Below are 143889 nucleotides of genomic sequence, written 5' to 3' on the forward strand. Positions count from 1 at the left end.
AAAATGACTCATTATTGAACGAGCCCTGTCAAGCAAGATAAATACAATTTAGCTCTTAGCTAATCTATTTTTGTTTGTGTTCTCAATTCATCCAAGGCACTGATTACATTGCAGCCTATCCTGCAAGCATTAAGTATATTTTGCTACAATGCTCTTTACTTTGTAAAGCGAACATTTGTGAATACAATAGCCGTATTCATCTGCCAATATTCATCACTGCTGATGTACCACGCATCAGCTCTCTGTGTCATCATGTGTAGAATAACACTTTGGGTTTTCAGGAGTTAAATTATAGAAAGGCAATATTTAATTTAACAGCATTTGAGCAACTAGAAATGTCATTTAAGATACACTTCTGCTATCTGTCATCTTCATCTGCTAGCTGTTCCTTCCTCCATCTCTATGACTAAAGTTTTGTGGCTTGTTACTGCCTTGAATCCGCTTTGGACTTTGGCCTGAGAAGGAAAGCTAAGAAGGGTTGTTTTAAGAGGCCTTGCAGGATGTTTTTGCACCTCCACGCTGAATTTAATGCAAGCAGCTCTCAGGGGTGCTCAGCACCTCATAATTTCTCCTCCTGAAAGAATTCAGGCTTTGCATTTGAGTTATTTATTCACATTGTACTTCCTCTCACTTTGTTTTTAGTTTTGTTTAGCACTTACTTAGCCTTTGGGAAGGCTATTTATGGAAATTTTAAATTTTCATGATAAAGGAAGTGTTTTGCAATTAGAAGGAGAAGAAACCATTGATCTTGATAATAGAGAAACTTTCTAACTTGCATGGCTGGCAAATCCATTACCAATTATCTAACTTTGCAAAAGAGCTAAATAGGCAAAGGCATATGGTAAAAAGGAGGTGAAAAGCATCATAAAACATGCTATCATTGTCTATTTGAATTTAATACCAAGTAAACTGGCATACCAGATAAGGCATTTATCGACTGTCACATTTTATGGAAGTCTTTTCAAACTCAAGTAAAAGATCTCACTACAATCACTCCATGATCATGCCTTTTTCTGAGAATCAGAGAGAGAATTGAGTATGTTGTGCAGGCTGAGAAGAAACTTGTGGCTTTGCAAAGGCCCATCATACACATAACAGCACGTTAATAATCAAGATTTGCTTCTGCTTTTCCTAACCTGACCACAATATCATGTGGGACAAAACAAAAATATTAAAAATGAATTTACAATACTTTGGAACCCAGAGAGCTGTAGACCTTATTCAGGAGAGGCATGAACTACACTTACTGCCCATGATTACGTTTGCCTGCTACTGTGGTCTTTTAGGTCTTTTGCTGTATTCCTACTGATAGTGAAAAATATCCTTGCAGAGCCTACTGGTTAATCATGATATGTTAAACAAGCTCCTAAGTGATATGGGAAACCATTGCAAAGATACTTAGCTGAGCCTGATACACTATACTATGTATATAACCTCTTTCCTTCTGATAGTACTATCATTTGGTATGGGCTGTGTGGGAGCCTGAGCTGATGGTTCATACCACATTTCTCATGCAGATGATTCTGTCTCCCAGGTTGAACCTGTAGGCTAGACAAGACTCAGAGGACAGGATGAAAATAAGTGAAGTAACTTCTATTCTCCCTCCTGAGCACATAACACTTCATTGTACTGCTTGTCAGGTACATTTTGAAACAATAGTTTAATTTTCTCATCTATAGCATAAGGTATTATCATCACTACCATTATCATTACTATTATTACATGATATCATTTAAACTAGTCCAAAATTGCATACCTGTGTGCAATTCCATCTCTCTCTCAATCAGCTGAGCCAGACAGATGAGATAACTACGCCATAACTGAATCCAGGGCCCTGAGCTAGTTGAGTTCCATCAACTTAGAAGCAAAGGCAGCAGAGAGGGTTTCTAAAGAAGAGGCAGGTTTGTGAATAAGAGCGTGTTAACCTCCCTCATTAGAAGAGCAGGAGAGAAGATCCACCCTGAGTTCCAGATCTGGCTTTCCTACTAAGAAGACGAATCGGAGCACAAGAGCCTTGTGTCTGATCCATGTTTCCAGCCAGCTGCACTGGACTGAAGACTAGAAGTGTGACGGCACTGTCTGAAACAGCCTGGCAGTGGTCAGTGCCAGCAACAAAATGCTTGAACTCAACAGCTCAAAGTGATGTAACAGACCTGTGGCCTGATCCTTACCCTCTTCCAACTCCTGCCTGCACTTTCTGATAGGTCAATCATAAGCGTGACTTTTCCCGACAGTGATTTGTGAAAGCATGGATGCCTTATGGGCTGCCTTCTAGGCATGCACCAAAAGCCAACATCTGGCTCAGCAAGCTTCCTCCTTATCTTCAGGCTGATAGCATCAAAGGTCTCAGTCTATTCTGGTTTGGGGTTGATTCTTGCTAGACAGTGAATGACTCGTGAAGGTGGCTAAAGTAAGCGCACTCACTACTGTAGCTTCTAAGCTACTGAGGACTGGACTTGGCTATTTGAAGAACAGGTGCCTCACCACCCAGTCCTATGGTGTGTGCGGTAGCTGTAGTGGGGCAACAAGCTGGAGCAAATTGGCTAAAATGCGTGGGGAGAGTCCGGCATAGATGTGGCACCCAGAGCTGTCATCCACTCTCTTGAAGGGTTTGGTCCCTCTTCATCACCCAATCAGGCGTCTCTTCCTATCTGACCCCAGCCAGCGAATACTTCTCAGGACAAAAGGAACTGAGGGTTCTTGCAGCTCTGCGAGACAGCCCTTCCAAAGCAACAAGCTCTGGCCTTTCCCTTGGTTGTTGATATTTCAAATAATACTTTGTTGCTGTTATATTTCTGCTGTAAGGATAACAACTGCTAGTCAGAAAATATTTTTATAGCACAGAGGGTGGGCTAGGAACAAGGGAAGCTGCACTTGCAAATTCCACACATCGCACTTGAATTTTCACTTCTTGGTGCCGGAACTGTTCACACAGGGTCCCGCTGGGATATTTTTAAAGGCTGTTTCTCCTTCTGCTCATGGCACTAAAAGAATGGAGCAGATCTTCAGGGACTACCGTACTGCACTGCAGTTATCAAAAAGGGCTTCTTAGTACCAAAACCCCAGGCATGACCCAGGCAAAAGTGTCAGAAATGCTAGAAAGAAGCAAAGGGGTTTAAATGGCTCAATATCAGATCCAAGACCTCAGGGAACCCATCAGCGAAAGCCTCTCTGCCTGCCTGATTGCCATCATGGATCTGTTAGAGCAAGTCCAGAAGACGCCACAAAGATGATCAGAGGGCTGGAGAACCTCCCCTACAAGGACAGGCTGAGAGAGTTGCAGTTGTTCAGTCTGGAGAAGTCAAGGCTCCAGGGAGACCTTATAGCAGCCTTCCAGTATATAAAAGGGGCTACAAGAAAGCTAGGGAAGGGCTCTTGACAAGGGAGCGCAGGGACAGGATGAGTGGGAAGAGTTTTAAGCTGAAAGAAGGGAGATTTAGATAAGGTATTAGGAAGAAATGTTTTCCTGTGAGGGTGGTGAGGCACTGGAACAGGTTGTCCAGAGAAGTCGTGGCTGTCCCAGCCCTGGAGGTGTTCAAGGCCAGGTTGGACGAGGCTTTGAGCAACCTGATCCAGTGGGAGGTGTCCCTGACCATGTCAGAGGGGTTGGAACCGGATGAACTTTAAGGTTCCTTGCAACCCAAACCATTCTATGATTCTCTGATCATCAGCACCCTTTATTTCTCTGGTGACGCCATGATGAGATTTGTAATATTTTCCTCTCTCAGATACTATGTTTGGAACTAAAATTCTCCTTTTCCATCTGGCCCTTGATCATCCCAGGATACTTTTCATCAGAGATGGAATTGGTTTCTGTGGCTTTGGACAAAACTATCCCAATCCATGTACTCCACTCTGAATAGCTGCCACACTTTGCCATGGCGTTCCTTGCCCGTCAGTAAAGCTGTATTTCATTAGTTTGTAAAGTGCAGTGGCATCCTGTATGAGGAAGGTTACCATAAACTACTGGTAACAGCTGCCTGTGCTGTAGATCCGTGGTTAGCATCAGCACTTTTCTGTGGAAGAAAACCCCATGGATGTCTGTGTGGGTTCCTAAGAGCTCCAGGGAAAGATGAGAAATGAATCCAACGTAAAAGATGGCAACTCTGCAATATAAATGAAACCAGCACATATTTTCACCTACATTTTTGCTTTCCACTGAAATGATTCCAAGTGTGGAAGCATCAGCAAGGAAGAATATGACCTCAATTTCCCTCTAGGGGGTGGGAACAGTTGTAGCAAGAGGAAATTGATGCAAGACTTTTTATAAAATCACACCAGCAGAGCCACGATCAGGAGATAAAAAAAGAAAAAACACACCAAAGTCCCTGTTCTTAATCACAGGGTAATGTAATCAAGCTGGTGATTAATCATAAACTTTTTATCAATGGAAAATGGTAGGTTTTCCCGTCAAAGACTCCAAATCACATTTTGCTATCACTCTAACTTCATCAAGTACACACACTCAATCTTCCCCACCAGCCCAACATGAATCTGAAATAGCTTCATGGGAGCCAATGGAATTACACCAGGGTAAAAATCAGCTCGAGGAGATAATCGCAAGGTAACAGGATCCTTCTTTAAACTCTGATACCTACACCCCGTCAAAGAAATGGATCTGAATCCATATTCCTAGTGGGCAACAGTAAATTTTTATGGCACAAGTAGTGCATTGCTTTGGAGACAAACTACGTGTTCTTTAAAGGCATTAAATTTATAATCCCTGAGGCAAGGACGTGAATGATCTGTGTTCCCAACAGTACACACAGTGGCACAAATCCTGCCGGATAATGCTGTTACTACAACAAGAGGGAAAACGAGGGGTGATAGTTTGCTACAGCCAGCATGGATAAAACGGTCAAGAGTTTACATATTCATATTCTGGTGAAAGGGAAAGAACAGTCGCCACAATTCCTTCCAATAGGATTCCCGGTGTTATTGCAACAACCCTACTGCAAAGCTAAGCTAGTCTATGTATGAACATAAAGTCAGAACGTCGCACCTTAAGTAAATAAAGCCTGGAGAAGGTGATACCTCTAACTGAAAGTATATGCTGATGTAAGAGTGTACGATGTTTCAGGGTCCCTTTGCAACAAGCTCCCACGCTGTAGCCTTAAACCTTAAGGGTCTGTGAAAGTTATTATGCGATGTTTTTAGCATTCGATTTCATTCTGACAGGCCTTTATGATGTGTATTACAGAAGAATACTGTTAAGCTAATCATATTAATACCAAATCTTCGTAATATAATAGCTTCAGACATTTTGAGTGATGCACAACCTGACTTTTCGTAAGTACAGAAAGACAAAACTTTCAATGATGTTATTTTCCTACTGCTTCCCCAAGTCCATCTGTTAGAGTTGCTAAAGATCAAGGGCCATCTTTTTTTTCTTCTCTACAGACTGAATGATGGAAAAGATACTTGGCTTCCCGGGGCCTAATTCTGCACTTTTTTATTCCCAGGGACAGTCTCTTCAGGCATTATCAATTTGTCTTTCTCTCTTTCTTTCTAAGACATGCCTGGTATAAATCATGTCTGAAATATAATTCTTTATTTCTGCTGCTGCTGACAGCTTACATTATTAAAAGGCATTTTAAAGTTCTTTCTAGGTTTCTCATTTTCACATTATTAATATTTTCCTTTCTGCATTTCACTCAGCTTTAGTAGCAGAAGGAGCCTTATCGGAGTCACTTTTTCCTTCAGTTTATTAACACTAATTCCACTGTTGGCCTCTGACGAGCAGTTATATCCAAAGAAAAAAAATGCAGGTAATAAACACTCTGAAACACTTACACAGAACGGTGTATTCTTAAAGAAAAACTGAATTTGCATCCTAAAATTGTTAAGAAGGGCCCTTTAAGCCTGAAACAGGAGCAGATTCTTTTAAACTTTCCCAGAGAATAGCAGTGACCTTGCAGATCAGATAACCGGTGGTCTACAAGAGTTCAAACATGTCTACAAGAGTTCAGATATGTCATCAAGACTTTATTTTCCTGCTTGATGTTTCTTGGCCCAGTTGCTCCAATCGGGCTAATTGCACCACCCCCCAAAAAAACCCTCACAAGAACCAACATCAGCAAATCAGAGCTGGGTGCATGGTAGGAACAAGGATAAATAAGACTGCATGTCGAAGGCTTGATTTTTGCTGAGTGACTGTAATCTGATGGGTAGAATATATTAAAACTAATGGAAACATTTGATTAAAAATATGCTAGATCTTCGCACAGAGTCTTATCACAAAGCCACCTCTTGGCAGGCAGTCAAGTGCTTAGCTGCAGCACAAATGACCATGATGGAAATAGGCCTTCCTCCTTCCACAAAAGCTTGCCAGAAGGATACCTGGGGTTCTTAGACCTCCGCTGCCTTTAAATGTTTGCACTGAGAGACCGAGATATGCTATCATCACCCTTAAAAAAGCAGACACCTCTGCAAGCATCATCTCCCCAAGCCCGTGACTTCTTGATGTACGTTCAGGAAGCGTTAACCTCCCTAAGGGACCACCTGCCTTGGTGTCACCTGCCTTGGTCCTCTGAACAGCCTTCAAGTACTATGGTTTTATTCGAGAAGAATATCAATCAGTTTGCCAGGAGACTGAGTGATACTCCTGCTTGTAGCAAAACCTTCATTGCGGGCCAAACTGCAGTGGCAACGCCCTAATCTCTCTGTGGCTGGTTTCAGTGAAACTGAGAGGTCAGCAGTGATGCTGGTATGCCTACAATATCTTCTGCATGCCATTGTGAAGGGCGAGCATCTCAAAACACACTGTCTCTTCTTGCCTGCTTTGCAGCCAGCTTGATTTTGGTGACATATTTGCTTTGCTGTTCCCTTACCCTTAGTTATCGCTTGGAAGATGCAGGAACCTCTAAGAAGAAATAACTGCATCCAAGCCCACGTGAGAACTGCTCCTCTTAATTCCTCCTCTAACAGGCTATAGCTTGTGAAATCAAATAGGGATTGCATGTTAGTACAAAAACTGACCAGCGTGTCTCCATTGATTTTTTTTATTAACTAACACTTTCACTTACATCCTTATGAGAAATGAATGCTTTTCAAAGCTGTTGAAGAAGTACTAGTTATTGTCAACAATCTGCATTTGTTTTACTCCAGTGTGAGCCGTTTCAGGATGTTAAGTTAGACTAATCACTTTCAGCAATAGCTACTGCCTAGTTTAGTTTAGCTTTAACTTCAAATTGTACCCTTCGCCTCCAGTTCATCAATGTATTCAAACATGTATTTAATTTCTAAGAGTATGAGTAATTCCGGTGTATTATTTATTTAAATTTAGGTACAAGTTCTAGACTTTTCGTGAATGAGCTTCTAAATCGTTCCCAATCTGGCCCCATTTCCATCAAGGCAAATCATTGCGCTACACCATTTGATTACTCCAGAAGCACGAAAAAATATTCTCAGTATGTCTCGAGACAGTTTTCCTGGTTTTATACCACCATTTTGCTGAAATTCAGCTTCTTTAGCCAGTTCCACCCCCAGCATCAATTGAAAGCCAAAGCTGGGATTTGGCTAAATACTTTGGTTGTGGACAAAATATGCTCAAACTATATACAGGTTTTAAAGAGGCAGGGGTATGGCTTCATCATGCGTTTCAAGCAAAAATGCAGCCTTTCCCTTTTTCTAGGTCTTCCTTCTCCCAGCACAATACTCTGGGAAATTACTCACATGTTTCAGGACTTGCTGCAATTAGCACTCATGTCACGATATACCCGCATGCAACACAAGCTTGTGCTTGGCAGAGACCTCTGTGCATATTTTGGGTTGGAAATAAATATTAAGGTTTATCTTGGGTTTTGTAGTCTTGGATCTGCATCCTGTGCCATTTTCCAGTCGAGAATCTCTGTCAGATGACCTCGTTTAACTTCACTGCATTCATTCAGAAGTCTTCTTAGCCCGATGCAATCATGACTAGGGAGTCCCATAAGAGCATCCTCCGTGTTTTTTAGCTGCATGAACAAGACCTCCTTGCTGTAATAAACCGAATGTAGGTTTTATACACGCAGACTGAGCCTTCGCACTTTCTGAATGACCAGAGATCCTATCAACTGGCAACAACAGACTAAGCACTTCAATGACGCCGCTCAAGTCCCGGGCTGGGAATCAAGATAGCATAAAAGAGACAGAGAATTTCAAATGGAATGAGATATTTTTCATTTCGGTGGTTCTTTATTTTCAGAGTGGACACTGATGCTGCTACAAACTCTAAGCTCTTCCTAGGTCAAAGTAATGGTAAGATCACAGAACATGTCATACTTTGGAGGGGAAAAAAATCATCTCTGGTGCAGCTGTTAATCAAAACTGACACTCACATTTTATTTTTATTTTTTTACTCTAATCTTTCTGAAATGAAACACAGATTCAGGAATATTATTCCTCTTCCCCTTCTCGCCCCCCAAGAAGCAGCATCTAGTTTAAGGTTGTAAATCTGAGCAATTTAGAAAATGATGTAAACACAAATGAAAATTAGCCAACAAAAGAAATTCAACTGAGTTAAACAGGCTATTATCATGCCTTACATTCTCTTCTGTCACAAGCTTTAGCTCCTTGATGAAGTCAGGTAAGAACTAACCAGAGGGGACACTATTCCAAACACAGCAAAAAGAAACAATAAATATAAACTAAATAGTATTCAAAGATGTAACTCTAGGATTATGTGTTTCACACAGATATGCTATTCCATACATGTTTTTAACCAAACTGGCCTGCACTGCGAGTAAAAAAATACCAGTTGCCACAAGCAGATCCAATTAAGTGTAAATACTTCTGAGGACTTCATTAAGACTGCAATCTCATCTTTCAAGGTTTTCAGTTCTTAACTTCCTTTATTGATTTATGGAAATGAGTAGACCAGATTCCCCAAAGCTTGTCATCCTGCACCATTATTTATATTTTTACCTATCTAGTATAACTGCTCCAGATTCAAAATGGTAGCACTTTGGATCCACTCACTTGGCACACACATAAAAGTGCACTCACAAGGAAAAGGTGGTAGAAAACCCAAGCAATGTAAGTTTATTTGATTGTACTCATTAGTGCTATACATTACAGGTTCAATCCTGCACCCTTTGATGTTGATGGTAATATTCCCATTGAATTCATGTGCTCTGAAAAAATACCTGAGTTTTGCAAATTTATCATTTTGTCATCTATGCTTCAGGTCAAATTTATAATCCAGTGTTTTAGACTTGGTTTCAAGCCAAACGATTTTTACTAAAGGTTCAAAGAATGCATACTCATCCCTCAGAGAGGTGCCAATCCACTTTACAACCAAGGAGTAAAACACTTGAGGTTTTCAAAATGGTCTGAAGGACGCAATCGCCTTGCAGGTGACTACAGCAATCTCAGCTTCTACGGTCTTCCTGCAGCAAACAGCAAGACCCTCTTTTTGTTGGGGGCGTGACAGTGCCCACCTGCTTCAAAATTGCTGAGAAAGTCATTTGCAGAACACCAGAAGTGAAGGAGACTTTCCAGGCTTGTTTGTGCTACTGAACTGCAGCTACTTTAGTGAAATATCCTAAGTCCTAATCATTTACATTATCCAGTCCACTATTTCTAAGTGAAGTAGGTTTCCTTCTTCATCCTCACCTTCTCTCAGGCCCTGACAGAGAACACTGGAAGGCGAGAAATGTTAGGTAGTAAAAGATAAGTTCTTCTGGTCATTGTGGTCATTCAACCAAATTCAATGACAATATTCAAGATGTTCTGAAACAAGGCAGATGAGCTTCCCCAAATGGGACTTCACTTTAAGTCAACAGGAAGGGTGAGAGAATACAGGACCAATTAAATGGGTGTCAGATGTTCATAGGATGTTGATTTTGAAAGCCTTTCCCTCCATCCAACGTTAACGTACCAAGAACTGGGACCTTACCAGAGGACTGGTCAACCTCCACAGGCAGTGATTAGAGAAGGTGAGGAGATGACAGGGGAGGTAAGCACCTGATGGACAGAACTGACTAGAACTGCTGTTGGCTTAAATTAGAGTTAAGAAGGGCTGAACACCCAAAAAAAATCAGGCCCTGGAGGTTATTTGTATCACTTTTATTCAGAGATGGTGTTGCAAGGATATGGCAAGCAGATTTATCACTTTCAGGCAGGAAAACACAGTGCAGGAGACTGAACCAAGAAATGGAATGTGTGGCTGGATAGACTCGGATCCGGATTCTGGAGAACAAGTGGCAGAGACAGTGACAAAAAATGTGCCAGACCGCATTTGTACTCAGACCAGAGTCCCAAGATAAGCTTCTGTCATCACCCCTCTACCTCTCTCTGGAGCCAATGTGCTTAACCTGGAAGCAAATCTGCCTGGATGGAGCTACTCCACCAGCCCAGCTCATCTGATAGTCTGGATCGTGTTTACTGATATATCTTTTCTGGCAGAAGGAGACAAAATATAAGATGATGACACCTAAGATATTCCTGAAATAGCTTTTCTGTCACATATATGATACATACTGATTTATTGGCACTTATCAGGAATCATGCAAGGTATTCTGCAAAATTTGATTAGGGCTTTGCCACTAATGAATAACACAGCATAGGAATCATTCCAGCATACTCTGTGCCCTCTGCCCAATCAAGTCAGCGCATCAGCAATCTGCCCTGTGACAGCAACCCGACAGCTGTTGACTTCAGTGGGAGCAGAACTGAACCTATAATCACCACAAAACAAAGCATCATGGGATGGTTTGGTTTGGAAGGAACCTTAAAGATCACCCAGTTTCAAACCCTCTGACATGAGCAGGGACACCTCCCACTGGATCAGGCTGCTCAAAGCCCCATCCAACCTGGCCTTGAACTCCTCCTGGGATGGGGCAGCCACAACTTCTCCAGGCAATCACATTTCCCTGTTGTTTTTGTTTTGCAATATTGGTGAAAAGAGAAATGAAAAATAGCAACACCATGCTTCAAAAACTACTACCAATATCCAATTCAACAGCAAACTTCTAACTGTATTTATAATATGCCTTTAAATTGCATTGCAACCCTGCATGGAAGAAGTATCAGTTTGGGGAATGGAGAAAACATTTCTTTTCTACCTCATAAATGGAGTGTAAATGCTCTGTGTGGCTAGGATGTGCTTTTTCATATCTCACTAATCCACTTCAAACACCGACATCTACATTGGTAATTTTCATGCTAATGTATTATCAAAATGTACTGTCAGCTGAGGACTCCGGGTTAACAGTGCACAGCAAAACAGAAACTGTAGCTGCTGGTTTTAAAATCAAAATATTTTCCACTGAGAGGTTTTCACTTTGAGGATGTTGCTGCATAAAGACATTGTCTATTCACCTCGACACTGTCTGCCAGGCTTCCTTTGGTGCCTCTCCTTCCACTGGCTTGTTTCTGGCATGGCTGAACATGAAGTTTCCCTTGTTGAAGACAGAAGCAAAACCAGCCCTTGTTTCCTTCCTTTTTCTTGCCTGTCCTTAGCTCTTTTGCCCCCCTTTCTCCTCTTTCTCACCTCTGCTGTCCAGGCTAAACACGCTCATTTCTGTCAGCTCCAGAAGGTCACTATGGTGTGTCCCTGCCTGCCCACTCCTCTCAGCGATGTCTTCACGCCTTGGGACACCCTGGCCAGCTGCCTCCTGGAATTCAGGATCCACATCTTCAGCAACACCTTAGAGGAGCATCTTGTCCATAAGCACTCGTGTCTGCCCAAGGGAGATGGTTTGGGGACCTCTCAGACCTATCCAGATGTGTGGCTTTGCACCAGGACCAGTGGCTGAACATCCCAAGTGAAACACGTGGTGGGACGCTGTGCCATCATGGGGTTTGGGCTGTCCCAGGCTGCTCTCCTCACCGGGGTCCCACCAGAGCACCCCAGGACCTCATCACCTTTCCCTCATCAGGCACTTCCTTCCTTCCTTGTTAGCAGGACTTAATTAAAGGCAGCGCGGAAGGAGAGTAAGTGACAGGTGGAAAAGCCAGAGGGCTGCCTATTGGTGTTTGATGAGAATCTTGATGCTGATTGATGAGAAGCTCGACGTGAGGCAGCAATGCACGCTTGCAGCCCAGAAGGCCAACTGTATCCCGGGCTGCATCCAAAGAAGTGTGGCCAGCAGGGCGAGAGAGGTGATTCTGCCCCTCTGCTCTGCTCTTGTAAGACCCCACCTGGAATATTGTGTCCATTTCTGGAATCCCCATCATAAGAAGAATATGGAACTGTTGAAACTTATCCAGAGAGGGCTTCAAAGATATCAGAGGGCTGGACCATCTCGCCATCTCGCGTACGAGGACAGGCTGAGAGAGTTGGGGTTGTTCAGCCTGGAGAAAAAGAAGGCTCTTGGGAGACCTTATAGTAGCTTTCCAGTACATAAAGGGACTACAGGAAAGCTGGAGAGGGACTGTTCACAAGGGCATGTAGTGATAGGATGAGGGGCAATGGCTTAGAATTGGAAAGGGGAAGATTTAGGTAAAAAAAAAATTAGGAAAAAATTCTTCACGATGAGGGTGGTGAGGCACATCTTGCTCAGAGAAGTTGTGGCTGCCCCATCCCTGGAGGTGTTCAAAGGCCAGGCTGGATGGGGCTTGAGCTGCCTGGTCTGGTGGGAGGTGTCCCTTCCCATGGCAGGAGGGCTGGAACTGGATGGTCTCCAAGGTCCCTTCCAACCCAAACTATTCTATGATTCTAGAATGCTTTCTTAAAACATTTATTTGTTACTACAGATCAACGCTGGTAAAATAAAGCATTCATAACACATATTTCGATGTGAATCTACGGCGGGGGGTGAGGTCCCTTCCAACCCAACCCAATCTATGATTCTATGTTTGGTGGTGACTACAGGCTCAGTTCTGCCCCCTCTGAAGTCAGCAGCCTCCGGGTTTTGCTGTAACGGGGCAGATTGAGAACCACGCTATGATGCTATCACACACATACAAACATACATACACACACACCCCCCTCCGCGGGATCTGCGCGACTCTTCGGAAGATTACGGCGTCCAGCGGCACGCGAGGAATGCGCGCGCCCGCGGCGGGAGGCGCGCGCCCGGCGGGGCGGGATGACATCATGAGAAAGTGCCGGGCGGGAGCGGCGTCCCCGGCAGCGGCCGCCGCGGGGGGGGCGGGCAGGAAGGAAGGAAGCGCCGTCGGAAGCCCCCGGGGGCGAGAGCGGCGGCAGCGGCAGGGCTGGCCCTGCGGCGCGGGATGGGAGCGTTGGGGAGGCGCGGGGGGAGCAGGCGCTGCCCGGGCCGGGGGCACCGGGCAAGGGGGGACCGGGCGCTACCGGTGACACCGGGAAGAGGGGACCGCAGCCGGTGGCACTGGGCAGGAGGGAACCGGAGCCGGTGATGCCGGGCAAGAGGGGGCCCGAGCCGGTGGCACCGGGCAAGAAGGGACCACGCAAAGGGAGACCGGAGCCAGTGATGCCGAGCAGGAGAGCACCGGAGCCGGCGGCACCGGGCATGGGGTGACCGGGCTCTACTGGTGACACCGGGAAGAGGGGACCGGAGCCGGTGGCACCGGGCAAGAAAGGGAACGAAGCATGTGACACCGGGCAGGAGGGGACCGGACGCTACCGGTGACACCGGGCATGGGGAACCGGAGCCGGTGGCACCGGGTAGGAGGGGAACGAAGCCGGTGGCACTGGGCAAGAGGGGAACGGGTGCTACCGGTAACACCGGGCAAGAAGGGAGCGGAGCCGATGATGCCAGGCAGGAGGGGACCGGGCGCAACCGGTGACACCGGGAGGAGGGCACCGGTCGCTCCCGGAGCCCCCGCTGCCAAGGGTGACCGGGGCGCCGGTGTCGGGGGCGAGAAGCCCCGTCCCCCCGCCAGCACGAGCTGCCGGTGTCGGCGGCGGCTCGGCCGCTTCTGAGCGTTCTCCTTTTGTCTCGCTGTGAACCGGGCGAGCCCCGTCGCCGAGATCTGCCCGGTAACAGCCCGGCGCCCCCATTGGCTCCCGCTAATGGGCGCTTCCTGCGGCCGCACCGCCCGCCGGGGGCTCCCCCGGGGCAGCGCCGCTCCCCGCCCCGCGGAGCCGATGAATGAACCGCCGGCCTCCTGCGGGGAGAGGGGGAACCGGCCCCTGCCGGGCCGGCACCGGGGGGGCTGCACCGAGCGCGGGGCTGGGGCCTAGGCAGCAGCAAACCAGAATCACTAGGCTGGAAAAGATCTTTGAGATCGAGCCCCACCGTACCGGTCCACTGCTAAATCGCAGCCCTGAGCACCTCACCTACCCGTCTTCTAAACATCTCCAGGGATGGGGACTCAACCACCTCCCCGGGCAGCCTCTGCCAGGGCCTGGTAGCGCTTTTGGTGAAGAAACTCTTCCTAATGTCTATTCTGAACCTGCCCTGGCGCAACGTGAGGCCGTTCCCTCTTATCCTATCACTTGAAAGAATAGACCAACACCTACCTCTCTACAGCCTCCATTCAGATAGTTGTGGACAGTGATTAAGGTCTCAGCCTCCTCCAGATGTTGGGACGCATCCCATCCTGTGGGAAGAAGGAGCGGGGACCCCAATCGCTTCCTTGTCACACCCAAAGCAGCTGCTCCCGAGAAAGGGGTTGCGATGCAAAGGAAGTCAATTAAACAGGATCCCCAGTTGTGCATTGCAGAGAGACCACATTCCAGTACGGGAGCGCAGGGTCATGGCGTGCTGCTCCATTAAAAATTAAAACCTTCCCGGCCAACTGAAGTTGTGAAAACAGAAGTGTGTGTCCTGTGTACAAAGCACAATAGACAGGGATGTGGGCAGGGGACAGCTTCCTCACTGAGAAACCGTCTGGATTGGCCCCAGGGTCTACAGCATGCAAGGGGGAACTGAGATCCCTTGGCCTCTGATGTCCTCCTAACGGACAACGCCAAAATGGAGACAAATGGTCAAGCAAACCAGTAAGCTAGGAAAGATGGGCAGATATTTCCTGCAAAGAGATTATGTAAGCACAGGACTGTGCAATAACTTGCCCTGTGATCTTTGGCACTGCTTTCCCTGCAGGTCATGCCAGAGAGATGCTATATGACTGCACGGCATGTTTGTCATGGCATGTCCACCACAGCATGTCCTCCATGGTGTGTCCACAATGGCATGTCCACCACAGCATGTCCTCCATGGTGTGTCCACAATGGCATGTGCACTACGGCATGTCCTCCATGGTGTGTCCACAATGGCATGTCCACTACAGTATTTCCTCCACGGTGTGTCCACAGTGGCATGTCCACCACAGCATGTCCTCCATGGAGTATCCACAGTGGCTTGTCCACCACAGCATGTCCATGACAGCCATGAGACCCTTCTGCTGCCCAAACGTCTGCTGTCGACACTGCCATGAGTGCTGTTCCACCAGTGGGTATTCCTGCTATCAGTGCTGCATCCAGGTGATACTAAGGCACCGAGTCCGAGGTTAACGCGAGCACTTAGGTTTGGAGGGGCGGGCAGGCAAAGGCAGTTTGAACCCCAATTTTATAGCCTTCCCACATCTCTCTGCTCCACTTCGATGCAGGGCAAGTGGTTTCTCCCACGCTGGCTTCACCTTCAGTGTTCTCCAGTGGGCCCCAAGCTCCCCTATCAGCCCCTCGAAAAGTGACGAGATTGAGATACTCTCTTTTTATTATTATTATTATTATTAGAAACAATATAAATCCAGGCATTTTCAGGTACAAGCAGTTCAGCCAGGGAATGGGAGTTATTTACGGTGGGGCCCCACCATTGCACGTCACGCGTGGACAGGCTGTCCTGGCAGCACGGCGTGTCAGATGAGGCCCCAGCAGGCTCTGGCAGCTGCCAGCACCTCCCTCTTCCCCCGCGCCCCAATCCATCTCCCTTTAGGTGCTGGAGGAAGCTCTGGCCACCATTTTGCTGCTCTGCTGGGATGTTTTTTTCTGGCTGGGGGTGGGGTGCTGGGTGCAGCTTGCCCAGCGTGCATGGCTCAGATTTAGCTGTTGCCCTGTCCCCTGCCACCTCTGTGTCCCTTTTGGAGGGCAAAACCTTTTAAGTGAAAGACGTTAAAAAAAAAATAAATAAGGAAGAGACAAAAAAGCACTATGTTGGCAGAGGGAGGAGACCCCAATTGCTTTACATTTCTGGCATGCAGCAAAACCATCTAGGCTGGGAAAAAATAGGAATGAGGAAATGGGAGAAAGCTTTTCCCTTGGGATCAACTACAAAGACTGGAAGTTCAGGTTGGGAGTGCATCTTTTTTAAGGGATAGGTATCACAGGTACGCATCAGTGAGGGCAATAATAATAATAATTGATAAGGCAGAGCGAGGCACCGGTGCTGCCCTGCTCCCTTCCCCAATGCCCCCAGTACAATAACACCAACCGAGTCTCCTCGTATTTATATCCCTGCATGTCTGTGTGTGGCCTTCGCCGCATTCATCATTTGGCTCCCACTGCAGAACTCGCTCCATTTTTAAAATTATGCATGATACACTGAAGAGACAATTTGGGTTTCCCCCACCTCTCCCTTGCCCTTGAAGAAAGCAAGCCCTTGTCTCATTTGCATTTGCATTAAAACCCTGCTCTCTATAAGCTAAGCAAAGGGGAAGGACTTGAAGCCTATGGGATGGCTTTAGGGCTCTGCCCCTTGCTTTTGGCTCTCTCTCTCTCTCTTTCTCATTCTCTCTCGTGCTTTGATCTCTGCTTAACAACAGTAACGTCACAGGGACTATACAGGAGAGTTTTGTTGGAAGTTAGAAAGTTTTGCAGCCTCCAGAGGGCTGTAGCGGCAGTAGCAGAAGCAGCATCCAAGGGACTCCTGGAAGGGGAAGAGAGGGAGCGAGCGAGCGACTGACTCAGTCCTGCTGCAGAAAACTGACTCGAGACGACGGAGGCAGACATGGAACATCAGCTGCTGTGCTGCGAGGTGGAGACCATCCGACGAGCCTACCTAGATGCCAACCTCCTCAATGACAGGGTGCTGCAGACAATGCTGAAGGCGGAGGAGACCTGCTCGCCCTCCGTCTCCTACTTCAAGTGCGTGCAGAAAGAAATCTTGCCATATATGAGGAAAATAGTTGCCACTTGGATGCTGGAGGTTTGTATCTCGGGGATTTTCCTTGCAAGTCACGGCACCGAGATGAATTAAACCGGAGAGCCTCTCTCCCCCCACCTCCCCTCCCGCATTCAGTTTCCCCGGCGCGGCACACGTTGCTCCGGCTTCGGCGACGCCCGCGTGTAAACGCAGGGGAACGCGGCGCTGCCATCGCCAACGCCGTTATCGCCTCTTTTAGCCCCGGGGATTGTAGCAAACGGAGAGGGGGAACCCCAGACACCCCTAAAACCAAACCTCGAGGGTCTGGGGGTGCCCCGGTTGCTTTTCCAGCCGTCGGGGCGAGGCGATAGAGGCGGAGAGGAGAGCGGAGCGGAGCCGGTTCGAGGGGACAGACACCCCCCCCCCCCCGGATTTTTTATTTATTTATTTATTTATTTATTTTCCCCCTAGGCATTTTACTTTAAATTAATATCCTTGTACACGTATGCAAGCTGCCCGTGCCAGTATTATGCGCCATCTTTGTTCTTTTTTTATTTGCAAAAGAGCAAAAAAAAAAAAAAAAGTTTTATTAATCGAAAGAAGAGGGAAAAAAAAAAAAAAAGAATTAAGAAAGTCCCGGGGAGGAAGCCAAGGGTGTGTGTGTGTGGCGGGGGGGAGCGGGGGAAGGGGCCGGGGAAGGAGGTGGGGGGACCCCGCTGGGGCTGCGGGCAGGGGGACCCTTCGGAGGGGCTCCAAGCCTTTCTTTTGGGGAGCTGCAGGGTGAAAGTTTCTTTGTTCGAAGAGAGGCTGTGGTCACCCCTCAAAGGCGTGCTTGTGCTGCGGCGGCAAGCTGCGAGATGGCTTGTGGAAAAGCCGGTGGGAAAAGGCTGCTTCTTTTAGTGGGACACCTCTGGGGGGGCTCCCAGCGGGAACCCCAGGAGCTGAGCTACATTTTCATGCTTTTTCCAAAACCCTACGAGCCCGCGATCTATTTTTAATTAATTTTTGAAAGCCCAGCGCCCTGCCTTTGCTGTGGGAAATGTCGCGCCCGGCTCTGCTGCGGGGCGAGAGAGGGAGGCGGTGAATTTCACTTCGGGGGGCTTCCCCGGAGCCCCCCAGCGGGACCATCGCTACGGGACTCGGTAAAGGACCCCCTCCGCTTCATTTTCAACCTTTTTTGAAAGCTCGAATGATTTTTTAAATATTTTTAAATATTTTTTGAAAAGATGACGTCTGGGGAAATGCGGCTGGACGCCACCTTTTTGTCTCGAGCAGAGAAGGGGAATCGGCAGCTCAGCGGCAAATTAGATGACAAAATAAAAGCGAAATAAATAAATCCGGGGGCAAGCCCGTTCCCAGGCACGGGGGCTCGCCTTTTCCTCCGTTTTTTTTTTTTGGTTTTTTTTTTTTTTTTGTTTATTTATTTCCTTTATTTTAAAACTCTTATAGGGGTTGGAAAGATGGGGACAGACCTCCTCTTCGATCGCCTCTCTCCCCCCTTTTTTTTTTTCTACCATGAATCGCCTGCGGATTGCTAACGCCGCATTTATCCCCACTTTGTCACTCGTGACGTTCTCTTTAATTTTCTTTGATGCCTTTGTTTTTTCCTAATTTAGCCGTTTCCCCCCTCAAACACATTTTCCCCCTGGTCTCCTTCAACCTTGCCCTGCAAAGCCGGGGGGCCGGAGGGGGGGAGGGCAGCGGGACAAGCCTCTATTTCGCCTCTATTAAATTATTCTTCAACGATCTCTCTCCTTCTTGCAGGTTTGCGAGGAGCAGAAGTGCGAAGAGGAAGTTTTCCCCTTGGCTATGAATTATTTGGACAGATTTTTGTCTTTCGAACCCCTCAAGAAAAGCCGATTGCAATTGCTCGGAGCTACCTGCATGTTTGTGGCTTCAAAAATGAAGGAAACTATTCCTCTGACCGCAGAAAAACTGTGCATTTATACAGATAACTCCATTAGACCCGACGAATTACTGGTAATTTCACGTTTAATCACCTCAGGAAAACATAATATTAACGCATAAAACCAACCCCACCCCCCCAGCCGCTTTGGAACATCACCGGGGCAGGCGGGGAGGGGGCTGCAGCCCCGGTGGGGGCGTCCCGGGAGGGCAGCGGTGGCGGCCGGGACCCCGCGGCCCCCGGGCTGCCCCGGTGCCAACGCGCGGCGCGGGCGCCCTCTGGCGGCCCCGCTTTGGGGCGCCCGCCCCGGCACGATCGCTCCCTGCATCCTGGGCAAAAAAGCGGATGCTGCTGCTCGTCCCACCGTGTGCGAGCCGAGCTAACCACGTTTTTCCTCCTTCCTCTTCTCTTCTTCCCCCTTTCCCTTCCTTCTCTCTTGTCTTTGCAGCAAATGGAGCTGCTTCTGGTGAATAAGCTGAAATGGAATCTGGCTGCAATGACCCCCCACGATTTCATTGAACATTTCCTTACTAAAATGCCTCTGGCAGAGGACACCAAGCAGATCATCCGTAAACATGCTCAGACTTTTGTGGCTCTGTGCGCTACAGGTATGAGCCCTGCACGTTACGCAAAGCGTGTTGCTCCCTTTCACGCACCTACCCCCGGCTTGTAACGCTTCCCATAGCTGTGGTCTAAAAGCGAGCTCACAGAGCTGCGGGGAGGTAGTTTAAACCCCCGATTATTGCCCCTTGTTGTTTGCAGAAGGTGGATTACTTTGCAGAGGTAAGTTTGTTTTTTGTTTTTCAGAAGATAAATTTTGTTTCCAAGTTGTGTGTGTGATGGTGTCGGGGAGGGAGAAGTTACCCCCCTTCTTTGCGCCGTAGCCGTGGTGTCGCGGCTCAGCGCGGCGCGATTTCTTCACCTCTGTACACTGGGTTTGATGTGGGGGCTGCAAAAGGCTTATTGCCCATACAGTGAATCCCTCCTCGTGTGGATTCATCTTTCAGAGAGCTTTTTAAAGGCAAGATTTTGCTTGTGAATAGCTCTGCGTGGGGGTTTTAAAACTTCCCTCTTCAGGTTGCCTCTTCCCCCTCCCCGGTGGCTGGTGGATTGGAGGAGGGCCACGCGGCGCGGAGGCTTTCCTGGCACAGGACCGAGCCGCTGCCATCTGCACCCTTCTGACCACGTGCTGTGCTGAAGCCATGTGCAGGGGCGGCCGCCAAAGACGCCGACTGTTCGCTAGGCCAGCTTTGCAGAGGCCTGATCTTTGGTTTCAAGGGCACCGTGTGTGCGCGCACGCTGGTTCTTTGAAGTTCCATGTTTGCATGTGGACTGCGTGTGTATACATTCGTACACGTACTGGCTTTACCCGCTGAACCCTAACAAGTGGGAAGGAAAAAAAAAAAAGTTGTAGAAGAGTCTTTCTGTTCTCCAGATCTTGCTGTTTCCACAGGACAGAGTGGAGGAGCAGGGACAAAAGAAGTTCTCGAGGGAAGATACTCTCTTTAAACAGAATGTGTTCAGTGCGTTTTCTTTTAGTATGGCAATCCAGAAGTGGCAAAAATAAGGAAGAAAAAGCAGCCAAAGCAAATGTTCTTTTGCAGTAGCACATAAAGAGGAATGCCAGACACACTGTTGACACTGATAAAAACTTAGTGTAAAGGAGATACAGTGCTTTAGTAAATGTTAATATTGAGTAGCAGTTGTGCTAAAAAAAAAGAGATCAAGCCTGCATTTGGACTTGAGAAGAGGTATCCACACCTCAGTGGGACGTGTGTGGTCCATGGCACAAATTAATGTTGTGTAGTTTTATTTTCCAGAGATGGATTTGGTAAAAAGGTTGAAGAAAGATTGCAGGCTCCCAGAAGAAAAAAATTATTTCACAAAAGTGGCCCTTCTGCAAGGCCTAAAGATAGAACAACCAAGCCATAAGAGAGACATTTATAAACACTGGCATTACTCTTCATCTTGGGCCTGACATCAGCATAATGGGCAGTTCATAAGTTAGATTGCCTGGAATAAGGAATAATGCTTGGTGTTCGGAGCGCTACAACCTTCAAACAGCCTTCAAACTACCTGCAGCAACATTTTGGGAAAATCAGACATAACTTTCCATGCCAGATTCTACCTGATAAGGCTGCTGTGACTCCGAATGCGTGATTTGCTAAGTTTGAAGCTTCCTCGGCTGTTGGCTAAAAAGAACAGCCACCCGGCCTCCCCTTTGGATATGGGGATGTTTAACCTAGGTTGTTGTGTTGGCAATGACAGGGATGAAAACAAGAGTAGTTCAAAGGTTGGAGACTTGCTAAGAGTCCAGTACTTTGATCTACTGTCGATGTTGTTATGTTTCTTTTAGGAAGCACATCCAGAGCCCTTATTTAACACTGCTATGCACCACAGCTGGAGAATGGATCAGTAAATGAGAACCATGTTCTGGGAGTTTTACATAGCTTTTAAAAAAACAGTGCTGAGCTCACCAGAATTGGGGCCCTCTTCAGCTCCCTACTGAAGTTGGGAATATTGCCTGGGGAAAGCGCGCTCAGGAAGGCTGCCACTAGGCTCTGTATTCTTACTGTTATTTTTGGATGTCAGGATTTTCTCTACCACTTGCTTTCCTCACAACTTCTTTGTTGGCTAGTGAAGATCACATGTGGCTTAAGTACCATCTGGACTTTGCTTTGCTGTTGCTGGGTTGTGTTGTGTTTCCCCTTGCCAAAATGAACCTAGATGGACTGCAAACGCATTGTGCTGCCTGGATGCTGTGAGGCCAAATCCAAAGTCCACTGGAAACACTGACACTCACTCAAGTGGCCTCACGGGCAAGTGCAGTGTATCCTTTGCTTGAAGTACAGCCCGTGTCCTCTACTGTAAAGGAGGGTCTCCTAAGAAAAGATGGCAAAATAATGCTTGCTTAGAAAATAAAATCTCTGCCAGTTGGCTTAACAAGGTGAAGCCTGTGGAAGTGTTCATAGATGAGCGTGTATGTGTTTGCTCCAGAAAGAGAAGGTGAAGGTTGCGAGGTGAAGTTGAGGGGAATTCCTTCTAAGCTCCCTCTTCAGTTGTCTGGCTAGTAGAAGTGGATTTGTTTGATTTGGTTTAGTTTTGAAAAATCCATTTTCACCAAAGGATGTCTTTGTGCTGTGGTAGGTTTGAGAGAAAAAGCAAAAAAGGAAAAAAAAAATACCAGGGGTTGTTTGAAGTTAACACATAATTGAGCTTAATGAATGGGGCTTTGGCATGGAGCAAGGCAGGGAGAGCTCAAAAGGAAGCAGGCCTCTTTTGGCCAAAGTTAAGACCAGTGTTGAGGGAGAACTGCAGCTCTATACAAGCATAACAATGAAGAGCAACAAATATTGGAGCTTCAGCATTTCATTATGTTCCTCTGGTTATCAAAACATACCAGGCTCCCTTTATATTATTATTATTATTGCTATTATTATTGTTGTTGCTTTCCTCCTTTGGGATAGAGAAAGATCCCCCTTTGAAACAAGCGTGTTACAATTCTCCTATTCTCTGGCCTTTATAAAATTGGAAGTCTCAAGGTATGTGACCAGTTGGAACCTGTTGCATCTTGCAGCAAGTGATTTATGTTCACAGTTTTGATTTGCCTCAATGAAAAGATTTTCATTCATAGCCCCCAGCTCTCCAGACGGATGGAATTGCTGCTCCATTTAAAAAGGAAAAGGGGTGACTCGCCTTGTTAGGAATTTTTTTTAAAGCGCTGCAGCGCCTATATGCCTGCTTTGTCCTCCCTTCAGGGTGGCTGGCATTCTTCTCTCTCCTCCCCCTCCTCTCTCTCTCTCTCTCTCTCTTTTTAACAACGCTGAAGTTGTTTATTCTTTTTGGATGAAGTCTCAGATAGGCTACTGGGGATGTGTGCTTCAATTGATGGGGCCCCCTACCCCATTGTGGCTGTGTCAGGTCTAATTCATCTCACCGAAGCCCCCTTGTTCCTGAGCGCTCAATAGCGCAAGATGAGGCGATGGAGGCTGACAATGATGCCACACTCTTCACTTGGGGGCATCCAATTACAGGCGAGAGGGGCCCCCTGATTAATATGCTGAAATTAGTGGCCTCTGCCACAAATAATTCCTTGTTGAGTTGCAACAAAAAGGCAGTCCATGCTGCTTGTCTGGAGTGGTTATGGGACAGACACAAACTGGTCATTTAAACTTCATTATCACTTTTCCACCTTGGAAAGAATGAGGGTGTGACTATGAATTCATGTTCTTGTTTACTGCTCCATTTGAAAGAAGAACGCAAATATTAATCCCAAACGTGATCCTGTCAGGACAGACTCATTAAACTGACACATATTGGTCATGTTCTGTTTGTGGAGCTCAGTAAAAATAGTGGCGCGAATGAACTATACCCTCTGGACAACCCAGTCTTGGTGGAATTCATGCTTGCGTGGTGGAATCCCTCTTTTCTGAAGTCTACCTGCAACTGTGTATCAGGATTTCAGTAAGGGGACTGGCTCTGGAATGTGTATCATGTCAATAAGCAGTCTGAACTGTTTTGATTTGGGGGAAGGACAGATGCTTGCTAGAAGGTTGAGTGTATTTATATCTGCCAGGAAATGGGTGGATTAGGAAAAGGGGATAAACTAAATTTATTTTAAGCACGGTAACATAAATTAAATGACTTTAGATCAAGCTTGCCTTTTCACTGGCAATGCATCACAAAAGTTTGGCCACAATTCATCGTATCAGTTTAATTTTGAAGGTTCATAGAATGCTTGGCAAAATGTCTCTTTGAAGGTGGGTATTGCTCTGGGCTACAATGGAGTGTCAGAGGTGTATGAATAGATTCAGAGGGAGGACTTTCATAGAGTCCCGAAGGCTTTAGTTTCACTGGTAAAACATTTACACAAAAGTTATTTTATCATAATAAAGGAGATGCATGATTTAATACTTAAACTGTTCCACTGAGCCCTCTAAGCTGTCCATTCCTTTGATTTCATTCAAGGGTTTGACAGATGGTTTATATTTTTTCAACCCAGAGGAAGTTGTATTCTGATAAAAGCTGAAGGAATGTATCTCAGGTTCTTGTGTATAATGTGGCATTTCCCTTTCTTCCTCACAAAATTAGACCTTTGCTTGTGCCATTTACTTCCTTTGTTTCTGATTCTCCTCCAAGGTGTACACTGCCACGGATCAAAGGCATTCCTGTTCAGCAGAAAGAGTCTTAGCGTTAAAATGTGGATTATTATTATTATTAAAAGAAAAAACCCAAACAAAACAAAAAAACAAACCAAAACCATGCTAAATGGCAGAGATAGCCCCTTAAGGAATCATGGGAGTGGCTTTGTGGAGAGACCTACAGCAATGCAGTCTGGAAGGGGGCCCAGCCTCTTGTCAGCATGGTGTCACATCAGAATGTAACTGATTGTCCGCCAATTCTTGGGACCCCCGTCACTTAGTTATGCCACATTTACATAAAATCCCTGTTGCCAGGATGGATGGCAGCCACTGACAAGAGACTAGGTTGAGACAAAGCATTTTTAAGAAGAAACCTTAATTTAAATATGGATTATCTGCCTCCTGACAGGGTTAAGCAGTCCTTCTCTTTCTTCCTTTTTGTTGATGATGTTGTTCATTAAAGCTATATTCCTTTGAATGACAGTGCAAAGGTTTCTGCTTTAAAGGGCCTGAGGACTCTTTATTAGAGTGCACCTAGGATCTGATCATGCGAAACACTTAAGAATGCGAACAGGTTTTCTCAGATGTATGGTGCCACTGACCCCAGTGGCATTATTCACATGAGCAAAGTATTTTAACATTAGAAGAACGGGGGCCCTGCTTATGATAAAAATACCTTGAAGTGATGAATGGCCTCCCAGGCTTAGTGCCGGGAAGGGCTACTCACTCAAGTACAGTTGCTCATGTGGGTAAGTGCTTACAGGTTTGGACCTGTAACAGCGTAGAGCAGGAGGCACCTTTCTGCTCACAATTTTCCGTGCCTTTTCGGATGCAATAGTTGGCAGACGAAGCCATGCTGGTAGAAGCGTGTATGTGTATGGGCAGGCTTCTCCTAAAGCAATCATTTCAGTCTATTTTTTTTTTCTTCTCTCTTCTTCATACAGATATTAAATTTATTTCAAACCCACCTTCCATGATCGCAGCTGGCAGTGTGGTAGCAGCTGTGCAAGGCCTGCATCTGGGGAACACTAACACTTTCCTCTCCTATCAATGCCTCACACATTTCCTATCACAAGTTATCAAATGTGATCCGGTAAGTGACTCTTTCTCGGTCGATCTTCTGCCTTAAGAGTTTAAGAATAAATGCCTGCTTAATGCATAGTGGCTAATCTGATGGTAAATCTTGATAAAAGTCAAACCTCAGAGTGGAGTTTTTGAATGTGTTCTCTTGTGTCCATCCTGGTTACTTAGCTGTCGTTACGTCCATTAATAATCAGCGATTACGCTGCAGCAGTTCACTGATAGGAATGCCACATCTAGCTCTAATGTTTGTAAGAGAGGCGTTATCTGACAAAGTAAAGGAAGCCCTGCATCGCTGTAGGATGTTGTAGAGGCCCGTGTTTGATTGTGGGTAATTAAACCAGGAGTCTATGTAAAACAAAACTTTGAAAATAAGACTAAATAGTTACTGAGATGGCAATAAATAGACCTCGTGGTATCTCTGACCTTATCTTTGACCATTCTTGAGGCCTTTTATTGTACCAAGTGGTGTGAAAAAAACCTTCTTAAAAGAGTTCTAATGATCTAATTTGGTTTATTACATGCTAGACCTGCACAGTAGCTGGTATTGAATTCCTTTTTGGAACAAATGCTTGTCCCATGACTTTCTGACAAGGTAGATGGTCCTCACAGGACTCTCATTTTGCCCTGCAGCTTCCAGGAGATGCACATCAGTAACTAGTGAGCAATAAACCTTTCATGAGTGAATGGGCCAGGAAGGGAGCCTACAAGGAAGACCTAAAGTCAATGATCCATGTCATAATGGTGTGTGAAGTTGGGGCAGAGTTGAGCTTTGTTTTGTAACAATGTGGAAGACCAATAAATAGATGCTTTAAAAAGGTTCTTGTGAGGTCTCCAAGTGCTGGACAATGAGTCAAATAAAGACAACTCTGTGGTTAGCGCAAAATCTTTGAGATGCTGTTAAATTATTTTACATGTTAATAACTTTAAATACATAGAGATCTGTACTCGTCCAGACACTGCAAAACTAGGTTTGCATAATTGCACTTCGTTGACAGGATTGAGTGATTCCTGGAAAGATGAATGCATCACAATTAATTATTCAGAAAAGAATATTTTACTTTTGGTAGACCATGTGAAAAAATTGCTGACAAATATATCTCAGCTTATTATTTTGATCACCTAAACAATGCATCAGTACTGAGCACATTATTTTTGCCATTTATATCACTGCAGCTAAAGTAATATGGATTCAGTGCTGAAATATTAAATATTATAAGAACTACAAATGCTGAAATAAAGTGCTGCTCAGTTTGGTACATAGGTGTAACGCTTGTAGTCAGTTTGTGAACAATGTAGATATTTCAGTGTATGGTTGGCCACTATCCAGTGTGAAGATATTTGAAGCAGGTACTAAGGAAATACATTAGGCTTGTTACCTGTTCTGACAGTATCTGATTCAAACAAAAACATTATTTAATCATTCTTGATACAAACCGCTGAAGTAGTTTCTCTCACATCTTGGAGAAGAGCAGCGTGTCCTTACGTGACTTGACCTAGTTGATGACAGCTCTTTTAAAAGAAAAGAAAGTAGTTTCAGCAAGAAGGAGAATCCTTATTTCTTTTTCATTGCCCAGAGTCATTGCAAGGACACAATCTGTATGACCTGAACTTAAGAGCTTTCAAAGCAAGTAACTCCCCTCCAGCTTCCAATACTAAATATATTCCTGTGTTGGAACAGCTAGAGTTAGAAGTAAGATTTTTGTATAGGTTGCTACAGAAAATAAACATCATAAAATTATACCCATATATACTGCAGATTTTGTAATGGAATAAGGGAACAGCATTTTTGACTACTATTTCTTTGAGTAAACTGCTTGGTTTCATATAAAGCGTGCTTCCCCTGCACAGAGACTTTCCCGTAAGACATGCCTAGGTAATGCCTGGTATCGAATGCTGTTCCTATTATCTGATTTCACTAGCGTGTCTGTGCAGTTTGTTATTGTACTGTGATGGTTCCCCTTATTAGACTGCACAAATGAATACGCTTTATATTGGATTGTCTTGAAATATTGAGAGCATGCATTATAACATGGCTAACACTCCCCCGATTATCTATTAGCTAGAGCAGCTGGGCTGTTGGATTTCAGGTTATATAATTACACTTTTTTACCTTTAGTCTCAAAGAAAGCTGAATTGAAAGTAAAATGAATATCACCTGATTGGAATTCCTTTATGGTTCATGTTTACGTTGGTAGGAGTCCAATTTCCCGTTTTGCCTTTGATCAGGGGTAATTAGAAGTCAGATAATCACAATTAGAAGTCTTGGGCTGTCTTCCATCATTCTATTCTTGACCCCATCAGCCAAACAGATTGAATTTTACCTGACGTTCATTTCCAGGCCAGAAATTTGCTAAACTAGATTAGATTGGGTTTCCATGCTGTCTGTTAGTACATTGGAATTCGTCTCCTGCCTGCCCCTACTCAGAGGCACCTTCGAACATGTGCTTGTTATCCAGAAAGGGTCAGGCAGTAACAAAGGATTTCCAAGCAGTTTCTTTACTGTTGTTGTTTCCTTTAGTATCTGACCCTGGAGTCTGATCATGTCTACTGTGTGTGTTAAAGGTATTTGACCGCATCAGTTAAGCTAGTAAGTCTCCTTTTTTTTCACCATGGAGCTTAATTAATCCAGGAAGGGTTTATGACCTTGAACAAACTGTGGGCATTGAAAATTTGAGTAGCGAAGCAGAAAAGTTGTTGGGAGAAGTTATCAGAGTTATGCACAAGTTTTGTATTTGCTTTTCAGTGTTGAAGTACTGAGAATGAAAAAAGCTTTGGTGAGGTTGTTTACAGTTATATTTTACAGCTATTTTTGCTAGCTCTAATACATTCCTGCAGACAGACTCTTCTTCTAATAGGCATCTGAATAAGAAATGATTTGAACAAAAAACGTAAAACATGAAAAAGATACTGTTCATCCAAGTGTAGCTTAAGACACAGTACATTTGTAATAAATTGTAAAGATTAGGTTGGAAAGAGTACAACAACATGCTGTAGTCTGAGAGTCTCACAGGAAAAAGAAAATTCTGTGATCAAAAATTACCTTTACATAGTCCTATGTAGTTATTCATGACTGGACTCCAGAGGGAGAAGAATAGGTGTTTATAGAAATTCTTTTAAATGGTTTTATGTTTCAGAGCTCAAACATGCTATATGCAAATGATAGCATTGAAAAACCCAAACCAACCACTCAAACCCCACTAAACATTTGCCCTCCTCCCAAAAAAAAGTCAGAGGGTTTGTCTTGCTCTGAAAATAAATTGGCGTTCAGTTTGGAACATGCTACCTTGTTAAAACAGAATTACCCACAGAAGTGCCTGGATTTATAAAACCCAAAATACCTAAACCTTTATTCATGTACTCTCTTAAATACGCCTAATTCCATGTGTGACTGAGGTACCACGGTACAGGATGTGCAAGTAGAAGTCGGGATTGATCCATCCTATCTTGAGAAGGGGTGAGAGGACTTCATAGAGATCTTATTGTGAAGGCTAGAGGTATGTAGGAGCCAAAGGCATGATGACTTTAGGATATGAGGCGTTTCTTTTTGTCATTTAAAATGCTGTGTGTCTCTGTCAAGAGGAAATATTACACTAGGGTTTAAACCAGAAAAGGTCATAGGTTATGTGTTTTCAGTGAGCTGTAACTGATGGTCTGATCTGCTTAGAGGTAGGATTAACCTCCCTCTCTCTCAGAAAGGACTCGCAGAGAATTGTTTGCTTGGGTTTCTAATCTTATTTTACCCCAAATGCCATGTGCCCTTATTGGTGGCAGAGGAGATTCTTGTGGTAGTGGAATCAGTGAAAAGCTGGTAGATCACACAAGAAGCCTCTGAATGAAGGCAGAATTGAAGCTGGGAAATAAAGAAAACAGCAGGCAGGTCACCCTCTCAGGAAAACAACATTCATTCTCAGTCATGCACATCCTAACACTTTTGACGGCAATTTATCATGGAAGACTGGGTTCACCGCAAGGGCTAACACATGTCATAGGTTAAGTCAGAAAAGGCAATACTGAAAGGAAACTTCAAAGTCCTTAATACACAGAGTTAAATATGTTGGGGAAAAGCTTACGATGTTTGTTAGAAGGATATGAGTAAACAGCATCCTGGAGGAATTTTGGCAAAATGTAGTCTGATTGTTCCGCCTCTTTAAGGCACCATTTGTGTTGTTGCAATGGCTCTGAAGAACACAACCGTAACTTGCTGGAAGTTGAACAGGTTGAGCTACAGGCCTTCTCCAGTTCTAATTGCTGTGGATAGATAAGTAGAATTTGCTCTGCCTACTCCTGCTATGGTTTAATGCTGGGGGAAGTACGTTTCCCCATGGGAGACGTGATTCCGCTTGGTGTTTTATGCATTTAACTCACACCAAAGTCTGCGCAAGCGGTGAGGCCCGTGCACCCTCCTGAACGCTCCTCAGCAGGATTGTGTGGGCATTTGGCTGTGATCAAATGTTTCTGAAGCAAAGGAAAGAGATCTTACCCTGACTTGAGATTTTAGGGTCAATGTGGAAGCAAACTTTATAAGGCATCGTTACGAAGATGCTTAGTGGTGCTTCTGAAAGGTCTCTCCATTTTGGAGTCACGGGCTGGTACATTTTTCACTTCAGATGCTTTCTGAGTTAGAAATGAGATGACTAACTTGAGCTGTTCACTGCTGGACACAGCAGCAGTTGGCAGGGAACTTTGGGCATGTATATCTAAATATGTATGTATGGCACTTCTATCCAAGACCTTTATATTATCAGAACTCAGCCTGGGAAAATCACTGTTGATGACCAACACTTCTAGTAGACTGTACTGAAATGTTTCTGTGCTAAAAGTAGAAATCATTACAGCATCAGCAATGCTTGGACCAACCATGCCCCCAGCTCAGTTTCATGTCTTTGCAACTCCACTCATTTAATGTTTTGATGGATTCACACTGCTGCCTAGTCTGGCTGTTCCTGTTTTTCTAAAGGTAGAAAGGACAGTGAGGTAAAAGTATGAACGGACTTCTACAGAATCGCTGAAATGTTAACAGCACAGGCAAGAAAGTAGGGCAAGCTACAGCATCACACCGTGTGAAGGTTCTGCCCAAGTTAGTTTCTATATGTCATGGTAGGGGAGCATTCATCCTAGATGGTTGTAGACCTATGGGCTTAGACACAAAACATGGTTGTCCAGAGGACCACGTATGAAGATGCTCACCATGGCCATTAAATAGAAGATCGTGAGAGGTAGTTGCTGAAATCTAGATCCAGGCTAGCATCCGTGCGGTTGCTGGTCCAATCCACTCACTAGTCAGTGCTTCTCTTGCTTTTTCAAGAAATGGTATTTGGTCTGTGATCTGACTATTTTTCTAAAGGATCCTGGGTCTTTTTCTCCTTCCATTTAATCTTCTCTAGGATTGTTTACGAGCCTGCCAAGAACAGATTGAATCCCTCCTTGAATCCAGTCTACGCCAGGCACAGCAGCACAATGTATCTTCAGAAACAAAGACTGTAGAGGACGAAGCAGACCTTTCCTGCACACCTACTGATGTGCGAGATGTGAACATTTAAGAGGACTACTTCTAATGGGTTTGCTTGGCGACAAAAGCAGACAAAGAAAGGGCATCTGAGAAGGAATCAGCATCAGGATCTCCCCCCCAGAAACCCTTTTCTCCAGGACATTTTTATACCAGAAGGGAAAACCAGTCCAGTTATATTTTTTCTTGCTCTGTCTCCCTTCCATCTGTGACTTCAAACAAACAAATAAACAAAAAATACCCCAAAAACTGTCTTAAAAAAAGAAAAAAATAGTATTTGCATTACCCCCAGGGGTTTGTGCTACAAAAATAGAGGATTTTATACAATAATAATCAACTAGTTTTTATATTAAAGTGTTCTTGTCTGTATGTTGTAAAAATAGGCATTAACACACAAAATGTCTCCAGGGGAGGTATTAGATTTGATTTCTTGCATATAAAACAACCTACCAACCATTTTTAAAGTAGAAGAGGTTTTTTTTTTTTTTAGATAGTAAATGAAATATTCTTTTTTCTTTAAAAAGCATAGCTTTAACGCAGTTCTAGGCTTTTCTGTATCTTGCTTGCTTATGCATTTAGTCACTTTATAATTCATCTGTAAATGTTTATTTTATTTCCTTAGTTTTTTTTTATCCTCTTCACCTTATAAATGGTTAACGTAACCCATAAGTTAGTGTATGTTAGTATGCAGCATTATGATATGTTAATCTTTCTTTTGTGCCTGTGGATTGCCTGTGCATAAGGCATTTGTAGGGTTTCAGCTTAGCATTGTTGGGAAAGGCCAATGTACTACTCGTACGATACTCTATTATAAAGAGAAACCGAAATAGTGACATAATATATTATATTTTTGTAATCTTCATATTTTTGTAGTTACCTGTGTAAAAATGCTGGTCTGACCCCACAGATATTCAGCCTAATTATGGTCAGGTTCAATCCACAGTTCAGTCTTTTTTTTTTTTTGTTTGTAATATTCTAAAACCATTCCATTCAAAGCACTTTCAGTCCATTAGATATAGGAAATACATTCTTTTATTGTGTGGGATTTTTTTTTTTTTTAATGGAATGGTTTGGAAATATATAAGTGCTTGTTCGCAAACTTGGAATTGCAAAGCAAGTGCGTTTAACTATGGTGTTAGAGGAGAGGTGATTTCTTTTTCCGAAGGTTGCGTTCCAGTGAGAGAAAACTCATTCACAGATTGCCAGGATATTTTCCTATCCTTTTCTATAGAAAAGTTGAAGTTTAGAAATCCTTTGGTGCCAACTCATCTTTATAAATTAGGGGCCTTAAAGGTTCACATATAGGACACATAGTTTAAGGATTGTCGCTAGATGTTTTACAACTGAAGGTTTTTAAACACTAAAATATATAATTTATAGTTAAGGCTAAAAAAGAATATTTATTGCAGAGGATGTTCATAAGGCCAGTATGATTTGTAAAATAATGCAATCGCCCCTTTTTAAAAAAAAATCTTTCCACCCTTGATGTTGCAGTTTCAACACAGCTTATTAAAGAAAAAAAGGACACGCTTCAAAGAACAAACCCAAAACAAAGCAGTCTGTTTGGCCCCTTCCTATACATTTTTTCAAAAGCAGTCTAACCATGAAAACGCCATAGTTAATAGATATGAAAATTGGAGTACTTGAAAGAAGTTCTTATTCCAGTATATGCCCCATTTTTTTATTTAGCTACAAATAGAAAATTTGCACATCTTGGCTATGTATCTTTTTATTATTATTTTAGAAAGTAGCTGAAGGGACGTGGACATAGCTGTTGAAGTTGATGCTCGAGGAGAATGTGATGGTGAAACGTATGTGAGAAAACTGCCGCTAAGGTGTTGATTGTAAAAAAAAAAACCCAACAAAAAAAACCAGCAAAAAAATGAAAAAGGAAAAAAAATTAAAAATGAAAAAGAAGAAAAAAGAGAAAAGAAAAGGAGTGGATGCTCCATTTTTATTGAGCTGCTATGGATAAATTCCCAGCATGGTTTGAAAAAAAAAATTAACATTGCTTTTCTGTATCTTTGTCATTGTGTTTTGCTGCTATTTTGTGGATCAGTTTTTTTTTTTGTTATACAATGTCATATACTGCCATGTTATAGGTTTTAATTTTCTCATAGAAAATTATATTATTGACATCATTTTTTTGTAGATTTTTTATGTGATCAATTTTTACTTAATGTGATTACTGCTCTATTCCAAAAAGGCTCCTGTTTCACAATACCTCATACTTCAGTTAACCATGTCTAGACCAGGTTTTAATGTTTGTACACAGTGCCTCATAGTTCTACTGCAAGCGGAAATGCATCGAACGTTATTCTGAATGGGTCTCGCGATTTGCAACTAGGTTGCATTAATTTAAAAACAGCAGACATTTCAGAAGATCAAGTAATGTCATTTTTTTTTTTGTAATGCATTTTATAAAGCTGGATTCTTTGTCTGATCTGGGGTTTATTATCATAGTAGTTTTAAGCTGTGTTATTAGCCACATTGATATATGAAAGGTGCATTATAATATAACTCTTGTATGCCACCTGATGTGGTTTCCCATCAGTTTGGGACACATCATTTGGTATGATAGGTTATCGTCTGGAACTCTAAGTATTTTGTGTGTTTAATCTGTTATGATATACTAGGGTTTTTTTTTTTTTTTTTTTTTTGTTTTTTTATTTTGTTTTTTTTTTTTTAATTATAGCATAATGCTAATTTAAAAAGCCTGTAAATCTCATCAATAAGCCAGCTAACGGAGTTGTATGCTCAAGAATAATCTAGCTGTTGCCTGTATGCTGCTAAACCAAAACAGAATTAGAACTCATTTTGAGGCAAATGCAGTTAAGATCCTACTTAGTGCATAAATAAAGCATTGCAATGCTACTAGCAGTCGCAGGACCCAGGAGGACTGGATACATTCTGTCCAAACTTCAGGAACATTTCTTACTGCTTACCTCATAAAACACTTCTGTTTGTGGCATCTCTGTGTCTCTGAACCAAACGTGATAATTATTGAGTTAGTCCTTGTGGGTTATATTTTGTGTTACACTGAGCGGCAGTGCGTACTGCAAATTTCTTTAAAATATTCTGTGTACTAAAAGGCCAAATCCAGAGTAAGTGGGTTCACGTGCCAACAGAGATGCTTTATTTGTCACATTATTATAACAATCTGTAGTAAGCAAGCAATTCAGATTTGTACATTTTTATATTGTACTTACTGGCATCACTGGTCTGAAATGCACATTTTCACCAACAGACCTGTAACAGACAAGTTTCCAGCAAAAAAAAAACTAAAGTCTAGAAATAAAATTGTTAAAACCCAGTGGCTGCTTGTTGTCATCTTTTTATTTTCTTTTTCCTTTTTAAATTCACGAATGCTGAATGGTCGTAACTAACAGATGCAATGAGTAAACCATGACATTTGTGGGTTTGACTCTGTGTTTTAATAGCTGCAATGCTGAAAACCTTTTGTCGTTATTTTAGGAAACTGAAGGCATTTTTAGCAAGAGGTAGGCGATTGCCTCTCACAGTAAAGTGTATTTTTAAATAAGCAAAATATTTTTTTTTCCTGAAGACTCTTTTAAAAACATGGCCATTCCTCAGAGTAAAACCCCATTTGGTGATTCTTTTCAGTAAAAGATAAAGCAGGTGTTGGATGGTACAGAATGCTTGCTTGCATTTGTCAGTGTAAGGTTTTGTGTCCTAGAATTCCTTGACAGAAAATCTTTTGTGTCTTACTATTGTATTGCTAAGATAATAAGGAATAAGCCAGAAAAATATAAAAACCTACTAAAAACAAGTAATAAAGAACTGGGAAGTACAGAAGTGATAGATGGTCACATTCCAAAACCTCTCTGAAAACTGGGAATGCACATTATCAATTATTACAAGAGTGGAACATGGCAGAAACAGCTTACTCGTAGTGGAGAATGGTCAAACTTCTAGTCTATATGTTTGACTATTTACCCTATGAAACCATTTCTGCCTTAAAAAAAACAATTCAGTCAATGTGAAATGTCAAGTGTTTGTCTCTCCTGTTGCAAATTAGAAATCCAGTACCTGCTGCCTGAGTTTCTCACTGACTAAACTCCACGTTACAACTGATTCTCTGCAGTGAGTAAAGGAAATGAGAAATGAAACTCCCAAGTTAACATTGAACGTGTCAGTTATAGCCTAGTGCAAAATCAGTTTTAGTGCAGTTACCAGTAGGTCGGAAACAATTTGCATCAGAAGAATCCCAGTAGAGCTTCTATTAGCTTGTCAGCTTCCCAGTCACTTCAGACAGAAACCTGAACCACATGGCCTACCATAAAATCCGAGGTCAGGCAGGTGAAGTCATATCAGTACGTAGTGTGATGTGTAATCTTTTCCATTCAAAGTGGGTAGCTCCTCGATACTATCAGGCTATGCTAACAAGCCACTGAGGAAGATTCATATAGCAATGAAAGAGGATCTAAACTAGATTCACAGTACAGATCAAGCCAAAGCTTAAACTGGACTCCCTGAAAAACAACTCATTATTTCCACATAGACCTTTTATCAGTTTTCTGCAAAAATTCAGCTTATTTAGAGAGAAAGAAAAAGAGAGGCGTGGAAAAGAAAGGCTTGCTTTTCTAACACTGGTGGCTAACCCCTCTGATTTTAATGTTTTAAAACTGAGTGTAGGCATACTTATAAAATCTTGACTTGGAACAAAAAACCTTTTTGCTGAAAGAATTCAGTGAGTAAACCTGTGTTTTGTTGAACACGTTAAGTGTGTTTTGCCTTTCCTGTATGTTTTATAAACTCAAACCAACTGAAGTCTTCTGTGGTTTAAGTAGGTTTATGCCCACGTAGCTTGTTATTTACATTTTCTTTCTCTCAAACATCATCTCTGAATGCAGACAACTAAATTTGAATGTTGGGTGAACTATGCCAGTATTATTCATGTTGCAAAAGGCAGAAAGACAAGAATGTAGCAAGAAAAACAATCTACTATAGGCTGTGAAAAATATGCATGTTCAGCTAGGCTATGCTGTAGCTTATTAAAGGGAAAAATACTGTATTTTCTTACATCGGATTGAGAAGTGCACACAGAAAAGCCTCCAAAACTCCTCTTCATTTCCATTGCTGAATTCAGATTGATTGACAAACTTGGACTTTTATGAACACTTAAATTCAGATACTCTTTATTAAAGAATAAACAAGATCTGTTAAATGTAAAAACTCCAAATTCATTTACATTCAAGTATATCTGGCATTTTAAGAGACAGAAAACTCCAGCAGATAAAGGAGAAAGTGAAGCTTGGAGCTATTGTTTCAAAGGTGTCATAGGAATGACAGAGACATGTGGGTTAGATACTCTGATAAAGATTCCTGGCAACGTCACTGAAAAGCTACAATGGGACAAAGGCAGTCCTGCCAGCATTGCTTTATGGGAAATGTATATCTTCAGTCATACATAGTATTTTTATGATCCCACAAATATAATTGATAATAGTAATTGCCTGGGCATGGCAAACAGAGATTCCCATCTGGCTTTTGACTAAGTTCCACACAGTTTTCCAAGCAAGTGATGAGAAAGGGATTGCAAATTAGTCTACTGGATTGCATTGATAATGTGAGACTTGCCAGATTTCTGATTTTACTCTTTAGAGTCAAGAAGTATGAATTTCGGAGCAAGGCAGAAGTTACCCTTTTGTTTCTTCAATGTGATAGACACTTAAGAAGGAAACCAAAAATAGTTTCTTGCTGATGCCATTAGCATCTCCAGAGCCCTACTTACATCTGTCCTACTTTTTGCATGTATGAAGACCATGTATTAAAAAGTCTCCTCTTTCAGGGAAGTCGCCAAGTATTCACAGCCTTCATTTTCCTGAGCGCTCTCACCTGAAGAGGGAACTGCTGGCAGAAAGACTGTGTTCTCAGTAAATCGTGAATAAGGCACAGAGGCAGCATCTTCACTCTGCATGGGTCCTGCTGATGCAGAAGCACCATCAGCAGTGTGTGGACAACATATCTGCTCCTGGGGTCCACACCATCACTTCTACTGAACTCCTGTAGCTGCTTTTAACATGGTCTTCAGAGCATCAGTTCCTTCAGAGGACATCCCAAGCTCTTAGGGAGCAGTCGCTACCATACAGAAACCAACACAGTGAGTGTTTTGCTTTTCTCAAATTGCCTCTCTGGACACAGGAGGGTGTGTTTAGTGGCTGCTAGAGGTCTTCCCTCTTACACAGTAAGAAAAAATCCCATCCCGTGTGGATTTAATCTCTCCTCTCATTTTATCTACAGCTTTTCTTATTTATGATAATATCCTTGAATAAATACAACAAATAGCGTTTATTTCAGATAAGAAGAATGATCCATCTCAAAATACCAGCCTGTCCACTCACTTGGAAGTCTGCAGTAGAAAATTGTATTATCATATTCAAAATGTATGTTAATGGACATACAAGCTCCCTGGCTAACATGTTACTCGAGGGGTGAAGCCTACCTGAAAGACTGCTCGGTCAAATGAGACCGTAACTAGATTTACTCAGCTCTGACTAATCTGGCATGATCTGGAAAACTAAGAAGTGAAATAAAGACTTTGTTAGGCAACTGTTGCTGAATTTGTACTTGGTGAGAGGCTTGGGGTGGGTAACGAGAGGGCAAAAGGAACCTCCTCCTCACCAGTCACTGGCCTTACAAATGGAAAAAATCGGAAAGAATGGCCTGGGATGCTTGTGCTGACAAATAGATAAAGCAATAGGTGGTTAAGAAGGGTTAAGCCCTCAGGGCTGGAGAGAGCTCCAGGTACAGATATCAAATACCATCAAGACAGCTGAACCAAAGGAGGAGTAGCTATATGCACAGGCCAAGCTCCAAGCCAGGACCTGACACGTCACCTGGCTGGAGAGGAGTCCTCTCCTCCTTGGTCCATATGGTGAAGGGTTTTGATTTGTGCATGAAGTGTGTGCATCACAGAATGGAATTGCTATCCAGTCACCATTCCCCATCTGCTAATACATTTTAGATGATATGTTGACAAGTGGTGTGGTCTTGTTATTTCATCCATCCCACCAGACTGTGCCCTATGACACTTGTCTTAATCCATCCACAAGCTATATTCCATTAAACGCTGGGTCTCCTATGACAGTTAACATTTTTATGGTGGGTAGTGTGTTATTTGCAACATTAGCACCGGTCTTCAAGGAGCTGGGCTGAGATGGGCAAATCATTTAACAAAGACCACTAAAGCCCCTAGAGCATTGCGACAGCTCACCTGTGCCAACACCAAACAAATAACCTCCTGTCCCAAGTCACCTCTCTGATGGCAAATTGTCTGAAATTGACAGTTGAGCTTGTTGATGTTTTATTTCTCCTTTTATGAGAGCTTACCGCTACAGATTGTTTGAATACAGGGTATTATTTTTGAGCAGCTTTTTGCTCCTTGAACACCGGGAGGCCATAGTCCTTTACATTTGGTTGTTGGCTACCTGAAGTATGAAGACTAGATCTTCAGCAAACGCATACTGTCAAATATAGCTATGTTCTTTCTACATGCATAGACCTGCAGAAAGCATCAGCAATTATCTACTAAAAAGTAAACATTATTTCTTATAAACATAATGAATTTATTTCATGTTTTTGACTCAATATTTCACTGTGACCACTTCGTCTGTTTGACAATAAATCAGCTGTGTTATTAATTTGGGTTTCTCTTTTCATGGACACTCTTGGACTGCAAAGGATCAGAAAGGTGCTTCCTTTATGGACAATATCTTTCTAATATAAGTGAAAGAGTTCATCTGCCTTCACTTCTGCATGACAGTGCGCAACAGTGCTGCAGTCAAACAAGTATATGCAAAGCCTCACATGTTTATGGAAACACAAGTGTTCTCTCATTTTCAAACAACTTTCCAACCACCTAAATACCGTCCTCCACATTTCTAAATACCTCTGCAAACCTGCTTAAGGTGTCTTCAGGGATTTCTTTCCACTTCTCCCATGCTTCTGCTGAAGGAGGATTTCAGGCAAATCACAAGTTAAAACTCCTTGAAAAAGTCTCTCCATATTTTTAACATGATTTGTTTCTTTCTCATTAGTTTGAAAAATAATGATGCTACCAGATTTTTGTGAAGTTTGTGCTCATCTTAATGCATAAGAGAACTTAAAAGAAGAGCAAGGCATACAACTATAAGGAGCCAGACTTTCAACATGTGGTTTTAACAATGTCGATGGTGAAAGCAGGGTTATGAATTCCCAAACTGTGCTCAAATCATTCTCTACTGTATTCAAGTGTTCTCGATATGACACATAAAATGGTGCCATAAGTCCATATGGTTTTAAGTTTACAGTGCCCTTGACTGACTACAGCATGACCCAAGGTGTCCTCAAGAAGGAAATACATTGCAGACATAACCTGTAGCTCTGCTTAAAAATTGAAATACTATTAGATTGATTCTCAGTTTCAAATACTCATTTGGTTTTCACTCGTATTTCAGAAGTCAATTGCTTATCAACAAAAACTTCTTTATGTGTGTTTTTTAAAGGAGGTAAATGGGGTCTCAAAAATTCTATGTCTGCACATACATTGGAAAAAAAAAAAGACCAGTTTAGAGAACAATGTAGGCATGTGTTTTTAAACTACTGTTCGCGCAGTCTGGTCAGGACTGTGTGACACAGTATACAGTGTTTTGTCATCCAAGGAATGTCTTTGATCAAGAGTTTATGCAAGAAGGAAAAAAAAGCCATGAAACCCTAATCCGTTCCCACAGTCCAGTAAACGTGAGCTGGACAAACAGTGGACAATAGCAGTAAAGCTTGCTGCTGGAACAATAGCTGCAACTAAAAAAATTAAAGGGTTGCTGACTCACAGTTCCTACAATCAAGAAATATCCCATGCAGTGTTGATTATACTGCAGAATCCGGAAGATGCCGAAGGTTAAAAACTGTATTTACTGTTATATTGAGATAAAGCAGCTAAATGTGCTGCTAAACAATAAAAAGATGACGGACAGTGACAAATAATGATGTGGATTCTCTCTAGTGCAGTTGCGATGCAGAGGCTGAATAAGCAATTTTTCTGCCTAAACATTTTGCTAAAAGTAAACTCCATAATTTTATTATAAACAAATATCAGCTAAAATCTTTCAGTCAGTATGGTAGTATTTCAGATATAATCCATACAACTTCTGCACAAATTCCACAGTCAGGCTTTCTAATTTTTCCAGGACAACAGCTATATGCTATTTCTTAGTCCAGTTCAGAAATCTTCTGTAGGCAATTTTGCCATGCAAGAACCAGATAAACAGACTAACAGATTATGGGTTCATTACGTATGTATATGAAATACAATACATAGAACAATTAAAAACATTGTATAGCGAGACACTTCTGAATCAACTGGCACTTATTGTGTCTTATTCTTTTTTACCTTGCACGCAATTCATATGAGAATGAACGGGTGCTAATTTATGCTAATAAAGATTTCCTAAGTCTTCTATGTTGGCTACATTTCAGAGAAGTTTACTGACCATGTTTCCTTCCACATAGCATTAGATTAGGTATAGTTGTAAGTATGTTCTATTTCTCAAATCATAGAAAGAAAAATGACAAGTCGTCTGGACTGCAACGACTTCAGTGCACTAGCAGTAATGAGCTTTGTATCCCCCTTTTAACACATTCTGTATTCCACAGTTGCAGCTCAGAGATGATCATGAATAAACAAAATAAGTGAGAATGCAGCCCAGGCAAGTCAGAAATTTGTGAGTTAAATGTTTCAAACATTCCTCCCTAACTACTGAGCAAGAACTAGCAGTGGTGAATATAGCGAGACATTTTTAAGTCTTAGTAACATCAATAGATTTAGCGGAAATTTTCCATCTTAACTTAAAGTTATCAGGTACTTTTGCAAAATTTCAAACCTGTTTGACGATATAGCACAAAGCAACAATCTCCAAGTCCTACTTCATTAATAACCAATATTATCATCTACAAGATTGCATTTCTTTCTATATCTTTTCCACCCAGTCTTTAAAGCAATACTTAAGTTGCACAGTCGAGCATTCAAATCGGGAAATATCTGAATGACCGTGGTCCACAAAAGCTTTGTGCAGGGTCTCTGTGCACAGATCTTCTGATAGAGTCTTTATTGACAGGGCAATATTTGCTTCCACCAGAGCCCTAACTATTCAAGACACAGGCTGAGAAAGCAGAGTGTGAAACTAACACAGCCATTCATAAGAATTTCAGTTCATTTGTTACAGATTTTAGGAAGATGTTAGCAAAACAGAAAAGGCATCAAGAGAAGAGACACCATATGCTTAGATCTCACAAAACTGAATAACATTTTGAGAACTGCAGTTTTCTCACCTCTTGATGGATCCCCCCCCCCAACAGCATTCTTATTGGCTTAAGCACACACCTTTCCCAGGCATTTGCCAACTCTCATGTTCCTCATTTTCTAGGTGACTGATCTGAGAAACACAGGCAAAAATACAAACATGCAAAAAAGCTAAGTACTCCTAGCCTTGACCTTGGCAAGAAGCACGTTCTGAAGTATTCAAGTACTCAAAATGCAAAATTAGTTGGTACGAGTCACAATAGACATCTCACACTGGTTAAGGCAAATCAATAATGTTGATGTAACCTTGGTTTTAACTCCTTAGCTGTAAATGAGGTATAAATATGCTGCGAAGATTCCATTGTTACAGCCCTGAACATCATGGAAAACTCAATAAATCTGTTGTGGAGAAGTTTAAAAAATTAAAAAATACCAAAGAAAGTATACAACAGGATTTTAAACCATATCTCATTTAATAAAGACCATCAGGCCCATACAAGACATGAGACAGACGATATTCATGAAAACACGGAACTGTGGAATAAGAGACTCCAGCAGTTTGTACACACATATGGAGCTGAATTAAAGACCCAACAGGCAACCCTAAACCTGGCATATTTCAGTCTGAAATCCTGGTTGCTACAATCTTTATAGTTAACTATGTGTATATACAAATACAGTTATAGAATAATATATTCTAATAATATTAGTTGTTATCAATAAAATTAAAGCAATACAAGAAAATTACCCACCAAACCAATTTTCAAAATAAATCATTAACTGCTTGACCTGCAAAGACCCTTTCTCTCCTCAGTCAAACAAAAATAATGCTGTTTCAATACAATCTCTATAGTAGCACTTTGCATATAACCTACATATCACACACTACTATTTGACCAAATGCTTCACAGACACTTGGAGCTCTGATGTTGCTCCCCTTTGCATTTATATACATTTTTGTAAACCACAAAGAAAGATTCCAAAAATGGCCACATTTTAAAATATGAATACTAACACCTCCAGTGTTTACTTCTCTTTGTACTACCATTCAGAAGAAAAACAAAACTGTCTGGTTTTAGACCAAGATCCAGGGTGAGTTTATTCAAAGCATAACTCATGGACTTCAAGAAAAATTATTTTGACTCTATCACAGATGAATATTTGGTTCCTTTCATTAAATTGAAGTGAAATACTTCAATTTGCAAAACTAAACTGGTTTATAGATGCAGAGACAACTTTTTGAATTTGGATTTCTCTAAAGTGATTATAAAGTCAAATTAGCAAATTAGTCAAATTATAAAGTTAAATGTGCAATCTTTTTGTTTTGTGCCTATCTGTTTATTGAGATTACAGGGTATTTTGTTTTGTTTCTATTTTCAGATATTTGCAGGTTGATGCTTTTTCTGGTTATGTGACTGTATAACAAGTAAAAGCCAGCTGTGCTCAAACTGCCTTAAATAAACAGACAATGCTGCCATGTTCCTTCCAAGGTGTCAAATTGAGAAACATCTACAGATGATTCTGTCTCATTACTTTACTTTGAAGAAATTCACACATAGTTAGAAGAGCTGTATCATGCATACCCGTGTTCTGCACTCCATTTTAATGAACTTTATATAAATATTTAACTGTTTTCATGTATTTCTTACAGAATACCCTGACCTCCTCCACCAGATGGCTCCGACCGACACTCTGTGCATCAAAGCTGTTTGAACACTTACCCATGTAAGACAAATACAAAAAAAAAAGTACACCAACCAGTTAAGAAAAGCCTCTGATATTGGCATACTCGGATACTCAGGCAACAGACAAGAGGCTATTTTGAAATAAATCAATTTATAGGCACACAACTCCCTCCATATAGTTAGCAAAACTGTTTTATCTTCAGAGTCCAAAATCCAAAACTTTTAGCAGAATGCATGCCTTTCATATCCAAGATGTGAATGCATGGCAAAGATTTAAAAATTCAAGTTGCCTATTTTCTTGTACAATAAAAAAGCTGTAAAAGTAAAAAGTAAAGGTCTATATGGCACAAAATAGTGCTGTCCAAGGATATGGCCAGATCAAAACACATCCTTCACCTGAGATAGTTTACCCTGCACAAAGCTTCTAATATCCATGGCAGTCACATCTCTCTTTATGAAGGCACACAATAGGTGTGTATGTTGCAACTCATGGAAAGTGTTCCAGAACTCACTATGTAACTGTGTTGCAAATGGTATGCCAAGAGGTTCAGCAGTCCAACTTAAAACACCTTTCAGGTAAAGTAATTCGTATGGACTCTATCCCTCTCAAACTAACACAGCTGAATACATTTAGCTGATGGCATCTATTTTTTTGGAATGAGACTTAAAGAGTATATTTTCAAGGCTGGAAAATAAAAACCTATTCTTTGATAAAGTGTACTAATGCATTAAATCAGCATCACAGCTCTGATCACTTACACTGGCAGCTTTCTGGGTTTGGTGATGTTTTTTCCCCACACTGGATCAATCTGCAGAACTAGTGGGAAGTACAAATTTCATGTTCTGAGCTGCACCTACTTTATTAGCAGGTATCTATCTTTTTCCTCCACATTCTGACTTCATTTGTCGTTCTACCCTTTGCCCATAAAAATATTCCTACTCTAAAGTCCAGGTAATTGACTATATTTTACTTCACCTACAATATCTACACATTGTGTAAACCAAACGATCTGCATATGCAGATTTTTAAATAACATACATCCTTTAAATAAGGAAACTTTGCAAATGCTAACATTTTTCTTTGCAGGAATTAAGGTACAGTGCAAGGCTGCTAAGGAATTAAAATGAATATTTCTATCTAACAGGTTTACACATTGGTGCTTCAGTGATCCTAAATAAAACCTGGAGATGATACACGTTAAATGACATATGAGAAATACAATTTTAAGTTCAATGCTTTTCTCTTTCTCCTTTAATATTTAGCACCTCTTCATTGTTTTTATTTGTTTAAAATAAGAGCAGATAAAAACTTTTCCAGTTATCTGTTCTTGTAATGCTTCTTCTTTGGTCATCCATGTTTATCTTCATCTGTTACATTCAAAATGTTAGTGAAGATCTTTCAGTACTGATTCTAAAATCAGACTGAATATTTAGCATTGAACAAACCTAAAAAAGAATACATGAAAGTGTTTCAAAGCATCTATTTTCCAGGAAGAATATCCAAGAAAACTCCTAATTCCTCCATTTCTCTTCTTGTCTCAACAGTAATTCATTGTCAAATAATATTTTCAATTTTCATTTAAAGAATATTTTTATTTTGCATTTGCTGTTTGCTGGGGAACTTTCAACCATCAAGTATTTTCACTCAAATCAAGTATCTTTACTATGATCACAAAAGGAGAACAATAACTGCTCTGCACCAATACCATGCTTTTGAGAAGAGAGACTAAATAACTTTAGAAATTAGTATCATGTAGTCATACAATAACAACTTAATCCTACAAACCTGTTTAAATTTTCCTCTGATTTTTTCCAGATCTTCTTGCAGCTTATCATACGTGGGGTCTTCATATGGGAATTTCTGAATTATTCCTATTAATGAATCCAGAGCCCTGATCTTTTTGCTACCAAAAAAAATCAGAACAAAAACCAATGAGCCTACTACAGAAACTTTTTCAATCTGTCAATATGAAAATTATACTAATAGTTTTATATAGTAGTTCAGAGCACAGAACCCAGCCCTCCGTCCTTCTTTTTCATTTGCCTTCTTCCATTTATCTCACCAGGAGTGTGTAATGAATACATATGTAAAACATAATCAGAATTTAAGCTGTAATACAACTGACAAAGTTAAGGTTTCCCTCTCAACTTACCTGCCAAAAGTTGAGAAATATTCGAGAACCTTCAGAAATAGTGATTAGATGACTGAGCGGAATAAATAGAAGCAATAAAAAGAGGTTGCCAGAACACATATCAAGAGAGTTGACAGTATGGTGGCTACTCTGTCAGATAAATTAATCAAAACTAGACAGAAAAAAAATTGATGGAGAAAAGAATTAAAGTCACAGAAAAATGCTGGTTGGAAGGGACAGCTGGAGGTCATCCAGTCCACCTTCTGTAGAAGCAGAACTCACTTCAAAGCTACATGAGGTTGCTTAGGGCTATCTCCAATTTTAAGATTGGATTTTGAAAATTACAAAAATGGAGCTTCTAGAGTCTCTCTGGACAATTTGTCCTAGAGCTTAGCCGGTCGCACTGGGAAGGACCTTATGCTTAATTATAATATCACTTGTTTGAAATCATGAAAGTTGCCTATTTTACTTCCTCTGTGCGCTTCTGCAAGGAATGTGTCTTCACCTCATTTAGAACTTAAAATCATAGAAAGGTTTGGGTTGGAAGGGACATTAACGATCATCCGGTTCCAACCCTCTTGTCATGGGCAGGGACACCTCCCACTGCATCAGATTGCTCTAAGCCTCATCCAACCTGGTCTTAAACATCTCCGGGGATGGAGAGAGTGTCCCCTTATGTGGTACAACTAGGTGTCGCTCCTGCCTTCTCTTCTCCAGGCTGAAGAACCAAGTTCCCTTACCTTCCTTTCAGTACCACACTATCCAACACGTGATACCACCCCAGTGGCCCTCTGCTCATGCTTCTTCTAATTTTCACAATTTCTTTTGTGCTAAAGAAGCAGTGAAACTGGACACCATAATTTGAAACAGTATTAAAGGAACAGTACATATTCATCATTTTTTTTAACTTTACCTGGTCTTTTCATCCCTGCAGTTCTGGAGCAGACACTGCCAGGTAAGTGCAAACCCAAGGTAGCAGCCAATCTGCAAATTTATGAGAACGACACAAGGGAAAAAATACATGATATATACAGTAAAAGAAAACCGGAGCACATTTTATCCCATTCTTCAGGAAACAAGTAATTGGTTACACAAATATGTTTCTATGCTGGGAAGTTCAGTAAATTAGGGTAGGATAAATGAGGGCTGTGTTCCACAGTACAAGAGTCAGAAAACTTCTCGTAAGAATCCATCTATTATCAGTGGACAGACTATTTAAAATACAGCATAAAAAGCAATTCTGCAAAACACTAGCCATACTCTAAGTGCTTTGAACCCACACATTTATTAGAGTGTGATTGGGAGACAGTTAGGAAACCACTGATTTAAGATGTTTCAGTAAGTATTTGTTTTTAGCAGCACTGTCAATTTAAGAAGCCCACGTACAGCTCTACAAGAAGGTGCACCAGCTGGACTGAGGCAGTCACCAAGTCAGCCAAGCAGGAAACCACACTTTTTCCTGAGTTAATACGCAAACGATTTTACTAGCCTAACTCAAAAGGATAGCATGGAATCAGAAAGAAGCACAAGGAGCTGACTAAGCCAGCTTTGCTGCCAGAACTTTCCATTATAACTTTGGACACCAAATGAAACGGGTATACAGCTTAAGCTCTTCCAGTCATCAATTGGATAAGACAGCTGGAGTGACTTGACATTCACAGTAAAACAGACACAGAAAGAAAATTAGCTGACTGAGAAACTATGTCCAAAATTACAGCCTAATCCCACTTTGGTCTGTATGTGTCCATGTGCATACACTTGCCATTTAAACTTACAAAATATTGTTGGATTTGTAAGCTCCTGTGGCCTGCAAACCACTTCAGAGTACAGGGGGACTGTGCGGTAGTTTCAGTCTTCTGTTAGTTATATTGCTAAAGCACACAGCAGATGTTCTTTTTAAGGTCCAAACCTGAGTTTGGGACTTAACATTTCATTAAGTGCTGAAGCATATCTGAAGTGAACCTTCCAGTTAATTTTTCATTAACAGAAATTGAATTTGCATGCCCAAAACTGCCCCAGGACACTTAGCCACAGACTCCTCAGAATAATTAGCACTGCTCTACCACAGGGGCACAATGCCAATCTTCTGCTTGAGCCCAAGCAGACAGTGTGTCTACGCCTGCATAAGGGACGTGCTCCAAAACAGACACACTTTAAATATATCTTCTTACTTTAATTCTCTATCAAGCAAGACCACCATCATTGTAATTTTGCCCAAGAGACAAAATAGGTTGACAGTTCCAAGACTACCCAAGCCACTCTTCTCATTTAATGTGACTCGCTGTCCTCTGGAGCTTCCACAATATAAGCAGAATACAGCACTTCTCTATTATGGTCTGTTTAGGATCATTTTGTATAATACAATCCAGCTTTGGATTAGCATTCTTATCTTGAAACTACACAGCTGTAGTTTAAGTAGGAAAAGATTTCATCACTGTCCATCTCTGTATCACACCCAAATGCAAAGCAGAATTTTATGATAACCAGCCTTTCAGAATTCCAGTTTACCTTTCTCACTTCAAAATGGATTTTTATCACTCTTGCTCTTTCTGTAATTAATTTTCTGAAAATATCATAAGGGTAAATTGCCAAATTACCCAAAGGCCTTCAGTAGATCAAACAGTACTTGAAGTAAAGATTTGCTTCCATTTCTGGGAAGGCTTATTGATTCCACTACCCAAGTGTGCTAACACACAGAATGGACTCCATGTACTAAGGATAACAGTGCCTCAACCAATAATGTCTCCCAGTATCAGAAACAACAGGGAGCAAGAGACACTCAGAATCACCCCTTCATGGTTGTCCACCCAAGCTGTCTCAGTGTTCCCTCGTTTTCCCTAATGCTGTGCCACAGGAGACAGTACGGGGGCCTTCACCCACAATTCTGGATTACAGAAATAGAGACAGTCCACCATCATTTTTGTCTGAGAAAGCTTGTTTGAATTTCTCTCTTCCTACGCTGTCTTTCAGAAAATAAAAATAATCAAAATTCCATATACCAAATAAGTTCAGAAAATATAAAACCATAATTTATCTAACTGTTTAAATCAAAATACCATACCATTAAAGTAGCTTGATGGGTGCTCTTGGACAAAACAGTGTAACGCAGCAGGCTCCGGACTACCAATAATCAGGCTTTGCCTAACAGTTCCCATGTTACAGTAATTTCCTAATGAGAAAAACACTGCAATTCTGAAGCACTTTCCTATTTACCTCAGACCCGATCTTGGCACCGTGGAGTGATCCATACCTCCTTCCTTCAAGAGCTCCAAGGTGGCTGCCTTCAGCATACCCCTCCTGATACCCCTCACCATGAAACCTGTAAAGACAGAAGTACAATTATCAGCATCTATTTTCGTTTCATATCAAGCTCACACTGCACACAAGCAACTGTGAGCAGGGGCACCTTCCACAGGATCAGGCTGCTCACAGGCCCATCCAACCTGACCTCGAATGCTACCTTGAATGGGGCATCCATCACCTCTCCGAGCAAGCTGTGCCAGTGTTTTATCACTCTCAGAGTAAAAAAATTCTTCCTAATATCTAGTCTAAACTCCTCCACTTTTGGTTTAAAGTCACTACCCTTTGTCTTATTGCTACAGGCCCTGCTCAAAAGTTTTTCCCCATTTTTCTTATAAGTGCTCGTTAAGTACCGGAAGACCACAATAAGGTCTCATCAGAGTCTTCTCTTCTCCAGCTGAAGAACCACAATTCTCTTAGTCTCTTTTCATAGGGAAGGTTTCCAGGACTTTGCTCATTTTTGTGGCGTCCTCTGGACTCACTCAAACAGGTCCACATCCTTCTTACACTGAGGTTTCCAGCGCTATATTCCAGTCTCACCAATGACACACTTGGCAGCCCAGCTCAATGCTTTCACCAGAACAACGTCCCTAACTACAAGCTCCCAAGTCCTGACCAAGTTTCCACATGGAAGAGCCAAGCTCAAGCAGCTCAGTCGCTCAGCAAGAGCAGAGGAGAATTTCCCCCATCCTTCTTCCTCACACGTTCCCCAGGCTCAATACCAACTCCCTACCTCTCGCTTTTTCTTTCTCTGCCTCTATTGCCCGTACCAAGACCCAAGAATTGGACCCAAGATCCAGATCCAGACCCAGGCCCAGGCCCAAGACCCAGACCCAGATCCGGGCCTCCCTTCCTCCCCCCCCGACCGCTACCGGCGCCTCACCGAGGCCCCCGCCCTGCCCCCTCCTGCCCCCCGATATCCCTGAGCGCCAGCCAAGCCCCCCTCACCATCCCCACCTTTCATCTGCCATCACGATGTCGTCAAACATATCAGAGCTCGCAGCCGCGGCCGCCATGGCACCCCCAGCGCGCGGCCGCAGTGCACGCTGGGAGCGGACGGCGAGCCGGAGGGGCCACGAGCCGGGCGGGCAGAGCGCTAGTGGGCGCGGCCTGAAGGACTGAGATCACGCCCCCTTGGCCGTAGCCCCGCCCCTCACCGTAGCAGCCCCGCAGGCGGCGTTGCGGTGTGTGCGCAGTAGGGGGCGCTCGAGGTCCGCGGCTGCGCCGGGACCGGGATCGCGAGAGGGAGCGAACGTGGCGTTCCGGTGCTATCCCGGTGCCATCCTGATCCCATCCCGGTGCCATCTAGATGCCATCTAGATGCCATCCCGCTCCCATCCTTGTCCCAGACCGGTGCCATCCCAGTGCCATCCCAGTCTCATCCCGATGATATCCCAGTGCCATCCCGGTCCCATTCCAGTCTCATCCCGCACCTTCCTGGTGCCATTTCTATCCCATCCCGCTCCCATCCCAGTCTCATCCTCGTGCCATCCTGGTCCCATCCTTGTCTCATCCTGCTCCTAGTCCCATCCCAGTGCCATCTCGGTCCCATCCCAGTCTCATCCTGGTGCTATTCCAGTGACATCCCAGTCCTGTCCCGGTGCTATCCCAGTGCCATCTCAGTCCCATGCTGGTTCTATCCCAATGCTATCCCGGTCTCACCGCAGTCTCATCCCGGTCTCACCGCAGTCTCATCCCAGTCTCACCCCGGGGCTATCCCAGCGCTATCACGGTCCCACCCCAGTCTCATCTCGATGCCTTCCTGGTGCCATCCCTATCCCATACCACTCCCATCCCGGTCTCATCCTGGTGCTATTCCAGTGACACCCTGGTCCCGTCCCGGTGCTATCCCGGTCCCCTCTGCCAGTAAGGGGGCTGGCATGGCTGTAGGGAGCCCTCAGTGCCCCGCTGTGAGCTGAAGGAGACACAGGAAAAAAGTAGCAATAACAGTGAAAGAAATTATTTTGGTATTTTTGCTGTTAAAAAAAGCCCCACAGATCCCGGGCTCTGATAGACACTGCTTTGCATTGAGCTATGACATTTCTGATTTTCAAGTAGCATATTTCTGATGTATATAGCCAAAATGTAAGCATTTTTTTTGTGTAAATACTTAAACTTTAGTGTGCCAGCAGGTTGAGGGAAGGGGTTCTGCCCCTCTACTCTGCTCTCGTGAGACCCTACCTGGAATATTGCGTCCAGTTCTGGAATCCCTAACATAAGAAGGATATGGAGCTGTTGGAATGGGACCAGAGGAGGGCTCCAAAGATGATCCGAGGGCTGGAGTACCTCTGCTATGAGGACAGGCCGAGAGAATTGGGGCTGTTCAGCCTGGAGAAGAGAAGGTTCTGGGGAGACCTCAGAGCTGGCTCCAGTACTGAAAGGAGATCCAGGAAAGCTGGAGAGGGACTTTTTACAGGGGCATGGAGTGACAGGATGATGAGGGATGGCTTTAGATTGGAAGGGGGAAGATTTAGACTAGACATTAGGAAGAAATTCTTCACTATGAGGATGGTGAGGCACTAGAACATCTTTCTCAGAGAAGCTGTGGCCGACCCATCCCTGGAGGTGTTCAAGAGCCAGGTTAGATGGGGCTTTGAGGAACCTGACCCAGTGTGAGGTGTCCCTGCCCACAGCAGGGGCTTGGAACTGGATGGGCTTTCAAATTCCTTCCAACCCAAACCATTCTATGATTCTATTATTCTAGAATGCTTTGTTAAAACATTTATTTGTTACTACAGATCAATGTGGGTAAAATAAAACATTTATACTTATTAATAAGCATATATTTTTATGTTAATTTATACTGTTGTTCTCCAAATTCTTAATGAAAATATGGCTCTGTGTACACCAAAGTCATCTCTTAATGCAAACAAGGATACAGGAGGCCTGTTATCCCCTGAATCCAACACAGGAGGGCAGAGAATTCAAAAAAGACAACTTTAAAATCCAAAGATGGGCCTAAGGAAACCATAAAACTACATCAGAGTGAAAATAAAATCACGCTACTAAAGGTTTAGCTAACCAAGTGCGGCAATCACAGTTCGTTAAAATTCTCCCTTCCATTTGCTGATTCATACAGAGTGACAGCAATCAGCTGTCCAGCTTGTTTTCTGCATTAATTTGAAGTGTAGGTATCACTGGGTCTCACATGAAATCACTGAAGGTTTAAAGCCAGATGTGAGAACCTACTTGCTCTACAACTGCAGAATCGCAAGCAAACACATATTGTTCACTGATGGCAGCGGAAATACAAGGCGTCTTTGCAGGTTTCCTCTAAGCTAATAACTACAATTTAAACCTTGCTTTGTTAGTTAATTAAAAACAAGTTCTTTGATCTCAGTAGGTAGTAGGATTGATGAAAAATACTGAAAATATAAGAATGTCCTGGCAAGAAGACAACAAAACACCAGCCTCATTTTGGGGCATTCTTACATACCTTCAGTCTCATCCAATAAGGTTCCTGATAAATTTGCTGCATGCCTAGGCTGTCACAAATTCACCCTGAATTTGGATTCCAAATGATGTCTTTAACACACTCCCATTCTCTTCCAAGGGAAGCAAATCTCTGCTTTTATCACATCTGAATCTGCCTGAAAGGAGGTTTGGCTTCCATACATTTTTGAGGTACATTTATTTAATTTATCATGTCGTTCTCCATTTACAAAGAACACTGGCAGAGTAGAAAGACTTGTCCCAAATTTTCCACGAACTTTCAGTGCTTTAAGCAGACGTGAAGGTGATATTGTGGCTCTTAAATACAAGATTAAATACAAGCTTTTCACACTTCCCCTAAGTGGAAATGAAGATGCCTAATATCTCCTTTCCTACCACCTTCCCACTACTTCAGCAACTTGTATTTGCACATCATAGCTTCTAACTGAAATGTCTCACACGGAGACATTTGACACCTGACCTTTAAAAACCTTTTAGGGCTGTAAAATGTACTATTGCAAATGAAAGCACTGCAATTGTTCTACTTGTCTTTGAGAAACTATGATCAGCTGGGATATAATCGTGAATGGTGGTGGTGTTTACATTCCCACAGAACCAAAGGCAACAGTGTTTTGAGGTTTTGCACACCAAGTTCCTGACCGAGTCAGGTGTCTGATGGTAGGGAAAGCATTTTCCAGTAATCTTGCCACCTCAAGCTGTGATCTTGTCAGATTTTATAAGCAAAACACCCAGGTCTGGTCAGAGCTTGGATGGGAAACCTCCAAGGAAAACTAAAGTGCTCCAGGAAGCGGTGTGGGTAATTTAGCTGCTGGCATTCTTCCCTCTGTCTGTATAAATATTGAACCAACCTCTAACCATGCTGTTGCAGTAAGAAACATTGTGCTGCTGGTGGAAGATGCAAATCCAAATATGTCAGCATATAGAGTCACTAGAGAGCTCAAGATGCTGTTTGCAAATGCAAGGTTGCTCATCTTTGAAATTTAACAGTATACACTCCGGACTCTCTTATTTGCTGTTTCACAACAAAACTGTGCATTTTTTTAGCAGAAAAGTAGGAGTGGATTTTTGACCAAAATTTTGCTCTTTTTTATTTTCTTTTCTGTTTTTTTAAAAAAATATTTTTTATGACAGGATCTTGAAAGATATCTAATTTTCAAAGAAAAGGTACTGTATGATCAAAACTAGAAATGAAAACCAGAAAAACAGAATGCCCCAAACTTGAAAACTGTTGGAATACACCAACCTGAAAATTTTTGGAATAAACCAACCTGAAAATCAGGATTTCATCTCCCACCACTTGAGCGAGAACCCTTCGGATGTGAGGCAGTGACTCAGCACAAAGGAGAATGGCAAACACCACAGGAGATATTTGCCAGCCAAGAAATCTGCAATTCCTGCGACTCAAATTTCATTTCCAAATTTCAGTCTCTTTTCCTGCCAGAAATCAACAACTTTTTCATGCAAAAAGAACCAGTTTTCTCCAGCTTCACTGTTGAGCATGGTTCCCCCTTTTAAAAGGGAGCAGTCTTTCACCCAGAGGGTTTTTTTTGCATTTTGCAGGTGGATTTTGCAAGGCCAGAGAAGAATCAGAGAAACCATACCTTACAGTGGACTCTTCCACCTCCCTGAGGAATTACCTCCTCCAAGCAGCTGGGGGCTGGCACTCCTCTCAGTGTCTAGCATATTGAAGGCGAACACCAGGTTTTAACAACATAAATAGAGCGTGAAAGGGAAGTTTTATAGAACAGATGCAAATCCACAACTACTTTATTGCAGGTGAAGTATAACTGATGAAGGCTATGGGCACCACTCACTGGTTTAGACCTACATGTACCTAAAAGGAAGTTGTAGCGAAGCAGGTGTTGGGGTCTTCTCCCAGGGAACAAGAAGCAGGACAAGAGGGAAAAGACTCAAGCTGTGGCAAGGGAATTTTAGATTGGATTCTAGGAAAAATTTCTTCTGAAACGGTGGTCAGACATTTGAACAGGCTGCCCAGGAAAGTGGTTGAGTTGCCATCCGTGGAGGTATTTAAAAGACATGTAAATGTGGTGCTTAGGGACGTGGTTTAGTGGTGAACTTGGCAGTCCTAGGTTTACTGTTGGATTCAGTGATCTTAGAGGTCTTTTCCAACCTAAATGATTCTGTGATTCTACAGTTCTATGACTGAATGATGAGGAATGGGAGCAAAACATCAGGACTCACTCAGACAGCTCTAAGTTGAGCTTCACTCATTTGTTGTATCAAGAGGATAATAACTTAGGACTAGGCAGAATGACCTTCATGTATCCCAAGGTTAAAATTTAATGAGCTGTTTCCAAAACCCTTCTATAACAGAGCTGCTGTTCTTAAACTTGTACTTTCAAGTGGAGCTCCTCTATAACTGCCAGCAGACAGAGTCGAATTCCAGCCTTGGCACTCACCGCATAGCTTTGGGGAAAATCCTTTGTCTCTCCGCGTCCTTGTCTGCTGCACCTCAACTACATCAGAATCATAGAATCGTAGAGTAGTTTGGGTTGGAAGGGACCTTAAAGATCATGCAGCTCCAACCCCCTGCCATGGGCAGGGACACCTCCCACTGGATCAGGCTGCCCAAGGCCCCATCCAGCCTGGCCTTGAACACCTCCAGGGGTGTACTATATTCACGAGAGAATTCATCTTCAGACAGCTGCTGCAGAGCCAGATGCCATGGTTTGCTAAAGCCCCTTGAAATCTCTAGACTAAAGGAGTGACAAAAGAGCAAGCCAAATTTCTGTGTTGAAGATGATTCTTTCTTTATTGCAAATGTACACATTACACTACTGATAATGCACAGAAATTTATAAAGCTATCGTTTGCTAAAATTTCATGATTACAAAACTTGACAAAATCTGTTACAACTAAAAAACCTTCAGGACTATATAAATAGAATTTTGAGCATAAATAACAGTAACAAAATAAACAGATGTATGTATTCAATAACTTAATTATAAATATTGCATTGGCAATGAAGTGCTAGGTCAGAAGAATACCAGTATTTCCAGTAGAGCTTTTTCTGTGTAGAAATCTCTATCATAAATGAACCTTCAAAAACAAATAGAATCCCTGAACCCTTTTCTCACATTGCTGGTGGCTTTTTTTTCTTTGGTTTAAGCTTGATTATTCCATTGTCAGATTGTTACAATAGGGGAACAGAACTGAAGACACGGAACATTCACATTTGGGCCACAAGGTACTCAGTCTGTTCATGCATGAATGGTGTGGCTGACCCAATTCTGCATTGAAGTCAATAACCTGTCTCTCCATTGATTCCCACAGATGCAGAATCAAGCCTGGAAGGCACTTGAAGGAGTGTCTGATGGTTAGAAGTTAAATACAAAATCCTGGTTTGCAACTGATTTGACCTATACATCATCCATTTTCAGTCTTTCTCTCTGTTTCCTAATAATATGCGTGCTTACACAAGAATCTTAATATAAACACCAATTCGAACTGCTCATTCCCCTACCTGATAAACGTAAATGTGCATTCTTCCAACCACACACAGAATTCTCACTAATGTTGACAAGAACTCTCTGCGGGATGATGTTGATGCCACAGTGAACATAAATTAGCCTATAAAAGAAATCAAAGATCCAGTTTTCCAAAGTACCCTTTAGTAATAAAGGAAGGAAGAAATTTTCCCTTTCTTCCCTTATTTCCTAAGGGAAGAAAAAGCACAATATACAAGCAGAATTGTTTTTTCAGTGGTATACTTTCAATAGAAAGTTTTCCCAGGGCATTGTCAGCAGCTTTTCAAGAAACAGTGTTAACTCTACTTCATGTAACCACATTTGCTAGGTTTTCCTTAATTGTGTTTTCTTCCAAATTTTTGTCCACTGGTCCTAATGAAGAGGAAAAAAAGTTTTCTACATTTGCTTCTACGAGCAGAAATAATAGGTGAACGTATGTGGCAATGAAGTTGATGTAGAAAAATGATAATTACTTTATCATCATCACAGTAATGGAGGAACTCTGACGGAGCTGTTAAGCTTTTCTTATTTAATCTTTCTTTTCCAAATAAAAGTAGAGATAGGCAATTCTTTACACTACAGAATAGACCCTAGGCACTCACTCATCTCTTACAGGTACAACACATTGCAAGGAAAAGCTGGCTCCATACAAAAAAGTTCAAAATATCACTACATAAAAAGCTAAAAAACCCTGCAGTAATCTGCAATATTTCTTTATGTGTGTGTGTGTGATTAGAGTCATTTCTGAAAGCTGGGGCTCTTCACCGGCGACAGTTTAGAGGTGATGCCAAAAGGATCCATGCTGTCTGTTTCAAGAGGTGAGGAGTACACCTCTGTTTCAAAGTCCTGGCTGTAATCACTGTATTCACCAAAGTCTGTTGACTCCACGGGCACAGTGTTGATCATAGGTAAGAAGTGAGATAGCGGGAGAAAATCTTTTCCTTTGAACTGTTGTCTTTGCTTGGCGCTACTCAAAGACACCGATATTCCATATTTTTTTGATTTATATACATTGTAGCCATCTGGACGAATCTCCTCTTCGAAGGAACAATCCTCAGTGGAATACCTGAGCTGAATAGCAAGGAGTAATGAGAATTACAAATACACCCATCAGATTCATTGTGTTCAAACACAACATAAACCTTTAATGCAACCATCCCTTTCTGCCTCTGCTGTCATGAGGATGTCCTACTGGCTTGACATGGGTGCCCCACTTTGGCCCACCTTGAGAACCCTGCTGCCAGATCCATGTTGGTGAGCTGCCTGCTGCCCTTCTGCTTGGCTGCTGCAGGGATGCAGGTGGAACTCATAGCTCTGGTGACTGCTCTTCCAATGATGGACTGCAGCCACTGAGACAAAGCGCCCTGAAGCCCCTTGAAGTGGTCAGGCAGTTGGACTAGATGACAGTTGGACGTCCCTCCCAACTGAAATACCCTATCCTATCCTATCCCATCCTATCCCATCCCACCAGAGCTCCTCATATTGCACACGGCAAGCATTTTTGTTTATGAGGCCATTAAAAGACCTAATCCATAACTCCTGAAGTTAATACATGTCCACCACATTAAATGAGCTTTGAATCCTGAATGTGGGCTTCTCCAAAGCTATCACGCTTGTCCTGTCCTGAGCACAGTAAAAAAGAATCTCAGATGACAGTGCTCGTTTAGATAAACTGTCCTTAATAGTTGATAGTACCTAACTGCAATCATGAGCCCTGACCAAACAATACTCAGGTATAAAACTCTGTCTTTAGTACTAGAGATTTGCCTGTGCAAGGGCTCAGGATCGGGTCTGCTGAAAGGCAGTGCAGTCAAAGATAGCACTTCCACAAACGTGTCCAAAGAGTAAAATGATACTAAAAAGGTAACTGCTGGGCTTTCTATTCAGCATTTACTGAAATTACAAAAGATTGGTTAACGCATTGTTATTTTCTCATTACACATTAGTTAGAACTGTCAAATTAATAACAGTGCAAGTTAAAATTTTGTATAGTGTGTTTTCTTAGGCGTGAATCTGTAGAATTACAGATATTGTGACATGCTGTACAGGTAGTATATTAGGATTTTTTATCACCCGTTCAGATCTTCCAGATCCTTACACAAGCCCTGTATTTCTTACAACTCCAGTGCTATTTCAGGTTCTGCCACTACAGGTGACTGAACTCACGGTCAATAGAAGACAATTGCTGATTGTGTCTCAGCCTGCATTGATAAAAGTCTCCTTACATGAATGTTCTGCCTGTCTGAGTAGAGAACATATTTGATACTCTTCAGCCTTTTCTCAAACACCCTCAATAATATGGAGCGCAATTAGATGTATCCATTTTGTTGCCTTTTAAAAGCACTTTTAAAAGGAATCAAGTAATTTAAAAACATGCATTTTCTCCAAATAAAATTACCCAATATTTATCCTTCTACAAACATTATATCTCAGGACAATTCATGTCTATCATACAAATTTATGACTGAATTGTTAGCCGTCCTTATTTCTATGAGTGCTCAGCCTCACTAACAAGGATGATGAAATAAAAGAGCTTCCTGAGAAGTGTGTATTGCAAGTAACAGCTATTGATTGTGCCCTACATCTCAACTATAATTGTTCCTTCTTAATTTCATTTGGATTGTCTCTACTGTATTTTTTTAAACAAGTATCAGATGCACTTTAAGTATTTACAGATTGTTTTTTTTTTTCACAAGAGGCATTTATAGTACGTCAGTATATTCTGCAGTTAGATTCCCCCCTAAACTACAGACTATGGCACACTGCATCTTCAAAAATCAAGCCTAGCCACCAGTTTTCCAGTGTTAAAAGAGGGCATGTTTAAGGAGTGCAGTTGGTTGCTGAGTTTAGTCCCCAGGCACTGTATTTGCCCTTTCATTCTTCCACTTCCCAGCGTAGCACTGATAAGGCAAAGAATTGCCTGCAGAGCTGCCTGCCAGGACTGTTAGCAGAGAGGTGACAGCAGGTATGCACAACATATAGACGTGACAGCCTGGCTACATGTCATTGTATTCTCAGAAAAAAACACCCTGCAATTCATACTATCACCAACAAAGCCAGTGTCAGTCAAGGGATATGCATTTGCCTTCAAAATGCTGCTATACAAAAGCTCTTTTAAAATTCTATGACAGCTAAAGTCCAGCCAGCAGCTCCGCTGGGAGCAGGATCCGGGCTCCTCTTTGTTTTCATTGATCATTTTGCTTTGGATATACATTAAAACACCAGGCTAATAATTGACCTACCATATCGTCTGAATCTATGCACCTTATCACAGCATCGATTGATTCTAGCCCAGAAAAGCAGGGAAATCCAGAAAGACTGACTTAATCCTATGTTATGTACGCATTCAAAAACATCACAGCAACAGTATTGCTCTTATTAAAGATACTGGGAGCCTTGAGAATGGGCCAAGTCCTCAACTGATTGAAATCAGCAGAAATTTTGCTGGAGTAATCAAAGCAGACTCAAGCTGTATCTTTACTACAGCACAATAAAAAGCTGTCGCTCTGTGAAACTCAGGCTCCTGTAAAGCAGTTCCACACAGATCGAATCTGAATCTGACCCTTCCTATCCTAGAGTTGGCAACTTATTGATGTGGCTTAAAAAAAACAAGCTCACACTGCTGATAATGACTAGCTGATACGCTGGCATACCTAAGGAAAAAACATGACCTAACAAAGTAGTGTCAGGGGGTCACTCAACTCCTCAGCCTCCTGGAGTGCCACAGGTGGGCTGTTATTGTGGCACTGAAGGGAGGCAGTGGAGAAGAGTCCTTTCTCCCCTGGAAATCCTGTTTCTGTCTAGTACTGCCTTTGAGATGTCAACCCTGTGTTTCTGGAACTTGTTTGCATGGCAATCATCTGCCTGCCACCCTCTTTCCAAAGCAATAATCTTGATGTTTGGTTGGGATTTTTTTCAGAATACTTGACCTGAATTGTGAGAAATTATACTGATTCTATAGCCCGATTTAATCTATTTCTGCCCTAATTAGGCTTTTCAAACATAATATCAATTTTGCTCTGGACTGCGTTTTCAGTATATCCTGGCAGGTAACATGCACTTTGTATTCTAAATGACATTTGTTGCTCAATTCTACTAATCCTGATGCCTTTCAGGGAAGAATCAGCAGTCCTATAGAGACGGGAGTGGTGGGGGGTGAATGGGGTGGTGGTGGGACACAGACATGAAAGCTTTGTTAACCCATCACCAACCGCAGCAATAAAGAAAACTATGCCAAGCCCTTTGGTCTCGCCTGCACAGAAAGCTTTCCGGGAAAAGGCAAGCCCGGAGCACAGATTTTGGGAATTGGGGTCCAGGACCATGACATCTCACCTGCCCATGCAGCCGCCCTGCTTCGTCCATGCAGAGGTACCGGGAGCTCCGCACGCCTTTGATGGCCACGGTGCGCACCGCTACAGCACGGATCTCCAGCAGACCTGTGGGGCAAGAGCGGTGTTATGTCCATGTCTCCATCCCATCCAGCTCCAGTACCATCATCCTGATGATACCAAAAATGCCAGCAAGTAAACTCTCTAAGACTCATTTTGGAGCTTTAGAAAGCAAGCACACTTTATCAGAGCTGGGAAACAGGGGAGGAGGGTGATTTCCATCAGTTGTGTGCAGCAAGACAAGAGCTGGGGACAGAATGTATTCCTCACTTCATAGAATCATAGAATCATTAAGGTTGGAAGGGACCTTAAAGATCATCCAGTTCCAACCCCCCTGCCATGGGCAGGAACACCTCCCACTGGATCAGGCTGCCCAAGGGAATCTGGCCTTGAACACTTCCAGGGATGGGGCAGCCACAACCTCCCTGGGCAACCTGTGCCAGTGTCTCACCAGTCTCATAGTGAAGAAATTCTTCCTAATGTCCAGTCTAAATCTGCCCCTTCCCAGTTTATACCCATTCTCCCTGGTCCTATCCCCATAAGCCTTTATGAACAGCCCCTCTCCAGCTTTCTTGTAGGCCCCCTTCAGATACTGAAAGGTTGCTATAAGATCTCCTCTGAGTCTTCTCTTCTCCAGGCTGAACAACCCCAACTTTTTCAACCTGTCCTTGTAGGAAAGGTGCTCCAGCCCTCCAGCCATCTTTGTAGCCCTCCTCTGGATCCGTTCCAACAGCTCCTTCTTATGTTGAGAATTCCAGAACTGGACACATACTCCAGATGAGGTCTCACAAGAGAGGAATAGAGGGGCAGAATCACTTCCCTCGCCCTGCTGGCCACGCTTCTTTTGAAGCAGCCCAGGATATGGTTGGCCTTCTGGGCTACAAGCACACACTGACGGCTCATGTTGAGCTTCTCATCAACCAGCACCCCTAAGACCTCCTCTGCAGGGCTGCTCTCAATCACATCATTCCCCATCGTGTACTGAAAACAGGGATTGCCCCGACCCAGGTGCAGGACCTTACGCATGGCCTTGTTGAACCTCATGAGGTTCTCAGAGGCCCACTTCTCCGGTCAGTCCAGGTCCCTCTGGATGACTTCCCTGCATACACATAAATCTTATGCATATTCTCTTTCCAAGGTCTAATTTGAATGTTATTATGAACTTCACAACACTCAAATCTCTTGCTGGTTTAGAGCTGGCTCCAGCTCTCTGCTTGACCTTGCCTTTGGGTTAGAGAAGACTGAAAACAGAGATGATTAATCTCATAAGTCATATATATATGGAGAAGAACCAGGCATATCTGGTCTAAACGAATTGCAATCCATGTCAATATAACTGAAATATCTAATCTAAGGACTAGTCCTTATTCATTGATTTGGTGGGTAGGATAATCTGTTACCCTCCTTTTTTAAGTATTGCAGAGCTTGTTTACCTAGAGAATATGCTTCAAACCTTCATATTACGTGTGCCTGCAGGGGCGTTGGAACTGCATGATCTTTAAGGTCCCTTCCAACCCAAACTATTCTATGATTCTATGATTCTATGATTCTATGATTCTGTGATTACAGAAGAAGACACCTGTGTGAAGTATGATCTGTGCTGAACAAAAGATGTTATAATCGTTATAAGATTACAGAAGAAGACGTTAAGTGCGAAGTATGATCTGTGCTGGACATAAGACATTAGAATTATTATAAGATCACAGAAAAAGACGAGTGTGTGAAGTACGATCTGTGCTGAACCGAAGACATTAGAATTGTTATAAGATTACAGAAGAGAACGTATGCGTGAAGGATGATCTGTGCTGAACAGAAGACATTAGAATTGTCATAAGAACAAACAGTATGTGGAAATACTGGAAATACACTGCTTGAAATACAGGAAAAATACTGCTTGAAAGAAAACTTGTTATCAGGGCGATAACTAGCTTTCAGAAAACACAATTACTTTGATGAAACTTCGCTCTGCTTTAGGTGAAACCAGAAATACCCCTCTAGCTGCAGCAGCAGCACCCCCGGTACTCACTCTGCGGGCTCTGGCTCCCGGCAGCATCCACCCTGCCGTCCCCGCCGATGCGCAGGAAGCAGCTGAAGAGCCCGTGCTTGCTGGCGGTGTAGAGGTGCCGCAGCCGGATGGGTTCCCCCCAGCCGTAGTTAACGTGAGGGCCGGCATCGGGCAGCGACACGGCGGCGGCGGCGGCGGCGGCGGCGGCGGCGGCGGCGGCGGCGGCGGCCAGCAGGAGCGGCAGGGCGGCGGGCGGCGGCCCCATGGCTGCGCTCCGGGCTCCGCGGGGATGGAGCGCGGGGAAGCCCAACGCCCCTGCCTTTTATGGCCTGTCCTTATCAGCCCGATCGATTCGGCGGCATCCGAGATAGAACCTGTTTCATAGAGGGAATGGGGCGGAATCGGTCACTCCCCTCTCTCTCTTCCCCCCCCCCCCGCCTTCCCCCGGCAATATTGATCGGGTGACATCATTTCGCAGGGGACGTCCTCGAGTCGCTCCCTCCCCACCCGCACCTGCGGGGTTTTGCCCGAGGCGACGGCTGCGCTTCTGCCGCGATCCCCGAGGGGATGCCGTGGGGTGGGAGGCACTGCCGGTCCTGGCCCTCCTGCCCCGATGGGATGAGATGCAATGGGAAGCGATAGGAAGCAATGGGATGCGATGGGAAGCACTGCCAGTCCTGCCTCGAGGGGATGCGATGGGATGGAATGAGATGCGATGTACGATAGGAGGCACTGCCAGTCCTGCCCAAGGGGATGGGATGGGATGGGATGGATTGGGATAGGATGGGATGGGAGGCACTGCCGGTCCTGGCACTCCTGCCCCGATGGGATGCGATGAGAGGCACTGCCAGTCCTGCCCAAGGGGATGGGATGGGAGGCACCGCCTGTCCTGGCGCTCCTGCCCCGAGGGGAGGGGATGGGGTGGGATGGGAGGCACTGCCGGTCCTGGCATTCCTGCCCTGATGGGATGCAATGGGAAGCAATGGGATGCAACAGGAAGCGATGGGATGGGAGGGGAGGCACTGCCTGTCCTGGCATTCCTGCCCTGATGGGATGCGATGGGATGCAATGGGAAGCAGTGGGATGCGATGGGATGGGAGGCACTGCCGGTCCTGGCATTCCTGCCCCGATGGGATGCGATGGGATGCAATGGGATGCGATAGGAAGCGATGGGATGCGATGGGAGGCACTGCCAGTCCTACCTCGAGGGGATGTGATGAGATGGAATGAGATGCAATGGGATGGAATACAATGGGAGGCACTGCCAGTCCTGCTCAAGGGGATGGGATGGGAGGCACTGCCTGTCCTGGCGCTCGTGCCCCGAGGGGGTGCGATGGGATGCAATGGGAAGCAATGGGATGCGATGGGAGACACTGCCTGTCCTGCCTCGAGGGGATGTGATGAGATGGAATGAGATGCGATGGGATGGAATGGGATGGGAGGCACTGCCAGTCCTGCCCAAGGGGATGGGATGGGGGGCACTGCGGGTCCTGCTGCTCCTGCGCCGAGGTGAGAGGACCGGGAGTGTGCAGGTGTAAACCAGCCCCTATCCAGGGGCTGTGAGGTGGTGAGGAAGCCAACCCGGGGGTGCTGCTGCTCACAGCTCAGCTCCTGCCTCAACCCTTACCCATTCTTCATTTCCCTTTTCAGAAAGAAAGAGCTGTGCCTCCGGGGAAGGCTTGGATAACCTGGAAAATGGGAATTGGCTTCGGGAAGAGCAGAACCCAGGCTCGCAAAGCTCCGGTCACCTCGCAGGGCAGGGGCTGCCGCGGGGGGAGCGCTTGGTGAACGGGACCCCGCAACGGGGCGGTCCTATACGGCCCGCTCTGGCCCGGTATGGCACGGTACGGCACGATACAGCGCCTCTGAATCTTTATTGCCACCCAGCCATCCCGGGCTCTTTCACTAGATGGAGCCTGGGACCTGGGATGCGGGCTGGCTGCGGGGAGATGCTGCTTGGAGGGCTGCCCGGCTCTTTTTCGACCCCATCTGTACAAAGACATTGGGGAAAAAACGAAGAGTGAGTGGTAAAACTGTATTGTTGGGCACTGGCCCAATCTGAGCATCAAACAGATCTATTTTCTATCCTATGCGATGTCCCTACCCATGGCAGGGGGATTGGAACTAGATGATCTTTAAGGTCCCTTCCAACCCTAACGATTCTATGATTCTATGACTTTTTCCATGCAGGCTCCTCCCCGGGACCTTGCTTAGAGGTGGAAAGAAGCAGTCACACACATTTTGGTTTGTTCCATCCTTTTTGCATCTCAGATGCATTTTAAGGGATTGCTGCTAACTTTTCTGCTGCCCGTTCAAACTGAGCATTAAAGGAATTTTCTCAGCTCTCAAGAGGGAAAATGGGTACTGATGGGATTTGATAAAGAAAAAAATCCTTCCCTCACAGGACACCTTAAATAATGATGGGGTAAAACATAACCCCATGCCCCCAGCAACTTCTCAGGACAACCAACTTCCTATCAGCTTCAAATGCTGGTTTGGTGTTTTGCTACCCTTTTACTTTCATCCTGTTTGCTTTCATCCTTTTGTCTGTACTCTTGCACATCCCTCCTGTAAACCCTCAGACAAATAACTTTACAAGCAATTTTAACTGAGTGAGGTTGTGCACACAGACGAGGTCATGCAAAAATACAGAGTCTTGCAGGGTGGTGGCCTTGAACCATGCTTACCCTTTTTATCGTCTGCACTGAATTATACTGCGATTAATCACATCTATCAATCAGTGTTTGAATGATCAGGGTCATGCAGCCCAAGCTCCCTGAAGCAAGTGATTCTATGTCACCAACTATTTCACAAGTAACTACTAATTTTGACTGCCTTGAGCTGTTGTTTTTTATTCATAGTCAGCTTGAGGTACCCAAAAAGGCTCCCAGTTTTCTCTGCGTGGTTGATGAATAATTAATAAAAATCAGGACTGCTTCACTTTCAGGTGTCTCCTGCTGCATCCTCCAAACCATGGGCCGATTTGAGAAATGCTGGCCTTTCAAACATCACACAAGTTCACAATGTTATAAATCCAGTAAATAGCACTAAGGCATCCGAGACCTTCATTTTTTTTTTTCACTCCTCTACAGAATTCTGTAATGTTATTACATGACTTCTACAAAGGCAGTTCACTGCCCTGCAACCCTGGGCCCCACAGCAGTTGTGCATGTAACTCATCCTGGCTGCATGTGCATTCTTCAAGGTATCGAGCACCCACCACACACAGAGGTTATGGTCTGGAATGAATCTGAAAGGCTTTTTCAGTTCATTTTGTTATGCATCTCAGGAAATAGGTGCTATTTTATGATTGCCATCACTGCTATTCTGTAATGTTAATAATATTCACGGTCATAAGTATTTGTTTTGTTCATCAAGAAGTCAAACTTGTTTGAAGTGGCCAAGAATTTATGCTTGGAACTTATTAATCCATTTTGACAGTATTATTATTCTCTTGTGAAAATCAAAAATTGAGGTGGGAAGAGCAAACAATTTGTGCTTAAGTGATATTTCAAATCAGTGAAAAAGCTGGCTATATGTGAGAATTTCCTAACAATGATGGAGAGTTTTTAAAAATTATTTTCATTGTTATGGTTGCTGATGTTATATGGACTATGTTTAAAGGTTCATTCCTCTGTAGTCAGCGACAGTGGTGAGTGCCTCCAAGTACTTCTCTAGACTGGGTAGTACCAATCCTATCTCAAACCAGCTGTTTGAGAGATATGGGTTAAATCATAGAATCATAGAATAGTTTGGGTTAGAAGGGATCTTAGAGATCATCCAGTCCCAACTCCCCTGCCATGGGCAGGGACACCTCTCACTGGATCAGGCTGCCCAAGGCCCCATCCAGCCTGGCCTTGAACACCTCCAGGGATGGGGCAGCTACAGCTTCCCTGGGCAACCTGTGCCAGTGCCTCACCACCCTCATAGTGAAGAAATTCCTCCTTATGTCCAGTCTAAGTCTGCCCCTCTCCAGTTCATACCCATTGCCCCTTGTCCTAGCACTACAAACCTTTGTGAACAGTCCCTCCCCAGCTTTCTTGTAGGCCTCTGAAAGTGCCTATTTCTTTAATGTCTCTGTGAAATAAAGCCTAGATGATTAACTATCCTATCCGTGTCACTGAACTTTATCATTTATTTGGATCTTTTTACCAAAGTTCAATAGAAAGACATGTCTTTACCTGTTTCTACAAATGTATTGCACAAAAAAAATTGTTTGCAGAACAAATGTGTTATGGGATGAAACACACCATCACTTCCTGTCCTGGATCTGCTGCCTGTGTAAATAGAGCTTTCAATGGGGAAACCTGCTAGTATATGACTTTCTGCTTTTATAGAGACAGGAAAAAACCCAACAACCCAGGAGGAAATTCTTGTAGAATAAAAATACCCCCTGACCAAATAAATACACAACTGCATAAGCATTTTCACCTGTTGTAATGAATCATTTATTTCCACTGCACTTTGCAATGTCCCAATGTAATTTCTACAGAACAAGAATTTCAGCTTTCTGTAACACTAAAAATGAACTGAATGGGTTTATGGAAGAACATAACTACCTATATTTAAAAGTCAAATATCCAGTGATCCTGGAGCATGCCAAAAAGATAACAGAAGGCTTGTGCCTTACTAGGCAGTAACATCATTGGAAGAAACTGAAATGAAACCAAGGAAGGTTGCTACAAGCAATGATCAGAAATAGAGCATGATGCCACCCATAAGTAGAAGGTGGTCATAGCAAGCTACCTTGTGGTGGACATCAAAGGAAAAATTACAAAGGTGACTCACCCAAGGCCACATGGGGGTCAAAATGTGAGGAACTTTATGTGTTTAGGATGAAGAGACGTCTGCTCAATAGTAGAATAAATTCAGAATACTGCAGTGAAAGCTTTGACTACGGAAATTGATGCAGAAAGAGTGAAATTATAGAGAAACTTCGAAGAATTTCTGCTTTCTTTGGGGTATCTCTGGGATCTCCCACAGATTTGGGTGTAGGCATCACATGAATGTGATTTGATGCTACTTTTGAGAAATGCTTTGTAAGTCTTTTTCCCTTATCTCTGAAGTCGGAAGTGGGAGAATTACAGAGGCTGAAAATACTCTGAGGGAAGTAAGGTCCCAGGCAGAGCTGGAGTTGTTAGTGCTAATGCCTTTGGTTTCTGATTTCTGCTGTAGTCCTGCATGTCATCCCAGAAGTGACAGCAAAAAGAAAGCCTTGATTTCCCCTCTGGCAGAGAGCCAGCGGAACAGTCTAGTCCTTTCTTTTGCTTCTGGTGGAGATGAGTATGTCAGGCAAATAAGGGAAGGCAGAGGTGAAGATACAGTACACTGTGATATGCAGTTATTCGAGCACGGGGTTGTTCTATAAAGAGCCTTATCAGCACAGCGCAAGTTAAAAAACCTACCTAAGAAGGAGAGGTTACTCCACCATATGTCAAGGACTGGTCTGCTTCCCAGCTGCTTCTGCAATCCAAGAGGCATAAAGGTGACAATATTTCTCCCTGGGCTGTGAATGAGTGCAGAATTGAGATTCCACAGCTCCCGCTGTGTGCGCCCACTGACAGGATGTCATACGATGGAATAAACATTCACAGAGGCTCTCCCCAGATAATAATACAATATAACAGTCCCCAGTGAATTAATAGGATCCAAAGGCATGAGATACTTAAAAGGTTCTACAAATGATCAGCTTCTGCGGGGGTTCCTCTTCTAAAACTGCTCTGCTAAAGAAGGCCAACACGCTAGACAGATCGCTGCTACTGTAATTTGTAGTCGCCAGTTCTTTCCAATGAACAGCCAGACAACTAATTTCAAGTATCTCTCACCATTCTCTCATCTAGTTCTTTCTCAACTATTGCTATCAATCAATGCATTCCTGAGAGCAATACTTTGGCTGGAATTGACTTGAAGCTTTCATGGTCTGCTGATACCTTCTGATTAGGTCTTACTCTGAAGCTCACAAAACTCTCCTCAGTTTCAAATAGCCTAAATGAAAGAACCTATGGGAGAATTGTTACAGCTTGAGTTATGTTGAGGATCAGGCTACCCTACAGCTGTCTCTGATAGCCTGTAAACGAGAGTGGTGAGGCACTGGCACAGGTTGCCCAAGGAAGTTGTGTCTGCCCAGTGGGACGTGTTCCCAGTGTGCCTAATCCAGTGGGACGTGTTCCTGCCCATGACAGGGGGGTTGGAACTGGATGATCTTTAAGGTCCCTTCCAACCCGAACTATTCTATGACTCTGTGATAAAGGTAAGGTATGAGATGTTAATCTGAAGCTTTAAAGCATACAAAAGTCACATACTGCAGCTGTCTCAGGAGGATCCCATATAATTGAGTCATAGAGTCAGTGGAACCAACATCTATTTAAGCCGTTGTGCTAAGAGCTAGATTTCCTCACAGCTTCTGTCACCTCAAACTACTTGTGCTCTCTTGAGGAAGGTGTGAGGGCTCTAAGCTGCTTCAGGGCAAGAGACCTCCATTCTTTATTTGCTAGAAGGTTGTTAAGTCACTGCTGTGCTTTTCTAAAAGTTGTGGAAGGTTTCTAGTCAAGCCACGGTTGATGAAGCTGTCACTCCTTTTTTTTTTTCTATGAGAATCCTATACTTGCCGATATATACATGAGGCTTGAAGATACTTGGCACAGTGAGTCTCTTGTAAGACAGAGGTGGAGAAGCGTCTGGCTTATGATTCTCCCTGCACAGGTTAGTTCCATGTTGCTCAGTTCTGTTAAGACTAAAGGATGTGAAAAATAGGAATTATATATGTCTGGGGAAACTTCTTTTTATATTCCAGCATGGATAGCTGTGGAGGTTTCGGATTTAGGCTTTGAACACTTTACCAGTATCAGATAAAAAGGAGTCTGAGGTCTGTGCTGAACACATCACAACAATTTACCATGTTGTAGAGTGAAATATGTAGAAAAGGAGTTAAGAAAGCCAGCTAAGGCTTACAGTTTTCTTGCTGCCTATTATTTCATGCTGCGCTCTCTGCTTATCATTACTTGGAATTGCAATTCACCAATAGAACTGCATAAACTATTATAGAGGTGTAAATGATTACTGAATGTGGGTGAATGTGTCATTTCAGTTCAAAAGTGCTTATTCACCTACTCTCACCACTTTTTTGATTATTATATTGCAGGAAGGACTCGTACTGAAACAATGAAGCCCTTTACAAAACACGTGTGAACAAATGTAAATTTTAAAAACTCCAAAGTTTCCTAATGGCATCATTTAAGGCTGTTTAGAATATTTCATTCTAAACAGGCACATCCTCAGCTTCTGGAAAGCAAAGTCATTCAGCTGAATCAATAGAAGTCTGCCTTTCACCCCAGCCCATAGCCTGGACCTAAAACCCAGGAGAAATATCTTAAAAGAGATACAATTCTTACACAGCTCCTCCAAAATGGAGTTACTTCACTTGGATTTTAAAAAGTGTGATGACAACTTGCCTTTCGCTTCATAAGACCCCCAGACTCAACCGCTAACATAAGAGACGGTCATGCTGAAAGTTTTGGCAGTGGCTTGGCTTGAGAGGCAAGAGATTAAGTTTATCAATGGCTATTCTTCCACTCGGAGGTCATAGGAAAACATTTTCTGCTGGGAGGAAGCCTATATCACAGCCATGGAGTAGCTCCACAACTTGCCATGAATCAGGAAACCAAGTCACTTCTTAACTAGTCGTGTTTGCTACCATGAAACATTGCTATGGGATATTTGGGGTCAAGAATTGAAGGGCAAAGGTTACTTAAGCACCCTGCCAATGCGGCTAAAAGTGACCTTTACTTGACAAAGCAGAAATAACATGGGATCTAAAAGAATGGTACTCAAATAGCTTGTCCATCCAAAACATTGCATTTGGATTGATCCTAATCAGCCATAATTTCCCACTTTAATGGCCAATTAAAAGGCCATTTGAAAGTAAGAGAAGCAGAACAAATCAGCATGGAAAAAAACCCTGATGGGCTTTCAAAAGTTTACTTAGGTTTTACACATCTGACTAGTGACAAAAGGAGTAGGTAATGGATGTCTTATTCCAAAGTAATTCAGATTAATTAAATAACTTCTTTCAATATGAGACCTGAAACACCACTGAAAAGTGAAATATCTGCATTAAAACAAAGGGTTTATTTATCTAAACATCACAGAAAATATTAAATGGAATCTAAAATCCTTCACCATCTGGCTATGGCATTATGTTGTGTACCTTGACATGATGTAAGAAGCAGAATTAAACTCAGTGTTCCATTTATGTATATTTACAACTGTGCTCAGACCTATAACGGTCAGGAGGATTCTAGTTTACCATCTCTAACCCCCAAATGTTTTTATTTTACATGTGCCTTCAATTATTTTAAAGTTTCCTGGTTTTCCAGGAAGGTTCCTTAAATATTACAGACCAAAAGTGAAAGCCGTATTGCCTCTACTGCTTTCATGGCTGGAGGTACAAGGAAGATCCTTGCATGGCAAGAGGCTGGGATACCTCAGTTCTTGAAGTGAACAAGTAGACAAAAGTGCTAATGCTGAAAAAGTGGAGTCATGGTGCCTCTTTCATATGGATTGGTCTCCAGTTCATATAATTTTGAATATGGACCTATTGATCTAGGCACTCATTTTGCAAAGGGAATTGTAAAGATAATTAATTCTGAATTTAACTTGTTTCAGAAGATTTCCAGAGTGAGGCAGGATTCCCTCTCGTAGCTCTGTGTGGGCCACCAAGGTTTCATTTGATAGTGAAGGCTCATCGAGATCTGTATATTACTCTTTATCAGAGGTCCCTAGCAGATAAAGCCTGCAACAAAACAGCTACTGATCCCTGTTACTGTAGCCTTCTTCCGCAGAAGAGCTCCTATTGCCAGGCAATAGATGACCCTTTGGCCATTCTCTTAACTAATAGGTTGCATGTTGCCGCCAGCACGATTTGGATTGGTTAGGCAGATATGCCATTGATTGTATACTATTGTAGAAGGAACTAACCAATACTAGCAAAATAAAAAGCAACAGAACTATAAAAGGGCCCTACACAAAACCTTCCTACTCATCTCGCAAGTGGCAATGCCATTATCCCATTTCCAAAACACACTTTTTCCTCCAGCACACTCACAAACAACAATGACAACCCTTCACACCATAGTAGCTAATAGCAGTGACAGAAAAAAATCATTAATTAATCATTTACCCCTCACCTAACTGCCTGACTTATGTTTCTTTAGAGCTGCATTTTAACTCTTAATCTCCTTAGAAAGGTAGTGACAGACATATCACTATGGCTTTTCCTGGTAATTTATAACCCTTGCTACCTCTGTTCCTTCTTCACTGTCATTAAGTAAGACTTTCAGTTATGATTTCTAGTCACCACTTTGCACTGAAACAGATCTTACTATTCGATTAATGCAGTGGTTTGTCATGGGTAGTTTGTATTTCAGTCTGACTTCATCATAAAATACTGATTATTATTAAAAATAATTTAATGTTCAGAACAATATTGTTACTACTTTGTTAAGAAAAGGAGCCAAGGTCCAATTCTGCCTTCCAAGGAAAAAAATCATTTACTTCGGTGGGAGCAGTCAGATATTTGGCAACAATCCTTGGTAGTGAATTATTAGAGCACCAACCAACATTTATGGTTTAGCGCTGTTAAGGCCTCATAAGAACGAAGGCTTCATTTTCTCTCACGTTTTATGCACAAATAAATAATAATGTCACGTTTACCCTCCTGCTTCCCAGCATAATGGTGCACAATGAGTGGATTTTAGAGTCTCCCAGCCTGCATGTTGTTCCTAGAGAGTTTTCCTTCCGTTACAGATGTGAACACGCATGGTTATGGCTTTTCCAATTTCAGATCAATGAGCCACACAGCAAATAGCATCAAGTTGGCAGGTCCTCTGCATTCAACTGAATGAAATGAAAGGCAGCTCAGTTCTTGGCTCCAGTTTTCTGTCACTCCATTGTCATTCAACAAAACGGACCAAAGAGAAAAGCGATCAATCCATAAACTCGTGAAGCCTTGGTCTCCAGCTGTCATCAGCTTTGAGCTCCCTCCACTGATCTTATCTGTTGCAGAGTGATTGAAAGTAATTTGTTTTGGTTGAAAGTAATTTGTTTTGGAGAGTAATTAGATTATCTCTTGGGGGGCTTCCTACCTGGTGACCCAGTGTTTCTCCTTGGCTTGCTGCTCATTAACATCAATTACCATAGCGACACTCATCAAAGGAAGGCTTGCACTGCCCAGGGTGGGGAACCTATTAAAAAATATGCTTCTCATTCCTGCTAGGAGATAATAAACCTTCTGATGTCAAACAATTATTTGTGGGTCAGACACATACGATCCCACTGGGGCTTGAGACTTTCATTTGCCATCCAAGTGTGAAATGCTTAGTAATTAGGAAATGAGCTAGATCTTTCTGAAATGATGAGTATTAACGCAAATATAACAGGCTCAAGGAAAATGCTATGTAATATTTGCGAACATTTACTAACACTGCCAAAGCGGTCAGGTGGACTGGTAGGCAAGCTACTCTGGAAAAATACGAGGACAGGTATTCCACACTTGCCGAGGTGCTGGGACAGCAAATAAAATACATCTCTGTAGCGGAAAGAGTGGAGAGGCTCAAAAGTTCATGCTTTGTATATTGCCCCCAGAGTCAACTCTTTTTAATTGAGACAATCAATATAATTCCGTGCATGACACAGCACTGATAAGCATCATAATAAAACCAGCATCTACTTTTTTCTGGAATCATGTGAGCTCTAAATGAGTCATTGCCTATGACTTTTACTTACTGCAATTACATCATTACTACTATACCATCTTATGGGACATCACGAAATAAACAAGAACTCATAATATTCCATCTTTTGAACCATCTCTTTTTTTTTTTTAGGCATAGCAAATCTGAACATAAATCATCCTGCTCCTACATTAATTTAAAAATGTTCAGTCTGGATTTTTCCCTTGTTCCATCTGCTCTTTGTGCTGCTTGGGCAGGAGAATAAGGTTTTAGAAGGAGCGGAAATATCTTTTAAAGGTGAAGTTTGGTTGTTGAGTCTTCTCTGGCTGCTTAGAGGTCCAAGTGTCACCAAAAGCCCCCTGGCTGGCTCTGGGGTTGACCGTGGGGAAGGTAGGGGAGAAACAGTGAAAACATCCTTGTCCTGCGGCTGTTCATGGTGACCTGGTTAGTAGGACAGAGGAGTGTGAGTTGGTGCTGCCTGGGAGAGGATCATCAGCAGAGATTTTGATCATCAAACCCCACCCTGTTAGGTGATACTGGATCTCACATTTTAAATAGATGCTACAAGTCCTCTTAATCTCTTCTGAAGAGCTGCTAAATGCTAACATCTGAAGTAAATAACTGCTATTTTTTGTTCTTAATTTGTCTTGTTTGAGTAATTAGGTCATTATATCTGAAAGTGATTGTTTTATGCTGCCAAGAGGGAATAATGAAGACCTTTGATGAATCCAGTGAACAGCATGCAAATGTGGGGAAGGAATGTGGAGGCAAATGAATGACCTTTCTGAAACAGAATTTCTCCCTGCTCCACCATTTTTATCCGCATTAAAGTCAGTTAATGCGTTTACTTTTTCCTGCTGTGTATATTACAGTTGATTCCCCAATGCTTCCTTTTCCTAATAAAATGCACATTGTCCAAAGTGTTTGCAATGTTCTTTAAATAGGCTACTGTGGGTCCGTTTATGAGCCAAGCAGCGTCTGGTTGTATAGAGCTAAACATTTCCTCTTCCCCTAGCTTTCACAGAATGCTTAGAACTTAAATATTTTATGAGATTGCATTTATATATTTTTGATATTAACTCTGAGCTATGGAGAGTTTTTAGCCACCTCCCCAGCCCCTAAAAAATAAGTTACATGACAATAAAAAAATAAGCTTGTTTTACTACTCATGATGGTGTTGATTGAAAAATAAAAGGTAAGGACCAAAGAAGCAATGGAAAAGAAATAACCTTTCATTTCTCTGGACTAATCCTCACAGGAAAGGGCAGATCGGCTGCTTCCACTTAACAGCTCATGTGAACAACTACAGGACATTACTTTACAGCCCCCTGAAACCAGATCAACTCCATGGCACTCACTCCCCTACGAGGACAGGCTGAGAGAGTTTGGGTTGTTCAGCCTAGAGAAGAGAAGGCTCCGGGGAGACTTTAGAGCAGCCTTCCAGTACCTGAAGGGGCTACAAGAAAGATGGGAAGAGGTACTTAGCAGAGAATGCAGTGATTGGATGAGGGATAATGGTGTTAGGCTAAAAGAATCAGATAGGAGGAAGAAATTTTGTCTTGTGAGGGTGATGAGGCTCTGGCACAGGTCGCTGGAGAGGTTGTGACTGCCCCATCCCCAGAGTGCTGAAGTCCAGGTTGCATGGGGCTTTGAGCATCCTGATCCAGTGGAAGATGCCCCCATGGCAAGGGGGTTGGAATTGAATGGGCTTTAAAGTCACTTCCCACCCAAACCACTCTATGATTCTACAATTCTGTGTTATAAATTAAACTGAGTAAAGCAAAGAAACTGGAAATATCATGACAAGACTGGCAATAATTTTGTTTTGTGGGCCCTTCCTTTGAGGCCATGGTGGGAGAGCTGCTTGTGTCTGTGAGCATCTTCACCAGTGTGCGTTGATAGTCGGTGGAGGGAGATTGCCCTGACCCTTGCAATGTAGCCAGTGACCTTGTAATCCTGTCTCACGTCTGCTGGCTGCCAGTGGGAGCTAAAATTCAGTCCTTCAGCAGCACTGCTGGTTGTAAGAGTGAGGATGCTACAAATGCTGCCTTGGTCTTGGGAAAAAGGAGCAGATGGCCAAAGGCATTTTATCGCATATAGGTACTTTGCAGGCATGTTTTCTGCTTGTGGATGTACATGCCTGTATACATTATCTTCCATTAATTTGCTATGGCGATTTAGAAGCAAATGGATGCAAATCACTAGATTCTTTTTTTTGTTGTGCAGTATATCAGTAGAAAAATGGCCTAGTAATGGCAGCAGCTTAGCTTAAGTCAAGAGAAATGGTTTGAAGGAAAACCAATTTCCTTCCTTTCTGAGCTTAAATTTGCTTTTTTGAGTAAGTGCTATCAGATCATGTGGATTGAGTACACTTTGGGTTAAACTAAACCTGAACATGTGCTCAAAGAAGTCCCCCACATGCTGTTAGCAGCTAATGGCTGTTCAGTCCATGGAACTAGATTAGACCCCACCTAAAGAAATCCCCTTGAAATATGTTTAGTGTGGTTTCTAGGTCCTCAGCATCTAGGGACAATTTTGGGACAATTCATGATACTCATACCATCTTTTTTTTCCTAAAGTATTTTTTTCTGTGCCTGACTGACAGCAGGTCCAGTAACTCCAAATCTTGACATCGTATTTGATGAGCTCACCTATAGCTTTTATTTATTTGCTCAGCAGAAAACATGGTAATGTTTTATTATGCATGTTAGATGCTTTGGCTGTGTTCTCCATATCCTAATTCACTGCCCTGCCAGCTTAGGCTAATGAAATTAAGAGTGTGAACCAAACTGCAATGAATTCTTGCACCTGAGCTTTTACATCAGTCTGCCTGCCCTTGGTGTGTGCTGATGTCTATTTACAAGGTGATTTCTAACTCTTTGTTCTCAGGTTTCTGAAGTGCAGGTCTAAGGAATTATGGAGGGGATTATCATCAGCTTCTTATTTACTTGTGGGAAAGCTACCAAGGTGGCTATGCAAAGTAGTCTGTTAGATAAAAAACTAAACTTGGATCAAAAGGGATGAAGTCTGTGGCAAACTGCCCTGAGTTTCCCCTTGAGAAAATGCTAATTTTCCCATCCAGAAAACTGCAAATTGTACAATGTCACAATAGTGAAATAAGGCAGGTAACATATCTCAGAAATCTTGTGGAGCTGTAAACAGATGCTTCTGCTTACGGCTGGCTTAGAGTTCACAGATTTTTCCAGGACTATAGAAGACATAATCAGAGTTTAAACAATGAACCTGCTATCTGGAATGCAATACAACAAGTAGGAGCTAATTCTGAAATTAATTTCTCATCCATGGGATCACGGGATGAGATATTTCCTTAATACTTTTTTTAAACAGTGTGACTCATATGAGTTTTAAACCTTTTGTCTACAGAAAACCTATGACCTGTCTTGAGACCCTGCCACAGTAGTGTAACAAAGGAAAAGGTGGATAAATTAACAAAGAGGTATCCATTCTTATTTTTTTATCCACAGAATACACTATGAATGTAATTGCCAAATAATTTTCAGTGAACACTGCAGGGGGAAAATATTGTTCATTTGGACAGTTGATCAGGAATGCTTTAGAAGCAAACTCCTGAGTCATTTTTGAGTGTGTTGGTTATTCATCCAAGGAGCAGAAATGCCAGGGTGTGAATTAGGGAGCTGCTTACTGAAAAGGGTAGGAAATATCATGTACGTGGACATCCTAAATGCAGAAAGTTCAACAGTTTTTCTCTTTGCAATGGCTACCTGTCACAATCTTAGATTCATATTAGACAGTGTCCACTGCCTGCTGTTTAAATAAGCAATCATGCATTAATTAGTTAATAAAGTAATCATCTCTTTGTTGTCAATTTACTAAGTCTCATTTGTCACTGTCATGGCACCTTCAAATATACTGAGCTAAGAGACAACTTCTTAAGCCCCAGAAAGCAAAGTAACCAAATCACAAAATAGCAAATGCACTTCTGAGGGGGTTATCAGCTCATGTTTCCCCTTATCCCGAGATTTGAGTGCTGGCCATCTTCCAACATCTCCAGTTTACGACCACAGGTTTTGCCCATCATACCTCTCGATGGCTTTGCTGAGTCTGCCTTTTCCCACTCAGTGTTGCTGCATAATCCTATTCAATCACTCACATGAACAACAGGGCTGTGAGGCATCCTAGGGACATAAGGAAGTCCTAGTAGAAGAAAATAAAATGCCAACACTGTCTTTATTTGTCTGACACAATGATCTTGTACTAGCTGGTTCATTAAAGGCGTGTTGCAAGATAGTGATTACAGGGAAAGTTCAGGTGTTTTCCCTTTGAAATATATAAAGGTAGTGTTCAGGTAATGGTTTTGAATGTTAGTCCTTTTGATGTCTGCAGGCTTTACACTTACACATCTGGAAGCCTGCACGCTTAGCTATAAACAGACATCACAGCTACGTTTCACAGCTGGCTTTACAAAAGATCAGCAGGACGCACATCGCTTACAAATGCCACTCTTTTCTTTTCCATTAGCTGGCTTGAAATTGTATGTTGTTAACTTGTTACTTGCTTTGGTGATTGTTTTATTCATTTTCTTTTTACTCACCTTCAAAGAATAAGCAATCTGGCCCCACAGATTTTGCTGTGTTGCCATAGGAATAGCCGGGGCTGAGGACTGGCATTTGTTCTCAGAAGCTGATTCAAGACCTGCCAAGGAGTGTGTGAAGGCTTTGCTGTGATGCTGAATGCCCCCAGCCCACCATGACAGAGCTAAGGACATCCTGCCAATCAAAGGAGATGCAGTGGGATCAGTTTGGACACAAGCCTTAGTAATTTCAATCTCTCTAGCCTCGTATTTAATTACATCTATGGCTAGATTCAACTTCAGTCTGTATGAGGAGGGACAAAGTGTCATTATGATTCAAAGTTGCTTTATGGAAGCAATGTGTGTGGAAAACTTCGTGTCACAGCTCAAAAGCAGTACGTGTGTTCTGACCCAGAAATGGGAGTAACCATCATTACTTTTTGAAAGACTTAGCAAAAAATGCTATCATATTTGAGATACTGTTTGATTTAAAGAGCTGGCCGTGTCTTCCCAGGGAAGCGCTGCATTGGTCATGCTGCCTTGTGCCAGCTACCTACCTTATGAATAAGCAAGTTTGAGGGTTTAAGATTGTCATGTTAAACATGAGACTTTCCTGCTTAGGACATAGGACTGAGGATATTCAAAATTCACAGTTTCCTTGTTTCCCACTTGGATCTCATGTTGAACTATCACAGTTAGGGATTAGATAAATCCAGAACCATGGTGTTAACATCCTTCAAATATTTCATTATAACTGGAAGAGTATTTTTGGTCAGGCTTGCAAGGATGTAAGTGTGGATGGAACGAGTCAGATCAAAGATGAATCTGATCCCAGAATCCTGCCGGTCTGGTAGTTGTTGGCTACGGATACCTACAGAACAAACAGATAAAGAAGACCAGATAAGGTCATTCTTCCACCTCTGGCAATATTTATTGGAGGGACTTTATGAAATGAAGGTTAAAATCTGGATGATTTTCCTCAACTTCTTATAATGGAAGTAACGTTTTATTTGATGACCACTGATCACAGCTCTGGTGTTTGCAGGGAATGGGAGTTCTAAGACTTCCCTCTTACCCCATAGCAGCCTTGGCAGGGGGATTTATCCAAAACCACAGAGCTGAGCTGTAACTTCTATAGAATCTTTGTGGCATCCTGCCTAATATTCTGCCTTTATCCTTATGTCTGCTAATAATTTCTCATTATTGTTTCAAACAAGGTGCCCAGTGCAAATTTTTTTACTGTTTTCTTTTTTTTTTATTTCTCTTCCCTTCAGCCCTTTTGAAAGCAGGGATCACACTTGCAATCTATGATTATTTCTTTGATACTAAGGCTGGTGCAAGTATTAAGTTTTATATCCCAGTTTGTTCATTTAAACTCCAGTAGCCTTCAATGAATAGTGGAGGTAAATATCCTGTGGTAAATTACCCTGTCATATTTGCCTCAGAATAGAAATACAATGGTTAGATGCTTACCCAACTAAAATACTATTTATATGGAGTTTTTATACTGAACTATCAAAATGTGTAACAGCAATTCCTCAGCTCGTATCTTTGTGATACTCAGTTTGGTCTAAAATCTCCATGTAAATAAAGCTTTTACTACATCAGCCCCACCCATCACATTATTTTTTTTTAAATAAAGACAGAACTGAAGTAATCTCACATTTTATCTCTTAATTCTAGAAAGTGGAGAACAAGGAAGTGCTGTATCTTAGGCAAGACAGGTTTTTAAACACGCAGTTCCCATCCAAGTCCATCAGTCCTCCCTCCCTTTCTCCTCCCCAGGAACACATTCCTGCAAAAACTTTAGCTGAAATTGCTTTGTTGTTTCCAGCGTGCTCTGCCAGTTTGCAGCCCATGCCGTGACACAGCATTCCTCCCGCTTTGTTTTGGCTGCTATGATTTTGAGCTGACATTTAGCAAAATTGCATTAATGCCTCCCTAATACAAGACCCCTTGTTGAATGCAGTCAGCTGAAGTCACAAGTTTTAGGCACAGGCTTGAGCAGCGTGGCAGCCGTGAATCACAAAAGAGAGCTCCTCTCTCCCTTTGGGGTGTATGGCTTGTTTTGCCCTGGAGCTCCCCTTGAACATGGCTGCAACTCCGAGACAACTGGAGAGAACAAAACCATTCCAGGGACTCCCAGAGGAGGCTACTAAGATGATCTGAGGGCTGGAGCACTTTCCATATGAGGACAGGCTGAGAGAGTTGGGGTTGTTCAGCCTGGAGAAGGCTCCGAGGAGACCTTATAGTGACCTTCCAGTACCTGAAGGGACTATTAGAAAGCTGGAGAGGGACTAATCATAAAGGCTTGTGGCGACAGGATGAGGGGGAATGAGTATAAACTGGAAAGGGGCAGATTTAGACTAGACATTAGGAAGAATTTCTTCACCATGAGGGTGGTGAGGCACTAGCACAGGTTGCCCAGGGAAGCTGTGGCTGCCCCATCCCTGGAGGCATAGGACATAGCAAAAAGAGGTGTTCAAGACCAGGCTGGATGGAGCCTTGGGCAGCCTGATCCAGTGGGAGGTGTCCCTGCCCATGGCAGGGGAGTGGAACTGGATGATCTTAAAGGTCCCTTCCAACACAACCTATTCTATGATTCTGTGATTCTATGATTCTATGATTCTGTGATTCTACTTGACATTTCAGGGGGCAGGCACTGACGGAAAGACCTTTCCAACCATGTAAAGATCCTCATCATGTACCCGTGGGAGTCTGAGCACAGATTATTTTGGACAGATTATTTTGGAGGGACATGCTGGGTATATTTCCTTTCCAACATTTGATTTAAGGTTTGACTTCACTGAAGTCGACAGAAGCTTCTCTACTCAATTCAGTAGACCTGAATCAAGGCTGCAATATGATGTTATACCATAATTATAAAGTGTAAAACTGTAAGTGTATGTTTGTTAGTGCTTATACATCTTTAAATTAGCAGCAAATGCTCTTTCAAAGCTATCAGAGTAAATTTTTCACAACAAATCATTCCCTCCGCCAAAGGAGGCAGCTTTTGCTAATACAGCTTTATAGGTGTTATCTGGGAAGGTGAACTAAATACTAAATGTTTGCTTCCTATTTAGCAAATGTCTGTCATAGCCCTGCTAAGTAGCCAGAAACAAATTATGTGTTAAACTCAGCATCCTTCTCTCTCTCTCTCTCTCTCTCTCCTGTGTTTGATATTTGCTTATGCAGTCCAAGTCCTTAAATTAATTAACATGAATGTGCTTGTTTTACATATGATGACCTTGTAGTCTCCTTAGCAGGAAAAAAGGACCATTTTTACCACAGCTTTACCAAGTGATGCAGCACATCATTCTGTTATCAACATCGTTGTGGCCCTCTATGTATTAAAAACTAAATTATTCTTCCTGATTATTTCCATTAACGTACAAATGGATTTCATTTACAGAAAATAGATGTGAAAGCCACAGGAATATCCTGAAACTGTGTATCATTAAACAGATTTACAGATTAGCTCAATTTTTAAGTGCTTGTGTCAACTATAAAACGAATTAGCATTTACTGGTTTAAATATTTTCTTTAACAGAGTAATTGAGTGGATTCTCCTCTAATGCTGCCATTTTGAACAACATTGTGGGCTGTACACTTTGCTGAAATATCATAGATCTCCATGAAAGGTTAAGAATGAATGGATATTTAAAGCTAGCAGAGGTATTTTTAAGTATTTATATCCACAGACACATTCACAGAGCTGTGGCCATTGTATTTTTTTCATAGAATCATGGAATCATGAGGTTGGAAGAGACCTTAGAGATCATCAAGTCCAACTCTACTTGCCTACTACTAAATCATGTCCCCAAGCACCTCATCTACTCATCTTTTAAATGCCTCCAGGGATGGGGACTCAACCGCCTCCCTGAGCAGCCTCTGCCAGTGCCCAATAACATTTTCTATGAAGAATTTTTTCCTAATATCCAGTCTAAACTTCCCCAGTGTTATCCTCTGGCACGGCACCTAAAGAACCCATCTGGATTTATGATCATCACTTCATGTACTCTTCCCTTTTATCAGGAATATATCCTTTAGTGCACTCCCACCACCAACATAGAGAAATATTTTTATTGATGGTCACGTGTAAGGGCAATTCTGTTAACGCAGCAGCTTGTACAGGTGAGTGCCCCACTGTGTCCCTGTGAAATCAGTATACATCAGTACAGCTTGTTGGGCTTTCCACGAGATGAAAGGACAGCATATTCAATGCTATGTACAGAATCAGAACAAATTGTCAAGCAGATGTGTTATTTGCTTCCATTTTTTCTTAATTAACTTTTGGAGAGTGTAAACAGTGAACAAATGCAAATTTATACTGCGTCATCTTCCAAAACCCTAATGGAAAGAAACATAAATTTTATGCCACCAGGAGATGTGATTCTGACCATTTTCAGCCTGCACTTATGGTACCCACATGAACACATACAACTTTTTGTTGAATACATATATATTAGAATCATAGAATCATAGAATCACCAGGTTAGAAAGGACCCACTGGATCATCGAGTCCAACCATTCCTAACACTCCCTTAAACCATGTCACTAGGCACTTCATCAACCCATTCCATAAACACCTCCAGGGAAGGTGACTCGACCACCTCTCTGGGCAGCCTGTTCCAGTGCCCGATGACTCTTTCTGTGAAGAATTTTTATTCTTTATTTCTGCCTCTGTTCACCCTTCTGGAAGAGTCACAACAAGGTGAATACAGCATAATATTTTCGTGACTATTAATCTGTCATCCAGTGTGGGTCATTCGATGACTGCATCGGTAGCCTTATTTATTTTCTGTGATCATTCTGCAGAAGAGCAAGAACTTTTTAACACTTAGCTTTGAACTAATAATACAGAATATGCTTCCAAGCATGTGCATTCCCTGATTCTGCAAGTTCACTAATTTACACTTGCCTGCCCTGCAAGCAAAAATTATCAGGAGATCCTTTTCCCACCAGTTGAAAGCTGAAGAGGTATTTGTTGATTTTTCAGCCTTTCTTCACAAAATATTTAGCTCATCTATTTTTCTGTTCTTCATTTTGCTGGGTACTTGTGCCTACAAGTAAGCTGAGGGTTAAATGGTCCAAATAAGTCCTAATGAAACATGCTAATTATTCTACTAAGGCCACCCAGATATGCATAGGAGGACTTTGTTTGGAAACATGGTAATTGTATTCAGATTCTACTGTGAACATTGCCATTGCCGTATTTATTTGGTAATACAAAGTGTAAAAGCCTCGCAATGAAATGCCTCATTTTTTAACCTGAGGAAGTATTTTGATAGGTTTTGAACCATTAACCATTGGCACTGTATTTATTCTTTTCTTCCATATTTCAAACAAAGATGCATTACAAAATTATAACATTACTGAACAAGGTTTAGTCTAGTACAGCATCCACAACAGTCGTATTAAACACACACAAAATGACCAGAATAAATAACAAGAATTAATTTAAAATAAGTTATTGTCTTGGATATGGCTAGTATTACTAGAATAAAGACTTGTGGAAGGCACTGAATTTCTGAACTTCAAGGTCAAAGGCTTTCAGTTTACCTTACTATGTAATTTTTTAGGTTTCTCTTTCTGGATCTCACTTCAGCACTATTTCCGCATACAAATTCTTTAAAATGCAATCATGGTTTAACACAAAGCAATGTGCAGAGATGACCATCTATATAGATAATTTTCTGCCTAAAATACAATTCTCTGTGATTATTCTATCAAGACATACCTTCTTTGCATGGCGTAAGACTATCAGAGTTGTTGTATTTATAGCTTACATAGTTCTATAAATACATAAGTGTTTTTCCTTGACCATGCTAAGTGTGCTGTAAGTCCTGCGCTGAATTACCCAAGCTATGATTGCCAAAATAGATACAACCCAGTAAATCACATCTGATAACATATCAGGGAGCACGAAGGACCTGGGTTTTATGATTTCCTGGCTGATAAACAGACTCTTGATGGTCTAATTCTGTTTCCATGATGGTTTGTGGCTGGTACATCTCGCTCTTCAGATGGATGCATGTGTTGAACTCTTCACTGAGGTAGCTGAAAGCTGTTTTGATTCCTTCTGCAACCTTCAGATACTGGGGAGAGAAACTGCAAAGAACTGAGCAAAGAGTGATACATGGGTATAAATAAAATGTAAGCAAGTGAGAAGCTCTATGTAAATCTGAAAAGGAGCTTGAACTTAACACAGAAGATGAAAACCAAGGGCAGACACCAACCGGAGCAGTAAGAAACAGTTTTAAACCAAAAGGCGGTTGATTCAGACTAGATACAAGGAAGAATTTTTTTACAATGAGATTGGTGAAACACTGGAACAAGTTGCCCAGAGACATGGTGGAAGCCCCATCCCTGGAAACATTGAAGGTCAAGTTGGATGGGCAACCCCTGAGCAACCTGATCAATTTGAAGAGATCCCTGCTCGTTGCAGGGGGTTTGGACTAGATGACCTCTAAATGTGCCTTCCAAGACAAATCATTCTATGGAAATATACCCACTTGGACAAGAGTGTAGCAGAAAGTCAGGCATATTAACATCTGCAGGAACAAACCTGAGTCACAGGTTCAGATGTAGAATCAGACAGAATCACAGACAGAGTTGTTTAGGTTGGACAAGACCATTAAGATCAAGTTCAACTGTAAATCTAACACTGCCAAGTTCACCACTGAACCATGTCCCACATCAACACTTCTTTTAAATATCTCCGAGGATGGACTCATCAGCTTCCCCAGGTGGTCTGTTCCAGTGCTTGACAATGGTTTTAGTGAAGAAGTATTATTTCTTAATATGTAGTTCAAACCTTCCCTGGCACAACTTGAGGCTATTTCCCCTCATCCTATCACTTGTTCCTTGGAAGAAGAGACCAGCACTTGCCTTGAGAGCAATGAGGTCTCCCCTCAGCATTCCCTTCTCCAGCCTAAACATCTCCAGTTCCCTCAGCTTCTCCTCGTAATACTTGTGTTCCAGACCCTTCACCAGCTTTTTTGCCCTTCCCTGGACACACCCCAGTGCCTCAATGTCTTTCTTGTGGAGAGAGACCCCAAACTGAACATAAGTCACTCCTGTGTTGGCAGAGTTTTTATCGCCACTGTTCTGACCCACGCCAGCCACTGCAGGCAGATCCAGGTACGTGCTTGGCTAAAACTTTTTGCCCTTAATGTGATTAATAAAGTATCAAGGGTAAAATCTAACAAAAATCTCAGGGAAAGAGAAAGGGTAGAAGAGGTGGGAGAGAAAAGGAAGGTGATTGGAGGTGACACAACAAAGAAACGGAAGAAAATGGGAGAAGAAAAATAAAAGTAGGAGTATGAGGAAAGAAGAGGAATGGCAAAACAAGAGGAAAATGTGTCAAAAGAGAATGGTGTGAAAGAAAATGAAGTGCTGGGTTAAATGGAGGAAGTTTCTGGGCAGAAGCAACGCACTGCATGCGAGGAGGAAGCTGGGCACAGGCAGGGCTGCGGAGGAAAGGCAGTGCCAGTCACCTGGCCCCGACAAAGAAATGTCAAAGACAAGGGAAAAAACAACCTGTGACTGTGGAAAAGCTGTAATAATTCGCAGTCAAAGTTATGACTAGCTGTGTGGGCATGGTCACTCCTGGGGCAAGCACCGCAGGAGACCTGAGGTCACCGCACGGCAGTAACCTCTTGGCTGCAATGCTCGTGCCGGGCGAAATCAGCCCGCTTATCTCAAACCTCATTTGAAGGAAAGGCACCGACGAAAAGACACTCTGGCTCCAGAATGAGATCACATGGATGAGACAGAAACCTAACTGCCTCTGGGTTAATGTGTAACTCCTCATGGACAAACTCCCACTAGCAGTAGCATCAGGGTTTCTTGGAGTGGGATTCAGCATGGAAGGCAAGTGCTGGAGAGCTATACCATGCCCTTTCCCCACCAGGTAATACAGAGACACTCTGCTGGGTAGCGTTAGCTGTGAGGGAGAGGGGTGCCAAGACCTCAGCGCAGAGTGGTGGTCCTCACCCCAGACAGTGAAGCTGAGGCTCTCCCTGATCTTTCCTCTCTGGGTGGCTGCACTGCCACAGGGCTGGTAGGGGGCTTCCAGCTGGGAAATGGCCATGATGGTGCTGGGTTTCAGTGTTGATGGTGGGCATAGGGAAGTGCTGGAGCAGCCTTGGCTTGGTGATGAAGGAGCCCTGTGGATGCCGTCCATCCCTCTGTGCTGTTCAGCCACAAGCTGCTATGAACCAGCCTGGGACAATCCCCACCCTTGACAGGGATCAGAGAGGGGACCCAGTTGCCACCTGGCCAACCAAAAGAGCTTATAAAAGAGGTTTGTTCAATGAAAGCTCCTCCATGTTCCTCACAGATAACCTCTCAAAATTGCCAAGGGGCTGTCAGTCAGAGCTGCATGGCTGGACATTTCTTATAAACTTTTTTAACAAGATCCCTACAAGGTTGGGGTCTTTCCCCTCTCTAATGGATGCTCATCCTGCAGGTGGTACTCCCTTTCTTCTCACAATCACGCTTAACCTGAATGACATTAAACAGCTGTACTGGCCCCAGCTAGCATTACAAACACTTTTCTTGAAGGCACTGGAAGCAAACATGGAGCTGCAGAGATAATGAAAAAGTATGTAAATAGTAGCTCCCCAGAAACCACAGAGTTTTACCAAGTGGCTTTGACACTTTCCAAATACCTTTAAGCTGATAAAGATCTGATTTGTACTTCAGAGGTAACCTGATTAGCAACCAATTTGAATCTGGAATATGGTAATTGGTACAAACATTACTAAATCACTTTCTTTTACCTGTATAAAGCAGTGTGAATGAACGATTGCAGAGGTCAACACACCCTAGAGAGCCATAGAAAATGAGTGCTTCTATATCTACCCACAATAAAATAGTAGATTAGTGATAAAATGCAATTGCATGTACACACAGAGAATGACACTAGAAGGTACCCAAGGTCAATCCAGTACTCAGAATTTAAGAAAAACTTAATTAAACCTGCCCCTGTGACTAAAATACGATCATGCACCAACTCTTTTGCCAAGAGTCCTGCCCCACTCAGTGCCCAGTGCAAACAGAGTTCCTTAAATGAGCACTCATGCCTAGTTTTATTTCACTCAGCTGCAAGCTGGACAGTTTACTGATCCCAAACTCTTGTAGATTCAATGTTTGTGTGTCTCACAGATTTGAATACATTAATGGATGTATTTTGAACAGTATTTAATGACAGCTTGGAAACAGGGAGCTGAAGCACAAAGATATTCCATCCAAAAGGTGCGGTAATGTAAACTGCCCAAGTTGAAACCTTCCTGGTATGATACTTAATAGCACTTGCCATTACCCATCATTTAAACCCACAGCACAGCTGCAGATGAGCTAAGTTTCAGGTGCTCACTATCTCCACCACGTTTCATGGTATCATGTTGGGCATTCAGAAAGAAAGGGCTGAACCACTTGTTGCATGATATTGCTGGCATCACAAGTTATCTGTTGGCAGAGGTGACACTAACATCTTATTTGCAATGTGGTACTGAACTCTTTTCTCCTCAAAAACCTTCCAGTCACTAAACAATTTCTGCCTCCATAACAAACCACACAGGGAACCTGTTAGCAACTGTCTTTTTCATTTTACTTACTTGCTTCACTCCCAGCACAGAACCATTCAGGTTGCAGGTCCATTAGCAGCAGGGGATTTTGGTAAGACTTAGTTCTCAAAATCCAGTTTGTCTTTAGCATGGACAAGATGTATCTTCTAATATCACGCTCAAAAGGGATCGCACCATTTTTTGACACACTTGCTAAAAGGAAAAACCAATCATCCTCAGCTTTCAGGAAGAGTTGTTTGAATGTTATACATTTTTAAGCACCTACAAATAGTCTTAAAAAGAAAAAAGCAGCAAGACTGTTCTATAGACAGCACCAACCAGCTTCTTTTTAAAGTATAATGAAACATAACATATAAGAAATGTCATTCTTTTATACGAAGTAATTGTCTGCTTGAAGTGGTGACGGTGGACATTTCTTGGCACGATATTAAGATGTTATTTTCAAGTAATTAATTTTTAAAACAAACACTTCAGGGTAGTATTTCTCATTTGAAGTCTGTAAATCATGCACAGGAGACTGAAATCATTCTGTACCTCCCTTTTGCATGTTGTATTGCCTGAAAGCACGTAGGTACTACAATTTTACACTAACCCATCTGTGTTTAGATTATTTGGTAGAAGAAGAATCAGGATGGGTTTACATCTGGATTTCTTTTTAGCTTCAGACTGGATTTTCTAGATTAAAAATCTATTCTCATCTGTGCTTGGCAAGCAACTATACTATAAGTCATATACAGGGAGCTGCAGGGTTGCAGGGAATTCCTTTTAACTTTCTTGCTGAAGTGCTTACTCGCCTCTATCAAAAGACTCCTCACCTCTTAACAGACTCTCTTTAATTGGCCACTTGCGTGGTCAGTTAATATACTGCGGTGGAAACCAAGTGGTAAAGTGTGAACAACTGAATCTGGCACTATAAACTCAGTGACTCCTCTGAAACCTGTAGCTATTTATATACAAAGCAGTGTTTTGTCATGCTGATTTTTATTAGCACAGATTAGATACAGACAACTTGATAGATGTCACAGATGAGTCAGAAAATGTTAAGCGCAGACCATTTGAAACATGCAAGTCTGTAAATGAGGAATGGGGCTCGGAGCCTCATCTTTGCCCTGGCAAGCAGGGGCACGGCGCAGGGCCAGGCTGGCACTGCTCCTTCTTATCCTGCAGGACAGGCTGCACCATCACTGGTTGTGGAAATATGCCTGGCTTACAGAAGGGGTTAATCCATCATCAGGAAATGTTTTCCATTGTTCTGTGCAGAGAAATGTTTGGTAGAGGATGACAGGAGCACTGGGCATGCCTGGAGCATGGCGATGCTCTCTGTCATCTCAGAAATTTTGCAATACGTGACATATCATAGCCTTTTTGGAGGGGGTAAAATTAATTTTCACTTTTAATTCATTTATTTTACCATCTCTAAAGGCAATGTGAGGAAAGCTGGCTTATCAATGAAGCAGAAATGAGTGATGCCAGAGGAGGAAGAAGTTTTCTCTAGAGTTCTCTGTGACATCTCAAGCTGCTCCGTCTGTGGTGGCAACAGGCCCACAGTTGTGGGTAGGACGACATATGCAGCACCATTACAAACCTGCAAAGCTACTACTCTGAAATCTCACCTTCCTAAGAGCCAAGTCTTAGGATTTGCCTATAATTGAAATTATAATTGGACGTCTCCCTAAGGCTGAAAGAAATTTTTGTCCCTGGTCATATTTTTGTTTATAACTCTTGAAGACTCGACGGTCATAATTCTATGTTTGTTCTTTGTTTACAAGAACTGTAAACAAAAAAGTTAATTATGAAAAATGGTTATATATGTCTAGTTGCCTATTTATTCTGACTATATTTAGAAGGATGTTAAATATGTTGCACCTATACTTGTCCAATTAAAAAAAACTCTGCCTGTGCTACATATTTATAGAGTCTATACAACTTTAGAGGGAAATTCCTCTTGCTCAGAGTGAGTGTACTAGACATTCACAGCTCATCCATTGCCTTCCCCTTTCTAGGAACATGGAAAAGAGCATCACTCAGCAGAAAATGAAGTGAAGAAGTCTGTGTCTTGTGGTCTGGCTTTCTGTTTTATGTGGCTCTTAGCTGGTCAAACTCTGATTGCATCAAAGTGTGTAAGATGCGTTATCCCCAATACATATTCTTCCCTAATCCTTGATGGAAGGGGGTAAAACTGAAAGTACATAGATTTGACATAGTGTGCTCGTGTACAGGTGTGTATGCACGAGTATTTATAAATAAAAGTTGTAAGAAAGGAATCTTGCCAGAAGGTATGCTACAAAGCACTGCTGATTGCTATGCTCTTGCATGAATTTAATCACTAATATTAAAACAGAATCTCAAATCAAACAGGTAATCCTGCAATCTTCTGCTTTGATGTAGTCCTACTGCACAGAGAGAGAGTGGCACTCATTAAAGCCAAGAAAAAGACAATCAGATTTCATTTGTAATGTTAACATCCAGCAACATAAACTCTGAAGTGGTCTCTTATCATCGACATTAGATGCTGCACAAAACGCTGCTGTTATTAATAACCACTCAAATAATACAAGTAAGAACACTGGCGTGTGGCAGATGCAAGCATGCGTATCCATTACCGAGCTCACGAAGCTGGGATCTGCTGGACAATTTCCAACTTTGGCAAGGGGAACTTTAGCTGAGTAAGAAATCCAGGCTGTCATTCGTGAAGTAGCTGGCATAGGTGCAAAGACTCTCTGGTCTTTGAGATAGTGAAATAGCATTTTTTTTGTCTTTTGTCGCAGGACGCATTTCTTTCTAAAGAGTTAAAATCAATGCCAGGGTGCCATACATTGTAAACATTTATCATTTATTACGCATTTAAGTGTGCACAGCACATACACCACAGTCTGGAACAGCACCTGTATAAAACTACAGACAGATTCTGGTAAATGGTGAAAGCTCATACCATATAACATTGTTGTCAAGGTTTAATCACTATCTTTTAAAACTAACAACAACTACCTCTGAGCATATCTTGTTTGAGGCCATCAGCTGTGAATTTAATGGAGTGTAAAATGACAAAGAAGAACCATTCCCAGAGAAAATCCTTGAGATCTGATTTTGCTATCTGAAATCTAGAACAAAATCATCAGCTGTCAGAGGTAGTGATGATAATTACACAATGATCACTCACATATCGAAAACAGAAAATACAGAAATCCCCCAAATTACAGAAAAAAAATCTAAAAATCCTTAGGCATGACATTTCCCAGGAGCTCTCTTTTGATTTGCCTTCCTTTTTGTTAATTGTTATTTTTGCTTTGACAGCAGCTGGCTTAAGTTCTGGTCCTGGTCTGCTCTGGTCTTAGTGAACTTTGGTGAGTAGATTCTGTCTTCAAGGTCATGTGTAAGTAGAGGATACAGGCAAGTCTATACCATTACAAAGAAACAAAGGCTTTTGTCTAGGAATGTCACAAGAGAGTAAAAAAACCTGAATTCAGATTTTCATGTAGTCAGAAAAAAAGTGGTTTAGATTGGAAGATGATTTCTGAACATCCTCTAAAGTCATCAAACATTGTGGTTAGTCCTGGTTCCTGCTTAACATATTGATGCCCCCAAGGATGGGGAAAGGAAAGGAAAGGAAAGGAAAGGAAAGGAAAGGAAAGGAAAGGAAAGGAAAGGAAAGGAAAGGAAAGGAAAGGAAAGGAAAGGAAAGGAAAGGAAAGGAAAGGAAAGGAAAGGAAAGGAAAGGAAAGGAAAGGAAAGGAAAGGAAAGGAAAGGAAAGGAAAGGAAAGGAAAGGAAAGGAAAGGAAGACTGAAGGAAGGAGAAAAGAAAAGAAAAGAAAAGAAAAGAAAAGAAAAGAAAAGAAAAGAAAAGAAAAGAAAAGAAAAGAAAAGAAAAGAAAAGAAAAGAAAAGAAAAGAAAAGAAAAGAAAAGAAAAGAAAAGGAAAAGAAAAGAAAAGAAAAGGAAAAGAAAAGAAAAGAAAAGAAAAGAAAAGAAAAGAAAAGAAAAGAAAAGAAAAGAAAAGAAAAGAAAAGAAAAGAAAAGAAAAGAAAAGAAAAGAAAAGAAAAGAAAAGAAAAGAAAAGAAAAGAAAAAAGAAAAGGACAAATGCATCCTCTTAGTGATTCCTCTATAATCAAACCTGTCTTTTCCTTCATCACATTAGAGACATGACTTACACTTGCAAAATATATAAAGAAAAATATAGGGTTACTTGATGACGGTATAGTACTGCAGCCTGACAGCTGTCTGCAAATATTTTCACCATGATTATCCTTACTAAAAGTAAACCACTGGGTAAAGATAGCTCAAACGTGACAAGGCTCAAATAGGATGCAACCAACTCTATCCTGAATACTTTTGGCTACATATGGAAAAAAAGAGAGATTTGGGATGACGATTGTTCCCCCAAGGCCCTCCTCCAGAACTGTAAGACTAAGCAGAAAAGCGTGTACCTTCCTTCCATGCAGATTTTGTTAGGAGACTGGCTTAGAGAGTTAGTGAGGTAGAAATTAATCAACCTTGTCAGGGAATGAGAAAGAAAAAAAGCAGCATATTTCTCCTTCCAAATACTGCACCAAAAATAATAAATAGTACAAAACAACCTCAATTCATTGCAATCAATCTAAATTCTCCCTGTGGAACTTGTGTTTTCTAAAAACCAGCAAATACTTTTGCCTTTTAAAAACTTATGAGTACTATAGAGTTTTGAAAACTTTGAAAAATGAATGTAGTCTCCAAACATGAAAGGGAATTTGATTTGAATAAAGTGTATATAATTGGTTCATGTTAGCGTGTTTCACAGTGCACTTGTTGGGGGAGAGACAGACACATTTTTTAGCCTAATGCCAAGGAATCGTATCAAATATAAGCTTCCATTAAGGGCCACGAAAGATCTTACGGTCCTGTTTATCTAAACAGAAAAGAAAAACCCCAAACCAACCCTGCAGAGTTTATATAGGTGTTTAAGCCTCTCTACTGCCAGGCAGCTCTAAGAAGACTGACTGCAGGAAAGTTCAAAGTTCAGCACTGGCAGATCTAAAAACAGATTTGTGGGGAAGCTCTTCAGCACTGCACTTTCTATACTGAGGTAAACTGATACTGTTCCAATTAAATAGCAACGCCGCACAAAGGAGGTCAGGCATTGTGTGTGGCTCCTAGCTGGCATCCCACTCAGGCACCTCTGCCACCATTCCTTCTCCGTGGCCAAGAGCTTCTTTGGGAGTCACGGGGGTTTGGAAATCACTCAGAGGAGAACAAAGCCGTCATAACAAACAAAAAAACCACCAAACAAACAAACACGTGTACAACGATAGACACTGTAAAACACACAAACAGTGCAAAACATTGTAATATAGGAATTGAATTTCCCCTGGTTTAAGATATGGAGTAGCAGCACACCTGTGATAACTTAGAAACAGATTAAAAATCCACAAAGCAGAAGTCTTCTACTGTTGCACCATGAAATGAAATACCTTGGGTTGGAGGTTTGTTTTGTTTTCAGAACTTAAAAAAAAAAAAATCAGAACCATAAATAAATTTTGTGGCAATATATACAGATTTAAATAATTAACTTAAATATCTTACACCTACTCTTGCATAAAACTCTCCAGTAAAAGTGCACCACGTTTCTTTTCCCCAAACATGTTCTGCATCTTCCCCTGTGCTGAGGTAGGTCAGAAGGGAAATGTCTCAGATTCTAGGAAGAAAATGTGTCACTGTCATTGTGGGAGATACTTTATTGCCTTTCTTTGTTCTTCCATTTTTGCTCAGGGCTATGTACATCCCGGGATAAATCCTGGATTCATAAGCATTGTAGTTGTTTGGCAGGAGAATCTCTTTGAATTTGCACTCGTCATTGAAATGGGTCTGAAATGAAAAGGAAAGAATGAGAGTGAAGGAATTTCAGACATCAGGTGTGGAAATATTCTTGCAACCCAGTGTAGAAGGTGTGCTGCTGGCAAAAGGTGCAGCTGACTTCCCCGCTCTTAGTAATCTTCTGAAGTGGTCGCCCAAATGAAGCTTCAAACAGGACTCAGAGGATCATTAAGAACGCTGTGCCCAGGCCAGGCATATACATATAACGGTAGGAAGGACACCCAGAGCTATGTCTGCACTCTTGAGAGAGGGGACCACATTATAACAGAGCCCATTTCTGCTGCTCTGCTCATCTAATTGCTCAGTGGTTGTCTTACCAGCAATAAATTGCTTGAGAGTCTTCAGAAAAATCTGAATGCTTAAAGATGAAATGCTTATGCTTAAAGAGAAAGAGATATTCTAAAGACCTTCAGTGTGGACAATATTTTCTGTTTCTTTAGTTCTAAAATCGAAGGAAAGTTTTGGGTAACTTATGTTAATGGATCAGGAAAACAGAGTTGGCAAAAGGCCTCCTTCCAGTGAATAGGTTTCATTACGAAGTAAGTACAAAGAGGGTCAGGTGTTACAAGTGTGTTGTCTGGCGAGTAACAAGTGAACTCATCTCTTATTAGTGGGTAAAAGCCTAGGGATTTGTAAGAGAGGTCTCAGCCTGCCAAGATGAATGCTGCACTGGGAATTACTTTATCCAGGATGCCAAAGCAGCAGTCTTCCTAAGAAACAATGCAAAGGGACCTCTTGCACTTTAGTGACTGATTCTGCCTGGCTTTTATATGTCAGAATCCTCCATAACAGGACTGATTCAAGATATTCATTGACAACATTCAAGAAACACTTTAGCAATGGTCTCAGACACATGGTGTGAATTTTCGGATTTTCCCATGCAGGGACAGGAGTTGGACTCGATGATCCCTGTGTGTCCCTTCCAACTCAGGACATTCTGTGATTTATGATTCTATGATTCTACAATGCCCTAGAAAATACTGGATGCTTCATATCTTCATCTGAAAATGCCCTAGTTAACTTTGACATAGTTTGACTTTTCCTCAGCCCAAGATTCTTCAAAGCATACTAAGCATAGAATCATAGAATTATAGAATCACTAGGTTGGAAGGGACCCACTGGGTCATCGAGTCCAACCATTCCTAACACTCCCTAAACCATACACAGATTAACATGAGCAAAGATATGCACTGTTATGGTCTACCTCAAGCATATTTTATAAGATACCTCTATGTTTTCCAAAGATTCAATGTATTATCTCCTAATGGGTCTGCCTTCTTATAAATAGGAGTCCAAACCCTGAGGATGCTGAACTGTCATGGGACAGACTCCCAATCAAACAAAGAGTGATCAATAGGTATGTGATATGCACTGATTCAACTCATTATAAAGGATCATTCTGAGGGGGGCCTGGCTGATTACAAGTCCAAGTGCACTCTGAGAGATGAAGTGAGTGATTGCCATACCTATTTAAGGCTGTTTGGACTTCAGAAAAATAAAGACTGAGTCTAGTTTGAGTTCTTGCCTCACAAATGATGATTCTCTTGGTCTATCTGGTAGGCAAGGTGGGCGGCCATGGTTGGGTGAGTGTAGTTTTTATGGGGAAACCAAGGAAGTGTAATGCAAAAGAAAGGTTTTTACTCCAAAAGCTCAGTGAGGAGCATTCATGGGTTGCACACATGCTGGCAAGTCAGCAAGGGCTGCTCAGGAGAGCAAGGATGAGGCTTAGGCAGCTTCTAGCACCATGCACACCTCTCAAACCAGACAACCATGGTCTCCCCCCCCCAGACGCACAGTTGGTAGCTACTTACAGATCCATAGAGTTTGCCTCTGCTATTCATGGCCATGAAGAGTCCACTTCTAACACCAAATATGCTCACCACTCCTCTTTCCACGGGGGAGATTTCCAGCAGACCTACAGAGGAGACAGAGGAATCAGGGGGACAAAGGGCTGTGCCCTGAAGGAGCATGATGTCAGTGCTGTGCTCACCCAAACGCTCCCGTCCTCAGCGTGGTGTGGGACCCCACACCCCACCCATGCTGTGGGTGGCCTCAGAACCCCAGCCTCATGCTCCTCATGCTGGGACATCTCTTCTTTTAGCTAATTATCTATTTTTACTTTGCCCCTAGACATCCTCCTGTGAAACCGAGGTTAAAATAAACCAGAGTGTGCTTGAGGCGAATGAAACATTTGTCATCGTGAAGCTTATACCTCCCCCTTCAGCATCTTATTGTTTCAGTTGGATATCACAGTCATGGGGCCATGGGGTTAAGCCTCTAACAGATGCTTTTCAAGTTTGGGGGCAGAGCTGGACCATAGCTAAGCTTTCCCCATCCCTTGCTTGCAGTGGTGGCTCACCCGTTGCCTTCCAAATATTCATAGAATCATAGAACCACTAGGTTGGAAAAGACCTCTTGGGTCATTGAGCCCAACCATTCCTGTCAACCACTAAACCATGTCCCTGAGCACCTCATCTACCCATCTTTTAAATACCTCCAGGGATGGTGACTCCACCACTTCCTTGGGCAGCCTCTGCCAGTGCCTTGATGACCCTTTCCGTGAAAAATCTTTTTCTGATGTCCAGCCTGAACCTCCTCTGGCGGAGCTTGAGGCCATTCTCCCTTGTCCTGTCCCTGTCACTCGGGAGAAGAGGCCAGCTCCCTCCTTTACACAACCTCCTTTCAGGTTGTTGTAGAGAGCAATAAGGTCTCGCCTCAGCCTCCTCTTCTCCAGGCTACCCCAGTTCCCTCAGCCGCTCCTTGCAAGACTTGTTCTCCAGCCCCTTCTCCAGCTTCACTGCTCTTCTAAATATTGAGGCAAGCTAATTCCAGCTGGAGACAAGGGGACACTACAGCTTTGAGGAGCATCTAGGCGCACCCGATGAGCTCCGTCACCACACAGTGCCCATGGTCCTTGGGGGATTCAGGGCGGGAAGCACCTCGGTGCTGGAGGAGGGTGGATTTTTGAAGGGGAGAAAGAGATCTAGCAGTCACCCACCATCCTTTGAGCACATAGCACTCTCTGCGGCAGGTGAGATGCTCCGCGACCGCGGAACCGCCCTAGGGCGGTTCCGCGGTCGCAGAGCATCTCACCTGCCCCATCGCAGGGATCTTACTGTATCGATTTTCGCTGTGGATCCCTTCGATGCGGCCGTCGGGCAGGACTTGGATGTGGAAGCCGATGCCCACGTTGCAGTAGAGGCGCCGCAAGCGCTTGATGCCCAGGAGATAGTCGGTGTCGCGGCGCTCGGCCGGGAGGCGAGAGACGGAGCGGGCGAAAAGAGCCGCATCCCAGCGGCGTTGGCGGAGCCCGGCTGGGAGGCGATTCGGGGGCGACCTGCTGCGGGCAATCCCTGGCCACAGGAGCCCCAAAAGCAAAGCTGGGAGCAGCGCCGAGGGAAGAGGCATCCCGGCTGAAAGGCTCGTAGCCACGGCGGCTCCGAAAAAAGACGCTCGCCCCCCCAGGTCCTGCTTTTAAAGGGAGGGGTGGGGGGGAAACGGGGAGAAAAAAAGAAAAACAACAAAAAAAAACCCAAACGAAAACAAACCCAAAAAAAGCGAGGAGGGAGGGAAGGAGGGAGGGAGCCCCGTGCTCAGTCCCCCGAGGATCTGCGGTTTCCCTGCATGGAGAGGAAATCCCGGGAGCAAGAGCTTCTGAACTTGATCTCAACTCCAGGAGTCTTGTCTGAAGTGCTGATCTTCTTCTCTAGCTGCTCAGCCATAGCGCTTTAGCCTTAGCCACGATATTTATATATCCATGTGCGTTGGTACCTCTTACATCACCACCTACCGCTGTCTGCTGCAGCCCTCCGCCTCAGCTCAAAGTCAAATTATCACCCCTAGATGCTTAACAAGCCCGAAGCATCTTGAAGGGAAAGGCTGAGCAGCACTGGTGCTAAACAAGAGGGACAGCACAAACTTTTAAAAATAGAGGTCAACTTTTGCATTCATCACAGCAGCTTCCTTCTCTTTCTTCTTTCTTTCTCTTCTTTTCCTTACTTTCTCTCTCTTCTTTCTCCCCCTACTTCTTTCTCTCTTTTCTGTCTGCCTTCCTTGTTGTTTGTTTTTATTTTTTTCTTTCTCCTTGTTTCTCTTTTTCTATTTTTTTATCTCTCTCTTTCTTTCTTCTTTCCTCTTTCTTTCTCTCTCTTTTTCTCTTTCATAAGCACTTACAAATGCTAATGCAGGACACAAAAATCAAAGAATGCCCAGCACACTTTCCCCTCAACACAATGTATGACTTTGTGGAAATCTGTGGAATTTCGGCTTTTGCTGTATCCAAGCGACATGGTTTACAGTTTGCTGGATGCAGAAAAATTCCCTTCATTAAAAGCCAAAATAGTTGTTGCATGGGAGGTTTAAGAAATGAAAAATGAAAGAACTTGCAAAAAAAAAAAAAACCCACACAAAACAAAACAAAGGAAAGGGCCAAGGCTTTAATAGAGAGGAAAACATTTAAGAAGGCAGCATGTGCTCAAAAGCAGAAATATTGTTATTGATCCTGTATATCCCTTTAAGAAATCAGCAGTGCTCTGCAGTACAAGACGCGGAGCTCCCTCTTGGTCACTGTACTGATAGTGGCTGTACTGAAACAAGTTTATTCCTGAGCTTTAAAGGCTGCCTATTCATGCAAGTATTGCTGTGCTTTTTGACGGTGTGATCATTTTCTAATCTTTACTATGCATGCACTTGCTTAGATGTTGTTGTTGTGTCTCAATGATGCAGTTGCTCTTAGGTAATTACCTTACTTGGTTTAAGTTCGTGAAAATGAAGCTCAGTATTTAAAAGCAGGGGAGGTTTTGACCCCATCAGTCTAGAATTACTTTGTTTAGAGCAAATCCCATATGTTTTGTCACCTCCCTGAGCTTAAGCCTCAGCCCTCAACAGGTTTTCAGAACCAACAGGTGAGGAGACATTAGGACAATTTTGGAAGGTCCTGAATAATTACGAAAGTGTGTGTGTGTTGGGGGGGAAGTGGTTTGTGACTCAAGTCCTTTATAGCCTGAGGACAGTTTAGTCTTTCACGCCAGCAAAGCTCTCCTGCTGTTCCAGCAAAGGATGCGAGAGAAAAGAGAATTGCCCCAAGCCAGATGACAGCTCACCTAAGTGCGGAAAATCTCTGACCTTTGCTAAACCTAAGCAAACTTAGATGATGTGCTTTTATTTCTTCTTGTGAGGTGCGTGTGTGTGTGTGTGTGTGTGTGTGTGTGTGTGTATGCGTGTGTGTGTCTTTCTCCTACCACACCTCTAAGGACAGAAAAGAGACTGCGGCTGCTTTGTGAGTGATTGCAGCCTGGTGCTATAGAGGTAAAATACTCCCAAGCGTAGGTTTGCCTTAAACAATTTAATTCCTCTGTGTGCATTTAAAGGCAACACAATTTAGATTTTTCTTGGTGTAGGTATCCAGGCTGGTAAATCCATTAAGGTTAAATGCACAGACATTTATTACATTTCCATTTGCATCATATCCATCCAGACCACTCTTCCACCTGATAAGCCTGGTAGATCAGTTCTGGATGAAGAGCTATGCATCAGGCAAAGACCAGCAGCTCACAGGTTTGGAAACCACCCTGCTCTGCCAGGGCTGCGTTGGATGCCTTGTCCTTCCCCAGGATCCTTAGAACAGCATGATCCCACCTCACTTCAAAATTTGAATTATTTGCTGTTAGCAAAGAGCGATGGATGAATTTGTTATTAAGTTTATTTGCCCACTGAAGGATAAGACCAAAGAGCGGGTCTTGTGCCAACACAGCTACTGGCAGCTTCCCTTCTGCCGCAGAAGTGTAGTCACCACCCACAAGTAATGAATGGGTCAGGGCTGGGTCTCCTTGGCCTTAGTGCTACTGAGAGTGATTGTTCCTATCCCCCAAAAAACATGAACTCCAAGGCTAAATGTTAAAACTTGAAGTTAGGGATGTCTGCTGGAAGCAGAGAGGGCTGTGGTACCTTCATCCCTTTAGGACACATGGAAATAGGTCCTAAAACATCATGTTAGGCTCTGAGTCCATATATCTGCAAGATTAGGTCCTAAAGGGTTACACACAGCATCCAGAACGTCAAATTATGTTGCCACAAAATTACTGATGAATAATGGAATTAAAAAAAAAAGAATTCAAGAATTAATTGCCTCTTTTCATAAAGGCTTCAAATGAACCTTTCTGAGATGAAAATCGTCAGGTTTACAGCTAAGAATGAAACTGTGAGGTTTAGTTTGGTTTTCAAATGTTATATATGCACATATGTGTGATCTTGTATACAGTCGACCTGTGAAACACTAGTCCTGATGTTTCAAAGCCCTCTGAGAGCCAAGTTGTTTGCATCTGTGAAAAATCCACAAGGATGAAAGCAAAGTAGAACTGCAGCATTTTCAGTTTGAACCAGGTGTAATAACAGGTGGAAGCTGCTGGTATTCAGGATCTTTAAGCTTACAACACAAATATTATGAGTTGGAAATCATTAATGGCTATAAACTGGAGAGAGGCAGATTTAGACTAGACATAAGGAGGAATTTCTTCCCTATGAGAGTGGTGAGGCACTGGCACAGGTTGCCCAGGGAAGCTGTGGCTGCCCCATCCATGGAGGTTCTCAAGGTTGGGTTGGATGGGCCTTGGGCAGCCTGATCCAGTGGGAGATGTCCCTGCCCATGGCAGAGGGGTTGGAACTAGATGATCTTTAAGATCCCTAAACTATTCTATGATTCTACAACTGTCATAGGAAACCATCAAAGTATTCCCTACAGAAGCCAATGAAGCTGTGTCAGCCAGGCTGTCCGGTGCAGAGCCAAGAACCGACCCCCCAACATGCCATCAGCTGTGAAGGGGAGTTGGGGGTCTTCAGATCATCCTATAGTTAATTATTCTGAATCTTCCATATAGTGCCATGCTCCACTGCTGTGTGTCCGCTATGCCTCGTGTCATGCACTTTCACAGCAATAATTTAAATATTAAAACAGGTAAAATGTCTTCATCTTTGTATTGGCTCCAGTCCCTAAGAAGCATACGGGGATGTCACAGTTCAGACAGCTCTGCTTCCCAAATTCCTCTAGGCTTAAAGTATATAAAAAAAAGAAAAGATTCACAGAACACCCATGGTAAGTCATGTATGGTATATTCTTGAAGAAAAAGGGAAAAGAAGGAGGAATCTGCAATATCTTTACAAACTTAACAAAAATTATTCTGCAATTGCACTGGCACGGCAGACATCTGAATTTGACTCAGTGTCTATATCTCTAAAGTGGTCCAGCTCCACAATTTAAAAGTCAATTTACATATTTATTAACCTCAGTAAATAAATGTAAATGACCCTGAAAGATATTGCTCATGAGTTTTTTTGTTGAAGGCAAATATTGTACTGAGGTCCTTTGATCTGGAAGGATGGGGAGTGGACTGGAAGGGGCTTGGAGAAGTATATTGTTAGGAAAAAAAAATCCTTTTCACCATGTTTGCCTGCTATGAAGACATGGTAAAAAAGCAAGCCTGTACCCCAGTTCCCCCTTTGCGCCCGTCCCTTTTAATTATGATTATTTTGGAAGACAACTACGCAGCGATCTGCAGAAGGGACTCGCCTGAGAAAGCTTTCTCACGTTCACGTCTGGCTGCCTCTCTGTGTGAGCAGGGGCAGTGGTCCCAGGAGAGGAGGCAGGCTGGAATGCAGAGCGGTGCTGGGGGCCCAAGCCCCGAATGGCCGGGGTCGCTGGGAGACATTCGCCATCCAGGCCTGCGCTGCCTGCATAACACGCATACCCACACACAAGCCAGCAAGGCATATGCACTCTTCTCTTTTTTTTTTTCCTGTCTCTGTTTGCAGCTGGTCTATTTGATCTCTGTGTGCCTGGGCTGTTTGCTGTTGCGAGTGTCTTGCCAGGATCAAAACCTTATTATCTCCAGTGATGTTGTAGTGTTATGTATTGGAAAAGGGCAGTGGAGTATAGCAGCAGGCAGCTACAATACTGGGCAGATAACAAAGGCATCAATAACCTCTCCCCAGTGTATTTGGATCAATTTAGTGAGAGGGCTGGGTGTCACTTTGCTTGTGGTGGGTATGGACTTTTTCAACAGTTTCTCCCTCTGCTGCCGAGCTTGCACAGTCATACAGCTCTGTGTATGTCTGTATAAAGGAGGGATCAGAGAGGACATGACTACAGCCAGCTGTAGGACTCCTTCGATGGCTTAGATGTCACAAGTCACACTTCCAGCTTGTGACTGTGCATCTCATATACACCCACTGCTGCAGGAATGCCAAGGAGCTCCAACTAGAAGATCAAGCCACAGACATTTGACTTTCTGTGAACTACATTCGTTGACTTAGGAGCCCTTTGCTCAGCTTCTGTGCTTTATTTCTTTGCTTTATTACTTTTGAGCTGTAGGATTGCTGTTTCTGCAACATTAGCTCAAAGGTGTGAGGTGCTATTGTGGTGATAGCAACCCCCTGGGAGGCCTGAGGCAGTTAGCTAAGCAACCTGATGTGGTCACGACAAGCCATTTCCTTGCCCTGCTGGTCCTTGTCACTGACCAATGTATGAACAGCTCTCAGATGAAGAAACACATCCGGACACGCTTGTACACACTCTGCTTCTCACTCTGTTTCTGCAGCCTGCAGCTTTGCTCCATGCTTTTCTTTCACTATGCGTTGCCCACAGCAAAAATCCCCAACCCCACTGCCACTACTGCATCTCTAGTTTTCCTGTGGTTTTCCTTGCTCTCTTGGCTTTTGCTCTGTTACCAGCTCTTTTTTTGCTGCATGTTCTTCCTGTTGTTCACTAACCTTTCACTTTTTTCTCCCCCTTTCTATAGCTGTTCTACTCCCTTCTCCATCCCCGGGACAAGATGACAGCCTTATAGGAAAAAATGCCCTTCATGGAAGTTTCATTCATAGTAAAAGATGATTAAACAACACCCAGACCTTAACTGCAAGGCTGAAGGATCTTCTCCAGTCACCTTTATGGTGCTACTGCTTACTTGAATGTGTGTGTGTACATGAATATGGCTGACACGCAAACGAGCTTTTGGGAGCGATGGTATAAGAACCAGCTAAGGAAGGAATTCTTTGCAGCCTTTAGAGGGATTGCTCTGTGATGTTGCGATTAGTGTCAGTTCCTGAAGCCTGAGGTGCTTTTCTGTGGGGTGGTGGGATAAGAGGAGAACACGGAGGACATGAAGACTCCTCAGAAATATAATTTGAGTTTGTGCTATTGTAGACCAGGGCTCCGTGGGGTGAGACAATGGGCTTATCCTGGGAAGTCATCACTCGAGCCAGATCATTTCTGAGGGCAATCATGTCCCAGGGTCTTGTCACAGCCTCACAACCCTCATCCACAAGCTTCATGAAGTTTGAATCAAGGTTTGCTGGGAAGCCTGCTGAGAACCTAGGTGGAGAAATACGTCCAGAGGGCTCTGATTATGAACGTAGGTCTTTTCCAGAAGACTTAGTTCCCAGCCAGGCTTATTCTTACACTAAAACTCACATGCTTATACTTTATATTCGTTGCTGACATTTCTGCATACGCTATTTTGTTCTTCCTTGTCCTGTATTCTTTTTTACCTATTGAAATTATAAACACTTTAAAACTAAAAATATACATTTTTTTCCTTTTGTCAGATTATGGCACACATACTTTTGCTGATACATTACTTGTCACTCTGCCAAACAAAACCGGTAAAAGGAAACATAATAGCAAATGAGTTTTGAGAATCAGGGTAAGTGTTTGTTAAGCTTATTTTTATTATTATTATTGTGGGAAATAGTAGCTTAAGTTAACTTTTTGTGTGAGAATGTTTTAGCTGACTTTGAATGTAGCACAACTGGTTTACATGAGCCTGTTCAACATGTGGTCTTTCTTGTATGAATCATTTTTTACCGGTGGCTAATGTGAAGAAAATTGGCTGTTGTAAGCAAATGACGTGTGTTGCTGAATTTTAAAACTTCCCAGCAAAGCACCACTTAAAATCTGTCAGAACATATATGGACATAGCTGTACAATTCATAACCCCTCTGAGCATGTAGGAGACTAGTTCTTCCAGTTGACCTTTAGTGTCGCAACCGTGAAGCAAACAGATGTCTCTTTTCCTTATGTACTCTTGGACTTTTCACAGCGCTCATCACTGCAAGGTCTGAGTCCTCTGAGGAGGTAATGGTCGTATCCTCAGAACACCTCCATGAACTGGGTGTTGCTATTCTCCTTCCCAGCCTGTTGCTCACTGTGAGGGGCAGATGAGATGCCTCTACATATGCAACAGAGTGGGAGTCAAGACCAGGTTGTGGAAGATACGCCTGATCTGTTGGGGTTGAAGTACTGTGGTAGAGGTTCTCAAAACCTACTCTAGGTGAGTTGCTCTTCCAAGAGGGCAGAATGCGCAGAGAACCTATGATGCTAACTTCAACCTCAAGGACAGGACAGATGCACGGGTCCAGCAGGATCATGCCACTCACCTGCACCAGGAGACAAGTCTGTCCTTTGATTTTGGACAGGCTCTGCCCTGTTCTGCCTTCTGGGAGCTCCCACGTACATACTGAAACCTCTCCAAATACTCTTCTTTCTTTATAACTACTAATGGTATTGGCAATGGCTACGACTTTATCTTGCACTCTGGCCACAAAAGGCCCTGAAAACAGTTATAAAACCACAGTTTAACAGACAGCTCACTCAGACAAAGACCCAGTTCAGAGCTACATTATGCCTGATAAAGTCAGCCTGGAGGCAGAGAACAGCCAGAAACAACTGTATGGTTTGCTGGATGAGTTTTAGAAAAGTAAACTGCAAAGGTAACAGATAACGGCTTTTACACAAATACAGCTCTGGAGCTTGAAGATCAACCAGCACGGAGGTTACCCATCAAATTCTGTGTTGCTTGAAGGCAGTGACAGCAGTGGCATGATAGTGTTACTAAAATGCAGTTTCTTCCACTTTGAGGCATTTGGAAAGAGAAGTGAAGAAACCAGATATATAGCTAAGCAGCATATTGCAGAAGTATGTAAAACAGGTTATCTGTCAACAGTCTCATCAGTCATCTGTCATCAGACACGTCTAGAGGATTTGTCTTAGATTTTGGCACAATCATTATTCACTCTCTCGGGCCTTATAGATTACAATGGGAGCCAGTTCTTCCTTCAAGTCTGGATCACAAAATATAAGTAAATAAGCTTTGGATGAATGATCCTTACCCAGAAAAATCCCCTTGACACCAAGAAACATACAGAGAAGACATACTCCAGTGCATGATTTTTGACTTAATCACTTAATTCTTCTCATCCTTTCAGGCCTGGAGCAGCTTTGTTCTAGTCAACCATTTTAATATTACCTGTTTCCCCTCCAGCATTCTCACCTCACTGATAAAGCTACAAGAGCTACAGCATTACAGGAACTAATAGGTGCAGGTCAAAAACAACAAGCCAAAAAGAAGAGAGAGACTGCTTATCTCCTTTTGGACAATCCCTGGTATGACAGTACTGCTCAAAGAGTACATTTCTTGTAAGGGTCTATTCTGTTCCTGCAGGTGAAAGAAGAAACAAGACTGGACTCTGAGTCACTTTGTTCAATGAAGTCACGGTCTCCTTAGCTCTCAGAAATAAATGTTCAGTTTAGGATTTTTACTTCCATTTCAAAATGTGTTTATATTTGGACAAAGAGAATGTACAGAATCCACACTGCTAATGTGCTCTGAGGGAAGATGTCTCCGGGAAATAACCTTAGAAACTTAGCTTGCTTAGGATTGCTTTTTGCTTTTAAGATGTGGAATGAGTTACATGCAAACTTGAAATGACCATTTTTAAAGGTTTTCTAGAGAAAAAAAGATAGGTTTAAACCTGGCAGATAACAACAGAATGAAGATTTTGGTATTTTCAATAGTTTCCCAGGACATCATTCCCTCCATCGGTGAACTGAAAGCAAGTTGGAACTAAGCCCAGCCTCCTTCCTGAATATGTATGTCCTGTAAATGCTGAATGGAATAGTGTGGTCATCTAAAACCCATTAGCTGTCATAAGCAAGCAGAACATGTCCCACAGCCCCAACATTCTACTTTGCTGCTACCCAGCTGGAATAATGGAGTAAGTCGTTGCATGAAAGACACTGAACTAAACTATTCTCTCTCATTGCCTCATAACTTCCTGAGATAAGGGGAAAAAACAAAAGAAGCTGAGCCTGCAGAAAGTCCTACTAGAGATATTGTGTTTATGTTCAGAGCACACCCATTCAGAATGATTATTTCTATATGAATCTCCATGTATATTATTATTTATATTAATGGGAATGGAGGATGCACACATGAGCTTTTGGAGTCAGGACAGTGAGATGGGAATGATACATAATGAAGGGAAAACTCCCTGGCCAGGGAATTCAGACAGTGCTGTGCAGTCACTGCTATGCTATTTGCCACGTGCTATATACAGTCACAAAATATTCCACTCAGTCAGAGACATGGCCAGAAAAAGCCCTGCGAACCCCAAAGTCTTACAGTCTTAGAATAACCACTGCAGCACGCCCTCCGCCACAAAAGGAACAGAGCAGAGCTCCTGTTGACCAGCATGGGACAAGATGCATGGAATTAATTCCAATATGCAAAGAAGCAGGAAAATCAGAGAAACTGGTTTCAGTACATCTGTGGCATTTTAGCATTGCTCTGGAACTGCAAAGCAAACATTTTAGGTTACCTTAATGAAACTTCCTAATGCGAGAACGAGACATTATAAAATGATCGGGAGTTTTCAGAATATCCATTTATCCTAAATTTAGTTATCAGTATTTGGGTGAAAAAAAGATTCTGTCATTAAAAAAAAAAAAAACCTTTCAAAATTAATCTGTGTTCTTCCCTTTCCTCCTTCCACTTCTTAATTTGTAAATTTATACTCCTGACAGTTGTTGGACCAGCACATTTGGAAGCTACTTGTCGCTTGAAGTACAAATAAAAATCCATTGGAGTCTTTGTGATTGCTTCTCAGATTGGAAGACAAAGGAACATAATGGTGATACAATAGTCCTTACTGTAAAATGTCCTTCCTATTGTCTACAACACTGTACATATTATGATTCCTATTATTATTCTAGTAAACAAATCAATCTAAAACTTCTGTTACAATCAAACCACAAGCAGGACAAAACAGCAAACAAAATACAAGCCAGCTGCAGGCTCAATTCCAAAATGCCCAGGCAGCCGCTAGATTTCAACAGTGTTTCTGTACTATTAATTACAAATTACTGCACTCAGGTCATGTTCCTTTGATCTTTCTTGGCCATCACCAGCAAAGAAACCTGGATGAACCGTACCTACCTATTTGTGTATTGTTTTTAAGAAGAGGATGGAGCAGCCCCTGTCCTGTCACATGCAAGAAGAGTGGGGGCAAGAAGGGGAGCTGAAGCTGCCAGGACTAGAGCACCATGCTAAACCAAAGCCACCCTGGAGAGATCGGACCGATCGTGAAGATCCAGCCAACCAAGGGATTCCAGGGAAGGTGAGTGTTTCTTGGTGCTGACTCTACCTTATGCTGAGGGTCGATAAAAAGTCTGGCTCAGTCACCTTTTTTGTGGAGTGCTGGACTGTGACACCAGTAAAAATCCCACTGGCTGTGGACTGGAAGTTGTTGGAAGGAGTGAGAGCTAGGGAGACCTCAAAGCTACCCTGTTTGTTTGCCTGGAAGTCCTCACTGAACTGCTGCCAAAATGATTTAATAAGAATGTTATTTTTGGTAGTAGTGACAGTTTTCATTCTCAGTATTTGGAAAGTCAAGCAGCAGCATTGGTAACAAACATATTGCATTTTGGGGATAAGTTACCCCTGCAGTCAGATCTCTTCTTCTTTCCCTCTAGAACTTCCCTGCTCTTTCTCATTGCCTGAGGAAAGGGTTTACCTGGGGACACTGGTGGGGAATTGGGAGGACGAAGGACAGGAAGGAGAAGATTTGTGCTCGCAAGTGGTGTTCCGCTTCAGATTTTTGCAGAGCTTAGAAAGTTTCCCTCCCCCACCAACAGTTTATTTAAATTGCAGTAGGAAAATTATGGAGAGTAAATAAAAAGTCTACCGCAGAACTTCCTCCTGTAGCAGCTTTGGTGCAAGTGCAATCATATTTCGGGATATACAAGATGTACGAGAACAAACCTCGTACACTGGTGCAGTTTACCACTTAACAGCAGCAAATTCCCATTATTTTTTACAGAGCCTGAGGGGTGGTTTGCAACCCATTCTCATGCTTCAAGGTGCTTTCAACTCAACATGAGCACAAGCTGCAGAGTTGGTTCCCAAATACATCGGATCATCACTTGGTAATGTTGGCAAAGTAGATTCAGGAACTATTCCTTTTCAGGGCTGAAGTGGTTTGTACTCATTGCCTTGCTGTGCTGACACTTCTGCTCCTTTAGGGACTTCAGCCCTTTCATAATCAATACCATACTAATTTACAACAAAGTTGCATTTGGCTAATTTATGCAAAGATGAACAGGCTGAGAGAGTTGGGGTTGTTCAGCCTGGGGAAAAGAAGGCTCCAAAGAGATCTTCTAGTGGCCTTCCAGTACCCAAAGGGGCTACAAGAAAGCTGAGTAGGGACAATTTACAAAGGAATGTACTGATAGGACTGGGGGCAATGGGTATAAACTGGAGAGGGGCAGATTTAGACTGGACATAAGGAGGAATTTCTTCACAATGAGGGTGCTGAGGCACTGGAACATGTTGCCCAGGGAAGCTGTGGCTGCCCCATCCCTACAGGTGTTCAAGACCAGGTTGGATGGGGCCCTGGGCAGCCTGATCCAGTGGGAGGTTTCCCTGCCCATGGCAGGGGGGTGGGAACTACATGACCTCTATCGTCCCTTCCAACCCAAACTATTCTATGATTCTGTATTACTATATATTATTTAAGCTTTCATGATATTTAGAACTAACAGAAAGACATTTCCATTAACTGCAGAATGGAATACATCTTTGCTCATGGACTAACCAGCTCGGGAAGCTGCATTACCTCAGCAAAAATGTTATAAGAAAAAAACAGACACATTGAAACAACAATTTGGAATCACCAAATACTAGCCAAATATATCTCACTGTTGTTATAGTATAAATATAATTATTGCTATTATTAGTAGTAGTAATCATTACTGGTTATTATTAGTCATAATTTTTACTGTGGTACCACTTAGGAATTCCCTTAGTAGACTAGAGTGCCATTGCGATATGTACTGAAACTCTGTTACCATGACAATTTTTCTCTGTTTGCCGGTGTATTTTGGCTAGAGAGCCAGCTGTTGACTAGCTGTGCTCCAAGTTGCCGAGCAATAAATCCCAAACCAAATTCATGACCAGATTTCTGCTCCAAGTCTCAATCGTGTGACTTGCTGCGTAGGCTGCTCTGCAACTCCACCTGACTTCATCAAGTCACTCCCTCACTGAAACAAAATTTAAAATATGCATTGCATACTCATTCGTACAGGCAAGTACAGGAGATGCTGCTGGTGAGACTGACAATGCCGAAAGTGTTTGTGAAAGGCTCTGGGGAAACAAGGGAAGATGAGAATGATTTCTTTCCAATGCAAGAGAAAAATCTTTTAGAAGCACTTTATGTTAAGAAAAAAAAAGCATTTAACTAAGCAGGGCAAGACAACCTTGCAAAATGCCCATGGTCTCTTATACATGAAGGGATTTTCCTGGCAGATTGTTGATTGACAGTCAAAAGATCCACTAATTATTGGCTTGGCTTCTGGCTTAATGTTGAAAATACTAATGTTAAATTTTCGAAGGTGACACAATCATTTGACATTTTTTCCTTCACTGCACATAGAGAATTAATTTAACTATGAAGTTCACTCAAAAATTGCATTCCACTTAAAATTCTCATTCTGAACAGAGGTGCATCGAGCAAAAAGTGCATCGGAGGTGTGTGACGAGTCTTCAGATGCTCACAAAGATTCAGGTGATTCAGCTGTCCCAGAACCACTGGGGTGATGCAACCCTGTTGTCACCAAGACTGCAAGCCATTAACATCTGAGGGCTGTTGGGTAAAGCCACGGTATGCGAACTAATGGTCCCAAACCATTACCTACCAAATTGAAATCCTTATCACAAAACCAGAATGGTTGTGATTTGCATCTCTCCAGTGTGTGGGTTCAGTAACTTCTCCATCTGTCATTACCAGTAATCTCTCTTTGTAATCTCTCTCGTACCTCTGTGTCACCAATATCCCCACTATAGGTGTTGTGTTTTCTAATGGTCCACTTAGCACATTCAGAAGTCTCCCATGCTCACACTATTGTTTGATTATGTCTTTTAAGGTTAAGATCTGATCAGTGTATGTACACCCTCTTCTGAAGCTAAACTGACTTTCCTTAAGCCCACTATTCAGCTGTGCTTGCTTTCTTGTTCATAGGCACTCAAGCAAATGTATTCTCAAACACAGCAAACAGGCTAATGCCTCTTGAGTTTTATATTCCTCCCTGCCACCTCCTCCTCTTTTTCTTCAGCTTACTGTGATCACATCTGAATTCCAGTCACAAGTTCTTCCGCAGCTTTGAAAAATGCTGGGAATACCTGACACTGTCCTGTGGGTGACACCTTTGTTTTCACCACAGTGAGGAGGATGTGATACTTCGGAACGGCTGTCTGTGTGGCACACTGAGGATGCAAAGAGCAATGACGTCTGTGAGGACACTGTGTTCTCCTCAATGGCTTTCAGTCTTGATACTCACGTCTGTGCTTGGCACTTCTGTTGATGGATCTTTTAAATGTCCCAGCACAGATTACCAATGCTCGTTTCTACAGTTTTCCATTCTCTTTTCTAGTTTCTCACCTAAAATCCTTGGTTCTCCTGTCTCCCTCTTCAATAAGATAAAATTTTGAGAGACGAGCCATTCTGACACTTTCCTGACTCTGTGTGGAGGCACGAGGACACATCTGTGATGTATTACATCTGTCACTCACCTTCCACAGCTCAGCTTCAGAGATATGTCTCTGACAGAATCTTTTTAGAAATACTGATGAATTAAGAGCACACCTGGAACTTGCTGTTAGGTCCTAATTTGACACATATTCGGCTTTTATTCAGGCTAATCACTAAGCTGATCTGATCAGACGTTACCCAATTAAATACTGACAAAGATATACCATGATACATGCAGGCAAAATATTGCATTTAAGAGAAGATGAGCATTCAAACTCACCTGCTGTGATCAAATTGAAATAGCAAGTCTTCGTTTCTTCCTTTGGGTATCTTGGCAATAGCTTTCTAAGAATTCTCTCCACCACTGGTTAAAGGTTCTCAAAGCTTACAGGTGTAATGGCAGATCTCCAGAAAGGCTGAAATGAAGTTAGGTCTTCCTGAAAGAAATGTTCAGTCACTCCTTGCCAAATAGACCAGTGTTCCTGGTACTAAGGAAAAGATAATGAAGAAAGCAAATACTGTTTTATGAATTCTCTTACATTTCAGTACTGTTCGAAAGTCATTGTGTGAGACATCACACGAACATACAGTGTAAGACAGTGATTTGAACACCTCATCAGCTTGGTTAGTGCTGATGTAAAATAGCTGTATTGCACATTTATGATGTAAAATAGTACTACTTGTGATAAAAGCAAAACCCATCATATTTAGTGGAAAGTGTCCCTGCTCATATTAGCTGGGAGTAGAGCTACATGATCTTTAAGGTCCCTTTCAACCCAAACTGTTCTATGATAAATAAAAAACCCAAAAGCTATTTGACTAGTAAGTGACTGACATCATGTTTAGTAAAAATATCTCAGGATCATGAGGAAAATCTGTGACATTTTATTTTTGCTAGAAATTGGTGTAAAGATTAGGGTTTCCAGCTCAGGTTCCCAGGAGACGTCTTTCTTCCATTGCATTTTTCTCTGTTCTTTCTGTGCCAACCCTTATAAAACAAGATACCACAGGATTTAATTCTAAAAATCTAATATTACTGCCTTGTGGTGAGCTGAATACTACAGATTCCTTCTTGATAATACTGTCTCATGGGATTCCTGTGCGGTAACAGAATCTCCTGGGATTCCTGTCTGGTAACCATATCTCACTGGAGTTTGGTAGTATTTCTCCCATTGGATAACCCCAGCCCTACCAAATAAGCAGTCATAAACCTTACACTCTCATTATTTTACATGACATTATTTTACTAATGTCAGAACTTGCGCTGCTTAAATCGATAGGGTGGTTTTTTCCCAACTGATTTTCACTAAGTTAGAATCCAGGCTCTGAGAGGAAAGAATAGTATGGGATATTTTATTTGTTTGATAAGAATAACATTAAGAAATTGTTTATTTAAGAAACAGATAATTAAGAAATTGCTATTTTAAAGTATCAATAATGGAAACATTTCATAGCTGCTTTATCTACCTACTGCCATTCAACACCTGCAGGACTTGCACTTAGTCTTTGGCCATAATAGAAAGATTTTTGTTGTTTGGAAGTCAGATATTGTAATAGTTCTCCCTCTTCATGTCTGTGAGAGAAATCAGAGCTAAATATTTCTAAAGGAATACATCAAACAGTTCTTGATAAGGTTTCTAGTGAATGCCTCTACTCCAACTATAGATCAGCAATAAGCCAACAGCCATAAATCACCTCTTATTCTGCTGGTTTTAATTATACCCTAAAGGCTCACTAAAATATCAGGACCTCACTGCAGCAGACACTGCACCCTTAAATAATGAAGGTGGAAATCCAGCATTGCTGTTCCAAGCCACTCTTTCTACCCAGTTGTTCATAGCAAATTAACAGGGGATAAAATTATTCCAAAAAGCCCATGAACACAGGGAATTTTGCTCTTACAATCCTGTTCATTATCTTCAGACACTTTATCAGCTTTTCCCAGGATATGGGGTCACCCTGGGAAGCATCAGTTAGTCCACTTGCAGGGTGACTCTTCCACAAGGCACTGGCCCCCACAAGTGCACAGTTCACAGGATCCAGACTTGTTTCATCAACCTATAAAGCTGAGAGTGATTCAGGAGAGGTCTGTTCTAGTTTGCCTTATAATGTTTCAAGGCTCAAAAGTTTTGCCTCGATTTTTCATTTGCCTTAGTGTCCCTAAGGTCCATTTTTGAGAAGATGATGAGATCTTGTTCTGGTTTGAGATCTTTATGGTTAGGGGATCACCTTGATGGGGGGATTGCTGCCGAGCTGAGAGCCAGCCTTGTGATTTAAAGGTGTTCTACTGCTATCATACACCTCCTGGAAAACCCAGCCCTAACAATGTATATCAAATAAAATGGTGATGGAACCTGCAGAGAATTATTCAGCAAGCTTTGTGTTACCAAGCTCTAGATGTACCAACAGACGCCAGGTCTGGTCTTGACTACAATATTCCTGACACTGGGCGGCTTTAGCAGAGCTTTGACCAGCAGAAGCTCTGGCTCTGTGAGAGAAGGGAAGTTGGCAACCTGGTAACTACTCAGGTTTAAAATACAATGAAGGTATCTGGAGACTGTAAATGTAAGAGGTGAAAGAAGGTAAGCAGGCAACACCTTCCATTAAGGCACTCCGTCTCCTGCTATGCATTCAGACAAACAAATAAAAGGACATATGTCATTTTTCCCTTTCATAGCTGTCTTTCAGTCCAAATATAACAACTCCAGATCTTATGGCTGTTCTGAACTCTTTTTTGAATCCATACCCTGCTTCAACATCTACTTTTCTTTGGTCTTGATCAAGTCATTAATATCATAGCTCTGGGAGAAGCAAATGTCTGTGATAATAGCCCTACTTCAATAAAGTTTCTGAAGCTCTTTGTGAAGGTAAAAAAATATGACTGATATACTTGATAACCCATCTGCCAAGGTATCTTTATCCCCAAACCTTTGAATTTTCGGGATGCTTAGCTGCCTGAAGTACCACTGAAATTAGCATGCAGATAAGCAATTGGAAAGCACTCAGGAGCTTCAGTGGCACTTTGGTACTCCTTGCAATGACTAGAAGGGCTGTGTGTTCTGATTGTTACAATAGGGGGGCGATAAACAGGAATGGTGTTTGATTAGGGTCTGCACCTCTGCTCTGTTGCCTTTTAGCATACAACTTTCTGCAAGGACAATGAATTGAAAAAAACATGTTGGAGACTTGTGGAAATATCCACAGGCAGCCTGGACAACGAAAACAGGAAAAACAAAACACTTCTACCAGGGGGCTTTTGACCGCCTCTTCGGGGGGCATTCATGACTTTCTTGTGAGTCACCACCCCAAAAATACTATAAGCGCTATTCGTTCAGCAGGACTAGCATTGCAAGCTGGAAACAATCTAGGGAACTCTCATCTTCAGGTCAGTGGGGGCTGGCAGTGTGGTTGCTCCCTCCTTGGGAACAAGGGGCGAGACGAGAAAGAGCACGACTTCGAAATTGCTCTCGTGCATGCTGTGGCTGGGGACTGGCACTGCAAACAGGGAAGGGTTTATTTGCTGCCCAGAAGCAGAGCTGTGCATGCCCTGCACATGTCTCCTGAGAACTGGAGTAATTTTTTTCTTTTCTTTTGTGCTTGAGGGATGATTGTTGCTATAAAAGCTTTACATAAAACTGGAACAAAAAGAAAAGGTACAGAGCGTGGAGGAGACGCTTGAAAATTCTTGCCATCCCACACTGCTTTGTCTTCTTCTTGGAAGAGTCAAAGAGCAACTTTAGGGTATATCCCACTTATAGCCCACATGACCTTCTTAGGGCCTGAAGCCCTCTCACAAAAAAATAGGGGAGAATCCATAAAGGAAGCAGCATCTCATATATAGCGCAAAATTTTCATACAAGATAGGCAAGAAGCTAAATGCCTTAATTAGAAGTTCACAGAGTTATTTTTTTATGTTGCAGCTAATGACACAGAACATGGACTCCTGATTGAATACCAAGGCAGTAAATCAATGGAGGGTCTTTGCTACCGTTCATGAAATGCTCCAGCTGTGCTCCTAAGGATTATAATGTCAACAGAACTCTTGATTTGAATCACAGCCTTGCCTTCACTCAGGGGCTATATATTAGTCTTGAAAAGCAGACAGAATTTCATTGCTCAAAGAGAACACCAAAAAAAACCCGAGAATCACTGAGCTGAAAATAAAATAGTGATGTAGGGGAAAAACACTGCAATTGCACCGAAGGAGACACATGGCAAATTACAGCAAAAGCCTCTCTAAATGTGAAAGTTAACATATTTCTCCATGTTTGTTTAGAATAAATTTCACAAGTCAAATTTAATGTTTCCTAATACAGTAGACAGTGCTTAGTCACTTGATTAAGTGCTCAGCTGGTTTGACTTCTTCACAGCTTCACCAAAGTCAATGCAGCAATGCCAACCAATGTCAACCAAGGATCTGGCCCTTACTTAGCGTGGTACATGTCAGGAATTCCAGGAAGTAAGACATGGATCATTTTAGACACAGGTAAATTTGTTTGGACGACAAATGTTTCTGAATATCACTTGTGGTTATGCTTCTACTTCAAAGCATGAACAAATCAATGAAATCTAGACAGTGTTCCATCAAGCTGGATTCCTGAAACCTGTGTAAAAGTTGTAGTTTCTACTTAGCAAAACACTTGAAGTTTCCCAGGAATCTTTTGACATTTAGCAGGTGTTCTCTTGCAATGATTGTAATAAATCTTAACAACCCACATGCAACCAGTCAAAAAAAAAGCTGAATACTCTCCTAATGATGACCTTGAAGTTGTTGACGAGGTCACAGTGGTAGTGTCATACTGCAGTTTGCACATGTTCTTGCTTTTTTACTCCTATAGGAATCAGCTGCTGCCAAAGTACACATGATACAAACTAGAATCTTGATTATCCAAAGCTCAGTCATAGTCTCTGTTTCCTATAATACAGTTCTATCCCTGGTATTTATTGCTTACATTGAAAAGTATCTCAGTTATTCAAAACCTTGGTTTCTCAAATTCTGTAATTGGACCCATTAAATCAATTTGCAATTAAATCAGCTGGCCTAAACCTATTTCTCCTTTCGTAAGTGTACTGAAGTTATGCAAAAGTTTGCACAAAACTATTCAAAAAGGGAAAGATAACTTTACTGTGATTGTTTTTATTAAAAGGAAGAAGATATCTCAGATCCTTAATATTCTTTGAACCTTGGGCAGCTTTATATCTTTGCAGGAGCAAGAAAACTGGCCATCCTTCCTCTCCAAAACGTAGAATTAATTGAAAATTGAAAGTTGCTTTTCCCTGCACCAAGTTTGAACAGTAGCTCAAATACAGCCAGGTTGGAGAGCTGAGCCAAGTTCCTGAAACATAATACTAGTTTCTACTGCACCGGCTCTTGCACAGTCACGATACCCACTGAGGATGATAGTAGCCTATTTCCTGGCTTGGCATTTTGTTTATTTTGCTACTCCACTGTCATACGCAAAGCCCGTGCAGAGCTGCACCAGCTCATGCTCCCTCTGCCATCTACAGGTCTGCACCCAGGGCTCACACCCACGCTGCCACAACAGGCAAGCGATTGGTATGGGAGTCTTATAAACACTCTCCATGCACATCAATCTCATCTCATCATTCCTTTGCATAACATGCCTTTGTCTTCTCATGGGGCCTCCAAGTACAAACATACACACGTGCCACCAAAATTGAATGCACAGTTTTAAAAGTGTTAAATGTATTCCTGGCTTGCCACCACAAACAGCCTAGCCAAATAAAAAAGGACAAGTTTGCTTCAGAAAGAAGTGAATTTGAAGTAAATAATGTCCTTGGGGTGTAAACCCATTTTGTTTCTCCCAGCTAAAACGCTTTACTCCTGGAAGCCTGGAAGTGTGTGTGCAGAATAAAAACCTACAGGCTTTTACATAGCAGGGTTCTCCAGGGCAGTTTTCCAAACTGATTCTGTTTCTTCTTCCCCTGCCTTGCCTCTGCTTCTTCTCTTCTGTTTCCTCCGTCAATCTCATCGAGGGAGCAGTAAAACAATAGCAGCTCAAGGTGTAAAAGTGTTTTTCTTATCTCTCTGTGATAGCAGAATCAGTCCATGTTTCCTTTCTGATTCTGCTTTGTCAAGGTTGCATGGAAGAGAGGCACAAAGAGTCCTTCAGCCTTTCCACAGCTATTTGACACAAACATTTCCCTATTTTCATTATTATTTTCAGATGTTCTTTACATAGGCCATAACCTAGATTTGCTCCAAAACTTACCAAGAAAGCAAACTCTTGCTTACATTTATAATTCACCTCCAAAAGTGGAATCTTGTTCCAACAGTCAAACATCAGAATATTCCACATATTTACTTTATAAGTTGTATTATTTTATGAGGGTTTATATTTTCCTTAAGAATTTTATTGTTCCACAAATTTTATGGTTTCAATCTCTCTACAAATGCCATGGGAAATTGATACTAAGATGGGGGAGTGCATATAAACTTTTTTTTATATATTTAAGTTTTCTGTGGAACAGAAGTTGGATGGAGTGTTTGTTTTATGGCATGAGACAGTGCTGTTGCAAAAAGTCATTGCTTTTTTTTAATATGAATTTTTTAAATTGTAAAAGATTTCTAACTTAACATTGTTGGTAGAGAAGCCAACATTCATTAAGACTTAAAACAAGAAACAGTATTAATTTTGCTTTAAAACAATCTTCCCTTGCATTGAGTTACAGGGCAGGAGCCCATCCTCATCCTCTAGGAAAAGGTATTAAAAGAAATCTAGATTGGGTTCCTTCAACTTAGGAGGCACTCAACCTGCATTAAACTTAATCAAATTTGAATCCCTTATTGTCCTAACCCAAAATATCTCTGCATAGCCATAAACTCAAACACCTATAAAATAAAACCTGAGTTGAAACACCATTACCCCTCTTTCCAGCAGCTAAAACCTTAAATTTGCCTGCAAATCAGGTTTCAGTAGCAATTGAGTTGCAAGATCTGTTGCAGCTTCTCAAGGAGACACTAGAAGCAGAGTTAACCACAGCTTTTATGGGAATTAACAAGGAAGGAGTTGGTTCTGGCCAGAAGATGGTCAACAGCTGCCTTCCTTGGGCGTGCACGTAGGGAATTAATGAACCTGTGACCTCCACAGGCTCTGAGAGGTTCTGGAGCTCAGAGCACTCTTTCTGAAGGGTGGTGGGGTTCCTTTGATACCATTCTGGCTTTGGATCACTAGGCTGCTTGTGTGCTTTCAGGCTTTCTGGGAGGAAGCTGTTCTTACTTGTTCTCTATAGGTATTCTATCTATGTAGAGCAGAGGAGAAAAAAAGTAAAGAAGGGGTTGTTTTCCCTGAAAATGTATACAGAAGTATTGAATCAGAAGTGAAAACATGGGCTGACAGGGAGGGAAATTGCAGGGGAGAGGGCTTTGGTACAAGTTTTTACTGAAGCCAGAAAAATGCCTAGAGAAGTAGGTGGCAAGAAGGGATGATATACAACAAAAGAGTGAATCTAGTCTGTGCCATATAGATATAAGAGGAAACAACACTGTGTTGAATTCTTTAAGAAAAAGCAAACAATATGTGGGATCACCTTGTTCCATTTAAATTAGGAAATTTAGGGTGTTTAAAAAAAGCAGAAAAGAAAACATGGAAAACCTCAGTTCTGAAGAGCTTTGTTTTACCATCCTGCTCCTCCTCTGGGAAGATCTTAGAGCATCTTGAATTCCCATAGCTATTTCTTAATGTATTTGCAGTAAAGCACTGGAAATGCAATGTGCATTCATTCAGAAGTGGAGATAAAAAAAGGGTTAATCTGGTTTAAAGGATTTTCTTTCCACATGCACTACTGAATGTGGCTAACAGATCCTTGGAGCAGACAGGCTATGGGACACAAATAAACTCAGTTTCTGCTGCTGTTGTTTTAGACCCATGTTGCCATGAAAAAATGTCTAAGGATTTAAGAATAATTTTCAGTTGGTTTCATGGTCTGAGCAACACATTCCTGTGAGACTCCAATGTCTGCAGAGTAGACCAAGCATGTACTATCACACTATAACTGTGCTGTGCTGTGTAACATGCGTCCCCTATCTTCTAGTGCCACTGTCTGAGAGAATGTCAACAGACTTCCTTCAGACTAGTTCATTTCTAGCTGTATAAAGTAATGTTTGTGTGACTTTTCCTAGTTTGAAGATGAAAAGAAAGTGGAGCCTTGATCTGCAGTCAGATTTTGGGGGAGTCCTGTCTCATGTAGTATCTAAAGATACTGAATTCTGAAAGAGTCCATTTGTCCCTCCAAAATCCATGCAAGGAACAATTTAAAAATATAAAAATTAATTTAAGACAAATTATAATCTTTTGAAGCTGGTCATCATGGGTCATCATGTATGATGCATTATCAGACAGTATAATCAGACTTACATTAAGTACTTACAGAAAAGGTTATTCCCAAATGAAACAGATATTCCATCCCAAAACATCTTAGTGTGAGATCTTGTGATATTTTGACACTACCAGATCTAGTTTTCATTGCTCCAGGACAATAATTTACAAATTCAGGCATCTGGCGCCAGATATTTCCAAGTCAGTAGAAACGTGCACCCCATCAGGGCCGGATCCTTCATTCGTTCTGCAGCCGGACCAACTGCCCCATGCTTTTTGCTTACTTTTGCGTTAGCATCAGGATGTCTCTAAATTCTCCTCACAGACAAATCTTTGTTCTTCAATTCCAGACATTCCAGACTATAATAAAGATACTACAGTGTTTAGGTTTCTTACTGTTAGAAAGCATAGTATTTTCTTTAATATGTAAAGTGAAGACCATGAGCTTGTTTTTGTGGTCAGAAAGGGGATGTACCCTGGCTTTCAGAAAGGTTTCTCTTCTGCTATGCAATGGTGGCATCTAAAATATTGCAGAACTAAAACGAGACAGAGTTCTATTTAACCGTCTAAATTTGGAGGTGGCCCGAGAATGCCAACAAAGGAGGACAGTTACCATCAACTGTTCTTTAATTATAGATCTGCTTGTTCACCTTCCCAAATCCTTCAAACCTTCCGAAAGGAAACAGGAGACATTTGAACTTGAACACCACTGCAAACTTCAAAGGCACTACTTAAGTTAGCTTAAAAAAAGTAATCAATCAGTTCAATACATTTTCTCCCTATGTAAAGAATTTTACCACTTAAAATCCAAGAAGGAAGAACACAAGTCTTCTTTAAAAGAAGAAGCAGATATGTGAACTAAAGAAGCTCTTACCTTAACCAAGCTATTCCATTTTGTGATACTCTTTAGTTCTCATAGGGGTGAGAACTCTCAAGAGAGGTGATTGTCTCACCCCACTCCACACTAGTGCGGTCCCACCTTGAGTATTGTGTGCAGCTTTGGGCACCACAGTATAAAAAAGATCTAAAGCTACAAGAGAGTGTCCAGAGGACGGACACAAAGTTGGTGAGGGTTTTAGAGGGGAAGCTGTATGAGGAGTGGCTAAAGTCACTTGGTCTGTTCAGCCTGGATAAGAGGAGACTGAGGGGAGACCTCATCGCAGTCTACAGCTTCCTCATAAGGGAAGGAGGAAGCGCTGGTCTCTTCTCTCTGGTGACCAGGGATAGGACCTGAGGGAATGGCAGGAAGATGTGCCAGGGGAAATTTAGATTGGATATTAGGAAAAGGTTCTTCACACAGACGATGGTGGAGCATTGGATCAGGCTTCCCAGGGAAGCAGTTGTGGTGCCAAGCCTAACAATACTCAAGAAGCCTTTGGACATCACCCTCAGGCACATGGTGTGAGTTTTGGGGTTGTCTTATGCAGGGACAGGAGTTGGGCTCAATGATCCTTGTGGATCTCTTTCAACTCAGCCCATTCTATGATTCAAGTTTCCAAAATTTCCATAGGCATTTATATACATTTTTGCTCTCTTTCTCCTTCTGCTTTGCTAATTGACGTCACTGAAATCAGCCTTCCCAACACCATAGTTATGGGCAGTGCTCCTGTCTGAGGAACAGTACAGGCAAAAAGCAAGGCATCTTTTGCTTACAAATAAACAACTATTTTAATCAAATGTGCCCCTGACCCGTTTACTGCACGCATTTACAAAGGCTCAAAATACTCCAGACTCTTGTTTAAGCCTTCAAAATGTTGTAAAGTCAGGTGGAAAATGATTTGAGTCCACTGAGTAATAGAATAAGTGCCACCGCCTGTGGTGGGAACCAAACTGCTGGAGTAAAACCAAGCAATTAAAGCTGAAAAGCTGAACTTTATGGCATGAATTGGTTCAAATCACTCCAACAGGGTGAATTCTTTGGTGCACAGTCTGCCCAATAGCTTCCCTGAAGATAGTAACAAGAATGAAATTTGGCCTCAAATTGGAGAAAAATATGTCAAATTCAATTAAGAATTTTTATACCTCATTACTTACGTGTCTGCTTTTGTTCATGTAATATTTTTGGGTCTCTTTTTTATATTTTAGAAGCTTGCCATTTAATTCAACTCAGCCGATAACTGAATCCCTGACTCACAGAAGGGCTGAGGTTGGACAGGACCACTGCAGGGCATCAGGTCCAACCGCTCTCCTCAAGCAGGGCAACCTAGAGCAGGTTGCCGTGGAATAGGCAATTAATATGTGGTGTCCATGCTTTCCTGGATCCAGGATGAGAACAGAATAGTTTTGTGTTCGGCTAACTAATTTGCCACCTAGAATGGAGAGGGCTGAAGTCACGGTCTCAAAATCTGGTTTCTGCACCAAAAGGAAACAGTTAAAGGGTATCAATGAGTAGATCTCATGCAGGATGCATCTGTAGTGGTGCTTGGCTCAAATCAGGAGCATGCTTTTGAGCGAGGTCTCCTGCTAGCTGGAGTTACGTCAACATTTGCTGAGCATGTGAAGTGGATTCCTTCTTGGAGACACTCATCCCAAAGACCTTCCTAAAGTGCTTCACCTGCCAAAGGACTTTCAGTCAACAGGGCTAGACTGGAAGTTATCCAAAATAACCCTTTCACCCTTACCCAAAACGTGCATAGTGTGGGCGCTGGGAGCTTGGCACCAAAGGGTTTGCTCTGCAGATTAGTTGCTGTGGATCTGTACCACTTGCTAATGCAGATGTAATCCCAGAATGCTGATGGTGGTGCTGAAATGGACTCTGAACCACAAAGCAATTGAAAACTGACCTGTAATATAAGCAAAACGCTGCGATGGATGAGCTCTTTACCAGGTCTGGCTTCCCTGAATCACCCTTACTATGATCTCTGGTTTGTCATGACTTTAAGGACATCAGAGAACTTCTGGAGCGTGTGAAGTTAGCAGAAACTCTACAACCCAAAACAGGTAAAAGTTTACCTCTTCCTCAAAAGAAAAGAAGTCTGATAATAGCCTGGACAATGAAAAGTTATAAAGTCACTGAAGAAACTTTTAAAAGAGCAGACACATCTTGACTTTATATTACTGAGGAGAAAATATCAGTAACTCAAATCTACTGCCTTTTGTAAGGTATCCCATAAGATTCTGATCCAAATAAATGTATATACAGGATAATTATCATGAATAGGATTTCAGCTTGTCAGTATCTGAGCGCTGTGGAATTCAAGGTTGCTAAAAGAACATTAAATAGTGAATGTCTGTAATGAAAAGTATTTCAACAAGAACATTAATATTTCTTAAAAGATAAAAAAAAAATGAAAAATCCCAAAGCCATCTCCTTTGAATTGCTGCAATGAGACCAAGCAAAGAAAAATTCTAAGAATGTCAGTAAAGTTGTTTTAGGTTGATGTGAAAATCATCACTTACCTACAGTAGTTAAAATGCCATTGCACCCAATCAGTTAATCATTTTTTAAATCAGTTTAATCAGTTAAGCTCCTTTTTTTTTCCAGTGTTAGCATTTTAGTCTTTGTTGGGATGAAAACTGAAACTGAAATAAGGATATATTCACATGTTAGGATAAACTTAATTGCAGCTCCCTTCAGGAAGGTGGTTAAAATAATACTCCTACGACAAGCTTGGCATACAGCTCAAAACAAAGGCAGGAGAAAGCAGATGTTCTGTAATTAATGATATTCCCGTATCACCTATTTGAATTGCCTGCTGTTGCATTATGGCAGGTAGTTTGACCATCTGTAAAAAAGTGGTAGAAGTAGAAAAGAGTGAAAGGAAAATTTGGAAAAAAAACAGAGACAAAAAATCAAGGGGACATTCAGCAAAAGCACTCACCCTTGAGAAAAGTTAAGAATGAAAACTAAGTGTTTGATAGGAAAGGGACTTAGAGCTGGTGTCAAGATGCCTTCTCTGTGTTATGGGAAACAGGAGTTTGTTCACGTTCTTTAGACAATCAGAATTGTATCCAAAATGCCTGATGCAGTCATTAGTTTTACAACAATTTTGGGGGGAGAGAAATCTAAGAATGGATGTTACAAGTTGAAGTGAAATAGATCTGAAAGCAGAAAAACTAAATATGGCTCAGAAATTAGACATGGGGAAAACTGGCTCTCTCAGTCTTCAGCTGCAAGTTATCATTCTCTGCTAGCAGGGCTTCTTGACACTTCTCTTTTGTTCTTGAGGCTTGTGAGCCAAGCCGTGAGGGCTCCCTACATCCCTATCTCTTTCCTGCCCACCCAAATTGCTCAGGCCCCACAAGTAACCTGAAGGGAATTAGAGAGCTGAGATAGAGTAGGTGGACTAGTCAACAATGTGTCTCCAAAAAGCCCCTGATATCCTATACCCAAAGCTTAATTTCCTTCACTGATACAACCAACTTTCAAAAGACATCTCAAATTCTGCAGTAGTTTGGACCTTGTGTGGTTCACAGGAGAGTAAGCAAAAGAGAAAATCAGAACACTTCTGTTTCTTTTTCAGTCTCTACATTTCTTCTTTGCACATCTTTTTTAGTCATTCCTGATATTATATTTCCTGATTAGTCAGTCAGGGATGCCTCATCCCTGGAGGTGTTCAAGACCAGGTTGGATGAGGCTATGAGCAACTTGATCCAGTGGAAGTTGTCACTGCCCATGGAAGGTGTCACTGTCCACAGCAGTGGCATTGGATAGGCTTTTGGTCCCTTGCAACTGGATGGGCTTTAAGGTCCCTTACAACCCAAACCATTCTATGATTCTATGATTCTATCACTACCTCTATCACTATCCCATCACCATTTTCACTTATTTTGTAAAAGCAAGAATATTTGGGAACAGGGTTCATGGGGATTTGTACCCTTTTTAAGCCTAGTTCTGTTCTGTGTGCACCACATTGCATTATTTCATGTACATCACTAAAGTGTCCTTTTATAATACATTATTTCAGTGTAATGGAAAGCAGAGAACAAAGAATTTCAACTTTCTCATTTAAACATAGCTTCCTTCTTTGTTAGAATATTACAGGAAAGATATGAATGTAGGAGGAATGGAGCATACTTTTTGGTATAAATACACATTTCTGTTTTTAGCTTTATAGGAATGAAAGCAGTGCTAATCCTGTAGCTACGATGCATAGTAAACTCATTCTATGGACTCATTTTACCTCTCCCTCTCACAGAATTCACCCCTTAGGGTTTTAAGTGATCACACTGTTATTCACTAGGCAGCCCACAAGAAGACCTTTGTGTCAGTGTGACCAGGAATGGGATTTGCACCTGTCTCTTTCTATATAATGTGGGTGTATATAGGGTTGGGAAGCCCTGGCCCCGGCTGCCCAGGGAAGTTGTGGCTGCCCCATCCCTGGAGGTGTTCAAGGCCAGGTTAGATGGCCCTTGGGCAGCCTGATCCAGTGGGAGGTGTCCCTGCCCATGGCAGGGGGACTGGAACTAGATGATTTTAAGGTCCTTTCCAACCCCAACTATTCTATGAGTCTATGAGTCTTTGATTCTATTTAATTTAACAGATGTTTCATTAACTTCAGATTGAATGTTTTAGTGCAGTACCTTTTCTCCAGCGGTGCTACATCAGGGCCTAGATATAGGAATTGAAGAGCACCAGGCCAAATCTCATTAAAATGACCATTGTTTCTGCTTGTCAAGCACATCTAACTCTCTGTACTACTCTGTCACCTCCTGGATGTGAAAAGAAATTTTAAAGCTTAACCCCTTGCTAGAAATCAAACTTGTGCTGTGGACTCACCCCAGCTTTATAAAAGTTGACTTCCAGAATCAGAGTACAAAAATGTCTAGAACCATATTTTTATGTGGATTGAACCAAACCTCGAGATTGTTAAATCATGTCCAGGTTTGCAGCTTTCAGTTTAGGACTACCTTGTGAAAATATCAGGCATTTGAAAAGAAAGGAAAATGAGAGCATGACAGCCACCTTAAATTAGTGAGTCGCTACAGTTTTTATATACCTAATGTGACTGTTATTTTCCCCCTAAATAGGAAAGACATATTTAACCTGGAACTAGAACTTCTTGTAGAAAACTTAGCTGAACCAAAGTATCTGGTACAGATTCTCATCCCAATGCTGAATTTCCCTGTATTGCAAGTTCAGTCCACACCACAAATTCATATTTCACAACATTTTTTGTTCTATTTTAGGAGAGAATTCACCAGTTTTTAAACAGTTACATCTTGCTAAAGCTTGGCCAGTGGAACTGCCATTTTACCAACATTCATTTATTTGAATGACGCAGTCAGATGTCTTGGGTTATTAATTAAAGAAATTCAAGGATACACTAGTAATGAGTAGGTCTGTCGAAATGTTTCAAGCAGCTTACAATTATAATTATTGTGGAGAGTCATGGAAAAAGTGTAATTGATGCTGCCTGATCATAAAATAAAACTAAATATATGTAAGTTAAAAAATAAACCAATTTTCTATCTCTTGTATTCAATAAAGGAAGGAATGTGGCCTTTTATGAAGAACTCCCAAAAGAACTATGGAAGTGCTATGCTTTCTCTGTGGAGACAAAACCAGTAAGAATAAAATACTCATATGATCTGGGAGCACAGGATTGCTGAGATAATACCCTATGGCAAGTTAGAATGAAAAATACTAGTAAAGAGAATTTTTTTTTAAAAAAAAGAAAATGTGAAAGTCATTTACAAAAATTCTTACATCCAACTAATTTACATTTGAATGTGCCTTAGTTTATCTCACATCTCTTTTACCACAAGTAGTAATTCTACAATAGCTAAAAGTAAATGATGTGACTTTCACTTATATTATATAGCTTATAAAAACGTCCTTGTTAATGCCTGTCATACAATCACAGCTGTTAGTTTTTTTAGTAGTATTTTGAAGACTCTCAGTCACTTCCAGCCCCTGTATGAGGTCCTCCAACCCCCATCAGCGTCCTCTCCTTCTTCGATGGTTCTTGCTTGGGGGCTTCAGGAGGCTTTCTCGGTATTTCACGTTCGTGTGAAACAGTCGGACCATCTCATGGTCTTTGTTATCCAACACTCTGGGCAGAAAGAGAGACGATTTCTGTGTCCTGCGAGTTTTAAAGCCCCTTCTGGGTCGTCCTTTTCCATTGATTGAGACATACCAGAGTCTCTCTGCACTGGCTTTGCGCTTGGTGCCGGCTCTGTTAGGTACAGTCCGGTAGAGACGGGATGCGTAGGTGTTATAACCCAATTCATGGATCCTCTCTACGAACTCACACTCTGCATTGTAATTTTCCTGTAAAGCAAACATGATAAAGTTTAAGAAAGACTCTATTAACATTAGCTGTCTTCTATCTCAATAACCTTGGACTACCTCAATAACGTTGCTCTTAAGCAAGACTCTACTCGGTTTTAGGATGAGGACAACACCACCTGTGTTAAGAAAAGCTCAGACTGGTACTACCAAAGGTGAGCAAAACAGAAGCACTGAGCCTGGCCTGCACTGCAACAGGGTGCTGTCAGCAGTGTGAGCACGTGTCATGGGTCAGAGAGAGAAAGAAGCCAAAAAACAAATTGAAAACAAAAAATGGCATGTGAACAGGAATGAATAGCTCTGCTGATTGTTCAACTATAAATATAACTTTTTTGTGTTCGCAGACCTAAATATGCCTGTGAACTGGACAGACAATTTAACTGTTGCCTGACACTATTAAAAAGGTAAAATACTACAGTTCAAGGTAAAGTGTGTCTCGTTAGTTAATTAGTAGGTAGATACATCTACAGTCTGTTACAGTCCATTTGTTACAGATATTTGAGCAGTAAACTCCTTTATGAAGCGTCTTTGTTTGCTTCAACATAACAGAATGAAGGAATACTCTGCCCACCAGTGTGTTCCTCCAACATTCTAAGCTGCTTCTTTATCACAAACCGTAAGGCAGAATAAGCACCCATCCCGAGTGCTCACGTTTTACTTGATCTGCCAAAATTTGCCCCTTTGCATCCGGTCCTCAAGTGAGAGAAAACATTGTGCAAAAGCCTGGCGAGAACTCCCTCCTCCTCCCTGGGAGCAGTAGAAACAGTACAAATAAAGGACCTCCCACGCTGCACATCTTTTCTTAACTACAAAATCATCTGTGCTGTACCTGTGTGATTAAGACTTTAGTATCTAACATGTGTTAAGCACAGAGGCAGAGGGGAACTGCTGCCATGGTCTTTACAGAGGTTTTTTATTTAACATTGCCTCTGTGGAGGACATGGAAAGGGCACAGGTAGCCAGGCTGGGGCCAGAAAAGCCATAGGCTCCATTAACAACATGTCTTTAATGCTGTTCACTCACCAGAAATGCTGATAGGCATTTAACAAGATTTTAAAAGACTCCACATGTCTCAGCTTCCCAGCTGTAAAACGGAAGTGCCCTTCCTTGCAAGGACAAGGTTTTCATATGCTGTGGTGCTGGAGCCCACGCAACTACCATATGGAGGTAGATTTGTCCTGCTGTCTGCTTCAGTTCTAGTTGTAGAGGGTTTATCACAGAGGATAAACCCAGAGGATTATCACAATCTGCGAAGGACACAAAGGAATTCTGCAGACTCAACAAACTCATTTTATTGACATGGGAAAACTGGTGATCCAAGGAATAACGGAGTTATTCCAATACCATTTCATGAAATGTTCACTGTAAAATTACCCCCAAAAGAAGTCAGTCTTATTTGAAATAAGGGCTTTGTGCAGCTTGTAACATCAATAAAGTCTTTGGCCATTTTTTTTCTAGGCAAGAAAAACCAGGATTTTTTTCTTGAGCTGAGCCCTCACCCTTTGCTTCTTCTGTGAAAAAATAGCTTTTCCTGGATTGTCCCTCCAGCTCTGAAACACAAGTCTGAAACAGTCTCTCTCCAACTTGAGCTGGACCAGCACAAATTATCTCTTGTAGTTGTACAGAAACCCTTCCTGGCTGATATTTCTTGGCACATGGCAGCTGCACAAACTTCGGGGTGGCCTGATGCTCCTCACACTAGAAACAGAAGTCTAAGAGAAAAGGACTCTCTGGGCTATCCTACTCCAGGCCTTTCTCTACTCTAGGAGTAGAGTAGATTTTTCTTCAGAATGTCTTTAGCCTTATTTTAATTCAGTTTAATGAATCTGGAGGGAAAACCTACCTATTTTGAACAAGAAAGAGGTAAAGATGAGAAATAGCTTGAAAAATTCATCCTTTCCTTTAATTTCTTTGCAGCTGGCACTGGCTCTGAGCTGATGAAGGAGCTCCATAGAAAAAGATGCCCATTTTAATTGGAACATTAACTGGAAGAATAAAAGTGGTCAGCCACAGATGTGGCAGAACAGAGTTAGTATGTCCTCATTCCATTTCAGCTATGTTTTCCTTTGCCAAATTTTGTTGTGTTCTACTGCTCTGGGCCAGCAAAGAATCATCATCTTTGCATGCAGGGTCTTTATCAGTGTGCATCATTTGAGACACCTTGGGTCGTAAGCACTATCAGAACAATCTTGAAAAGGTGGAGTAAAATACATTAAATCAGGGAGGCAACTGAGTTGATTGTGTTATCTAGGTTGCATTCATGTGGAAAAAGCTCACATTGCTTGGGAATAGATCATACTCTTCAAATCAACAGGATCACATGTAATTGGAGGAAGTTAATTTCACATGGCCATATTTTACCCTCCTCAAATTTGTTTCCATACCACAGGATTCCTGGAGAAACAGCATCGTATGACTATTTTACAGTAAGCAATCACAAGATTGAGAAGGATGTAATCAAAGACAATGGAAGAAATTCAAGTAGGTAGATAATGTGTATAGTATACACACTGACAAATACACCTTAGTGCGTCCCTGAATGAGAAGAAGTTTAAGCTAAAGTCTCTTATTCACTGAGGGAAAATATTGGCTGGGCTGAAAAGGCAGTACCAGTAGAGTCCAGATTTTACCTCAAAGGTCAGGACAAAAAATGAGGTCAGAGGAGTAGAATAAGGTGTTTGTTTTCACATTTATCCTCTTGTACTTTCTCATACTTCCTTTCCTTGCTATAGCCCTGTCTTTTAGTACCTGCGAACACTTTCTCTGCCCAATCAAATGGTGTATGCAAAGGAACTCCCATCAGTAGGCTGCTTTCCAGTAACAGAGATGCTCAACATCTTCTGAATACTTTTTATCTGACATGTATATCCTCCACCAGTGTCCAAGATGCACATAAAGTATAGATGTGGATAATTTTGAATAGAGATGCACGTTCTGCATTGCAAAGGCTGACTGTTGGGGTCAACTGTGCGCCAAATTGCTCACAATTTTAACCATGTGAAATATCTTTGCAAAATACATTCTTCTGCCTTTGGCTGTGCAGGCAATAAGAAAGTAAGAACACAGCTTCTTTCCACTTTTAAAAATATCCTGACAGGTTGCCTGTAACAGTTCCAGAGAGAAATCTGTTATGAGATTATTTTTTTCTCTATAAATGTATATTTATGAGAAATCAGTGGTCCCCACTGGACCTGTTAACCCTATGGGAAATGACAGGCATATGACAGTCCTAAGAGAAACTTACTGATGCATAAAGTCTGCCTCTTTTGTTCATGGCCAGGTATCTGCCAGAGAACAAGCCCTTGATGGCAACGATTCCAACATCAACAGCAGTTATTTCAAGAATACCTAGAAACAAAAACAATTATGAGATGTGTTGTTGCGCCCCATCACATGTAATTTTTTTAGATACAGTGGAATGAGTGCTTACCTGCAGAGTATGATTTCACAGCTACCACTAGCTCGTATCAAAATGATAGCGCAATTGTGTGAATGAAATAAGACTAGTATTTGAAGCAATATAAACTAATGATGATATGGGAATTGCTTGAGACAAGCTTGACAATAAATCCCTATGTCTGATTGAGATTGAGCTCTTTCAAAAATGAAAAAGACCTGACACTGAACTAGAGGTTCACTTAATCCTATATGTATATAAAAAAGTTTTAATCCTCTTTAATGGTTAGGAACATAAGAGCTCTTGACTTAGTGAAACCAGTCACAAAGCTGTCCGTTTCAGGACAAAGCCCTTGCTGAGATCTTCAGAGGGTCGGCTGCATTTTAGAGCCACGTATATAACCACGAAAAGAACTTGTCATTTAAGAGGTCAGTGTAGCCCTCCAGACAAGGACGATATGACTGTCGGAGCCAAATTAAATGGGAAGAGATTTGCAGGACATCAGAGATGGGGTCTCAAACACAAGAGTGTCACAGGGGAGGTTGGGAATACCTGCTAAAATGTTTATGCCCAGCCAAAGGTGCCACAACACTGATGAAGGCACAAATGGTTTGGGAGGTGTTGTGATATATGTACACGGCTCTCTAGGTGGCTCGCTCAGACTCTGCTCTCAGTTTTCTGGCTGGCTTGGTACTTTCCAGAAGTGTTTGGAAGCAAGAGGTGACCTCTTGCACCCAAACCCATCGCTGCCTTTCTGCAGGGATAATACGTAGCCAGGAGCCTGAACCTTTTGCAGAGCTGGGTTGCTGTCCTGACCGTGTCTGGGAGAGTTGGTATGGTTTTGGTACAGCTGTTTTAAATCAGGCACCGGTTCGCTGTTCAAGGATGCCTCCTCCAGGCTTTGATAGAGAGGAGGTTTTCCTTTAGGAAACAGTGGTTTTCCTTTATGGACTTCAGAAAGACCCCTGAGGTCTCCCTATCTCTGTGTGCCATCATCAGCCGGGATTTACGCTTCCTGGGGTGCCCGGGGCCGGTCTGGGTGCGGGGGCGCTCGGGGCTCCCCCCGGGGCTGAGCCCCGTTCTCCTCCCTCCTGCCCCCTCACTCTCGGCATATCCCGTTTCATCTTAATTACCGCCGATCCTCGGCAATATGTCAAAGGGGACAGATGTGATTTAGCCCAGAGAAGCTCAACCCCCCCACTCCCCCCCCCCGCGGGACACGAGCTGGGGCGGGACGAGGGAGATGAAGGCAGCCTTCAGCCCGCCGAGGAGGCTTCGGGGAGGTGCGAGGGCATGGGTTGCCCAGTGGTCCTGGCTGGAGGAGGGATGGCGTGGGGAGGAGAGCCTGTGGCAAGTGACATGGCAGGTTCCTGATCTTAGTCACTGGGAGCTCGGGAAGGAGCTGGGATTTGGGGGTCCCCCTCTGCCCCACAGGGATTGAGCATCTCCACCTACGGCTAGATCCACTTAGGAGTCTCCTGCCTGGGCTGGGGGCAGGCGGAGCTGTCCCATGGAGCCCACCAGCCCTCGGGAGAGGAGCGAAGGGCTTGGGAAGGGCGCTGCCAGGGTCCAGCCGAGCGGCTCACGAAGCACCGGGGAGAGCCCGGCGGGGGGAAAGGGGCGAAAAACCCAGCCCTGGGGAAGCCCCCGGTTCCCACCGAGGAGCTCCAGCCTCCAGGCAGCCGCTGGGCAGGAGGAGAGGCCGTCCCAGTACCCGCCGTCGATGCAGGATGCAATTGGTCCAAGCGAGAGACACCCCCCCCCCCCGCGCCGGCCCGGGGGAAGCGGGACGGGGACAAGGTGTGCCCGGTTACTCACTGAAGACGCTGTTTTTCTCCAAGGTGCCATTGATCTTGCCGTTGGGGTGGATCTGGAGGTGATACTTGGTGGCACAGTAGAGCTTCCTGCGCCTGGGGGCTCCCCCGAGGTGCTCGTAGACCCCGCCGCGTCCCCCCGCATCCCGGCGCGGCCGAGGGGGGCTCGGGGATGCTCCGGCTGCCTCGGGCACCCCCGCAGCCCGGCCTGGGCACCACGGCTCCTGCAACAGGCTCAGGAACAAGATCCAAATTATAACCATTGTGGCATGGTGGCCGCAGCGTTTGGTCTGCTGGGGAGATGGAGGCTTGGAGCGAATGACACCAGGGGTCCCATTAAAGCCGTCTTGCTAGCAGCGCTCCCAAGTTGCAGAGCACACACTGGTTCGAGCCGTGAAGCATCGGCAAGTTTTTATCAGCCTCGATCTGCCCCTTTTATCTGTCTCAGATTTACTTAAATCAATAGACATCGGCAAAGGCCACCGAAGAGTCCCAGCTGTTTGTATTAGATGGAGCTGCAGTGATCAGCCTCCTCCTTGGGTTTCCAGATAGACAGACGGCATGCATGAGAGACAGGGAGGGAGAAGAAGAAAGAGAGAGAGAGAGAGAGAGAGAGAGAGAGACCCACTGAATTTCAGCAAGAGGCTGTGGGGAAAAATAGTTGATCGACGGAGCATAGAAATAAAAGCAGCTTCCTGCAACAATAGCCTGATCTGCGACCAATTGATACAAAGCAGAGAGGCAAAAGGTATCAGTCTCGTGTGAACTCCCAGAGAGCAGCGTGGATAAAATTACACAGCATCTCTCCTCTCCCCCGGCTCCCCGCACACCCCCGCACGGCGAGAGGGGAGGGGATGCGGCTGCAGCGGGGGTGATGCTCCAAGCGAACCTCTTCGGGAGGTGGTTTTGGACAAACGCGCATCTTAAAAGCGTTTAACACGCGTAAGAAATGGGGATGCGGGATCCTGCCTTCTCGGGAGGCTGGAGGGGGGGGGGAAAGCACGTTTTAATGGCTTTCAGGGATTCTTCAGAGTGCCTCGCCCCCTCCCTCCCGCTTTGTCCCCGCTGTCGAAAGCAAATAGTTATTACTAAATCAAACATTTCACGGTTACAAATAACACGCGTTATTTAGAGAGGTCTTTCAAGATTTAGTCGTTTCTAAATGAACTTAGACAAAGTAGGGCCCAGCGAGTGTTATGATATACGTCCCTGAATGCATTTGCAAGAAGTTAGAGCTAATCCTTTTTCTTAACCCTAGTGCCTGGTAAGTCTCATTAGCTGTAGCAGATCTGCCCTCGCCACCACCGAGCTTCACACAACTGCCCACGCTTTCAAAATGTGATGGAGCTACCTATAAATAAATAGAAGAGAAGACAGAAAGGTTCAACAACTCAGTGAATTACTCCGTCCCTGTGTGCTACTCAAAGGCAGCTCGTTAATTAGATTTGCATCTGAAACAGGCAGTAGGAGTTTTGAGGAAGTGTTTGAGAGATAATTAGTATTAATGTGCTCGAAGGGCACACAAATACACCTTTGAAGTGAGTCACGGCAGAATTCAGGCGTTTGACCTTGATCAATATAATTTTTTTTCCCAGAATCCCTGAACAAGAAGAGGCGTATAAAATATTTTTAAAAGACATTCCTAAGTAGAGAAGAGGATTTTCTTACACGTTAAAGAGTTGTTTAAAAAAAAAAAAGAAAAAAAAAAAAAAGGAAGATTTTACTACTGGGAAAATGAGGGAAAAGATACCACCTTTTCCTAAAAGAAACAGCAGGAGGACGAAACCATCTCGAAAGCTACTCCCGATTTTAAGCTGTGCTTAATATTTAGTAGTTCTCCAAGGCTAAAAGGCCGTTTGGAATAAAAAGAAACACATAAAAAACCCATAAGCACCCCTCTCCGCCATTACCACCCCTTCCTCCCCCTTTTCTTCTCCACAAGCTAAGCCCTCGCCTCACAAGGAGATTTTGATCTAGGGGTGATAAATGTTTGCACAATTAATTCTTTATTGCCGTTCTTCTGCAGTGCCACTTCTACGCAGTCGTGTAGTTCCAGTATATTTAGGAAGAATAAAAGTCTGGAAATTCAAATAATTAAAACATCCACGTAAAAATATGAGAACACAAACGCACAGAACCCCAATCTTAGAGCGTATGAGGGGGAGATTTTTGCTTGCGGGCCAAATCATTCAGTCCTTCCTAAACCAAGAACCATTCTGAAACACTTTCCTTTGGGGGATGCACCTCAAATCGTGACTCATAACCTCTGATGAGCTGCGGGAGAAAAGCGGCAGTAGAAAAAACATCTCAGCACATGCCCCGAGTCTCCTGAATGATGCCGGCACCGCGCAACGGAGAGATAAAGCATCATTACTCCTGGCAATTAGAGCCATCTCTGCAGACTAATTCCCCGGTCGTCCCGAGCCTGGTGCATCTCCCTGTGGATGTGCAGCTGATAGTTTACAATTCTAGATTTGCAGGGCATTTTTCATTAGCGCTCTAAAATAAAACAACCACCTCCTATCCCCACAGATCCTCCTCCCGCCTCCCCCTCCCACCGCAATAATAAACCATAAAGACTTAGTGGGTGGAAGAGTAACACGTTAATGACTTTTGCTCAAATTGCTTCCATCTTGATCACATTTTCATAATTAGGACCATCATCTACAAATCTTTCCGCCCTGGGCATCTGACACAGGCAGGCTTCCCAAGAGCTGTGGGTTCTGCTTCTTAGGGAGGGGAACACTTACAGGTCTATCATTAATGGTTCCTTTTCAAATGAAATGAATACGACCTCCACGGAAATATCAAAGGGCTGAAGCTACCTTGTCTCACTCGGTACAACACTGAATAGCAAGCAACATTCAGTCGTTTTGCTCTAGTCAGACAACTCTACAATAAAACATAAGCCCACTGTTGTATATTTTAAGTTGTCTGGTGACCGTTTCTTGAAAACAAAAAGGGTCCCTTTGATGTGGTCTCATTCTAACAGGGGGTGGGAAGTCAGATGTGGTCTACTGATTCTTTCTGGAAATATTTTTAATTATACCCCAAAGCTTCTTGTAGCCCCTAAGTAAAAACCAGAGAGAGGTTTGACTCATCCCTTTATGTGAAGGGGAGAACAAGCTCTAGACCGTATGTAACTAAGTTAGCATTACAACAGATAAAGATCTATTAATTGCCTCTAAAAGTGCGATTTTAAACGGAACACCTATTATTCTTGATTCTTGATCTTGCTGACGGAATATTTCTAAGCCTTTTTTTTTTTTTTTTTTTTTTTTTTTTCGGTTGAGCCATAAAGAGAGCACTTCGGTAAAAGCAAAAATGAGTATTTGAGACAGATGTGTTTATTCTTCAGCGTGTGCTGAAGCACTTGTATTCTGAACAGATTACGCTAGGAGAAGGACGATATTTTCGGATGTGTGAGTCTAAGATATTTTTGACGAATATTTATGCGGATTTAGATTGCATAAATATAAAAAAACATTGAAAAAACACCTCAAGTTTTTGAAAGCTTCCCCCCAACTTAAAAATCCTGGCGAAATGTAACCCCTAATAAATTCACAAACACACGTTTTGCAAGGGTTGGGGTCTAAGGCTGCTTGGAGCAGGAGCCGCTTGGACTGCCAGCCTGTTCCTCTAACGGGAGGGGAGTCACAATTTGTAGAGCCATAAATACCGAGGCGGTGGGTGGAGCCCCCGGCAGGAAAGAAAAATCGCCCTCCTCCACCAATTAAAAATCCATCCTGGCTCAAATGTGGACCGTGGGAAGGTCTCAAAGAAAACAGAGCCTCGGTGATTATTAGGTGTTTGTTTGCAATGTGCTAATGTCATCTTCCAAACATAACTTTCCTGCCCGACGCTCACACCTACTGATATTGGGAAGAGGTTATAAAATTCAATTGATTTTATTCAGCTATATTTTGTTTCCTTTGTGGTTTCCTAGCAGGACTGTTCTGCACCCCGTGAACAATATAATCTTGTTTAAATGACTTTCCAGACCACACAGCATCACATTACTCTGTTCTATACGTGTAGGCAATACTGTTCATTGTATTGTGTGCTATTAACCCGCAGAAAGCAGGATGAAGGGAGAGTGGAGGAAGAATGCTCCAAGGAGTAAATTCATAGCTTCCAAGGTTCAGGTTGCTTTCTCAGGTGGAGAAAATGAGATTTAGATAATTTCAAATGAAGACAGACAGGAAGAATTACCTAAAGGAAATGTTAAACACCTAACAGATTTGTCATAATTTTTTTTCCTTTAACCACTCAAATGATATGTTTTTCATGTTTACAGTTAGTTTTTATGGTTTATGAACCATCTGAGATCTTCAGATTGAGGATGATGCTGTTCTATACATATCATGTGAGCTGCTGCTATACTGCTGCTGCACTTCAGGCAATAAATTAATTTAGAATTGTTAAACTTCTGTATTTAGGTTAAAGGCCTGTGGTTTACTGATACCAGTGAGATCCGCTAACTTATCTGGTATTTGTATACGTATAATTTATTAACAATGATAACAAAAATATTGATATCTATAACAAAATTTATTATTATTATTAATATTGTTATAGTTGCATCATATTATTTGCACTGCTTCTCCCTCTTCTCCTTCTCCTTCTCCTTCTCCTTCTCCTTCTCCTTCTCCTTCTCCTTCTCCTTCTCCTTCTCCTTATTATTATTATTATTATCAAGATGCAAGTACCTTATTTCCTTACTCCAAGAAATTTCTGCTAAAGCTGGAAAAAGTTTCTTTGGCTGAGAACCAAGGGATTAATTCTTCATTCAGGGTCCACTAATAGCCTTTTCTTTAACACCAGTGAATTTGGATCAGGCCTGATCTTGTCAGCAGAAAAATTATTCTTCCTTGGTCTCAGATAAACTCTTAGTTGTCTACTGAATTAAAATATTCCAAACAACGAATGCAGCAGCATTAAACAGAGATTGTAAGTCTCTTCGCTGCATTGTTTATTCCTTTTCAATACAAGAAACAAAAGAAATAGTAGAAGAAATGTAAACTACTGAAATATGTGCAACAGTGCAGTTTAGCTGGCTCTTACATGGCTTGTGGCAGGCACAAACTGCTTCAACAAGGATATTCAAACCAGTCCAGAACTGTAAACTGCACCCATGAAAATAACTAAACACAAGGGTTATGGGGATATTTAGAAGAGGAAAGAGAGGGAGTGTGAAAACAATAGAAACATAATTTGTTGATAACTTCAGGGCCAGATTGGCACATCTGCTTCACACCTTTGATATCTCCATCATCACTTAATAGCCCGAGCTCTTTAAAATACTTTGTTCCTTTTTTAATTCTGTTTTTGGTGACTCTGTATGTATTTTGAAATTGGCTTCAAAGCGTTTCTGTAGATTTAGAGCAAAATGTGGTGTACCTGAGAGAAGTGTCTGGCCCATATCCACGATGTAATTGGGCTTTGTGCCTGGAGGACCTGTTATTCAGATAATTCTCTTACTACTTTTAGAACTTATCCCCCAGTTACTTTCACAATCAGAGGTTTGTTACGATCTCACTCAGCCCTGCAAATCTTTGGGAATTGGGTTACCTGAAGATAAAAGATCTCTCTTTCTCCAAGCTGTGGTTGGATCAACACATTGCAAAATCAGATGACAGGCTTGGAGGTCAGGTCCAGGTCTGTGCATGGGAAATGCCACGTGCATGAACACGTACCCCTAGGGGAAAAACCCTTGTGCCAGTTTCTTCCAAACTGAAGATTAGTAGCTGTTGCATTTAAACTTTTCAGATTTCAGGGAAGACTACTTTGGATCAAGTTTTGCATCGTATGGCTGGAGTTTTCCCGGCAAAATCCCACTCATGATTATCTGTTGTCCAAAGGTAGTCACAATGCAAAGTATTTTGAAGTTTCACCTGGCTCATGGGATAAGGGGGCCAAGTAGACAGGAGTACAAGGAAGGAAAGGCTATACAACTTTCAAATTAAAAATGACAGTGTAGAGCACAAACAGAATTATCAGTTATAATTGGTACATTTGATGAATTTCAATGGAATTCCCTCTTTTTCCTCAAGGGAAGAGATGGAAGTACCTGGCATGTGTCACCAGTGCATAAAGCAGTGATCTCATTTGTATTCTTTATACACACACATGCACAAACACACACTGACACACCACACAGTAAAGGTGAGAGTGCAAGCAAGGAGGAAATTAAAAGGAATGAATCAATAAGTGTCCTTCTGGTGCTCCTCACATCTACCTATCAGGGCCTGGATGGAAAATAAACGGAGCAATAAGTAGCTTCTGCATGACCTAAGTATAGTTGCAAACATATCAGTTTATCTCTAGGCCCAACATCACTATGGCCTCTTTGGTCACCGAGTTTCAGACACCAGCCACAACATCCTTATCCCACCTGCATTAGGCAGGTAGGAAGTGCTCAGGACACAAGCGTCAAGCGATGTGGTCCTGAGGAGTCCTGAGTGGCTCAGGCTGAAATTAGTGTTGGTTTGCTCCCCGCCAGGTCTCTACTGTGGTCATCCAGGAGGTCTGCGGTGGAGGAGAATGTGGTACCCGGCTCTGGGACTTACTCAAGCTAGGAGGAAAGTGACCTCCCCTTGATACTGTGCAGATATAGACCCTTCCCACAGGTCTCTCTTGCTAGATCTGGAACTCGCGGGAGGAAATTTTCTGCTGAGAAAAAGCACAAATGACCTTTCTTCATATTTCTTGGGTTTTTCTGTTTTGTGTTTTTAAGTCCTACTTTTTAAATCCTTCTGGCCAGTATTTCAAACAAGGAGGAATTAATCTCTTTTCAATGCTATGTCCCTCTGTCTTCCTTTGGGAAACCTATGCTTTTTGTCTGGTCACTTTAATGTTGACATTTTGAGGTAGAGCTTGCAGTATTTTTCCTGAGGAGCAGCTGGGCCTAGCAGTACAGCTGTCATTTGAGATGACACCACCGTGAGTTCCCTTTGGCATAATGTTTCAACATCCCCCCCTGAGGTGCTTGGTATCTGGGTATCAAACCCTCTTTGGTGGTTTCTCCTGCAGACGAAGCAGACTTGGCAGCCCCTGCTGCCTTGCTCCTGGCTGCCCTCTCCCCTTTGGCTCCTGATCTCCTCCAAGCGGAGGGGTCTGGCACCAGGGTCTTGTTCTGTCACTGGGCACCTCATGTAGCAGATCTGGCCTCAGTTCTTCTGGTGCATTTCTTTTCTGAAGCCTTGAACATTTTTTTCTCCATAGTAATTTCATTAATTAGGTTATTAATCAAGTGATTAAGACAATGTTCTAGACATCTTATATCTAAGGGCATCTAAGAAAGTATTGGGTAGATCAAGACAATTTGGCTTTCCTATTTCAACCCAATTTGACAAGTGGGTAAAGCTGTTGGAGCTGCTAGATCTGAAGGCATGTTTTTCAACTGTAACATAAAGAGGGAAGTTGAATAATTTATCAGTATGTTACCTAGGGCCACAAAGATCATCAGAAGAGCACCTCCCCTATGAGGACAGGCTGAGAAAGTTGGGCTTATTCAGCCTGGGGAAGAGAAGGCTCTGGGGAGACCTTAGAGCAGCCTTCCAGTACACAAAGGGGGCTACGGGAAAGCTGAGGGCTCTTGATTAGGAAATGCAGGGATAAGAAAAGGAGGAATGGTTTTAAGCTGAAAGAGGGAGATTTAGATGAGATATGAGGGAGAAATGTTTTCCTGTGAGAGTGGTGAGGCACTGGAAGAAGGTACTCAGAGAAGTTGTGGATGCTCCACCCGTGAAAGTGTTCAAGGCCAGGTTGGATGAAATTTTAAGCAACTTCATCCAGTGGACGATGTCTCTGTTGATGGCAGAGGGGTTGGAACTGGATGATCTTTAAGGTCCTTTCCAACCCAGATCGTTCTATAATCTTAGTGCACTTTCCAGTCTGAGACAATCTTCTACTACTTCTGTCCTTGAAAAAATGTCATAGAGTGGATGACCCAAATTAGCACCATGTTAACCAAAAGAAACAAGAGAACTTCCTGAAGAATCTTGGAAGGAAGATGTAGAAGTAATTTTTGACTGATGACTACACAGAAATGGACTGAGGACTGCCTGTGAGACAGGTAGTGTCACAAATAGGGGAGAACTCTCACCCACTCACTCCTTACTAATTCCTAGGTAATCCACTTAATAATCTATCTCAAAAAAGAAAAGTAAAAATTTCCAGAGCTGCTTCTGTATCTTCTGTCACAAACTGTGCACAGAAGATTGAGTCTGAATCAGTTCCTTCAGCTGTTTCTGATTTGGCTTTTGGCTGAGAGACCATCAAGACTCTAACTTGACCACAGCAGCAACCTGCAAAGTGAGGAAATCTGGCCTCTAGTTTGGATGCACTTGTCTCAACCCACAAGGGTGAATTCTAATATGAATAAGGGAGATCCAGGACATCGTGACCTGTTTGCCTCAGAAGCATCTCATTTATTCATATTATGAAGGGTGTTATCTGGAGTTGTGCTCCAGCTACATCAAAGCACAACGTTCTGTCCTGAAGAACAGTCTCTGCATAAGACCTCCACAGGGGAATCCCGGAATACTTTTCAAAGGCACTTCAGGATATTGCTAAAAGGACAGTTTCCCCTCTACTTCTCCACACTCCCCACCATGGCATATGCACTCCACTGGATAAAAAAATCCTACCCTGTGCTTGCAAAATCTTGCACTTGATCACAAAAATTCCCATTTTTCCTTTGACTGTGACTATTTGGCTTTTTCGCCAGTCTGTACTAGAAGTAATCTCAGTGTGGAGCAGGAAATGTTTAGAACCTTATTCACTAGTGGTGCCATATTTCCTCCCAGCAGAGAAATCCTCCATTCCATTTTCAGCCTACTAATCTAACTCAGTTTAGCCACTAAACATCCAAAATACACAATACACTCATTTCTGGGTAAGAGAAAAAATAAGGGAAGTACACAGAAGTAATAGAGAGCCTTTTCTGCTGCCTATGTGCCCTTGTCTTCTGCCACTCAGGAGGATGAAAGTGATGCCCAGCAAAGCTTGCACCTATTCTTGTTCTGTAATACCACCTCAGACTCAATTATTTTGCTATTTTGAGAACAGCAGGGTTGGTCAGCCCACACCTTCCCTCCCTCACTTCTCTGCTGCCTATTGGTAGGGTGTGTATCACAGCAAGCATCTTCCTATGCATCCAGCCATGTGGGGACCTCCTCCTCGGATAGAGAAGATTGCCATTTCCCAAATGAGCCCAACGCAAGCTGTGTCACTAACGTCCTCCATCCGTTAAGGAACAAGACCATCTGTTTATAACCTAAACCAAGACATTCCTTGCTCAATGGGGCTTGGGAGATGATAGATGCTGGGAGTGGTCTACAGTGGATGGCTATTCAGAGAGCTCCCCTGAAATAAATCAGTGAAGTAACTGTCAGAAAAACACAGAATCATAGAATGGTTTGGGTCAGAAGGGACTCAACTTCCCCACCATGGGCAGGGACATCTTCTACTGGATCAGGTTGCTCAAAGCCCCATCCAGCCTGGCCTTGAACACCTCTGGGGATGGGGCGTTCATGACTTCTCTGGGCAACCTGTTCCAGTGCCTCACCACTCTCACAGGAAAATATTTCTTTTTAATAGCTAATCTAAATGCTCCCTCTTTCAGCTTAAAGCCATTCCCCTTTATCCTGTACCTGCACTCCCTGATGAAAACCCCCGTCCCAGCTTTCCTATAGGCCCCAAACATCTGGCTCAAAAGAGAACACCTAATTCCTAATCACCTGAATTTTGTGGAAGCAGAATGCAAACAGTTACAGAGAACTTGCTTTTGTCCCAAATTTTCAGTTTTCAAGTACATACTTTTTTTTCAGTGTCCCTCATTAAAATCTAATCCTTACTTAGAAAGAAGGACACCCACCTCTGGGCAGACACACACACACAGAGACACACAGGCACACCTGCATCCCCGAACCAAATCTAATGCCTGAACTTGCAAACTCTTTGTCATGAAAGTAATCTTTATTCACGTGAGCAACCCCACAGGACTATTCATGCAATGGAGAATTACTCACACGAGTAAAACTTTGCAGGATCAGGTCCTGGATCTAACAACAGCATTTTAATTACTGACAATCCCCAAGCAATGTGTACAAAAGAGTTTTTTTCCTGGACAATAACAAAGGTTATTAGCCTGTTCTTTTTTTTTTCCCCTTCTTGCTCTTTGGTTTAAAAGGAGGCACCAATAATCCAAACCAAATAAAACTGACCTTTGAACCTTTTTTGCTGTACTTTTTCTCATGCCATGATTTCTTTAGTGTGTTAGTGATCTGAAGGCTTGTTCTGGGCTACAGCCACTTTCCCAGACAGGACTGCCTTTCGTCCCCTGACAAATCACTGCTGAGCCCCTTTTGTCCTGCACCACTTTGATCTCACCTGCCTGTCAGGCAAAAAAAGAACTCCCGTACAGTCAGAATGCATTGCAAACAAATTGGCAACCATTTCATTCCCATACACCATTTCAGCAAAGATCAAGATAGAGATAGAGAATTTTTAACCCTTTCTTTGACCTGTAGAACCAAGAAGGAATGCTTGGTTATGGTGGAGTGATAAGATAATTTCTTAAGGAATTAGAGGATTAAAAAAACCCACCCAAAACAGCAGCTCTCTGTAGATCATAATTGCGTGGCATATTAGCTCTCAAACACAAAGGAGTTATTGCACTGTGGGCGGTGCTACGTTCAGATACAAGCTTTGTAGAAGATAGATTCCTTTTAATTGGACAGCTGCTTAAGCATAAACTAAAGAAACATAATAGGTATTCTCCAATGTGAATGAAATTAATCCTATTGTAAATAGCCATCGGAGTATTGAATGGGCTATCTGAATCCTTTCCAATATACAAACTCAGCCATAGGTAAGTTTCTTTCCCAGTTTAATCTCAATAATATTTTTTTGTATTTTATTTTTACGTGTTACTGTTCCTCATCATGTGAAGTTTAGAAAAGGCATTATGTAGAAATTATAAAGTGATGTCCTGTTTGGCAATGACTTACCACGATCCATGTATTCCACTCTATGATGTATCAAGCCCTTTGCGAGGTCAGTTATGACGAGCCTACTAGGCTGATCCTCCTTACACTGAGTAATGTTTTGCCCATTATTTTAAAGGCAGAACTCCCCATCAGCTTTGATAAACTCAGATTAGCAGGAACATAGGGACATTTCAGCTGTTTATCATTTATCTGCTCCCAGCTATTACGACATGCCAGGCTCCTGCCCTCTTTCCACACTCACAGCCTTATTTACCCAATAATCTTCTTCCTTTCAAAAGATCTCATCACCTTCATTTTAGTCTAAAATGCACTGGCAAAACATTTAATACTCAGAGAAGGGAAATTTAACACATCCTTTTCTTCTATTTAAAAATGATTGAAAGAATAAGTATAGAGTTTTGGAGAAAACAAAGCTATGCCAATGATGAATAGAAGAAAGTGTGTTCAAACCTGCAGTCAAATATACATATTAATGAAACAGTGGTGTGCTTCACAAAAGAAATAAATTACAGTTTATAGCTAAATGTCGAAAGCTTCTATTTTCTTGCCACACTTACCTGATACAAAGAATAGTGATTGTTTTATTAATTTCAAGATACTCCTGTAAATTTATTTAATTTGGAGTGTATAAGTTTTTCTTTCAAGAGTTACTCTGCTAATTCCTTCACAATGAAAGAGTACTTTATTTAACACTATTTATTGTTTGAAATTAAAAGAAAAGAATGTTTTTAGAGCTTGTTATAAATGTTAAAAGGTAACACCCAATCTCAGCTTTTGTTCAATGTGCTGAAGTCCTAATAATGTTCAAATATACCAATAAGTGAAGTAAAAATCCTTTCTTTTACTCCATGACAGTGAAACATTAGATGTTTTTTTGAAAATTGAGCTAAGTAAAACTTCATGTTCAGAAACCCCAGTCCCAAAAAGCATGACAGCAGAATCTCAGTATTAGCTATTCTTACTGGATAGGAAGAAGTTGTTGGCCTGTGTTCTTCATGTATGACACATTCCCGTCAGAATTTCCTTCAACTCAGTATGTGAAAAGGGCCGAGTCACAGAGGAGGATTTGAACAACCTCCTGTGACTGTAGTGCATGGCTTCTTTCATTGGAAAATGTCTTCCTTGACTTGAAACCAGGCAGGCTTTTTGTACTTTCATCTCTCTTTGTTTCTTAACTTCGAATTTCAAGTATCTTTCTCTTGTTACACCTTCTGACATGGAGATATTCAGGAGGAGCCATCAGAAAGTGTACTCTACTCATGGTTTCAGTGCTAAAGCTACTGGAAAAAACGGGGGGATAGGAGGCTCCATCCTTCCCAGACAGGGTCAGGTGCTCCTTCAAAAGGATCTCTTCCCATTTGGTCCTACAAGTCTACTTTCAAGGGCATTTCATGATCATCCTATTTTTGGAGATGCTCAGTAACTCAGTCTTCAAGAAAACCTTTGAGACTCCTTCCCTATTTGTGTAAAGAATAATTTTGTCCCAACATCTGTCTAGCAATTAATCCTAAATCACATAGTTTTTACCAGGAAAGTGTAATGAAAATCAGAGTGTTTGGGTAGGGTCATTTTACAGGGTTCCTTGTCTTGATGTATGGCTGGACCAGATCATCTAAACTAGCTCTGAGAAGGATTAGATCTAGGAAAAATGCAGATGGTCATATGTGATAACGCTGCTGCTGACCCAAAGTAGAATTCTGTAATGTCATGTATACAAAAACTGTGAATAAAATTGCACTCATCACGAGGAAACATTGGCAAAAGACGCCAGTGAGAAGTTACTTTACCCTTGGTCTCCAGATATGTTTATGGCTATGTTGGCAATTTCCCCCACCCCAGCCACTACACATTAATGTCTTTCTTAGTTTTGTTTTCTTTTTTTCTCATAAAGGGATACTACAGCTTGTATTTGCCCCAGCGTGTGCTAAAGTCAGCTCACAGTTACCTTTCATATCAATTGTTTGGATTTGCATCCTCCTCCATGTAACTCTACACCTTACTTTCAAGCTAGCTTTAAAAATTTTGCTTTTTTTTCCTTTTTACCTGTTCCCATCAGCTATTTAGGGTGCACTCCTTTTTCTTTTTTTTTTTTTTTTGACCCTGATTATTTATAATTAGCATTTTCTGCTCGCATGCAATTGTGCTCTAAACTCTTTCACATTGGGTTAATTCACTGACTTTAAAATCTATTAATTGACATCCACAGGGAAAAAAGTAAACAGGTCTTTAGAGATGGCATGAATGGTTGAATCAAGATTAGGTCTCTACTCTTTTAGTCCTTGATTTTAAGGGAAAGCTGCAGTCTTCAAAAATCAATTGTCTTCAAAGCTCCAAAAAAGAAATGGAATGAGCAGGGGTCAGACTCAAGAGCATCCCTTGTGTGCTGGAGTTAACATTACCTAAGTACTTTAAATGATCACTAATTAGTGCTTTCAATGGGCACTCTGAAGACCACAGGATTGAAACATCTTATTTGGGAATAAACAATTGTGTAAGGCAGACTAGATCAACTCTCTAACAAGGGCAGCAAAATAAATCTTCTGTTACAACCTGTAACCAGAGAGAGGTCCTCGAGGACCCCCTAAACCCTTCACAATTGCCCTCTTCCACCATTCCCAGGTTAAGATGGCCACAGGACTCTTGCCTGTACACACAAGTGTGCTTCCTTGTTAAATCCAGTTTAAATACAACTCTGTTTGCCTTGAATCAGGCATATGAGTGTGCCCCATGGCATTTAGGAGACTAGACAGTGAGAAAAAGTGTCCTTGCTGACCGTTTCAGGTGCAAATTAGAAAAATTCTTAAAATGTTCTCAAAAAACATAGTAAAAATGATCTATACTTATTTCGCAGTTGAGTTGAATTCAGTAGGGTTTGAGTTTGCTGTCCACAACTGCATTCGAACAAAACAGGAGTATGTAATAGAGCAGTAAATCATAATTAAATATTGCTTGATTCTTGAGTTTCAAATCAACAGCAACAAACATTTTTTATGTGTAATAATTATAAGAAAGAAAAAGTGTTAATAAGGACAAGGAAACATTCCAACTGGCATGCGCATCCAGTCAATATTTAAGAGTACAATTACTAATACTGAGTATTCTTGATAGAGGTTTTATATACAACTTGCAAGTGAAATGCAGTTTTCATAAAGGATGGGAACAATGGGGAACAAGAACAGAGATTTGCCATAGAAAACTTG

General features: G+C 42.3%; 5 protein-coding genes across 6 annotated transcripts; 1 reads left to right on the plus strand and 4 right to left on the minus strand.

Annotated features, from left to right (window-relative positions):
* The first annotated feature begins 16076 nt into the window (after nt 1-16076).
* On the plus strand, nt 16077-36940 carry CCND1 (cyclin D1). Of its 2 annotated transcripts, none has more exons than XM_054066991.1 (5): nt 16077-16991; nt 18693-18908; nt 19283-19442; nt 24920-25068; nt 36377-36940. In XM_054066991.1, exons 1-5 carry the CDS (start codon nt 16794-16796, stop codon nt 36425-36427), a joined length of 774 nt encoding a protein of 257 aa, XP_053922966.1. In that variant the 5' UTR covers nt 16077-16793; the 3' UTR covers nt 36428-36940. The 2 variants fall into 2 exon arrangements, with proteins under 2 accessions (XP_053922966.1, XP_009562596.1); XM_009564301.2 differs by lacking the exon at nt 36377-36940 and adding an exon at nt 30443-36369 and having other exon boundaries at nt 16098-16991.
* A 4463-nt stretch (nt 36941-41403) lies between these two features.
* LTO1 (LTO1 maturation factor of ABCE1) lies at nt 41404-49053 on the minus strand. The gene is made up of 5 exons (XM_054066992.1): nt 48939-49053; nt 47895-48000; nt 45595-45665; nt 44336-44453; nt 41404-43995 (listed from the first exon to the last, which is right to left on the minus strand). The coding sequence occupies exons 1-5, from the start codon at nt 48995-48997 to the stop codon at nt 43927-43929; spliced, it is 423 nt and encodes a 140-aa protein (XP_053922967.1). The 5' UTR covers nt 48998-49053; the 3' UTR covers nt 41404-43926.
* A 5272-nt stretch (nt 49054-54325) lies between these two features.
* FGF19 (fibroblast growth factor 19) lies at nt 54326-71510 on the minus strand. Its single transcript, XM_009564562.2, has 5 exons — nt 71458-71510; nt 63064-63304; nt 61337-61517; nt 59255-59358; nt 54326-55993 (listed from the first exon to the last, which is right to left on the minus strand). Exons 1-5 carry the CDS (start codon nt 71508-71510, stop codon nt 55661-55663), a joined length of 912 nt encoding a protein of 303 aa, XP_009562857.2. The 3' UTR covers nt 54326-55660.
* Nucleotides 71511-91853: 20343 nt separating this feature from the next.
* On the minus strand, nt 91854-95447 carry FGF4 (fibroblast growth factor 4). The gene is made up of 3 exons (XM_054068591.1): nt 95156-95447; nt 93851-93954; nt 91854-92030 (listed from the first exon to the last, which is right to left on the minus strand). Exons 1-3 carry the CDS (start codon nt 95445-95447, stop codon nt 91854-91856), a joined length of 573 nt encoding a protein of 190 aa, XP_053924566.1.
* Nucleotides 95448-124112: 28665 nt separating this feature from the next.
* On the minus strand, nt 124113-129937 carry FGF3 (fibroblast growth factor 3). The gene is made up of 3 exons (XM_009564312.1): nt 129679-129937; nt 127708-127811; nt 124113-124445 (listed from the first exon to the last, which is right to left on the minus strand). Exons 1-3 carry the CDS (start codon nt 129935-129937, stop codon nt 124113-124115), a joined length of 696 nt encoding a protein of 231 aa, XP_009562607.1.
* Between the last annotated feature and the right edge of the window lie 13952 nt (nt 129938-143889).

The sequence above is a fragment of the Cuculus canorus genome, chromosome 5 (assembly GCF_017976375.1).
Source record: "Cuculus canorus isolate bCucCan1 chromosome 5, bCucCan1.pri, whole genome shotgun sequence".
Classification (NCBI taxonomy): Eukaryota; Metazoa; Chordata; class Aves; order Cuculiformes; family Cuculidae; genus Cuculus; species Cuculus canorus.

Excerpts from the sequence above, each read along its gene's own strand:
- CCND1 (XM_009564301.2), top strand. The coding sequence starts at position 16,794 with ATGGAACATCAGCTGCTGTGCTGCGAGGTGGAGACCATCCGACGAGCC. Across the intron at positions 16,992-18,692 it reads TTGCCACTTGGATGCTGGAG|GTTTGCGAGGAGCAGAAGTG; the intron begins GTTTGTATCTCG and ends TCCTTCTTGCAG. Across the intron at positions 25,069-30,442 it reads AAGTTATCAAATGTGATCCG|GATTGTTTACGAGCCTGCCA; the intron begins GTAAGTGACTCT and ends AATCTTCTCTAG.
- LTO1 (XM_054066992.1), bottom strand. The coding sequence starts at position 48,997 with ATGGCGGCCGCGGCTGCGAGCTCTGATATGTTTGACGACATCGTGATG. Across the intron at positions 48,001-48,938 it reads ATCGTGATGGCAGATGAAAG|GTTTCATGGTGAGGGGTATC; the intron begins GTGGGGATGGTG and ends CTGTCTTTACAG. Across the intron at positions 43,996-44,335 it reads TCAGAGGAAAATTTAAACAG|GTTTGTTCAATGCTAAATAT; the intron begins GTTTGTAGGATT and ends ATTCTTTTTTAG.
- FGF19 (XM_009564562.2), bottom strand. The coding sequence starts at position 71,510 with ATGGTAATTGATGTTAATGAGCAGCAAGCCAAGGAGAAACACTGGGTC. Across the intron at positions 59,359-61,336 it reads CGGGAGCCAGAGCCCGCAGA|GTCTGCTGGAGATCCGTGCT; the intron begins GTGAGTACCGGG and ends CTTGCCCCACAG. Across the intron at positions 55,994-59,254 it reads CAGGGCGGCTGCATGGGCAG|CTCAGGTATTCCACTGAGGA; the intron begins GTGAGATGTCAT and ends CTTGCTATTCAG.
- FGF4 (XM_054068591.1), bottom strand. The coding sequence starts at position 95,447 with ATGCCTCTTCCCTCGGCGCTGCTCCCAGCTTTGCTTTTGGGGCTCCTG. Across the intron at positions 93,955-95,155 it reads CCACAGCGAAAATCGATACA|GTCTGCTGGAAATCTCCCCC; the intron begins GTAAGATCCCTG and ends TCTCCTCTGTAG. Across the intron at positions 92,031-93,850 it reads GAGGCAAACTCTATGGATCT|ACCCATTTCAATGACGAGTG; the intron begins GTAAGTAGCTAC and ends TTTTCATTTCAG.
- FGF3 (XM_009564312.1), bottom strand. The coding sequence starts at position 129,937 with ATGGTTATAATTTGGATCTTGTTCCTGAGCCTGTTGCAGGAGCCGTGG. Across the intron at positions 127,812-129,678 it reads GGAGAAAAACAGCGTCTTCA|GTATTCTTGAAATAACTGCT; the intron begins GTGAGTAACCGG and ends TTTTGTTTCTAG. Across the intron at positions 124,446-127,707 it reads GAGGCAGACTTTATGCATCA|GAAAATTACAATGCAGAGTG; the intron begins GTAAGTTTCTCT and ends TTTGCTTTACAG.